At 42.2% G+C, this 138,105-nt stretch overlaps 6 protein-coding genes and 1 long non-coding RNA gene across 8 annotated transcripts in view; 3 read left to right on the top strand and 4 right to left on the bottom strand.

The window, feature by feature from the left end:
* Nucleotides 1-24,415, top strand: part of MTTP (microsomal triglyceride transfer protein) — a 28,364-nt gene extending 3,949 nt beyond the window's left edge. Inside the window, exons 2-18 of the mRNA XM_027677151.1 lie at nt 1,088-1,275; nt 1,855-1,998; nt 4,014-4,121; nt 4,885-5,001; nt 6,162-6,301; nt 7,149-7,299; nt 10,621-10,778; nt 11,634-11,802; nt 12,384-12,491; nt 13,499-13,711; nt 14,701-14,912; nt 15,532-15,629; nt 15,731-15,852; nt 16,603-16,830; nt 21,258-21,382; nt 21,735-21,905; nt 22,805-24,415. Coding sequence (XP_027532952.1) covers nt 1,088-1,275; nt 1,855-1,998; nt 4,014-4,121; nt 4,885-5,001; nt 6,162-6,301; nt 7,149-7,299; nt 10,621-10,778; nt 11,634-11,802; nt 12,384-12,491; nt 13,499-13,711; nt 14,701-14,912; nt 15,532-15,629; nt 15,731-15,852; nt 16,603-16,830; nt 21,258-21,382; nt 21,735-21,905; nt 22,805-22,973 — 2,621 coding nt within the window. The 3' untranslated portion in view covers nt 22,974-24,415. The remainder of the gene's footprint in view (nt 1-1,087; nt 1,276-1,854; nt 1,999-4,013; nt 4,122-4,884; nt 5,002-6,161; nt 6,302-7,148; nt 7,300-10,620; nt 10,779-11,633; nt 11,803-12,383; nt 12,492-13,498; nt 13,712-14,700; nt 14,913-15,531; nt 15,630-15,730; nt 15,853-16,602; nt 16,831-21,257; nt 21,383-21,734; nt 21,906-22,804) is intronic.
* Nucleotides 24,416-32,425: 8,010 nt separating this feature from the next.
* On the bottom strand, nt 32,426-41,499 carry CUNH4orf54 (chromosome unknown C4orf54 homolog). The gene is made up of 3 exons (XM_027677166.1): nt 41,072-41,499; nt 37,014-40,950; nt 32,426-32,618 (listed from the first exon to the last, which is right to left on the bottom strand). The coding sequence occupies exons 1-2, from the start codon at nt 41,497-41,499 to the stop codon at nt 37,023-37,025; spliced, it is 4,356 nt and encodes a 1,451-aa protein (XP_027532967.1). The 3' UTR covers nt 32,426-32,618; nt 37,014-37,022.
* A 12,952-nt stretch (nt 41,500-54,451) lies between these two features.
* LOC113964646 lies at nt 54,452-61,449 on the top strand. The gene is made up of 3 exons (XR_003533248.1): nt 54,452-54,462; nt 55,257-55,261; nt 61,156-61,449. It is a non-coding gene; the product is annotated as an uncharacterized LOC113964646 (long non-coding RNA).
* Nucleotides 61,450-76,164: 14,715 nt separating this feature from the next.
* On the top strand, nt 76,165-98,284 carry DAPP1 (dual adaptor of phosphotyrosine and 3-phosphoinositides 1). Its single transcript, XM_027677148.1, has 9 exons — nt 76,165-76,250; nt 84,302-84,424; nt 87,613-87,746; nt 91,206-91,336; nt 92,628-92,675; nt 92,914-92,976; nt 95,022-95,107; nt 95,645-95,732; nt 96,741-98,284. Exons 1-9 carry the CDS (start codon nt 76,189-76,191, stop codon nt 96,789-96,791), a joined length of 786 nt encoding a protein of 261 aa, XP_027532949.1. The 5' UTR covers nt 76,165-76,188; the 3' UTR covers nt 96,792-98,284.
* A 995-nt stretch (nt 98,285-99,279) lies between these two features.
* On the bottom strand, nt 99,280-104,305 carry LAMTOR3 (late endosomal/lysosomal adaptor, MAPK and MTOR activator 3). Of its 2 annotated transcripts, XM_027677150.1 has the most exons (7): nt 104,245-104,305; nt 103,875-103,931; nt 103,630-103,664; nt 102,934-102,992; nt 101,902-102,035; nt 100,837-100,900; nt 99,280-100,111 (listed from the first exon to the last, which is right to left on the bottom strand). In XM_027677150.1, the coding sequence occupies exons 2-7, from the start codon at nt 103,881-103,883 to the stop codon at nt 100,038-100,040; spliced, it is 375 nt and encodes a 124-aa protein (XP_027532951.1). In that variant the 5' UTR covers nt 103,884-103,931; nt 104,245-104,305; the 3' UTR covers nt 99,280-100,037. The 2 variants fall into 2 exon arrangements, with proteins under 2 accessions (XP_027532951.1, XP_027532950.1); XM_027677149.1 differs by lacking the exon at nt 104,245-104,305 and having other exon boundaries at nt 103,875-103,981.
* Nucleotides 104,306-108,111: 3,806 nt separating this feature from the next.
* DNAJB14 (DnaJ heat shock protein family (Hsp40) member B14) lies at nt 108,112-134,403 on the bottom strand. The gene is made up of 8 exons (XM_027677147.1): nt 134,094-134,403; nt 127,895-128,069; nt 118,237-118,382; nt 115,043-115,228; nt 114,602-114,696; nt 113,840-113,949; nt 112,442-112,614; nt 108,112-110,198 (listed from the first exon to the last, which is right to left on the bottom strand). Exons 1-8 carry the CDS (start codon nt 134,224-134,226, stop codon nt 110,074-110,076), a joined length of 1,143 nt encoding a protein of 380 aa, XP_027532948.1. The 5' UTR covers nt 134,227-134,403; the 3' UTR covers nt 108,112-110,073.
* A 1,014-nt stretch (nt 134,404-135,417) lies between these two features.
* LOC113964642 (histone H2A.Z) lies at nt 135,418-137,663 on the bottom strand. The gene is made up of 5 exons (XM_027677145.1): nt 137,478-137,663; nt 137,018-137,095; nt 136,532-136,645; nt 135,968-136,097; nt 135,418-135,819 (listed from the first exon to the last, which is right to left on the bottom strand). Exons 1-5 carry the CDS (start codon nt 137,478-137,480, stop codon nt 135,758-135,760), a joined length of 387 nt encoding a protein of 128 aa, XP_027532946.1. The 5' UTR covers nt 137,481-137,663; the 3' UTR covers nt 135,418-135,757.
* Between the last annotated feature and the right edge of the window lie 442 nt (nt 137,664-138,105).

Genomic DNA, 138,105 nt, shown 5'->3' with positions numbered 1-138,105 from the left:
TCCCTTCCCTTCCCTTCCCTTCCCTTCCCTTCCCTTCCCTTCCCTTCATCAGTGTTTCTTGTGTGGATGAGAACTTTGTAGTGATCCATACCACAGGAGGAAAGCCCATGAAAGCAGTGAAAAGGGATATTGTGTATAACCTGTGCAACAAAATGTTTGAAGGGTATTCAGAAAGAGATTTATTTTCCTTGATCACAGATTTTAGGGGCACAATTTGATTCCTGAGGCTGGGTAGAGAGTTGAGACGCTGCTGCCGCACGTTCCCTACCTGGCCATGCATGACAGAAAAGAAGGAGAAGATAGGAAAGGGTGTGGTATTAAGTAGTTTTATAAAAGAAAAATAAAAGTAATTTATATTGTACAGATTCAGTTTACACAAATGAGAGTGCAACTGAATCCCTAGGGAAAGTCCATCTGAGTTATTAATGCAGATGGAAATGGCACCATAAATTGGGCATGCATGTTGCATTTATGCTAGAAATTGGCTTTTATATCCCTTAAAATACATCGGTTAACAGCAGAGACACAGCTATGGGGACAATTATTTAGTTTAAAGAAGAAGAGCTTAATTATTTAATCTAAAAAACATGTTCTCAATGTTTTCATTACAATTATGTCACCCCTGGGCCAGACTCTCAATGGAAAGATTCACAATAAATGTGCAAGAGATGCAGAGAACAATTTCTGTTGGATGCAACAAATTCCATCAATGCATTTCACATTACTAAGCACACAAATTCCATTATCAATTACAGTATTTGAGTTGCAAATAATTTTGGAATAATTTGTGCCGCTAATATATCCAAAGAAAAGAATATGACAGTCTTTTATTTATATAAGCGTAGAGCTAGAACAAAGGATTTTGTGACCATTCTTGTCTTAAATATGTAAGATCAATGTCAACTTAATCACAAAGCCCCCCCAGCTACTCCAGTGGAACAGCCTCTGTAATTAAGGGTAGTGGGATCGGTCCCATATATCTCTTGTTGGTAATTAAATTTTTAATTTTTCTATAGATGTTTTTTAGAGAAAATGATAGATTATGTGAGTTAGTCAATTCAAAACACTGTTTTTGCTTTCCAAACAGGGCACACTACTGGACCAAGCCTAAATAATGACAAGCTATATAAGTTTGCTTACTCAGCTGAAGTGTATGTTGATCACGTGAAAGCATCACTGCAAAAAAGTGCAGGATATCGGATTTCTTCTGGTGTGGATGTCAACCTCTTATGGAGAAATCCTGACAATGATGATGACCAGTTGATCAAAATTATGGTAATTAATGCCATCAGACAACTTAAAACATGCACAATCTTACCTGCATTGATCTAGCTGCTAATGTAACATCAGAGAACTCACTTTCAGAACATAAGCTAAATCTTTTATTTTCTAGTCTGATCAACTAAACCCAGCTTCTTTGATAAACTGATTCCTATAGAGTGAGATATCACAAGTATGTACCTAACGTCATAAGCCAGAACTTCAGAGTATCTCCTATATTTTGAAATTGCTTCATACAGCTTCTATAGCTTCAAACAACTGGTGTGCAAGCACATACCCAAGGGGCGATAGGTTGTCTGAAGTTCTCAGTTCTAGCTACAAATCATGACATTTGCTAAATACAAATTGGGTTTGGTACTTAGCTTTATGGTGAGTTTTTCTGCCACTTATTTCCCCAGTGGAGAGAACTGGTTTCTTTTGTAAACATGGATCTAGTAGTCATGGAGGATTAATGATCAGAACCAGAAATGAAGAAATAAAAAATATTTATTATGTGATTTAGTCTATTCAGCCTACCCCAGGCCAATGCTAGACTGCTCTCTACCTGAATTTTCTCTGCTTTTACTTTGCTAGATAAAAGATGTTCAGGTTGAAAATGTGAATGAACGTCCAGCTGATAAAAACATCTTCAAAGGAAAAAGCACAGAGAAGATCCTCGGGAAAGAATATCTGGAAGCTTTACAGAGGCCCATAGTGCTTGAGCTAGTCCGTGGAAAAGTAAGACCCTTTATTTTAAAATTCAATCGCTCAGGAAACTCGAGACAAATCTTTTCTTAGGGACTTGGAGAATTTACCAATTCACTATCCTCTCAGTGTTTTTAATAAGGCATCATGTTCTATCTTTCTATATGGAATACAATAGTTTAGAAGAGACTGTAACTTACCTGTACAAGGGGCCCTTCTAGCCCAAGCCTATTGTGCACTGAGAACAGCAGACAGTGTAAAAGTATAGAGCAGATTGGCCACATATATATAGGTACACGTGGATTTATGCACTGCTGCTGTGTAAGATTTGTGCTATTGACTTCAGTGAAGCCAGGACTGTGTCCAAGGTCTGAAGGCAGTAAAGGAGATACAGTTTGTCATGACAAATGTTATACCAAGTCTGTGAGGAACAGTGTTAATCACTTTAAACCCTTATCAAATATTTTAGCATGATTGCTTTTTCCAGGTCTCTAGATTGCTTATTTACTTCTGTCTCACCTGCAGTTTCAATGGTCTTAAGTTAATGAGCTTGATGCTGAAAGACCTACAGACTTACATGTTTTTCCCCCACTGGGAAACTCTCTCCAAAAATCAGAAGAGAAGGGTCAAGGAGTGGGTGTGTCTCAGCATGTGCCTGGGTTTTATAACCTGCCTTGAGAGAGCACCAAAGCACTGTCCCATGGCAGGAGCACCAATGTCCATTTGTAGCTCTGAGAGTCACAGTTCTGCTGAGAAGGGGATCCAAGTACATCCGTCGCACCCTCTTTTTCCCTGCAGAGCTGCTCACGTGTACCCTTGCACTCAGCTTACTGTTCTGACCAGGGAGTGGCAAGGCTTGAGCCACGGCTGCTCCTGCCTCCTGTCGATGGTCCTCCCTCCAGTTGCTTGTTGCATTAAGCCAAGAGTCCCACTCTCCCCTCTGCAGCCCGAGCAATGCTCAGCAGCAGGGGCATGGGCAGAGGGGCTGTGAGAAAGGAGGAAGGTTGAAGGTCACACTCCCTTTTCTCTTCTGCAGAGCGGAGTGAGGGCTGTGACACTCTATCCCGGCAGGATCTTTACCTCCTGCTGTAAATAGGCACTGAGCACATACCCTGGCCGCCAGCTCAGCCTGCTGAATTGCAGCTGCTATCAGACCCGCTCAGTAACTTTCAGACTCAGCCTTGTCATCAGTTTTACACAACATAAAAGGAAATAGGATGGCACTGGCTTTGAACTGTACACATCCCTAAATGAGAACAGAGGTATCAGAAGAGTAGAGTCAGAATGTGTCTGCTCCTAATATATTATGCACTTTCACATGCTCAGGCTGAGATGTAGTATTAAAAACTTGGGCTTTTTCTCAGGTAGTAGGGTCTGGACACTCCTTTTATAATTTCTTTGTGGTGTCATACTTTCACCCCTGGCACAGTGATTTCATTTTCCAGGGTTGCCCCGAGATAACACACTGATTGTACTTAGAGTTCCTGAAGAAAAGTGCACTTTTAAAGCACCTTGAATGCAAAGTGGAGGTGCAAAGTCTTGTTACCAGAGGAGAGGCTCAAGCACAACAGTTGACCCATGATGAAGTGCAAAGGTTCTGATACATTGACACGTTGTTTAAGTCATTCTATCTGTGATTTATCTATGATTCATTCTGGGTTTTTGTAACCTGTGATTAAAGTGCAAGAGGTATTATGCCCCTATGGGGAGGGATTATCTGAAGATTGTGTAGAAAAATTAGTAGCTTGTGAAATTATGTGTAATTTCCCATTTCCCTTCTAAATTCTACTTACAGGAGAAAAGATGCTCACTGCACTGAAACTGTAGTTAGGTTCAGCTGAAGGCCAAAACATGCTTGTACTGTTCTTATCAGGCCCTGCAGCCCCTGTAGTTTGCTTAAATAAGGGAAATAGATCCCAATTCAGTTTCCTAATCAGAAAAAAGTAAAGATAGACCTAGAGCAGATCCTCACTATTCCTTTCTCATTTAACTAGATTTGTTATACACTTTTGAATGCTTTATTATATACTTTTTTTTTATTCCTACAGGTCAAAACCTTTTACTCGTATCAAAATGAACCTGCTTTTACTCAAAACATCAAGAGAGGTCTGGCTAGCCTTTTCCAGCTACAGCTACACTCTGGTTCTACCCGTGAGGTATGGTGCTGTATCAGGCAAGATGTTCATCATCAGAAAAACAGGCAGAGCCTTATCTGCTCTGGAAGGCAGACCTGTGGCTCCTACTGAAGAAGTTCACTTCAGAAGGAGTGAACTGTGACAGAAATCTGCCTTTTGATCACGTTTGAGGTTGGGGACATAAAGACAGTCTTCTTAGTAGCTGGTGACACAAGTCAAGTTGCTGCAAGTAACGTAAAGAAGTGCTGAAATCCATTTGATTTAAAATGCCTTTATCAATTTAGCTGAATTTGCTAATAAACCAACTTAAACCACATCACTATAAAAGAGATTATACTGATATTTAAAGTTGGTTGATTACTAAATTCAATTCAGTGGATGAGGCCACTTTAAATCAGAGTATCCACACAAAATTAGCAGTGGTTTAGCTGCATCCATTTCAGTTGTGTTCCATTGTTAAATTTCTACAACTGTCCACTCGAGCAAAACTGGAATTTAACTCAAATTTGTGAGTATAGTGTAAGGTGCCAGGTGCTTCCTACATTTTTTGTTTAAACAAACATTGTTACTTTTCTTCTCAGCCATCTATTGAATAGTACCCCTGCCAATCCAAAGGAGGTAGTTAGAAACACGGATATCCTTAAAACTGGTATATTAACCCAAACAGTGCAGCATCCTAGGTACAGAATTCCAGCAGTGGAGGAAATGCTTCATCTTTGGAAGGTGTTCTGGGGTTGCAAATTAAAATTCAACAAACTGTGCCAATCTAACTCTTTTTTCCAAGGTGGACGTTTCTGGGAAATGCAATACTACTTATCATGTGCGGCAAGATCAAGTGACTAAAATAAAAGACCTGGACTCCTGTGAAATAACAAAGCAAGGATTTACCAGCCACAACCCGGTATGATTTCTTTAACAAAATAAAATCTATTCTTCCTATTTAAAATATATTTTCAGCAGCTATTACCCAACTTCTCAAAAATCCTTCTTGCATCACAGAAAGCAAATTCTACATGTAAATTTTCTACATGTAGTTTTACTAGCCTGAGCTTCATATGTAGTTCCTCTGGGGAGAACAGGGAATGGCTTCTCCTCTTGTATAAACCACCTTGACTCAGCTGGCATTGAATACAGCATACTAATTTGCATAGTTTTTTAATCTCATTATAACATATTTTAGTTTCTATACAGATTTACAGCACTTTTGTTCTGGCTGTACTGAAGTTTTAAATGATGTGAGACTTCTTTTTTTCTTTGAAGGAAAATCCTAGATACAGACACAGTCATAGTGATAACAGTAACCTTTTCCACACCTGCTGTAAATTCCAGGCAAGATGGTGATTCCTGAATGGAGCCTGGTCAAGCTTCCCTAATGCATAGGTGTAATACAGGAGATGTGCCTCAGAGATAACTGAAGCCCTACTACGGCCCTAATGGTCCTCCACTACTAGTAAAGGTCTTTCTAAGTAGTTACTACTAAGGGCACACGCTGAAGACAATGGGATTCTCCACATCAGAAACTGACCTTTCACAGCTCAGAGAAGTACAACAGCAGCACACACTCTCTTAATAAATGGCCTTAACACTATGACTGAATTCCCGATTTTCACACTTACCGCAAAGACTTCATCTTGTTTACAAAACAGATCAAGCAAGGTATCTGACTTTGCTTCCTGAGCGTGAACATGACAATCTCATTTACAAGACATTTCTCTGAAAAAGCTTCTCATCTTATTTAAAGTGTATTTTAAACTAAATGTAGTACTGGGCATTTTCTCAATTGCCGCCTGCTCCATAACTTCCTCCCATGCTCCCTCTGTTTTTTCCTGCAGTATGTACTGAATTTGAAACACATGATGCAGAAGTGAGTGGCTTCTTATTGCAGAGGGTCTTCTTGAGAACCTGGTTTATAGGCTTAGCTTGAGATGTCAGCCCACATGCACCTTCCTCATATGACCCTATTTCATTAGAAGTCTTGCCGATTTGGGACTGTGAGCTTTTTTCCTATTTTGTTGTTTATTGAATAGCCCTCTTTCTGTTCTATTTTTTTGTTATTTTCAGATCTTAGATGTCAGTAAAAAAGTCACATCTGCCACAATCTATGTGCTGGAAGACAGTTTCATTAAATCCATTAAGGCAGAAGAAAATTATGTTTTCCTTCTGAATTTCCGACGAAAAACAGGTGCCAAAATAGTTTCAAAGTAAGTTGGGCAATTTGACTGTCATTGACAGGACTAGTGGTTCAAGTAAGGTTATATGTGTATGTCTTACAGAATCGAGATCTAAGGCTGTAAACTCTCCAGGTAAGGAGTTAGGTGTCTTTTGTATCCATATGGTGCCTAGTCCAACTTTGATTAAGGGTTCTATCATGCTACAAATAATAAATAATGGCATTCATAAAAAATCATCTGAAAACAATGGAATTATCCAAAACATTTTAAGATACCCATTAGTGTTATAGGTGTTCTGTTCTTGTGTCTTCTCATTTCTTAAGAAATACTTCTGATGAATCTCCATTTCTAGTATGTGAAAGTACAGAAAACAAAATCTACTGCATAGAAAGGAAATACCAGTGAAACTAGATCAGTGTTAGACTCCAGACTCCAAAGCACTGCAAGTTTGGAGATACTCATACAAGATAAAAGATTCAGGCATCTCAGTAGTATTAGATATTAAAAAAAAAAAAGAACATTCAAAATCTCACTTTCCAGATCCTGTTAAGAATAAATATATGAAACATTTCAGAATGCATATGGTTACTGAATGTTGTTTATCAGGAGCTATAAATCCATGCTTTAGAGAGTCCCTTATTTCAGTATTTTATTCCACATAACTCTAGTGGTAATTCTGCTGGTATAAGATATTTCTGTTACCTTAAAAAACCCATAGGCTAGCTATGTTCTGAACATTTTAAAAGAAGACTTCAATAAACCTGTGTTCTATATTTTTTGCCTGTGGAGGGTTTTTTTTGTTTTCTCTTGCTGTGATTTCTGCATTTCTGCACTAACTATTGAGCTCTAATGGTGTCTTCACTGTATGGATACACAGGCAGAGACTGGAACTGAAATCAGTACAGGCTGGCCCTGGACTGATCGCTGCAAAGCAAGTTGCCGGTGTGATCAAGACCTTGGACTCCAGCTATGTTGCCGTCCCACTAGAAGCAGAGCCAGTGAAATCCGAATGCAAGAAGTGTCCTTCAGTAAGTAAACACAGGTTCATTGGACGTCAGGTCGGTTGGCTGAGCAGAACAAGCGTGAGAAGAAGTTTCTTTCCAAGCAGCCCACTAGGAGAGGTCTAACGCAGCAATATAAAACACTCCCTGGAGTGCGGAGTACAGAAGTGATGCAATTGAGTGCTCCACTCCACAAGAGTGTTTTAAGATTTACCACTGAAAGTACCAACGTTTTTGCTCTCCTTCAAAGACTGAATGCAGTATTTCTCAAGACCACTAGAAAAAACAACACCCTTTTGGTTTTTACTCACCTTTGCCGACCATAAGTTGGCAGAGGCTTATTTCCTCTGGGTAATGGAGTGGGAAATGACTTTTAAGATGGTTGGCTGGTGTTTATAAATAATACTGTCATGGAGGAGCTAAACTGTTCCTAAAAATTAAAGTTCATTAGCCATTCCTTAGGCAGGCTAAACATTTGTTGATAATATATTAAGCTTCTTGTTATTGCCTGACCCTGAAGAACTCTTTTATTTAAAAGACTCTATAGATATTTTGTAAGTATAAAATGGGGCTCTAGTATTCTTGGGAAGTCCAATACTGTTCTCATTTTTCCCTGGGAAAAAAATTTCCTTGTTTTTTTTTATATTTAAGAGATTTGAAGACTACTGGGTACTGTAAGTGCATCATGAACTAATGTGAAATTAGTGCAGTGACTGTTAGCAACCACTATTCCAGCTATTACCATTGTGGAATGAACTTAGCAGTGAATGTGAACATTAATGTAAAGATCATAAATCTCTGTTTTTGATAAACAAAATACAGCTTATATGCAGCACACATAATTTTAATTCTTCAAAGATACTCCTTATGAGCACAAATATTGGAATTTGTGCTTATTATTTGGAAGCAGCATTACACTGTAATAATTTATCTTGTTTAGTGCTTGTTGAGCCACAAAGGAGATGAAAAAAAAATAGGATTGGGAAAGTGATATAGAAATGATGCTGCTTATGTGCTGGAGCAATTCTGAGCAGGGAACATCAAGGGATCTTAAACAGAGTAGGGACAGGTGTTTTTTCCCTGACTCTGCCCATTGGGGTTTGTGTGGACCAATTTGTCACTTGCAACTGAGTTTGTCATAACAGTTAAAATTTCCAGACCAAGATAACAAACATGGGGTATAATTCCAGTGCACTGCCTAGGGACTGAGCTAAGTCATTATAAACTTAGTGGCACGATGAGAATGAAGTCCTGCTTTCTCACTGTATTTTTCAGTAACTGCTATGAAAAGATGTGGTCTATAAACAGAACACTGTATCCAAAGCAGCAACATAACATATGGTACTTATATATCATAGTATACATTAATACCCTGCTGACATGCTGTGCCTTGGAGTTTTCATTTTCAAAGCCCTGTTTAAATCATAACAGGTCTCTCTATGAATTTGATATAATAACCACTACTATCCTCATTTCACAGATGTCAGCACTAGCTTCTCTGAGGTTATGGCAATTGTTTACATTTAAATTCAGGCCTAGATTTCTGTGTTTAGACACCAGAAAGCATGTTCTTTGCAGAAGAGCTCATGCATCTTACACTTTTTTATGCTCATGGTTCCTACAGGAATAGATTCTTGCCCCTTTTGAAACTGAGGTGGGTTTGTTCTGTCTTGTGCAGCCAGCCTTTGTGGATTGGTAAACAGCTGTCAAGCATTGACATTCAAAACCAGCTCCTCAGTTTAGAACCTTTTGGTTTGGCTGGAGTTTTCCTAGGGTGCCCACAAGACTTCTGGTCTGATCTTCCTGTTAGGGAAGCTTGACCAAGCTTGCTGAGTGCCATGTGGAAGTGCGTGCATCTTGTGCCTGACTCTTTGGGTTATTCAATCCAAACTGCCTGACATTCACATCAGGAGAATGAGAGCCCCTGCAAAACCCAGTTGTGAATGATGTTTTTAATGCCATGGTCACTGCAGGAGATGGAAGCTGCTCCTTGTAGCAGTTGAATGGTTAGAGCACCCTGCAAAGAGGAAGACTTGGTCTCCACTCTCTTTTGCTTGAGATTGCTCCAGCTTTCATCTCCCACCTTGCTCTTCTCCAAGGTGTGGGCTAAACTTGCTAAGAGCAGCTCACACAGCTGGCCTCTGCACAGGAGAAAATATGAGATTAATGAGGTTAGAGATCTTTGCTGGACTATGGTGCAATTTCAACAGGGGGAATAGAAAGTGCCCCATATGATTACCCAATTTCAGCTTATAATAGCAACACTGACCTTGGTGCTAAGCACTAATCACCACTTGAGGCTAAAAGACCCATCTGTGCCTCAGAACATGAGCTCCTCCCAGCTGCTCATTAATCCTCAGGAAATATCTGATGTCTCAATCATTGTTGCCTAATTATTGTTTGTTACAGTCAATAGAAGTTGCACTCTGTACTGATGAATGATACTTCTAATTGCCAGCAGGTTCAAGTGCTATTGCCCAATAGGAAATCCACAAAGGGAAGTATTTTAGTAAAGTTCAAATGGGTGCTAGCATTATTTCCCACTCGGGAAAACGGCGGTAAACACTGCTGCAAAGAACAGCTGAGTTTTCACCAAGGAATGTTCTCGATAATTTGAGATAACAGAGGCAAAGGCAAGTGTGAGAGGAAAGGTCAAAATACCAGCACCAGTTTCTTGTGGGAGTGTATTGGGAAGGACAGATATGGGTGCTTTGATACCATGTTGGCTCATTCGGGTAAAAAATGTGATGTGGGAATAAATACAGCAGCAATGTACGAAGAAGCCAATACCTGTTCTAATACCATATTACCTGTCATTTTGTACAATATCTATAAATCCATCTGTATGCAGGTTTATGAATGAAAAATGGGAATTACTTATTGAACATTTACTCCTGTCCTACACTAACCACTTAAAAAAAGTACCATCTCCTTAGAAAATACGATTAATTTGTGAATTGGGGATTTTGCACCTCCCACTTAAAAAATAATTACTTAGGAGAAAATGGGAACAGAAAGAAAACAGCAGGTTCACCAAAAAGTACAGTAAATTTGCAAGAGAAGAGAATTCACTTTATTCCAGTTACAGTATAAATAAACTTGTTTTGTTCCAAAATAGATTGCAGGGAAATACTGAAGTGTTAGAAGAGAGGCAACTATAGAAATGTTTCAAAGATATTTGTTCTGGGATATCATAAATTAAGTAATTCTTAGCTATAAGATCATCAGTCTATTGGATTTCAGCTAACTGGAGCAATAGCTGGCCCACATACCTGCATTTTGTAAGTCTGATTTTGAGAATTGAAACCACAATCTGAGAGATTTGACATGATGTGAATTGGTTTGCAGCTTTCTGAACACTGGAAGAGCATCAGAGAACATATGCATCCTGAAAAACTTTCCAAAGCTGAAGCTGCAAAAAGCTTTTTGTCCTTCATTAAGAGCATCAGAAAAGCTACGAAAGAGGAGATACTGCAAGTTATTAGAAGTGAAAATAAAGAACTTCTGTAAGTTATCATGAACGAGCTTTCAAAAAATTTAAGTTACTTGAAACTGCAGAAGGGCAAATTACATGCAAAGAGATTGAGTTACTGGTGATTTCCTAGCAATGCAAACCCAGTGGTCAGTAGTGACTACAGGAAAAGGATTTTTTTTAAAGCAGCTCTGTTTATTCTCGTAGTATAATATATTTCAGCACACCATTCAGCCAACAAGATCATATCTACAGTGCAAGGCTAACATGGTTTGTAGTTTAGCTAAAGGTTCTCATCCCATCTGCTTGTTCTGAAACATTCTATAACTTGTTCTTGACTTGCCCATTTGTTTCCTTCAATCAGAAATAGAGCAAAAAGGGAAAGGTTCATTCCTGGATATTGTCCTAGGATTAGAGTTTGATTGTATACAGTATGAGCACCAAGACTTGAGAATTGAAAAGGATTTCTGAGTCATATGGTCAGGCTCTTTCAAACAAATTAAAGGAGTTGTTAGCAGTAGAGATAAACCTGAGAGTAACTCTGGTAGCATAGAAGCCTTTTCTCTACGTGCAGTACTAAACCACTTTTCTACATTTACAACCTTGTCCTGTAAACTTTAATATATTCAGGATAGTTTCGTTTTTTAATACTTATTTTGGCCCCCTATTTGCATAAATTCAAATATTGCCCATGGATATGATTAATTTCTGGAGTTCATGAAGCAATTGAGGGACACATTTTTTTCCAGCAAGAGTAAAAGATTCTTTTACTTGCAATGAAGAGATCTTTCAGCACATTAGCTTCTTTCTTTCAGTATGCAGAAGAGTCTTTTCAGTATTGTCTAGCTCGTTACAATGATAAGTTCATTTAATTTCCACTTCTTTATAGTCCACAAGTCGTGGATGCCGTAACCTCTGCTCAGACACCAGAATCACTGGAGGCCATGCTGGAATTTCTTGACTTTAAGGATGCAAGCACTTCTGTCCTGCAGGAACGATTCCTGTATGCCTGTGGATTCGCTTCTCACCCCAGTGAAATGCTCCTGAAATCTTTAACTGTAAGTCAAGGGACAAAACAAATACAACAGAGTTAATATTCTTAAGCTTCATTCCAGCCAAAGGGGAAGGGAAGTAGAAACGACTATTGCTGTTTCCACTTTTCCTTTCCTTATGCCTTCCAGGGTTTCCTTTAAGCATGCCAGTAACATAAGAGCCTGCAAACAGCAAACATTTGTAGGTCCAGACTGAAACTTCGTAAAATGTTATCAATATCTACTACTTGGAAAAGAAGCATAATACTGAATGTTCGGAAAACAGTTTCAGTTGTTTGATTGTTGCCTTATCATGGTCCTGTGACCATTTAAATACTCTCTTCTTTTTTTTTTTTTTTTTAACATAGCTCCAAAATGAATATACTATTTGAGACACTGAATGTAACACAAGGGGAAAATGGCAATCAGTTATTATATGTACTGATAGAGCTGTGCTCTGCTAAGCCTGAGCCCAGACCATTGTGGTAACCACTGCCTTTGCACTGCACTAATGCTTGCAGGAAATGAGGGAGTGTATTCAACACACTGCAGACTGTGGTTCATCTTATTTAGACCAAGAGACTAACAGCATTGCTTTTGCATAACAGGATAAGTTCAAGGGTGATATCGCAAATGAAGAAATCAGAGAAACTCTGGTCATTGTCATGGGAGCGCTCATCAGAAAGCTGTGTGACAGAGGAGGCTGCAAGCTCCCGGTGAGTATCTGCTGTGCACTGCTGGCTAAATTCTGGTCTGCAACACACGTGAATGATCCCTGCTGACATTACTGGGAGAGCATGAGAGACATGGGAATGATATTCTCCCATTTTAAAATAAGCTCATAAACTCCTATGTTTGATAGAGGAATACTTTTTAAAATAATGACATTTACTTTGCCAGATTTAGGCTTTAATCTGGTCTCTTCCCATTTCTTTTGATTTCTCTAGTTTTCCTTTATCTGACAGAATTTTTTTCTCACTGCCTAGTCTGTCAGCAGAAGCAGTACTTGTGCTCCCTTGTCCAAAAGCTTTGCATGTCATCAGAGAAACGCTGGCAAACTCAAGGTCTATTTAATATTTGCAATCACCTTAGCTAATTTCACCTCTGTGAAGAAAATTCATTGGTTCAAATACTCAACTGTATACCAAACATGCATAGAACAACCCAGGAGGAAGACCCTTGAGCATGGACTGAATAGATGCTGATGTTAGAGGATGAGGATGATCAGATAAGACATTGCTGCCTGCTGGATCTGTGCTATTGAGGATCATAGCACATTGCCAAAAAGACACAGAGCACCTGAACAGGCCCTAGGAATACCTTTTAATTTCCCTTGTTAACTGCCAAGCACTCTTATAACATGTTTTGAGGCACTAAAGAACACTTCCCTTGTCTTTTTTTGTGGGAAGATATTGGCCCCACAAGGAAGACCTGTGAAGCCCCTGAATCAGGGCAGGAGCAGCTAGCAAGTGGTAAAACTACCAGGTTTACCTGGACTACAGGACCAGGTATCACTGTGTCTACAGTCACTTTGATTATGCTTGAAGGTTATGCTTGAAGGAAGCCATCAACGTAGAGTTTACAAATGACACCTCTGCTAACCCTGTGCAATGATACTTTCAAACAAAAACATGCTAGAACCCAGCCCTACCCCTCATACTTCTGCAGGGGGAAAGAAATAGGTTTATGATCACCATTTAAATGTGCTGTTGATTTTCTTTAGTTTGTTGTGGAAGCCAAAAGGTTGATTCTAAATAGATTGGAGAAGGCCAAGAAAGATGACAATGTGAGGATGTACCTGCTGGCACTGAAGAATGCCCTCCTTCCTGAAGCAATTCCGCTGCTCCTGAAGTATGCTGAGTCAGAAGAAGGGCACATTAGCAGTCTTGCTGCCACTGCCTTGCAGAGATATGATCCTTCTTTTCTCACCAAAGAGGTAAGAAAATATGCTGCCCAAGGAAAGAAGTGCAAGAAACTGTATCAAACAGTGAGATTGAGTGCAATCTCAGTAAGTTTGCTGATGGCACCAAGCTGTGTGGTGCAGTCAACATGCTGAAGGGCAGGGATGGTCTTGTGGACATGTGCTACTCAGCCTTTGGCTCCAGAGTCCCACACGGCCGTCAAAGGTGGCATGCAGTCTGCAGGGAAAACTGGGCTCCCTTCCCAAGATGGAGCACTTGGGCACCTGTGCAACCCCTGTTCTTTCTTGTGCTTTCACAAAGCCGGCAAGAATACACAAAGTAAGACAAGGATAAAATAGCTGCATCTTACCCTGTAGCCTCCAAGAGTAAGAGAAGACATACAAAATAGCGGAACATGAGGTCTTGCCTCTGCTGCTTTACCCTGCATCTCATTTCATACCTACTGCTGGCCACCAGGACCAAGGTTGTCAGGGTGCTGTTCTGCAATTAACATGCTGGAGGGCATTCTGTCAATGGGGCTACATGGCTTTCCATGGACTTACCTGTAAAAAAGATGTGTTACAATCTTCTCAGGGACATGAAGCCACCACAGGCATTATCTATAAAATTAAAACTACAAGATTCTTGATTTTTTAAAAGTATTTCCTTAACTGTCAAGGAAATCTCTCTCTTGATCTTACCACTGCCACATTAATTTTATCTTAGTCCTGCTGCTTATTTACAGCCCTGCTGTGAAAACCAGTGTGGAAGGCTGTATTTGGTCTGTGGCTTGAGAGAACATAACAGATGTCCCACTTGTCCTTGTGGTCACTAAGCTATACATGTCTCGTACATTCCAGAAGGACCATGAAAAACAGGGTGCTGAAAATATATCCTTATGTATTAGCCTTAGCTATGGAGCTAACTTAAGCTAACTTAAGCTGATATTATAAATGAGATTCCAACCTGTACTTTGCCCAGTCATCTGTATGAGCATTGAGTGAATAATGTGTTTCCTGACCAGGTGAAGGAAACAATGAACAGGATATACCACCAGAATCGCAAAGTCCATGAAAAGACAGTGCGAACCACTGCAGCTGCTATCATCTTAAACAGTAACCCATCCTACATGGAAGTGAAAAACATCCTGCTCTCCATTGGTGAACTGCCTATGGAAATGAACAAGTACATGCTCTCCATGATCCAAGACATAATTCACTTTGAAATGCCTTCAAGGTACATTAAGTTCAGTATAAATAAATACAGCCCTTCCTTACTTCTTTGCAGAGACCCAAAGAACACACAGATTCTAATGAATTACTAAAATTTGAGGAAAGTATAAAAGGATGCCTGATTTTCATATCAGTTTTAGGTATTGTTAATTCAGAATAAATTTTATTGGCATTCTTTTAATAGTCACATTTTCAAAGGTACAAATAAGAATTAGGCATCTAGCTTGCATTACTGTGAAAAATGTCATCTGTTGGTCTTAACTCTTTCAGTGGATCACTTGTTTTTATATTTTAAGAACCAGTGAACTTTAAAAAAAAAGTTAAACATCTCAGCATGAGAATGAAAATAATCAAAATATCTCTTCTTTTCAAAATCATTAATTTTCAAGCAAGAACTTTGCTTGCCTTTCTTCCTGTGACTGCAAGGAGTACCTGAAATTGGAAAAGAGACTCTGGGTTAGGGCAGATTTTTAGTTGGAAAAGGTAATGGTTTTGAAGACCCTCTTTCGTACTGGGAAATTCACCCTCTCTGAATTTGATGTTTCTACAGAAAAATAATATATTTTGTACTGTAAAATTTTTGTATCTCAGTGGTTTTGATTGTTTGTTTTGAAATACCACAGCAAAACAGTTCGAAAAGTTCTGAAGGACATGCGTACACATAATTATGACCGCTTCTCCAAGATGGGCTCTTCCTCTGCCTACTCTGGCTATATCACACGTATGTAACCATGAAACTGCCTTTTAACCCTGTTTGTATTCCCAAACATTTGATTAATCCACTAGTTTAGTCACAGGTACCTTCTTTCTTTTTTAATTAAGGTGGTCCTGATATATCATCCACATACAGCCTTGACATCCTCTATTCAGGATCTGGCATTTTAAGGAGAAGTAACATGAACATCCATATTTTTGATAGAAACGCTGAACTTCATGCCAGCCAGGTAACTGCCATACTGTATATAAAAACTAAGCCAGTATGTGGTCCTTTTCTTACAGCTTCTAAATCAATTCAGCTAATGCCTAAGACCATAAGGTTTGCTGCACTGGGCAGAGAGCAAGCCAACAATGGGAAAAAAACCACAGTGTTTGCCCTGAACAAAAAGACAGGTGTTTTGTTCTGGATCAAAATCTGTGTCTGTTTAAAGCCTATGCTGTTTATTTGATGTAATTAGTAAAAGGTTTGTGAGTTTGTAAAATTAAGTCCTATTTCTGATATGTCATAGAATGGAAAAACAAGGAGTAGATCAAATGTACAAATCAAACAGATTTTAATGATATGCCTGTGTTTTAGATTTCTCTTAAAGTCGGCAAGAACTTTCAATATTATAATGCTATTAAATCTATGCAGGACAAAAATTGTGCAGTGGGACATCTCTGGGTTTTCCTCCCGACTGTCCAAAGAAACTAGTCATATGATTGAAGGGAAATTTGTTTGAAAGAAAAGTAGTCTCGGGATTGTGATTTGCACAGGGGTAAATCCTGCCTGCACCTAAAAACATGCCATGAAATCATTTTATTTTCTGTTTTTCTTGCTGCTTGACCTCGTTCCATTAAGTCTTAACCTCATACTTTTTCATCTGCAGCTACACAAATTAGAGTTAGGCTCTTAGACATTAAGAAAATATGTAGGGTTGTTAATAGTTTGAGTCAGGTGGAATTTTTTTCATTGATTCTGTATCGTTGCATTGTAGGTGGTGCTCGAAGCTCAGGGTCTGGAGTCCATAATAGCTGCAACTCCTGATGAAGGCGAGGAAAACCTGGACTCTTTTGCTGGCATGTCAGCCATTCTGTTCGATGTCCAACTCAGGCCAGTTACGTTTTTCCAAGGGTATGGTGATTTAATGTCTAAAATGCTCTCAGCAACTGGAGATCCCATGAATGTGGTGAAAGGACTTATCCTGCTGACAGATTACTCACAGGTACTAAAAGTACACTATTTGCTTCTTTTTCTGTCTCTTAAGCGCAGATGCTCCCTCCTCCACACTGTTATTGTAGAACATCTTATTTTCTTCCTTTCAATGCTGATAAACCTGACCAATGTTATACAGGCTACTCTTACTGTGGGAGCTATAGGAAAGTCATAGGTATTAAAGAACAGAATTAAATTACATTAAAAGCAATTTAGAACAAAGGTGAGAACACATATTCTAGAAAACAAAGTAACACTGAATAAAAGCAAATCCAACTGAGTTTCCTGTTGAAAACTCATATGGCTATTAGCTATGACCTCCCCTCCCACAGTTTCTTGTAATACAGTATTGTCCCATGTGACCACCTAAGTTTTCCTCTTCATAAGTTGTCCAGGGACCTTATGTCCACTTAGTCAATAACTGTCAGGTCAATGAATCACTGGTACTCAAACTTTCCCAAATAACTAACACTCAAAGAATGCTAAGAGGTCAAAATTTCAAATATTTATTACTAAGCAAAACAAGGAAACAAAATGATGGTTACACAGTTTTTATGCAACTGTCACCCCAAAAGGTGGGCTAATTTTATGCTTAAATAGATTGACATACAAATATAACTGGCTACATAATATATTATTGGAGGACAAGAATCTAGACATCTCTATCAAAGTGCAGCACTTGGTTTGATATTTTTGCTCTTCCCAAGCAGGCATCTCTTTAGAACCTGTGTATTTAACAATTGTACTCAGCTTATGAAACATCCGCAGTCTCAAACTTTACTTTTTACTTTTCCCCTTTGATTTTTGTCAAAAGAAAATGCCAAAAGCAGATGATGAGACAATCCACTCTGATCAAAATTACACAGAAACACCCTCTGTATATGACAGATTTCCCCATCTGGAAACCAGCTCAGGCCCTTTATAATGATATTATAAGTCCAGAGGGCTTCCCAGGTAGGGCACAGATTGACTAACTAAGCTCATTCCAGCAATGCTTTACAGTTCACACACAGATTATGGGCAAAAACTTTACTGTGACCTATTTAGCAAACAGACTGCAGAGGTGAGAAAGATAATCATGTCCAGTCCTGAGCGCAGGAGCATTTAGAGAACTAAATATTTCCAACTGCTGTGCATGCACCAAGCTCCAAACATATTCTGGCTGAATCAGTTGGCCAGGCACCCCTAGAGCTCGGTCAGCCAGCGAATTCTCCACTCCTTGCCTTTGGAGAACCTCACAAAAGTCTGGGGCACAGATCAACAGCACATCAACATGGTTTCGGCACTTCCACGTGGCCAAGTTAAGCCTCATTTAGAAACACTTTCACCTGCAAATTCTCTAACAGTGTTTACATCTGTACCAGAAAACACTGTCAGAATGGAAGTGTGAATGGCCTAACACTGGAACTGGGGAACAGACAGTGCAAGAGAGCCGTAATTAATATAGCTTCTTGATAGTTAAGTACTACCTCTGCTTTCTCTGGCCAGCATGGACAGGCCTTGCCCAGAACATAAGCCCCTTTACAAATTCATACTGTAGACAACCAAGTCAAACGTGGGTTTATCTTCTTTCAATGAAGAAAACCAGGCATGGGTGTTCATTCTATGATACCAAAACTTAGTGTGCCACAGCTGGCCACAATGATTTCAGAACAGGTGGAAACCAAACCAAAATGTTAGACACAGACAGCACAGATGAAATCAAACATCAAAAGGACAGCTTGGAAGTCAAGACTGGAACTTAAAAATGGGGCAATTGAATTGTCATAAAAGAACTAATGTAATATTTGCGTTCCAGTTTGTGCATTGGTACAGCCTGATTTTGAGAGAAATTATTTTTAAATACTAGAAAAATTCTGCTCCCCTATTGCTGCTTATAAGGATCATTTTGCATAGAAAGATCACAACTGCGTTGTACTCAAAGTGCTGTAAAATCTACCAAATAAGACTACCCGCCCCCAAAAAATAGCTTCCTTTCATTGACCTTATAACAAGCAGTAATCACAATAGGCTCATTTAGGAAATTTCCAAGTTAATAATATTGCTTCTAAAGCTTACACTCCTGCCCATCAGCTGTGACATATTTACTCATATGACTGCACAAACTGAAATCAGAGTGTATTTTCCAGCCATTGCTGTGTTGTTTGAGGTCTAAGAATAACTGTCCAGAAGTTATACTCTCTCTATGAAATAAACAGCTCTCATAAAACTGTTTTTGAGACTCCTAAGTCACCTGCATTAAAGTTCAGTAGTGTTAATAGTTCTCCTAGGCAACAGACCCGCCAGAAGCACAGAGAAATTAAATACTATATTAATAGGTCAGAGAAACCATTTGAAAGCTAGACCCCAGTGGAAGATAGCCAGTTCCCAAAGAAGTGCCTGTTTCAGCTGTCTCTGTGTTGCATTACAGTGCAGTACATAAAGCATTTTTTTAATTGAAACATAGCATGTTTGATCATTTTAAACAGTAACAAGCGACCAATTCTGATCTTTTGGATCACATTTTCCACTGCAAATGAGACACAAAGCTTAAAATAGGAAGGGAAAGGAAAATACTTCTCCTGAGGAGGCTGGGTTTCTGTGATTTACACCTCCCATCAGTCTGGATTGGATTTGCACATGAGACGAAGGACAGGACTGAACTCTAAATAAGGAAATAGATGAGCTAGTAAAACACAAGACAAGTACTCCTTAGCTTCTCTGCTGGTTTCAGTGACAAATATGACTTAATTCTAGGTAGCATTTAAGCCTTAAACTGTGCAGCCTACTTCGATGTTGTTGGGTGCAATTTGACAATGCATCTAAAAATATCTGCTCCTCTGATTGTGTGTATATGTCTCTGCCAGCATGTATAGTGTTACCTCCTCACTCACTAGCAGCTATCCACCAATTCAGTCTCAATTAAAAGCAAAGTAAAATAAAGTAAAACAAGCTTTATTTCCACACCTAAACCGACCAAAAAGGAAAGTATTTTATGCCCCACTGCAGTCAGTAGAAAAATTCCCTCTGATTTCAGCAATCAAATGATTGTTATTTGGGTGAATGTAAGAAATCAGAGCATCATATGACCACACTTGCTGAGGGCATGCTGGATTTATAAGCCATAGCCAGCCCACTGCATTCTTTAAATCTCAAGCCCACTTTAGCAGCAACTGACGAACAAATTGGTTCTGCCAAGTTGGCTCTTTCAAGGAAATAATTTCAAAGATATTTAATTTACCCTAAAGGGTTAAGTAAACATGCACAGCCACTGTAATTATCCAAGTCTTTGATTACAGCAGGAAAACTCTAATGCTCTGAATAAAAACCTTCCCCAGTGTTGCTCCTTGCTATAGGGTTTAGGAAGCTAAACTGCCTGTCTCTCCTTGATTCCTCCTTAAATCTTGGAATAGCGTTATTTGGAGCCACTGGACTACTGAATAGCTAAGAAGAGAAGAGAGACTTCTAAGGTGCCTGGGCACCAGGGGAGGAAATTGAGTATTCACATGTCCTACAAATGCCTGCAGCATTACAGGTGCTGAGAATACCACAGGCACAGAAACCTGGGAGGAGGGAGAAAACCAGCTGTGAGACAGGAGGAGGTGCCCTGTAAATGAGGCACATGATCAAAATAAACTTTCCCAAGTTAATGTTTCTTTTAAAATGGTAAGTTAATCCACTAGTTCTTAGGGAAGCAGAACAACTGTATAAAGTGAGTTAGATTGCCAAGCTGGGTGAACCTTAAAATCTTGGCTGTATGTCAAAACTTAAAAGTAATGAACTGACATGACCCTGAGCTATATCTATATTATCACTTCCAAAGTGGACTTCCATGTGATGTGTTTCTAGTCCATCTGCAGAAGTTTTGTGAAGCCATGAGCGCACTTGATGGTTGATGGAAAATGCATTAAATGCAAATTCACAGTGGTGATTAAGGTGCATTAGCCTATGGGTTTGGCCACCCAGCCACTGAAGACATATTAACTGTCATGTGGTGGGTTTGGAGCCACTGCACATGGCACAATTGGTGACAGCACTTTGCATCCTACTGCCGGTACAGGGCTGCCTTCAGGTGAGCTCAAGAAATCACACTGCACCGCATCGTTGCTGGGGTTCCAGCGAGGAGTTTAATCTGATTAAGCTGGACTGCCATCAGAGCCTCTGTGAGGCTTGTGTGGTAGCTCTTGGAGACATGATATTCCTTGCAGTGATACTCCTTGCAGAAATTACGCCAACTGGCACACAGGGGAACGGGAAAGGATGCAAAGCACCTTGCCATAGCTTCATCCCATTTTCGAGGGAGTGAGGTACATCAGGATGTTTTGTCCACCCTTACAGAAAAGCTCTCTATTCCATTCTGTTCCTGAAAAATGGCAAGGGGTGTGATTGCAGTACAAAAGGGCATAAGGAAACCTCTGAGGTCTGCAGTCAGTAACCTGTGCTTTCTTATGGCTCCAGGAGATCCAGCTGCAGGCTGGGCCGACAGCCAGTGCGGAGTTCCTGGGTGGACTGGCTATTGACATCTCAGGAGGGATGGAGTTCAGCCTGTGGTACAGGGAATCCAAAACCAACGTCAAGAACCGGTGAGACACTCCCAGCATGTGCTATAGTTGTAGACAGCTCAGGCTCCTGAGCCTTGGTAGTCCCAGTGAAAAGGATTTAAATATAAAAGACCTTGCAGATGAGTTAGAATTAAATAATTAAATAAATAGAAGTAAATAGTTATGTGCATGGGAGAACATTTGATCTTCTTTTTTTCTTTCAACCTGGATAATACCAGTTCCCACTGATCTGATCTGAATTTGTATATCTTTACCTGAAGAACAGGCTCCTTTGAGGGCAGATTTTATATTAGTATTGTGGCACTGTTTGTAATTTAATTTCCTCTTTCTTTTTGTGTTTTGAAATAATTGTAATGCCTGAATTTATTTGTAGGGTAGCCGTGTTTCTAGCTGGTAACACTGAGGTGGATTCCTTTTTTGTAAAAACTGGCATGGAAACCACTTTGGAAATAGAAACGGCACTAGACTTCATCTCCACGGTGCAGTTTTCACAGTACCCATTTTTAGTCTGCATGCAGATGGACAGAGTCGAGTCTCCATTCAGGTAAGAACTAAGAGCACATAATTTCTGAGATGTCCTTCCAGTCAGCTGCTGAACCTGGACATTTTGGTTTTCACAGCAATAAGAGATTAACAACTGAGGCCAAATTTCAGCCTAACACGACCAGGTGCAGTGTAGGCTGTTACACACACCAGCTCTCTGCTAACCCATTCTTCCCTGTCCCTCACCCCTGAGATTCAAAGAGAACCTTTTTGAAGATCACAACTTGCTCTGAATGTGCACTTCAGTAAATTTTTTAATCTGGTTTTGCAAGTGAAGTAACTGAAATGGAAGGACACTGGTCCTCTCATGTACAATCAGTTCTGATGGTGACCTGAAACTTTGCCAGCAGTAGTTCTCTGTTCCACTGTTGCGATAGGAAGTGCATAGCTATAAACTAGCTGAAGTGGAAAGTTTTCTTCATCATCTGCTGTTTACTAGTGTCAACAAAAGTACTTGGTGGGTTAAGCTCTTGCATCCATTGTGTTCTATCATATTTTATTAAGGCACCAGTTTTCCTGAAAACTAAGCAACTGTGCAATAAGTTTCAAAAGATACTTTCCAGTAGCCAAAGAATAGTAATGGAATTGGGTTTAAGGGGTTTACTACTCCCTCCTGATTCCTATTTACTAAGACCTCAGAAGGGTAACATTTTTTGCAGAGCCTGTACCAGATATCAATTCAGGCTTTTCTTATCCAAAACATGTTAAAAACCCGAAAGAAATTAAGAAACTTGAGGATCTTCAGGAAATCTTGAGAAAACGGTATCTGTTATTCTGCAGATTCTGATTATATCTACACATTGTGGAAGTGTAATCTCATCTGTATGTAAAGTGTTTGGAACAGGGTGCAAATTTTGCATGAATTTGCTAATGCCAGACCGCTGTGTTGTGTCTTTACAGGAGTCATGTGACTAAGTATGAAAGTCTGCCATCTGGCAGGCGGTACACTGCAAGGAGAGGGAAAGCAGTAATGCTGGCAGGTAACGAACACCCGCTCCATCAAGAAAACTCCAACATGTGCAGGAAGGTTTTCGGCGCAAAGTCTGATTCCTCCGGTGGCTGGTTTTGAAAGAAGAACCTGAGCTTTTGCTTTCCCGAATCCATGGCCCCCTCAATGACTTAGGCTTGTACGTAACATACTAACGTGGAGCTTGATCTTGCACTACTGCAGTTAATGGGAAATTTGCCATTGATTTCAATGGGCCAGGATCAAGCTCTCAGTCCGTGCACAGTGTTTACATGTTAACCTATATTTAAAATTTTGTAAAAAAACCATAAGACAAATAAAGACCAATTTGGTAGCATTCCATGCACTTCCTTAAGGGTGGTGCTTGTTCTTTATTTTTACTTTTTCTGGTGCCAAAAGCAAAAATAACCCTTCATTTTTCTTTCTTGAGGAATACAGAAGTCCATGTTTTTGACATTCAGTAAGAACAATTATGATGTATAAAGAATGATTATTTATGAATATATTTTAAAGTATTTAGGTGTTTTAGGCCTATGACCAATGCCCATTCAAATATTCAAGTACAATTAACATCTAGATGGGACCATGAACTCCTGCTTACTCAGTATTGCCTGTTTACAAAAAAAGCAGGTTTTATTTTACATGATTTTAAAGGATTTTGCATTTTTTTAAGCAGTCAGAGTTTGATTATTATTATTTATCTTTTGGAGTTTTTTTATTAACTGCTGTAGTTAAATACAATTGATTAATGATGTGGGGTAATGTTTTCAGAAGTACTTACAGTTGCCTTAATTCTGTTCCCACTGAAATCAGTGGTATAATTTCTGTAATTATCACCAGGAGCAGAGTTAAGCCAACATTGGTTGCTCTTCAAGGTTGCCTCCAAAAAAGTTGTGTCCCTCTGTGTAATCAAGGCAGATGTATTTCCAAAAAATGAGCACCCACTAAGGCAATTCTGAACTATGATGAAGGAAATGTCTTGAAAGAAATACATTTTGAATGCACAGTCTAGCAAAGCCTGTGCCGAGCCAAAACATTTTCTTCTAGGTAAGTTGTATTTCAATGCAAAAAAGTAATCACTACTCATACAAGTCCTCTGATTAAAATTACTTAGACACTTCAAGTTGTGTCTTCATAGGAACTGTGAAAAAAAGGTTTATTTTTACATCATCAGATTAAGAAAGAATATACCTCATCCCAGCTCAGCTGATCTCTGACATGATCTATCTGATTTAATTTTTATAGGACAAGGTGGGTGAGTGCTGGTCACAAAAAAGTAAACTAGAAAGCCAGGAACAATTGTTTAAAAAAAACCAAACCAAAACCAAACGAAAAGCAGACAGGAAAAATTCACAGATTGTCACAAAAAAAAAAATTATTACAAGATTAAGAAAAAAATCCAAATTCTTTTGTGTTGTAAAAAAAGAAGAGTGCAGAAATCTGCAAAAATCAAACTGTCAATGGGATGAAACAGTCTGCATGTTGTCTTTCCTGAAAATGCTGATACATTTCTAGTCAAAGCATAAATAAAACAGGTAAAAATACAGTGTGACGAAACTGTTTTCAGTCTTGCTTCTTCTCTGTTACTTTCTGGGTTGGGAAAGCCTCTCATTGGGGAAGGAACGGTGTTGACAGGGGCAAGAGGAACCATTTTACTCACTTTCAGATATGAAGCAATAACATAAGTAGGACACCTACTTGTCCTGGGCTCCCCCTCTAATCAGGAGACAGAAGTATCTCCCGAGGGTGGTGTAGAGCCCGAGCAGGATGCACCACATGCTGGAGGTGCCTGCCCAAGTCCTCTGCCCAGAGGAGAGGTAAGACCTAGGCACCCCTCTACAGTGTCAATACTTACCTCAGTATCCACTCTCAAAGTCTGCACACTGTATGTTGCAGACAGTCTTTGATACCTCCACTACTGTTTTAGGAACAAAAGGGAGACAAGCTTTTATATTTGTAATTACTAGTTGCTATTTGTGTCATATAAAACAAAAATAAGACCAGAGCTAAGTATTCACACACCTTGAAAGAGGCAGTCTTCTCCTGCAGTGATCTGATGCTAAATATAGGAGGAAAAAGAGTGGCACAAAGAAATATTTCTGTTCATCACCATTTCACTTGTAGAGAATTGAGATATCAACAAGGTGACAACCTCAACTCTGCAGCCTAATTTGCTTCAACAGTCCGCCACGCTCGCCCATGACTTTACAACCCAAAATCAGAATAAAAAGGTTCTAGGTAATGCAATTTGTACCTGTAAGATCTGTGTCTGATATCAGCAATCCCCCTGCAAGGCTTACCCCCTCTCAATTTTATCAAATCCAAGAACCTTCTGAATGGGTGCCTGCAAAACAGGGCCCTTTGGCACATGAAAATAGTGTAACACCAGTGATCACTTTTAAAAAAGCGTAACACAAAATAGTTTCCAATTGAAAAAGATAATCTGGCTACTGCCAAATATCTGGCCAACACCACCAGGTGTGCTTCTCTTTCAAGTGAAATGTTTAACATAAATCCATCGTGTCTCACAGAGATACTGATTCGTGTCTTTTGCTCTATTTATTCAAGCGCTGGCGCAGCTTATTGAGGAAAATCATGTGCCCATCCTCACTACTGAAATCTGATTTTTCAGTGGGACAACCAACTTGTAAGGGCAATGGTGGGGTGTCCACAGCTTGGACAACATCCCTTGAAACTTAAATCAAACAGAGCCTCTGAGACCCACATTGCTCCTTCAGAAGTGATATGTGTCTTCATGGATACCTCCTGGCATGGCAGCAAGACATTTGCTTCTGAAATTATCTGACCCTAACAGCTGGACATAATGGGGATTCCAGGAGAGGTTTAGTCCAACAGCTGGGTAATGGAAGGCCATGGCTTCCTTACTTGGGCTCCATAGCTACAGAAACAACAAAACTAACAAACTTCTAAAAATAAGGTACATCAATACATTGCTCCAGACTTCATTTGAAATGAAAACACACTTAAGGTTACAACCAAAGCAAACTCTGTGTTTACCAAATCAGTGGGGGTTAATCACAAAGATGTAATATACATCTTTGATAATGGCATTATGCATACTTTTAAATAATCAGCAATGGTAGCAATTAAACAATAATTCATATGTGAAGTTTACACAAGCAAACAAATGCTCAGTCCTTTTTAACTGGAAGCCCCAGAAGGAATGATACTCCAGCTAAGTCCAAAAAGCAACGCACTTGAAAAAGAAACTTTGAAACTTTGCTCTTAAAATTTCGCGGAGTGCTGATTTTTAAAGATAATTTTTCATATGCTCTTAAAAAAAGTATTCAAATTCCAGGATTCAGGTTTTCACTCCATTCCTCAATGTATTTTGATGTGGAAAGCACAGGAGAATACAAAGGATAAAGGTTCTTTATGAGGTTATGAATGAAGCCATTTGTGCAGTACAGGTTAGGAGACAAGGGGATCAAGTAATTATTTTTGTAACATTTGACCAAAAATAAGTGCTGGTAAAATGCTTTGTTTCCTACCAATAATGGATAAGATTCAGAGCTGCATGGGTGTAAATCAGCATAATCTCACAATAGCCTGCAGTCACGCTGACAGCATCTTCCTTTGCCTTTGTTAGGGGAAATAGGATCATCAATAATAAATATTGATACTTGGTGAAAGGTACTAGGGTTAATACACAAGCAACAAATTGTAAAATACTCAGCCCAGATTTCCAATGAGTACATGTTAGTTATAAAGCCAATTCTGGCTTATTGAGAACATCTGGTAGAGAATTTGTCTGGCTGAACATCATAGAAGGAACTGCAGTCCTTAACTATGGATATGTTTTATGAGTTACAAGCCCACATAATGCATGATGCAATGCTACCTTAGAATACAGAAGAATTTGTTAAAAATAGCAAAGTAAACAGAAACCCTGGTTAAGCAAGCTTTTTAAGCACATTTTTAACTTGAACTGTATGCCTTGTCCAACAAAGGTCAATGGAAAGCCAGGCAGTGGCAGAGTTGGGCTGGCAGGAACTGTTCTGCAGCATCAGATTCAAATATGGTAAATAAGTGATAGGTACCTCAAAAATAAAGCAGCTGGACAGACTAAGAATACAGTTTGGGGTTTGGCAAGCAGATTACATATTCTCAATAGTGAGAAGCCAAGGAGATAGCAATTCTAAAATAGGTGCTTTTTCTCTGTCTCTCTTTTTTTTTTTTTCCCCTAAGTGCTATGTTTTATCCTGGGTAGTTTGCTTAGATCTGATATCAGGGAACTACCCGCTTCTCATTTTAATTTGTTCCCACTCCTTTGACGAAAGAGTTGCATTTTTACCTTTTTGGTCTTGTCATTCCTACCAGTGATGTTTTAAAGAATATTTAGAAACTGGTAAGATTTACTCCAAAAATCATTGAAAATCCCAGACATATTCCACCTGTGAGTTTATTTAAGGTATCATAGTAAATCCTCTTTAATTTCAGTGGATTCTTGTGGCATGAGGCACGTTGCAGCTGGACAAACATTGGTTGCAAGACTGGGCCCCTCCTAGGGAAAGGTTAAAGTTCATGTCTCCCTAGGGAAAGGTTAAAGTTCATGTCTCCCAGTTTATTTACTTTTGACCTCTCTTTTGTAGAGGTTTCAGCTTAAATTTTCAATCTATTGTGATAACCAGCAGTCCCATTAAGATCTACTTACAGAAGTCTACTGAAATCAGGCTTTAGGAGCTCTCTTTGGAGGAAAGTAAAGGAGAGTTCACAAATTTTCCTGTTGACAAACACAGGTCCCTTTGCAATTTCAGACTTCTCTGATTTCAACAAAGTGATCCAAGGCCTTTCTCTCCACTCTATACACCCACTATTAATTTGTTTCTGTTTTGGTCATCCTTTGATCTCCTGCAGTCACCCAGCTTGCTCCTGTTGAGCTAAGCCTGTGTACTGCGCTCTTCCCAGTTCATCCTCCCATTTCCCCTTTCTTCCTTTCAACATCTATTTTCATTCCAATTTAAAGTGTTTTGGGTCTACCATGTGTGTCTCTGTATGGGAATCACTATTTAGACATTGGCAGTGAAGTCACTGATGACGTCTATCCTAAATGCAATGCCTAGGTACAAATTTAAAAGAATCTGGAAAGAAAGAGAGAGAGAAAGTCACAAACAGTAAACCACTCTTTTACCAGCAAACCTGTGCTTCCAGCAAGGTAGGAAAACCGTGTAGCCATGCCTTGGAGTGATAAAGCAAATTCACAGCAGATGTCTTCATACTGTATTACTTGCAGATAAATAATGAGATGGGAACCTGTTTTCCTTTAAGCATCTAGAGCACACGATTAAAGCTAAGATCATTATAATGTGCCCCTTACACACTGAAAACTGAGAAGTGAAAGTGTTCTTTCATACAGCAAAAGTAATCTTTTAGTTTTCAAGTCTATTTGAGGATTTTTCAGAGTTTAACTCATACTTTTTTAAACACTTGTTCTTAACAACAGAAGGCTACTCAACCTCCGTTAGGGTAGAAGAAACACACGAAAGCAGCACAAGATTTTTTCCTAGCAATAATTCAAGCAATACCGCTGTCCACTAATAAAGTCATCTTATCTTTGCTTTTATAGCAATATTAGACAATGAAAATAACATAGGGAATGAGCAGAAAAAAAGTTTTTCACCCCACCAATTGGTCTCTCTGAACATATTACAACAGACAAAGAAGCAGTTCTTTGGATAACCAAACTCATATACCAGCCGAAGTTAGTCCACTGGAAGTGAGGAGTTCTTTTTTCTTTTAAGTTATACCTGGGGAAAAAAATAATCAGAAAATCAAATGAAGCAATGCCCTTAACTTCCCTTTGTTCTAAGAGGGAAGAATAAACAGTGAGATCAGGTCAGAAAGAGACTCACAACACTGGGAAAAACTTGGGGAGACTCTGAGTGGGAGGGTTTTGATCTTTTCTTCTGTTACCGTTTACATGTTGAAACAAGTAATGCCTCTATTGTCACTTCTTCTGCACAGTGGTCAAGGTAACTTTGCAAGCATACAACCAAGCAAGGAACTGCAGGCTTACTTGCAGTGTGTCTTTTACTGAAAAATACATTTTATTTATCATAACATTCAAAAAAAGAAAAAAAAAACAAAACAAAACCCAAAAAACCCAACATAATACAAATGCTAACTCATTCAGTTACAAACTTTGGTACTTGGTGGTTTCAGGCAGTTTGTTCTCCCATGGCTATGATGTACTGAAGTGTTCCCAATGTGCAACACGCTCCTAGTACAATTCTGAGAGTGACTCTGCTGTCCTTCAATCCCAGGCTCAAGGCATCCTGCAGCAGGATCACTTCTTGTTTTGTCTAAGCACTTGCCACAGTGTCATCTACCTTGAGAGCAGCTCAAAGAGTCCTTTTTTCTCCAGTTATGTATCTTCTTTTTCTTATTTTTTCCTCCACAGGCAACAACCATCAACACATTGCGTTCATGGCATTTTCCCCTTTGCCTTATAGCCCACCGCTCTCTCATCAGACATACCAGCCACATCCTCTTAACAATCATTATCCTTACTTCACATTTGCACTTTTAAATATCTTTACACTGATAACTAACCCATCCCCTTAAAAATGGGAGGAAAAAGAAAGGGAGGGAAAATAAAGAAGAAATAAAAAAAGAAATAGGAAGGAAAAAAGCACAAGCATTTTTAAAGTATGTGTTCTCAGGTAGCCACAAGTTAATGGTAATTTATAAGCAAAAGGAATGACACTTTAGCCATCAACACTAGAGAATAAAGGTAGCTCTGAATGCAGACAAGGGGGAAAAACACCCCACACAATCCATAAATACATGTTAAATCATTCACCAATTGATTCACCAAGGGTTAAATTTGACTAAGTGAAAACAACCCTGCAGCAAAAGACCAGAACAACATTCTGGTGCATCACTCCAGTCCCGCTCAAACTTTTAACTGGATGCTAACCTAAAACACGCAGATAGTTGGTTGTTGCAACCTTTGAACCCTGACAGCAGGGCTGGGAGGGAACTCGAGTGGTGCACAGGATTTTGCCCTGCTTTGCACATGGGGTGAATTTCAGCTGTAACATACTATGACTGCACTGTGAAACATATAATACTAGCAGCTTGTGAACCCTGACATGGAGGGCTTGACTCTAATCCAAGATATGTGGTTACACATCACCCCATCAAATGGAGAAATTCACCACTGGGTATACATGGAGGAGCACCATATTACCAGATTTTTTTCTGGTGACCTTTTGTGATGTTATCTGCTGGGTCCAGCTAGACTCAAGCTCAGAGCTCTGGTTTTATATGTAGAAAGTGAGGAACCCAGTACTTGGGTCTGCAAGGCACTCAGCGCTCTGGGCCAAGTTCAGCAAAGCATTGCATTGGTGGGAGAAGGGAAAAAAAAGGATTGCGCTTCCAGTGAAGTCCCCAGCAATCTGCTCAGATATTTCGAGTTAGAGATGCACGTGAAGGCTTTGCTGGACTGGGTCTGCAAAGCGAAGCACCTTCCAAAACTGACCCCTTGATGCAAACACAAAGTCGCTTTAGTAACAGACAAAATTGAGTAAACACGGTTTGACATTATGACTGACACATTCAATCAAATCTCCCCTGAGAAAAAAAATAGCTGTTGTTATTCCTTCATTTCATTGCTTTCATCTCCATGGGCAGTAAAAGAAAAATGCTGTACAATTTTCCTCCAACAAATACATGTTGAAATCCTGGGCACTTGTTTTCTACGCATTTTTTTTTTCCCCTTTCAAGTACACCGGGTGAAACTGTAAACCTGAGTTTGTGTGTGCAAACCTATATCTTGTAAACTGCAATGTGAAACTTCACTCCGAGCACCGACATAGGAAAAGATAGGACAGAAACACTTTTAAACACGGATGCTAGTATTATAGTGTGCGTACTGTACACGTGTGTGTCACAGTGGACGACCTACGCTGGTACCTGCACTGTCCTGCAGTCCCAAGTACTGTTTCATTTAACAGTGATAATCTAGTCACAACAGACTTATCAGTCATGAAAACGGGGAGGAGGCATTCATTTCCTTTAAGAGGCACTCAGCCTGCATCCCAATAGGAAGTTAAAGCTTGTAACTGTAGACTGTACAACTGAAGAGCACAGGGATTAAGCCTACATGTTATATGCTCTAGCTGGGCACGCCAAGCTCTTTAAAAAGGGTTAGAATAGTATTTTTTAATTGTATCTCCACAATTATGAAGATAAATGAGAAGACATATGAGAAATCACTCACTATCTGTATACTTGCAGTGTATTTCATCCTGAGGGCAATTTCAATTTGTGCCCGTAAATAAATAAATCGCATTGAAATACAATCTCACACGTGGTTAAAGACAGTTCTAGCTGAGTTTTCTGTATCTTGAGAGTTACTCAGGAAAATGAAAATTTGGGGTTTATTTTAAAAATGGAAAACACCGAAACGTCCCTAGCATCAAGAAACCTCAAAAACAGGCAGAGGAAAATTCTGCCTGTGGGCAAATGCTTAAGTATAGACTTTTGGGGTTCGCATTTAGACTTTAAAATTACAATCTGTTACCTCAGGGAAGCTTTATGCTAAATAATTTAGGCTTGCTCATACATTTATTTGCTTCCCAAAGTGCTTCACTGAACTGACATTTTGGGCAGGGAGCAGACTATTGTAGTTTAATTTTACTGTCATGATAGCAATTGTCTTTTGCTGAGACAAACCAGTTGCCAGTAACAAAACAATCTCTTTAAGTAGAGTTCAACATAAATATTACTGCATTTTGAATAATCTTATTTTATATTTTCTAGTTCAAAAGATAAATATTTTCTTAGCAAGTACAGATAGTGTAATTGTAGCCCTCAGACAAACCTGTCAAACAACAGCTAAAGAAACAACTATGTTGTATTGGGGCTGTGACATTAAAAAATTCCTTTCCCAGGGGAATGACTAGGATTATGTTTTTAGCAATGTTACAAATTAAGGAAGAATGAGCTGCAGTCTTAAAGAAAAATAAATGCTGTCCTCTCCTTTAGAACCAGGATTTTAAAATATTACATTCAATTTCTGGTTTCCCAGCATTTAAACACTGTCATAATTAAGGCAACTTGTGATGTTCAACACAGTACAGAGGAGCAAACAAAATCCAAAACCAATCAAATGTGTTTTCTGACATTTACACAATTTGTTTTGAACCATGCCAAAAAATAAGCACTAAAGATAATTTTACCACTACAGCTCTCTCTGTTTGCAATTCCAAGTGAGAAGTACAGAGTACAAAACCCCATTTGATCACAAATTGTCACCAAAACCTATAGGGAAGACCCTCATTACTGCAATGGGAGAGAGCTGAGAGCTTTATTTTTTTTTCTTTTAAAGAGCTGCAGGGCTGCACTGGATCATCACAACACAATTGAGGGACCTGAATGAATCTGTGCGTCGATCCACACTGAAACACTGCTGCTTTGCACCCTGCATTTTATAAACCACTAGCTACCAGCACAGAGGCAATGCTTAAAGCCTGCAGATTGGTTTCAACACAAAAACAACTTTGCACAAAATAATGCAGTAATTTAGCATTGCTCACATAATTAAATGCAGGTATACTCCAAAACTGAGGGGCACTTAGGAGGAAATGAGAAACTTACACACTTGGTTCATATGATAAAGCAAAAAAATTGAGAAAACTGTAGAAGCAGTTTTTAGGATGAATGTTTAAGAGTTACCAACTGTATTTCAAATTAAAGAAGCGTAATTCTTCTTCCTTATCCCTGTGAAAAAACCCAAAGAAAAACAGAAAAGCATCATTAATATAAAGTAGATTGTTAGAGAGATGCCACAGCCATCTGAACAATCTTTACTCTTCTAAAGAAGTGAATAATACCTTCTTTGTTTTTAACACTATTCTTGCTACTCATTCCTCATTCTTGGTTACTGCCATGAATCAGACAATAGCACCCAACTTTTCAAACTGAGCCAGTGGTCAGGCACCCTTATTTTTCGATCAGAACCCATTCTTGCTGCCCAAGGTGTGCAACATGCGGTGCCTCACAACGCCCCGGTTCCCCATGGACTGGTACTGAGGAACCCCACGTGCATAGGTAGAAAGAGGGTAACGTGATCTATCCAGGATTTAAATGATCCATCTACTCAGTTAAAGACATGGGCACTTTACTTACCAACACAGCATTCAGCATGGCATACATAAGCAAAAGGGCAACAACCCACAACCATGTGCTCCAAGATTTGTGGAGTTAAGACTTAAATGCTGGCTCAGGAAATCATACTGGTCGAGAAGAGTCATTAAGCTCACCATTTACTTTTACCGGTATCAAGGTTAAGCACTATTTAAACCTTTCCTAAGTAGCTATGGTTTTGAACACAAGCTCATGCTTATTTCCATTCATAGACTGATTTACTAGATCACATGTTGAAGCCTTTTTGGTTCTTGGAATATTCCTGTACTTCCCACTAAAATTAGATAAATTCTTTACTAAATGCTCAGCAAAGCCTCAGCATAAGTAAATCCTATGTACTGTATATTTCACTGTAAGTTGACATCTTGACTTAATAATGTAAAACATACATTCTGCTGAATGGGGAACAACTAAAACAAAGTTTAAAATATCAATTTATGAGCCTTTAAAAATCATTCATATACGCTATCCAAACAAAATTAATTTTTAAAGGCAGGCATAGATTTTCTGATGGTAGTTAGGAAGAAAACACAACTAATAAGTATAATTGCATACATATTCGTGTAACTATAAGGTGGTTATGCACGTTTGAACAGAACAATGAAAAATATCCTTCTAATATTGGCACCACAATTTAGTACAGTTGCTTTCTACTTTTTTACCTGTTATTTTCTCATTTATTTACCTAACACAAGGCAGAAACTCTACAGAGTATAAAGTGAGGATAGATACTAAAGTTCAAACTACATTTTCAGTCATTCAGGCTGGGAATGAGTAAGGCAGTCTGCACACTACGGGACGGTGCTGTCTAAGTCTGGATGCAAGCAGATTGGCAAGTTTACTTGAACTGAAAATTAGCAAAATTTTTCCCCCAGAGGAAGAAAGAAGTGCAGCAAGCACTGTTGCTAAAGCTCCCCAGCTACTGTGAGTGAAGAAGAGCTGGAAGAAAAATGACTTTACAATATCTCTAAGAAACGCTCACATATTCTCTAATATTTGCCATATAAAAACTATTTAGGAATAGTTCAGAAATGGCACCTTGGATTTTGCCAGAATACAAATTGATGGGATCCATTTTATCCCATTGATTATGCAGAAAAGAGCACCAGATAAAGAAAGAAGTCCTGGAAGTGAAGCAGGTGTGCAGAGGACTCGGTGCCAACATGGCCACAGGCATTACACTACCACCAAAGCTACAAGTCACACTGGTCTTCAAAAGGTGACAGAGATCAAGATGGAGCAGTCCTTGACACAGTGGTACAGTTTGTGAATGAAGATGTGAAAAAAATAGGGCAAAGAAGGGAAGAAGATATTATGTGCAGTGCAGAAAGGAACACAAGAGTGGAAAGAAAGCATTCATTCAGCTTATTTTGGCTAGTAAAGAAAAGGGACCTGGAAGGACAGTACTTTACTCAACCCCCACACTCACTGATGAGATCTGGCTGGTCTAAAATCTGTTTTAGGATCTGCACAGCGTTGGTGCAATCAAAGAAACCTGTTCTGATATGAAAGCAACTAGAATGAAAAAATTATCAACAGTTCACCCTCTGATTCATACGAAATTATACTGCTCTTCTTGTTAGGTGAAAAACATTACCCCAAGCAAACAAATGGTTTTAATTAGGAAGGGAACAACAAAAGAGATAGAGGAAAATAATGGAAAACAAAAGAAAGAGCAGATAATAAAGGAGAGAAGAGGAAAAATTATCCACAGGGACATGAAAGTTATGTAGGTGAATGAAAATAATGGGAAGAAGGCTATAGATGCAATTCCCCTCTGGCATATACCCTATTTTCCACTGAGAGTTATACGAATAACCAAAGTCTAATGCCAAGCTAGATGTGTCTTGCAGCACCCAGGTAAAATTATTTGTTTTACTGGCTTTAAGAACAGGTCAAGGAAAAAAACTGTACACCTTATCCATCATACACCAGCAGGACACCTACTTCAGGAAGTCTGAGACAGTCTGGAGGGGGCATCCCTGTCTGTATTAGACAACATGCACCTTGGCATGTTAAAAGATTATAAGAATGGTAAAATCAACTTAAAGTCTTCATACTGTTGAATGACTTTCTGTAATGAGTATGAAAAGTGTTGCATCACCAGTCTTTTGGGGCAGCTTTCACACCTGTGTTGCAATGGTAGAGCTCTGAGGTAACACAATTAAGCAGGGTATCGATGCAGTTATTAACTTCACCACTGAGAAACAGCAATTTGCCAAGAGCATCCCCCACCTCACCAGGTACAGTAGGCAAGCTGGCTACATGACATGGCAGGATAACCCCTGGGAATCGAGGGGCAGGTCACACCAGGAAATATGTTGGGTTTCACTTTTAAAGAGTGATACAAAAGCTAGAGGTTTTTGTTTAAATAGGTGCTGTTAGAAATATACCACACCTTTTCAAAAACATCAAGCCTCTAAACTGAAATCTAACAAATTCCTTCTGCTAGCAGTCTCAATTCAGCCAGTAGATCAAATGGAAAAAAAATCAATTACTTTTTGACATTTTTTTCTAGATACTCTATGGAGACTTTACTGACAAGATGAAGTCGAGTAAGACAGTAGAGCTTAAGTTAAATTGGCACTTTGCCTATCCTGAGTGACTCATAAGGGCCAATGAAAACAACTTAACTTATAGCCAGGATAAAAGAATGGAACTTTCAAGATAAAATATTTTGAAGCAGAGAAAAAATAAGTGTATAAATCACGTCAGTAAGGTTTCATTCAACTAATAATCTACTATGCAGTAGTAGATGATGCAAACTAAAAGAACTGTTAAAACAAAAAAGATAACCCAACTGCTGGAAGAAACCCTCAAGCATCCAACTGGACAAAGCTCAACATAAACTGGTGACAAATCCAAACTTCTGACTCTCTGTTGCTGCCCTTTTTCTTTGTCTTTTCATATACACCAAAAACCAGCTCTGTGAGTCTTCTGGTAAGCCGCAGAAGATTTTGGTAGCCCTGCCCAATACTACACTTGATAAAGATGAGCCATGCATTCTAATGCAAGAGACAAAAGGTCCTGAAGGCACTTATGTAATATTTCAGGTCTTTTAAAATGAAATGTCATTGTTCCTTGGGTATTTTGTACAAGACATCCTGCACCATCCAGTGCCCTGGTTTCAACGTATGCTGTATGCCCAGTCCCATGCTCTCCTTGCTCCAGGATAGGTATTCAATGCCCTTGCACGTGCTTCCCTGAATTTGGAGGCTGGCCCTGGGTTACAGCCTAGGTAACTGGACACTGTTAGCACTGTGGCAGGCCAAGCTCCGAGTAGCTATGCAAAACTGTGCTTAGCAATGGTGCCTGTGGGCTCTTCTGGAGCTCTCCTGCACCACAGGCCCCTGCCAGCAGCTCCATGGCACTGGGAGAGCACACCAGGGTCCACCCCATGCATCCTGCTCCCTCATCCCACTAATGACAAGGACATGAAATAAGGGTTTGCTTCCATGAGACCCCTCTCCCACTCTTCTTGAGGCTAGGGAGAAACAGCGGCTCAAGGGCAAAGCGAGAGGTGCTCACCTCCCCTTGGGAGGAAGAGGCAAGAGGTGAGAAAAGGGGAGGATGTGTTGCCAAGGCGAAGGGACTGTTTCATGGCTTGGAAGATGGTTCCAGAGGAGATGGCCAAACACACTTCCATCCCCAGGAGCAAAGAGAGGTGCCTCAGCCCCAGGGCTGCAAAAATAAAGGCTGTGTGACAAGCAGCTCCAGTGTGCTTCTCCTGAAACTGCCTCTGGGCCGAAGAAAGACAATATTTACTGCTGCAAGGGATACTGAACTGCACCAATGGGTGTGTGTAACCTTTGTGTTTCTATCTTATGCCTATATTTTAAGCCCTGGTGAGAGTCCATCTATGGACCCTCTCCTCCTTGAGAAGCTGTGGCACAGCTGTCATTTGGAATTAACCAGGTCTACCCTTAACCATCACTGGTGACTGTCGTGCCTGACAGCCAGCAGCCTCACCTGCGCCCTTCACCGGTGTTCTACCACAAAGCGCATGGTGGTGCCGTCGAAGGAGGGCGGCGCGACGATCCTCGGGCCGGTGGCTGGCGCTGTGATGCTGATGACCGGCTTCGCCTCGGCTGCCCCGTGCCGTGGAGGCGGCGGGCCTTTGCTGGTAGCCACGTAGTAGGGACTCTCGGCAAAAGCTGCCTCTGCTGCTGCTGGGCTGCCAGGCTCTGCCGGAGCACTGGCATCGCTGCCCGAGTGGGACAGCGGGCGCTGCAGAGCGCCGGCGGGCAGCACGGTGGCGGTGGGCAAGAGCCCGGGGTAAAGCATGTACGTGGCGCCGTAGGCACCGGCATTGAGGGCCAGGGGCGAGAGGGGCAGCGGGACGGGGGCGACGGTCGGCTGCTGGGGCACCGGCACCTCCACGTACTGCCCGGTCTCGGGGTCGAAGAGGCGCCGCTTGAGGGGCTGTTGCACCGGCGTGTCCACCAGGTAGTACTGCCCGGTGCTCACGTCCAGCAGCACCTTGCGCTGCGTCTGCGGGAAGGGCTCGGCCGCTGCGGTCGCGGCGGGCACAGAGGGCGAGAAGCAGAGCAGCGGCGGGGCGGCGCCGGGCAGCGCGGCGAAGGGCAGCGGCGGGCGGTACAGGGCGGCGGGCGGGCCCTCGGCGGGCGGCGGGGCGGCGGTGGGGGGCTCCTCGGCGGCCGGGGGTCCAGGCGGGGGTCTGGGGCTGCCGGGGGGCTTGGCGGTGCCGAAGGGCTGCAGGCTGCACAGCGTCGTCGTCGCCGCCGCCGCTGACACCGGGCTGGGGCGGACGCCACCGCCCGCCCCTGACACCGGCACCGGGGAGGGCGGGGAGCCGGGCTCAACGGGCGCCTTCAGCGGCAGGGCCAGGTAGTTCCCGCAGTCCGGGCCGCGCTCCGCATCGCCGGCGCCCCCGCTCCCGGGCAGGCGGGGCGAGCGCGGCGGTGCCTGGCTTGCCGCGGAGGGGGGCTTGCCCGGCCCGGGGGCTCCCGCTCCTCCGGCTCCGCGGAGGGTGAGGAGAGCGCGGGGAGGGGCGGGGGGCTCGGCGCGGGGGGGCGGCGGGCCGCGCTGCCGCTGCCGGGCTAGGCTCTCGAAGGCGGCCGCCTTGGCCGAGACCTTATCGGCCGTGTTGTTGGAGGGCCGGCGGGGCAGCCGCTCGCTGCCTGGCCCCTTGCTCGACGGCTCCTCCGCCTTATCCGCCGGCGGCGGCGGTGGGGGAGCGGCAGCGGCGGCGGTGGGCCGAGACCCGGCGCCCCGCTCCTGGCTGGCGATAAGGGAGAGGACGTGGCTGTCGGTGATGGGCAGAGGGTCGCTTTTGCGCTTCCACTCGCGCTTGTTGAAGCTGTACAGCTCCTCCATGCTCCTCACCGCCGCCGTCAGCTTCTCCAGCGCGTTTTGCACGGGCGCCGCCTTGCTCTCCTCCCGCGGGTCCTCCTCCGACCCCCGGCCCCTCTCGGCGGGCGGCGGCGGGGGCTGGTGCCGCCAGGGCGCGGAGGATTTAGAGACGATCTTCAGCACGGCTGGCTGGCGAGCATCGCTCTTGTTGGGAGCGATGGTGGCCACCGGCAGCCTGCCCGAGGTGCGGTGCACCAGGACGGTGCCTTCCGGGGGGCAGGCCGGCGCCTTGCTCGCCGCCTTGGCCCCCGCCTCAGTGGGCTTGGTGCCAGCGTGGCCGACCGCCTGGCAGGTGATGACCACGGGGGAGAGGGATCGGGGGACACCGGCGATGACCAGTTGCTGCCGGGACTTCTGCTCAGGGCCGCCTTGCTCGGAGGCGCCGCTGCCCTTGTCGCTGCTGTTATCCCCCGAGTCAGCGCTGTAGGAGCTTTTGATGAGCTTCCGCACGTCCCGCACCTGGTGGAGGATCCCCTGGGCTCTGTACTTGCTGTCCCTCACGTCGCGCACCAGGAACTGCGGCACCTTGTCGTGGCCGTCGCCGGCCTTGAGCGGCTTGATGTGCTGCCCCCTGCCCTCCTCCAGCGGCCGGCCTGCAATCTGCGGCGTCAGCAGCTGGGCGATGCTGAAGGCGGCGTCCCGGGGCTGCTGCACGCTGCCCAGGCTGATCTTGATCTCGGGTGGTTTGGGCTTGGCGGCGGGGGACGAGGTGGTGGTGGCGGTGGGCGAAGTGGTGGCGGCGGCGGGCGAAGAGGTGGTGGCGGCGGCGGAGCACTTGGTTGCCCGCTTGCCGGGCTCCTTCTCTCGGGGGGTGTGCTGAATTGCGGGGACGAACAGACGGGACATCTTGGTGGACTTGCCGGCGGAGATCTCGCCCAAGTCGGCTCGCCAGTCCTGCTTGTGCGGGAGTTTCAGCTTGCCGACGGGCGCCCTCTCCTCCTTCCTTTCCGCCTCCCGCTCCTTCCAGGACCTGAATGCGCTGTTCTGGCTGCGGAGGAAGGTGGCCTTGATGGCCTCCGAGGCGCTGCGCTTCACCTCGCACAGCTCATCTGACAGCGCCCGATCCAGGCTGCGGTTCCCCTCGCGGGGCGTTGATGCCTTGGAGACCGGCGATCGGCCACCGCCGCCCTCGCCCGCATCCTCCGCCGCCGCCGCCGCGGTGCAGTCCGAGCCTCCCTCAGAGTGCCGGGAGCTCTGCCGCTGCACGCCAAGCTCCCGCTGCCGCTCCTGGCCGGCGCCACCGGCGGGCTCCGGCTCCCGGCCGGCGCCTGGCCCGGTGTAGGAGGTGTCGGTGATCTCGCCCCGCTCCATCTTGAACTCGTGCTCCAGCTGCATCTTCTTGGAGATAACGTTTTTGAGGAGGCTGGAGGCGAACTTGGACTTCTTGCTGGATCCCTTCCCGCCGCTCTCCGCCGCTGGCGGCTCTCTGGCCTCGGCGGCATCGCCGAGGTCCAGCAGGGTCACCACCCGGGAGCCCGCCCGCAGCCGCCGCGGCGACTCGACGTGGGCGATCTCCCCGTCGAGCTTGCTGACCACGAACTCGAGGGCTTTGGTCTGCGAGCGGCCGGAGCGCAGCAAACTGGGCTCGGCTCTCGGTCCCAGACTGCCACACTTGAGGTCCAGGTAGGTGGACCAGCGGTTGATGCCCAGGGCATTGTCGGACAGGGAGGCAGAGGAGGCGCGGGAGCCGGGGCGCAGGGTGTCGAAATAGGGGTACGCCAGGCTGCGGAAAGCCCTGGCCGTAAGGTTTCGCACCTCTTTGTCGGCATCGTCCAGCTCGCTGACGGCGCTGGAGGCGCCGCTCGAGTGCTCCCCTGCCCTGGCGGCCCCGCACCGAGTCTGCAGCCGCGCGGGGACCGCGATGAACTTTTTCGTGTGGTCGCGGACCGCGTCCTGTTTTAAACTCGCATTGTGGTCGGGAGCCGCGGCGACACGGAGGCTCATGTCGCCTTCATGCTTGGCAGCGTAAACAGTGTTTTGCTTTCCACGCACGTTGCTAGACTCATTTATAGCCCGGGAAGCGGCTTTGATTGATAGGAGAAGCTGGGCGGCCGGGCTCCCGCCGGGGCGGCCGGACTGCTTGGACCGGCTTTCCCCCGAGCTGGCGCGCTTGTCCCCACCGGGGGTGTCGTGTTCGGAGGTAAGGCTGACGATCTCGGTGCTGCTGGTGTTGTCGATGCTGTCCGTCTGGTTGTTGGGGTCGCTGGTGGTCGTGCTGAGGTAGCAGCTATTCTCCTCCTCCTCCGTCAGCGTGTCCCCCGGAGTCTCGTCGCTCCCGAAGGAGGCGTAGTCCACGAAGGAGTAAATCACGTTGTTATCCTCGAAGTCCCAGCGGGCGGCCAGCCCCGCGTCGAAGTCCATGTCGTGGTCCACCTCGCTCAGTTGGATCTCCTGCGTGCTGATATAGTGCGCCTCGTCGCGGCCGCCGCCGGGGGGGGTGCCCGGGGGAGGTCCGGGGGGGGGTCGCCTTGCGCCCCGCGACCTCGTCCTCCTCCTCGCTTTCGTATCCGAAGGAGGACGAGGAGGTTTTGCCCTCCGTTGACACCGGATCGCCCATTGCGGGAAAGCCGTCCGCCTTAGTCACCGGCGAAGGGCAGGAGGAGGAGGAGGACTCCGGACAGCCCCCCGGTTCCGGCGGCTCGCCGCTCCCTGACGCTCCCCCGAAGACGGGGCCGGGGCCGGTGTCAGCTCCGCATCCCGTCGCCGCCGCCTCCGCCGGGGAAGGCGGTCGATCCCGCCCGCTGTCTGAGGATGCTGGCCCCGTCGCCTCCCCCGGGGATCCACCTTTCGCCGAGCCGCCATCCTCAGTGCCGCCGTCTCCGCTGTCCGGTGTGGGACCGGCCGCTCGCTCCGCGCCGCCGGCCGGGGCCAGCTCGGGGCTCTGGTGGCTCTCCTCCGGCCCCTGCGGCGAGCCGCGGATCTCCACATACGCAGTCTCCTCCTCCTCCTCGATGGCCGACTCCGGGCTGGGCTTCGGGCTCGGGCTCGGCTTTGGGCTTGGGCTCGGGCTCGGAGCCCGTCCCGCCGCCGCGACCTCAGGGCCCGCTCGGGGGCTGGCGGGCTGCTGGCCGGGCGCGTCCATGCCGGGGCCGTCGGGGCGCGGCAGTGGCCCGAGGGGGCGGGCAGGCACGTGCCGGCGGGGACGGGGGGGCAGCGGGCCGCCCACCCCCTGCCCTCCCCTCCCCTTTCTTCCCCTCCTCCGCCCGGCGCGTCGGCTCCCGAGCCGGGCAGACATCGCCGCCGGGGGGCGGAGGGGTCGGGCCGGGCCGGGCCGGCCGGGCTCGGCTCCCCCCGCAGCTCCGAGGGACAGGGGTGGGCCTCTTGGTCACCCAGGAGGGTGGCCCTGCGGATCCCGGGATCCAGGTCGCTCCCGGTTTTTCGAGATGGGCTTCACTTGCCCGGCTCCAGGCACTGACTATACATAGAGCCAGTGTCATTAGGACGGATGAACAAAATCTTATTTTAAACGTCTGTGTTTGCCGGAATAAAGGCGCCCGGACACCCTGTGGAAGGAAAGAGCTGCCCGTGCCTCCAAAGATGCTGCCACTGCCCAGCTCCTCCGGGAGCCGGCGGTACCGGCTGGAAGAGACAGCTCCCAGGACACCGACTTGCAGCAGGCTCGTCTACAGCAAGTGCACCCTCGTCCCACACGCAGCAGTGACTAAACAGCTTTTATCTTCCTTTAACTACCCCCCTGCACCCCGTATCCCCACTCGCAGGAGGTGTGTTTCATAGGGACACCCCACGGATGCCGGTCTGGCCCTGCACCTTCACAGTAGTCCAGAGAGCCATCGGTCAGGGGACCCAAGCTGCCTTTTTCCAAGAAATTCAGGTTTGGACATAACCAGCACTAAAGACCTATTAATAGTCATTTCTATGGCATGTCTGACCTTTGGTGGCTGAGAGCTTTACTGAGCAGTCCCCAAGATGACACACCAAAAATCACTCCAGCACCATGGAAGGAAAAGGCAAGGTGTTAAACACCGAGGAGAAATGAAGGAAAGCAAGCAACAGGAGCAGCCCTTAGGTATACAATGAAGATAATGTCCTAAATTTACAGCTTAAAAAACAAATAAGCACCTGAATGCTTGGGTGAGCAAGTTGTCATTTTGCTAGTAACATTGACCTGAGTTAGGGGAGGGTTGTGAAAATCCCTAAAGCAAGTACCAGGATCCATGACCCTATTGCTGCATGCACTGGTGTGGTGTGCAGCTCTGCCAGGGATGCCACAGGGATACAGGGACCAAGAGGCAAAGCAGATGCCATCCCAGACCTTTTCCTGGAACTGTCTGTGTTGAAACAAGGGTTTCCCAGTGCTTCCAGCTCCTCATTCTACCCCATAACCAGGGTGCTCTGCTGCCATTCCTCCTCATGGGGCTGCATTGTTCCTGCTGTCTCCAGGAAAAGTGAGCTCCCTCCTTTACTGAACCCAGCAAAGTCTTGTGAGACTTCCTGCAGCAATGGCAGGTTCATATCCTGTTTCAGATAAGGGTCTCTACTGCATGGAGGAAAACAAGTGAGGTGGCACCAGTTTTTAGTACCCTACATAGAGACATGGTAGTTTGTTAGGCTGCAGATTGTCAGCATGAAAAATATTACTGAAGCGCCAGGTGATATTTTAACAGACACGTTCCCCAAATTCAGAAAGTTTGGAGCAAGTCAGGTCACGTGCAGTGAGGCTCTTCACATGCGGCAGGAATAACTGATTCCCATCCTTGCTGAGACTGTCCTGCCTCCAGTGTTCTGTTAATGAGAAGCTGGACACCAGCTGTCAGGAGTACTAGGCTTACCCAGCCTTAGTTTTAGCCCAGGATTTTGTAGCTTCAACTGCCCTTGTACACACAACTGCAGTTCTCCACAGAGCTGTGGTAAATGGCATCATCATCCCTAAACACAACTTCACTGGGTTTTGTGTCCCATCCACACACATTTTAGACTTGCTGCTCTGTCCCAAGCACCCATAATAAAATCATGGCATAACTAGAGAAAGACAGTATTTTAGCACATTATTAGAGAGACATCTTGGTTTTAATTGATGATGGGACAAAAGTAGATCCTTGAATACAGTCCTTTCCACATGCTTGGGGTGCAGAGGAACATTGTGTTTTAAACCCCAATCATTCATTGTACTTGGGTGAGCCCTGACAGCTGTAGCAGCCCAGCCTTCTGCTCTGCCTCTGCCTTCTACCAGATGCCTCCTCTCAAACAAGGTCTCCACCCCGTGTTCTCAGTGGCCCCACTCTCTGATCCCCCAAACCAAAGTCTCAGGTGTCAGTCTCTCACACCTTACTCTCCTCTCCTGCGTTAAGAATACACAGTGAATCAGATCTGTGCTCCCACAACCTGCGCAATTAAAAGTGATGGTGTTTTTTTGAGTTGTAACAGTTGTTCATATACTCCTGCCAAGATCTCCAGACAAAATCCCCACCAAAACGAGCATCGAAACTTGACTCTTTATTTATCTATTTTTACAGTCTACTTTCCAACTATGATTCAGAGATGGGGTTTTTTTGCTATTTCCTTTGGTAATATCTTGAACTTAACCTACCCAATCTTACAAAACCAGGCAATGACTCTCCCAACTGAGGCTGAGACCATAATGGGGCACTTATATGTGTATGCTTATAACATATTTGTGTCTCCAGCACAGGGAATTTATGCCCCTGATGACAAAAATACATACATAAAATCCACACCTGTTCTTCTCCACTTTCAGTTATGGCTAGCCCTGGAGGCTACAGCGTACAGAGCCACACAAATCCTAATGCCCTTTGTAAAAAGTGAATCTGTAACATCCAGCTTAAGTGCTCTGATCACTGTATGGTGTTAGGGGAGGGAGGGAAAATGAGAAGGATTTCCTCCTCACTTTTTTGTATCAGAAATTACTGCACTGACATGGCGCCAGCTCCTGAGAGATGCTTTGCTTCGAGTCTGGCCCCGAGCAAAGTGTAACATTCCATGGGGGTTTAGGCTTAATTCCTTCTCCTCAGCCTTTCCTCTTAGCTACCTTAGTGTCGGCTTTTGTAAAGCCTGTTTTGGAGGTGTCTAATGGCCTCCACATGTCGTTTCCGAAGCTCGGGTGCACAGCTTGAACCCAGGGCCTGACTTTGCACGACTGATCCCCTGTAGCAGTGCCTTACAAAGGGTTTGCCAAGGTGTGAATGGTTTTGTTTTCAGTTTTTTTCTATACCTATTACTGTTGCTGGAAAAATCCTACAGCAAGGAAAGTAAAGCAATAGACGTGTTTGGTCCCAGTTGAAAGTATACAGGAAAACTCTGGCTCCATCACACCTTCTCGCAAATAGCAATTTCTTGCTCTGCACTGGCAAGATTTCTCCACTGATTAGTAATCAGATCAATGTGATTTGATTAATAATATTCTATGTCAGTAACTAACATGTCATCCTTATGATCCTAACAGCACTCAGTTGAGGCATTCATTAGCACCAATTACTCTCTTGTGGTTTCCACCTGTAAATCTCATTCACTAGAGCTACCAATGTCTAAGATTTCTGTGTCTAAATCTGTCATGATGTTACTGGAGCTGTCCTCACAATCACAGAAAATCTGTATGTTTAATCCTTTCATAATGTAGTAGGTACTCTACTTTTAAGCTCTTTCTGATAAAAATAACAGAACACCCTGTTTAGCCACATTCTTCACTTTGGTGATATAGGTTAGGTCAGGTAAAGGCAATGGGGCAATGGGAAAAATGTAGATAGGCTGAATTACCTGTGCACCTTAAAATACATCACTCATGAAAGTAGCACAGAAGTGGGATTTAAAAGGGATTTGAGATGAGGCACTTAAAAGCAGAATCAAGACATTAAGGATGAGGTTAGAGAGACTGTAAATATACCCTGCATGGGAGACCATGCAGAAGAAGGCATAGGGTTTTTTTCCTCTGTGACAGACAGAAAGGTGAACAACTGACGGGGAAGGATTTAGTTGAGCTTTCTCTGACTAGGGAAAGGTAAAATATTATCCTCTTAATTTAACCTTAGGAAATGTTGATACAATGTTACATATTTTAGTTCTTACAGTGTTGAGCCACAGATTTTAAAAACTGAAGTAGGAATAAAAATCACAAAGGAGTTATTAAGATCAGGCTCATACAGAAGGAAAATCAAGATATTATTTTCATGGAGAAGACAAACACATCCAGCAACTAGGATGGTCTGCAGGAGAGGTTAAGTTTCTCACATGGAAAGAAATGATGGCTTTCACAGAAAATAAGGAAACCACACAAGGATTCTGATGTATTCTGTGCACACAGCAAAATGTGTTCGCTATAGGTTCAGAGGGAGGTGAAGAATGATAGCCGTAGGAAGAAGCTTTAATTTTGGCTGATTATTCTCTTCAGTAGTATTTGAATACTGCTGGATTCAATTTTTCTCTCAGTAGTTTTCTGATAATGTTGCACATTGTCAAAATGAGCTCTGTGGTAGATATCAGCTTTGAAATCAAAGAAAAAAAATACTTGACTGGAGCTTAGATGTGTGTGTGTGTGTTAAGGAGAAGGGAAAATTGAGAGCAGCACCTTGATCTTCTCTCAGAAGTACCTGCGAAGGAGGGAGAAAAAAACACTTTGGGAAAGAAGAAATGTACTTGTGGTTTAGCCATAAACAGTGAAGCCCAGCACATATTATAAATCTCCAAGTGCTACCAGGTATACTGAAGGAAAATACAATACTGACACATAAGTGTATAATTATGGAAGCTTTCTAGTAAATCTCAGTGGAAATAAAATGAGATTTTTTTAACTTGCACTAAAATGTTGTCTCTTCTGGGATTTAGGAAGGGACTGCCTTGAAAAAGTACTGCGTCCTAAGAGAAAACCAACACCTGGACGGCTCAATTATCTCACAGAGACTATGCCAGTCAAAGGGATCTTTCCTTTTCCATCCTGAGCCTTCTGGAGAGACTGGGGAGCTCTTCTAAACACTCAACCAGCAAATGTAAACCATATGTAGGCTCCTTCCTGGCAGACCTCTCCTTTTCAGTGAAAGTCAGACCTTTCAAAAGAAATAGACTCCAGAGCTGGGCGGATTTCTAGACCCCAACCTGAATGTTTGAGCTTGCAGGATTTGAAGACCTTGGTATGGCCCTGCAAATGGGGGGCCACTTTTCCTTCCAGCATGAGATGGGATCAGGTTCTGGCTGTGGCCTTACACTCCACAGTGCATTCCCATGTAACTGAGCCCCTGTGAGAATCAGTGGCTGCAGTGCTTGCTGAACGACAACCCCACCGCCCTCCCTGCAGCTCTCACTGGCCCTTGCTATAAGCAGCTCCTGATGGACGCCTTACAAGGTCTGCAAAAGAAGCATATGTTTTTCAAACAGATCCTCCCTCTTGCTACCTACCCATCCTTCTTTTCCAGACCCCAAAATCTCATGGCAAAATAAACAAGCAGGAACACAATCGCAGAACGAGCTTAGATTTCTTCCGTACTTTTCTGTCGTGCTGCAAATACAGTCTAAATATGAGTTCATGTATTTATATGGGGAGTCGGCTACTCAGACAAAATAAATTAAATACTTGCTGGATTTTGCACGTGTCAGGTTAAACAGTGTCTACAATGTCATTGATACAAGAGAATATTCTGGTGGCTATTACATGTAGACAGCAATAGCACATGCAAACTGCAGGAACATATTGAATAAGACTAATTATAAACACTTTATTGCCTTCACAAACATCCTGGCATGTGCCTGTCCAGCCTGTCCTGAGAAATTTCTGCTTGCAGAGACTTCATGGCTTCCCCATGCCATCTCCCCTAGTGTCTGATTATCCATATACAATTAGAAAGACAGTTCTTATGTCTGTCTGGCTTCTTGCTGTAAAGCCATTATTTCTGCCACTCTACGTTGCAGCTTTTTTCATAAGTTGGGGTGACCAGTGTGTTTCCTTCAATCTTCATCTTTCACTAGGCTTAACAGCCCTAATTCAGCTACCCTTTACTCATGGGTCACACCAGCTAGATCTCCTGTCACTGCTCTTTGGATGTTCTTTAGCCCATCTGTGCGTGCAGTGTGAAGTGCCCACAGGATGCCAGGTGGAGCCTTCCCCCTGGTGAGAAGAGGGAAGGGATAACTTTGTGTCCTGCTCCTCATACACCCCAGAGTAACATCCATTGTTTTCACATTGGCACTACTGTGTCCTTCAGCTCAGGCCCTACTGTGAGCACGTTTTCCATTCTTCCTCCACTTACGAATGAAAATACTGAGCATGCAATTGTGTTGAGCCCCATGAGTTCACTACTAACACAAATAATGCAATATTTGTAACTGACCTTCAAAAGCATGATCCAAACAGTCATTTCTCACCTCTTAATTTCACCTGCACAGTGCTTCCCTAGTTGGCTAATAGAAGAGTATCATGTCATATGAAAGATAAATCCATTTCTGCTGTCTCTGCAAAGCCCATTGCTGTGTTTTAGGACATTAGAGGGACTCATAAAAAGCAAATCCTATCAAATTCACACTAGCTGTTATTTATCTTTTCTCTATCTTTTAAGGGCCTACAGATTGCAAGTTAATGCCAATATTTCTCCAGGAACTGAAGTTAAACTGACTGTTTTAAACTTTGCTGCTCCTTTCCCCAGGTGTCTCAAAGTCCCTCTTCCGCAGGACCACCTCTTCCAGGTGGCTGGGTCTGCTCAAGCCTCCCACCACGGACTTGCCTTCAGAAATGAACTTTCTGCAGTGAATGTGTTATTTGTACAGTATTATTGGGTAACCTGAGAACTGCAGATGTATCTGATTATTGGAACTGTGGAGACCATTGCCACAAAATCCAAAACCGTGACCTTTCCTTGAGTTGTTATCAGCCAAGCTGGTGGGGGGAAAGAGAGCTGATTTATGACCATTCATTAAAATGACACAAAACTTGTAGAGGTAGACTTCAGCTGAAAAGTTCAGGCTTAAAACTTGTCTTCTTCATAGTTCAGGGTGTTTGGATATGGGAAAACAAGGAATGATCTCTTGAAGCAATGTGAATGTATCTGGATTATATTTTATTATATTTTTATTATGTTTTGTATTATATTTAAAAATATATATCTTTATAGTCAGGATTTTTTATTAATTTTTGTCACAGCTTTTTCACTTATTATTTTATTAATACATTTTGTTAAATCTAGTTTTATTATTTTAATCTTTTTTTTAATCAATTTTTAACTGGCCAGGGGCCATCCCATGAAAACATGAAGCGGTACCATTTTTTTCCCCCCACTTACTTTAGACTTCAAAATGCAAGCAGTCAGTCTGGGTTTTATATAGAATAGCACCATCCCTTTATGCAATCAACTGCTTTGCAGAAGAGTTTTGAATTCTGGCAACAAGTTGTTCACATAGAAGAGCTCCTAGAGATGAATGTGCACTCCAGCAGTACATCGCAAATCTGGTATGAGAGTGTAACATGAAATTGCCATGCTTTGGAGAGTAGCCAGCTTTGGATTTGGATTAATTTGCTCACAGCGTTCAATAAATAATGTTGGGAGGGCCACGTGAAAAGCGATCCCTGTTGGCTATGCACACCTCCCTGCCACAGGGCCTATCTTTGGTCACCCAGCCGAGATCCATGCAGCCAATGTCTTGGAGGTATTTCTCACTGGGCTTACAGTAAAAGCCAGATAAAGTGCCTCCCACCACCTGGCAATGGAAAAGGAGGATCAAGCAGCCCTTGGAGTGAAGCCTCTCTCGGGATGGAGTTTCTATATATAGGGGAGCTCAATAAACACCATTATGAACCACATGCGATCCGCCTGTCCGGAATTAAGGTCACATACAGACTTTTGTGTACGTTTCTCCACTGGCTCACTTAGCTTACAAATGAAAGAATTACAAGTGAGAAGCTGGCTACATAATGAGGAGTTATAAATCCAGCCAGTTTCCATCTGAAAAAACCTTCAGTCAGTACATGAGGCAGCTGCAAGGGAAAGTAAGAATAAGATTTTTAAATCCATGTGTAAAATCCATTGTAAAGGTCAGGTTTATAAGAAGACCATCCCAAAACGCTAATGACATGACAGTTTTATGAGGCTGGAAAATGATAGCTTGGCAGAAGTTGAGTAATACTAGAGCAAAGGATTTATTTAAATTGGACTACCTTTTTTTTTATTTTATTTTTTATTTTGTCCTTGATCCTTCCAGACCTCACTGAGATGAAAAATGTGTAAGTAGTTCTCCACATTCAGCTGACAAGTGAGGTAAAGAAAAGATTATTTATGTAAGTGAGGCATTATTTTGTAATTTTATCTTCCAAAGGTTTTACATATTTTTCTGCAGAATATATACTATTGGAAGTTATACAATTTTTATGCCTACATTTTGCAAAAAATACATAAAAATCAACTCACAAACAAAAATAGTAAGAGTTTTTACACAAATTTTAACACAGTTTTAAATTAGAGAAGCTGCATTTCTCTGTAGTAGTACAGAAGGACAACCTGTCCAGAAGAGCTTATAGTCAAACGTATAGATTTAACAGAGGTGCATGTGTATCCTAAGAAGAGGCCCTTGTGTATCTAACCAGAGTAAAAGTACTTTTTCATTTGCAATCAAAAAATCTCTCCCATCTTAATACTGTTTCTTCAAAAAGCCGTGTCAACACCAAGTCTGGTTTGTTTGTTTGTTTGTTTTTGACTGTGTCCTAATCCTTATGCAATGAGTTAATTCATCCTCTAGAGCATAAAGCCCTGGACACATCCTTCATCAACTGAGCAGTTCTTGTTATGCTGAAGCTTAATGCAATTTTCATTAAACTGCAATTTCAAGTTTGGCCTCAAAACATACAATATCTGTCTATTAAATCATAGCTATAGATATGCTATGACAGATTATCTATCAATAGTTATACAAAACATACAATATCTCTTTGTAGCTATGCTAGATTTTTGCTTATATACTTCTGTGTTTCCCACAATTCCTTTAATCAACAGTGATTTAGGAAAAATAGGAGTATTTTAAACATAAAAATTGTCCGTTCTCTTTTCTCCAAGCAGGCCAAGGTTCTCTGACTCCCTTTACCAGCATTTTGAAAATGCGGCTGATGTCTCAGCACCAGGGGGTGAGGGGTTTAGTAGGGTGCTCTGCACCCAGCATGCAGGCCTGATCCTGTGAGGTGTTGAGTGCTTCCCAGGAAGCGATGAGCTCTCTGAAATCCCTGCGATTCAGATCCCCAGGCCAGGCAGACACTGACCACATCTCCTCTGACACCCTCCTGAGAACACTTTGCTCTGCAGCACACACCAACCTTGTCCTCAAGTGATGCCTTGTGGAAGTTCTCAATTAATAAATTGCTCATCCTGGTAATGAGGCGGGTTGAATTTTGGGCAAATGCTGACTACTGTGGAGATCACTCTGCCAAAATACTGAATTATTTGTCCACTTGGTGTCTGGAGTACATTTGGATGTAGCTCCTCAGCAACGAGGGCTGGTGTGCAAACCCTCTGGGGTGGTTGGCTGTCTGTACATCCCAGCTGGATGCTGCAGGTTGCTTCCCTTCCCTCAGCCTCAGAGCCCAGGGCCAAACAAAACCCATGAGGCAACACTCTTCCTGCAAACATGTCTCTTCTGCTCAGAGGCTCTTGTGGTTGCCAGGTGGCTTCCTATGCCTCCACCCACACCAGCACACCATGGCTGGGGAATCATGCAACTGAGCGTGGATCATATTCAGCTTTGGATAACTCTCAGAGTTGAGAGAAATAAGAGGAAAAGACTTCCCCTCCTGTCTTTGGGTGGTTTCCAAACCTCCGGGTGAACTGAAATTGGGAAAAGAAAACAAAAAACCCCTCTCTGTTTCAGAAAATTTAAACACTAACAACTCTTTCTCCTCCTCTTATGAATTATTTGCTCAACTGAACACAAATTAACAAATAGGTCTGAAGTGTTCAGTAAATAATTGATCAGCTGGGAATTTTATTTGGCCACACTCTAGTAATTGTTTTCTATTACTATTAGTACAAGCCCAGATGACACAAAAGGTTGCTACTCAGTGACACAAGTAACAACTATATTAGCTTCTGGTTGCAGGGCAGTACGTAGCCGAGAGATACTTGAGATAGCTTTAAACTGGCTAGCTGGGGTGCTAGCCATTTGTTCACCTGCAAAAGCAGAGAAGTTGAGTTGGGATATCCCACCTTTCGGTATCTTCATGTATTTTTTGTCTCATCTTCACATCAGAGTCCCTTCTGCAACAGTGAAAACCTCAAGGGCCAATGTGAGAATGTGCTCCTTGACAGAGAGTTTGTTTCTTTGTTTTAGCATGTGTGATGTGAAAGAGATTTAAAAAAAAAAAAGCCTAGATTTTTTTTTTTCCACAAAAGCTGTTTCACACCTGCTATTCTATGCTTTAGGAGAATGAAAAATTGAAACTGTATCTGAGTTTTATCCCTTTACTTTACATATTTCCATTCCTGTTTCCTGACCCTGTCAGGACTAGGCCCAGAAGAAAGAAAATTCTCCTAGAGTATGACTTTTCCCCAAACGTTAAAGAACAGAAAACAAACCCAAAACCAACAGCAACCTCTCCACCACATAAATCCCAAATAATCTGATCCAAAGGAAACAGGAAACATGCTTCTAGAAATCTCCCAGCCTAAAGCTGAAAAGACTCCAGGGAGACTCTTTGACTTTAATACCTCTCTGGCCAAACATTGAGGTTCACCAATCTGTATTTCATCCCATTTTACACCAGAAACTTGGTTGGGCAGCTCAGACTGGCAGCACAGGCTCCTTATTTAGCCAGCAAAGGGAGAATTCAACCCACCTGAAGTCACAGCTGGTCTGTCTTTAGCAGACAGTAATTACCTTCTTACTTCAGACGAGTCGCTTTGGTGCATAAAGGCATGTATGTTATGCATGTGTATATGCATATATGTAAAGGTAAACTTCCCCATCTGGCCATAACATAACTGCTTTGCTTCCCTTTTATGTGGAAAAGCAACTGTTGTTTCCAGAGTGACTGCTGCCCTGAGTAATTTTTTGGGTCTCAGAGAGATATATGATGTACTAGAAACCCACTGCTGTGCTTCAATAAAAACGTCTGCCAGATGGGTAGCTCCATCTGAACTAGGATCAGCGGTCTTTTTGAGCCTATATAGCTAAAGGGAAAGCAAATAAAAACTAGTTTGCACTTTGGGCTGTTTTATTGAATGGTATGAAACCATTCCAGCGTGTTTGTATGGAAAAAAAAAAGTAGTTATATATAAGCGTGATACCGTAGTGCCTGAATAGCACTGCAATGATATATTTAGCTTGAATGAACTCCTAAGCCCTGGTTCAAATGCTGTTCAAACTAGTGTATGTTCATCTCCATGATGGAAAAAGATGAGGATGGAGGTCTTATTCTGTTGCACCAGCAGTCCAAGACAGTTAACTTTCCATGCAGCAAGTCACATGAATTGAATATATAAAGCAAGCAGAGAGCACAGAGTAATGATTTTCCATCCCTGGCTCATAAAAGCAATCGCATGCTGATCTTTTTGGACAAATGACTGCTCTCAGCTGAAACCTCCCTACCTCCTACTGTGAATGTGTTGAAGAGGATAGGCACTTAAAGTGATCAGACAAAGTCCAGCATCACTTGATGATAAAGCCCCAGTTAACACATATCCTCTTGGGGCTGTACAGTTGTTTTAGTGACCAGAGACAGCAAAAAGAAGTTACAGGAATATGATGGCAACCTGAGAAGATTTGTGCAGTGATGGAGAGAGTACAGCCCATAGATTGAGCCAACCAGACCAAAGCTGATCTCTACTGTACATGGCCAGGCTCTTAAGTTACACAGTTTAGTCCGTTGCTTACCAGGAGGGATAGAACTAATCACGTATGTTTAGGGGAAAGGCACAGTTTATCAGATCCTAACCCAGAGGTTCATGTTCTCTCTCTTTACCTAGAAATGATGGTCATTCGAGGTTACAGGAGAAGTAGCTGAGAGATCAGCATGCAACAGCTTTCATGACAGCTGCCTTCATCTGTTAGGCAGCCTTTTCTACTCCAGAGCAGATGGCTTTGCACTTGGCACAAAAGCCAAATGGATAAAACAGAGATACACGTACAAAACCTTTTTTGCCCCCACATGCATTAATGCTTGCTGAAGACAAGTTACACTGGGCTTTCAAAGAGAGGTCTCTGGGTAACTGTGTAGAGGAAGTTCATTACATTCTTGTTTTTAACAAATTAGTTTGGTTCCCAAGCTTTACTACTCAGGAAATGGTTGGGGAACTCAAAATTGAACATTGTCACAGTATGCTGCTGGAAGAGATGAAGACATGCTTGAACTTTACTACATTCTGCACAGATTTTATTTTCAGACATCATGTTTATAAATTTAAGTACTAGAAGTAGTGAACAAATACTTAGTAAGAACACATCAGAAATACACCTGTGTTAACAAAGCATCTCCAAAAGCAAAACACTAAAAATTCAAGAAATAGCTTTTTCTTCTGTGCTTATCAGAGGATGATACAGCATATGACTGAAGCTGAATATTGTGGCTTTGTTTTGGGGGACACTCCCCCTTCTCCTTTAGCAATAAGAAAAGTCAGCAGAGCTATTAGTATTCCTGATAATGCCCTGATTCAAGATTCACAGAATATTCTGGGTTGGAAGGGTCCCACAAGGATCATCAAGTCCAAAGTTTTCTGCAATTGTATAACCTCGCTGTTCTTCTTGTGCAGAGTGTTTCCCCGCTTATGAATATCAATAACTCCTGAGAAAATAAAGCCAGAATTTCCTGAGTGATCAGCTGATCTACTAGAATACAGGTTATCTGATCTTCTTAAAGGCAAAGTGGTTATGTTTTACGGCTATAATGGCTGGCCAGTGAGACAGAAGGAAAGAACAGACTTGTTAAAAAATTAACACTTAAAATAATAGACAATTGGCTGCATATACAGAAGTAAAGCACAGCGAGAGAAGGCAATGCCCTTTTAACAGTAAGTTTGTCTGATTTCCTTATTTGCAAACTAGAGAAATAAAACTAAGTCCTGGGCTCATATCTGAGAACTTCACATTGATCAGGTGCCCCTAAAGAGCAGATGTCCTGTTGGTTTTAAAGCATATTTCCAGATTTACACCACCATGAAAGCAGAATCGAATACTCTCTCCACTTGCTGATTAATCTGCAGCGCTGCTTCAGCATTTTCACCAGGCACAAGGTGGAGATTTCCACCCAGCTGGACATTACCTGACCTCCCTAGAGCAGAGGAAGATTTCAAGTTTCTAAACAAAATAGCATGGCAGTGTACCATGTTGGATTTGTATTGATCAGGCAGCATTTTAACAGATCTTCTCAGCCTAATTTTAAATGCAGTGTACCACAGAAATAATCCCCACCATCTCTTGTGTGCTGAACAGGACCAAAATATGTCTCAGTAGAAGATGGGAAGGATAAATGAGACACAAGAAATTTTTTCACTGAAGAACCTGGTATTGTCCATGGAAAATTCTTTTCTTGGCCACATTAATGTGGTTTTGTCACATAAGTGCTAAGACGGGGATGCAATAGCTGCACTGGTTATTTATAGAGGCACTGTATAAAGATTAACAGATGTTTTCAGCACAGACACGTACTCTAATGGTTACTTGCAATACATTTCCATTAGAGAAGTCGAAGCATTAGAAAAAACTGTAATTCAGAAACTCAAAAATAAACCCCCTAAATTGCTGAGTTTTTTTGGAGGATCCACCTGTTGTCCATTAAGCTAATTGCTGTTCTACTCCAACTGTTGCAGGCCGCTTCCCTCTTTGATCAATATCGATTTAAAACATGGAAGTGTGGAAAAAGCAAGCCAAAGGTTGTGATGCTGTCAATAAGTCACAGCAACACTTCAGACAAGGTACGTGTTAAACTCTTGGCACTCGATTAGAAGTTAATCATATTGTCAATCCCAAACATTTAAAATTCAAAATTAATCAGATTTTTTAAAACACTGTAGATAGACAGGTTTGGAGCCTCCATTGGTCACTCTCAAATTCTACTATTAAATCACAGGTAATTTTTTAATAAATGCTGACACTAAAAACCAACCTACATCCCAAAACACAATGCTGATTCTACCGTCATGGCCAAGTTGCAGTGCAGCTGTGGGTTTTGGCTAAAAAAAAATACAGTGAGTACAAAATATCCATTTCAAAACAAGACACCTTTTGATACCAGTCTGACTGCAAAATTCTCCCAAGGTAAGTTTCAACTAAGTCAGTACAAATGAATAATTATTTGTTTTATCTTTGAAGTTGGATTTATTTTGCCCAGTCTTGTTTAGTGCTTACAGGTGCTGAAGACATTTGCCTAATTTTCAGGGTGAGCTGTCTAAGCAGTAAGTTATTTCAGAGTGCTTTAATCTGCAGGGTAAGTATATGCACCGTGTTTGCACAAAAACATAAGTAGTGCAGGCTGAGCAGTCATCAGGCATCTCTACGTGGTCAAGGCTTTTTTGTAGGGACGGGGAGCTAGGAGTGAAAATCAACATCATTATCACTGTTAATGAAGGATGAAGAGCTCAAGCTAACCATGTGGTAGAGCCATCAGGAAGGATGTCAAAAATTGGCTAATAAAATTTAGTAAGTGTAAAGTTCATTTGACCTTTCTGTATGGAAAGCGAGCTCTCTATACAGAGCTCATGCTCAGAGCTGCCAGATGGGAGGAAATATCTGGTATGATACCTTCCCTGTGCTCAGTTTAGCACGTGGAGCAGAACAGAGCCCGTGCTCTTAATGAGAGCCTGTGCATTCATTAATCTGTCATTACATCTGATGAGCAGCATGGATAACCATCAGAGAATATTCTGACCTTCATTAGACATTCATAGAGCCCTGAGCCAGAAGCGGCTAACTTTACCAGCATCCTGACAAAATTCACCTCCTGCACTTGAAGGCAGCCTAGAACAAGACACACAATTTCAGAATTTCAAGATTTAATTTGAGACACCTCCTAGGACCCAGGTCAGGAGTGGAATCTGAGAAGAGTTTTACTGTCAAACTGAACAAAAATAACTATAATCCTGGCTCCAAATAGTTTTCTGATGCCTGAAATGCAGACTTGGCAGTTTGCAAAACATCAGATAGGACATTCTGTTCCTTTTTGTCCACATCTTTTTGTTCCATACCTATAATGGGTTATTAACCTAAATGGCAGTACATCAAACTCATGTTTCTCTGAACATCAGATGAGCAATTGCCATGTTAGCAGACCTCTGAAATTAAGCATCTTAGCTGTTTGAAGCAGAACGGGTGCCCTGCTGTCATTGTCCTTGCCCATACTGTGGTCCCTGCCAAAGTCTCCATTCAGGACAGGGTCCCAGATGGTCTAGGTGCTGTAAAATCAGAGTCTAAACCTCACAGAAGAGCTCCAACAAAAGCTTTGAGGGGCTGAAGTGGAGACAGCCAGAAGAGAAAGTGAAGTGATCAGAGTAAACCTAGCACGTCCTGCAGACTACAGGCATCAAACAGGCAGCTCTGACCACATTAAATTTTAAACTTGGCTTTGATCTATCTGACCCAGTTCCTCCCTTTGTAATTTTCAATTAAGCCTATAAGAAAAAAGAAACACAATTTTCTTTAAACCAGTCAAAGAAAATAAGCCTTTTCTCCTGCTTTGAGCAGCAGACCACAATAGTGTATGTTCTGTTCAGGAAAAATAGAATTTTCTCAGATTCTGAAGCTTCCTGCACATTTCCATCATGTTTCCATGATCAAGAAAAACCCATATTCATCTATAAACAGTATCAGGACCTGGTTCAGTATGAACACTATCAGACACACAAGGAGGGGCGTTTCCTGTGCACCCTGGGCAGTGGGGCATTAGCACAATTACCCCCAGTACTGGATTGCAGTGAACCCTGTAAGTGTGGCTGGTCTTGTTCTCTCACCTGAATGTGGCCAGGCTCTGCTTGGGTCCTTCATGTGGTCTATTTGTGCAGTGGCACAAAGAAGAGGCACAGGAAACGTTTCTACCTAGAAGGTCTCATTGAGGCTTCAGTAACTTTCATCAGCTGGTCACTGTCCTTTTGCTGTGCTGGTCCTAAACTACAGCCCTTGGTGCTTTAAAACTTTCCAGACGCTACAAAGAGACAGAAGGCACAGTTTCCCACTGAGGGATTAGAAGCGGTCTCTGCCCAAAAGCCTTGACTACTTTTGCCTACAATGAGGTAAAGCTGAGCTGCCTTTGCTTTCGAGGGGTAAGAATGGCAACTTGCTTTATTTGAACCTTTTCAAACTGATCTGATAGCCCCATAGGAAGTCAGAGAGAAAATCAGGTTGTTGCAGATTTCTCCAAAACCACCTTGTCTCCCGCCTGTAATTTATGGCTTACATTCAGTTTAACATTTACTCTGGCCTCTAATCGGGAGGCCTGGAGACACACCATTTATAACGCTGCTGATGCTTTTGAGAAAGCACGCAGGATCACCCTTGAGGAGAAAAGACAACGCAGAAAGAATCGAGCCTTGCAGAATATACCCTCTAAGGAGTCTTTCTGCTGTGTCTTTTGCAACCAGACTTGCCTTTCTTGTATAGGCCTTTTTAGCCACCAACGCACTTGCAAGAAAAGTGGGTAGAGCCCTTCCCAAATCTTCGTTCGCGAAGCCTAGCCATGATGACATTCAGTTTAGGTGTTTGCCTCTTACAGGCAAATTACCACAATACTGTATGATGTAACCACGTGTTAAATAAGCTATACGCTTGGCATTATCCAAAATGGGGCCATTATCTGCAGGGACCTTGCAGAGTCCCATGTTAAATAGCAACAAGGGAGATGCACTTAGGGGCATCTAAGGGGCAGATTGGCACCTGTGGGACAGAAGAGACACCTGTTGTGCCCATATTTTAGCAGCACTAATCCGTGTCAGGAAGAGCAGGTTTGAAGCCCTCAGGGTTTAAGTCAATCATATTGAAATGCTGCGCACCAGAGGATCGGGGGCGGTAGATGGTCTAAACAAGGTCTAGATGGGTCATGTTCATTCAAGGCAGAAGACATTCAGGAATTTTAAGGAAAGCTAAACCCTTGCCAGCCATGCCTTGCTGCCGTAGGTGGCAAAGGGAAAGAGAGATGAGGTGCAGCTGTCTTGTCTTAGTGCAGGAGCACAGGGTGCACGTACAGCTCTCAGGGAGCTATTGGAGAGGCTCCAGCTTTGGGAGCAGCGTGCATGATGAAAGGTATGCAAGGACACCCAGCACTTGCCCACGCTGTGCAAGACAGTGCAGGATAGTGCCCCCCCCATCCTTACAGATACCCCATGATCTGGATGTGCAGCAGCACAGACCCCAGAAGCAAGACTGTATTGCACTGTAACTACATGCATCTCAGCCAAGGCACCCTCCTGCACAGTGCTTTGGGGTGGTGTCTGCGTTTCTTCTGATTTATCTCTTCACTCATAGGAAACTCTGAATTTATTGCCAATGCAAACAGCCACAGACAGGCACACAAACACATGGAGTTTATGCAGCTTTTCTCCCTACATCCTGAGAAACTATGTCACATCATGACTTGCCTTCCACTTCCTTTCCTAAGGAACTCATAGTACCAATATATTTCTTAACATACTTGTCGGTGTTCAACAGGCCAGCCTGGTTGAGTAAATGCTACTATAATAACACTTAGTGTCCACTGTACAGCTTTGCTCATATTCAAGGGCATTTAAAAGTCTCAAGTTTCTGCAGTTCTGAGGTAGAAACATTTATGATTCTTATAGCTCTGTGTTGTAAATAAAATTTGAATATGAGGAAATACATGCAGAAAGAATTAGATTATGACTGCAAAGTCACTGGCAGTTTAAGGAAGAATGTGACATGTACAAGTTCTCTGAAAGTAACAGACCAGCTTTCACCACATTTTTTATGAGAAAATTTTATATGTCTTTGTACAGAAATATCCTTTTCACTGCTCTTATAGCTCAGGGATGTGATCACATTTCATTAATTTCCTTTACAGACCACAGGGTGGCAAAGATTGCTTGGTGCTTGGCTTCTGCACAGCAAGTCAACAAGCTGGAAACTGAGGTCCTCAGCACCTGGATTGGAGCACTCACTGCCCTTGAGTGAACAGAAACTGTGACAGCAGCAACATGAAGTCCATTGTTTGGATATGCAGGTTATAGTCCCTTCCCATAGGAGGAACATAGAAGACGAGGAACAAAACAAAGGTTCAGATACTACAGCAGAAGATGGGCTTCCAGGTGGAGCCCATAAAAGGCCAGGTCTTTATGCGTTCCAGGTCTTCAGAGCCTAAAATGGACAGATGGCACTTCAAGGCACCACTGATGATTCACGCTGCAAATAAACTTCAGAAGGCAGCAGGTGCCAGCACTCATCAGAGGATGAAGTGCGATTGTTTTCCAGTGAACTGAGTAATTTGAAAAGTATTTGTGCCATCTTGCCAAAAACACAAACTGTGTCACATTTATTTTTAGATGCAGATATCCATCCAGGAAGAAATCACAACCAGTTATGTCACACATAAATCAGAGCTACCTGCTGATACCATCACAGAACTTACTACGGTGCTTTTATAAATGGTTAGCTACCCACATCCAAAGCTACGTTTTTCCTTGTTGTATGGCAAGGTATCCAAACTTTAACTTACATCTCAAACTGTCTGCTTTATCACAGAGCAAAATACTCACTGGGGTGGAGGTGTTGGGCAGGGAAGACAGACAATGGGGAGCAGGGTTGTAGCTCTCTCCGTCTTGACGCCTTTCTATCCCACACTTTTGGCTCCCCAAGAAATACTTTGTACTCCCTCTAGAGTTTGGTTTTTTTAAACATTTCTCCTGTTGGATGAATAGCACTGTGCAGAAGGAAAGGGAATTGATGTGTTTGCCTCAGGGCTATTGAAGCATGTAATGTAGGGGTCGTATTAGAGATTCAGGGGGATGGATGGTCAGTCTGGCTATGGTGGTTCTGGATAGTCATGTAGCAAACAAACAGGCAGCTCTCATTAACCTCTGTAGTGGATTAGCCACTGCAGGGGCACAAAGGTCTGCACTGGGCTCATCTGAATTACCTCTTGGTTGCTGCTCAGGCTATTTTCTCTGAGGCTTTTTTTTTTTTTTTACAATCTGCTTTCAGCACCACTCTACGCTGAGCCCTCTTCTGCTCCAGCTGCCAGGCTCTGGCTCCTCACTGTACTAATGTCTGCATTAAACCCTGAGATGTTATTCACCTCTGGATCCCACACAGCCTTGTTGCTCTACACACAAAGGCAACATGCTCCTTCAGGGATCAGCATTCCAGTGAGATTAATAGTACTCATGATAGACAACAGAGTAAAACATCATAAAAAGCCCCCAAACAATTCCTATATCAGCAACAAAGCTTTTACTACACAGCAGACAGAGGAGTCTTAAAAAAGGATGTGTGAGTATACTTGTATACAAGTGAGAAGGGTTATGTCAAAAGAAAGAACTTTCTGGAAGGCTTCCTTAATATTTTCTTCTTCTTCTTGTGTCATATGCTATGGATAATACTGGTTGCCCATTGTCTCACACTTCCTCTCTTAAAAGACAGTTTCACCCTTTCCCAAAAAAAAACGTATCAGCCACTGTGCAAATTTCTGCAATTACGCTTTCTCTTTTGTAAAAAAAAAAAGCATTTTTCTGCACTCTCTTCACTATTTGGAAAATAAGGTCTGCAAATTCAGTGTTAATAAGAACTATTTGACTCACTAAGGCAGTATGCTTTCTGACTACATAAATAATTTTGAATATATAACATATTTTGAGTATTTAACCAAAAGCCCACACATATCAGTGGGTAACATTAGGGATTCATAGTTCTGGTTTAACTCAAATGTTAATGCTGGGGATTAAGAGTTAAGAGCTCTGATGTCATTTTGTCTTCTGGAACCTCTGTTAAAAGTGACTGTTCCCCCCAGATAGGCCTTTCTGCAGCATGGCATGGAGAATGATGGGCACTGTTTTCACATCATGTTAAACTAATGCCATCCCTGTCCTGCTTCCCAAGAGTGCAAGAAATAAAGTTTTGTGTAGGCCCTGTATTTTCCAATGTACAGCCCATCTCTGACATGTAAACTCCAAAAATAGCAAATTCTCATGTTTCAAATATCCACCAAGCTTATTAACTGACCAGCACCCAGGCAGCACTTTAGAGGTAGGCTGGTATGCCTGTACCTTCCTCAGAGAGCTTTCCACAACTCATGCCTATGGGTGTAGGCACCTTCTCCTGGGTACACGCACAGGAATGCACCCACTTCTTTGTTATATTACATCACTTTGTAAGCTACAGATTGCACTGGAAGCCCATGTTTCTCTACCACAGATTATGTGCTGCTCCAGAGACACTTAGTGTTAAGATTAAAGAGCTATATCATTTTAGTTAAGCCTGAGATTAAGATTTCAGCTCTCATTCTAACGGAAATATATATTCCCTACCGCCATTCTGGAAATGATAATGCTGCTGCTTACTTAAAACCAGGAGCAAATCCTTTACATATTCTTAACATATAGGTTGCACTAGGATCCCCCAGATTGATATGTGTTTACAAATTCCCTTTTTTTTTTTCCCTCCTCAATGACATTATCTTTGAGGAGAACAAGCTGTTTATACCATGACCCACTGATACTGAAAGCTGCTTAAATAAATTCTGGAAAAATGCTTTCTAGGACTACAACTAGGCTCCGGGCTTACTCTTTTGCTATCTGCCTCTCAACTCTCCACTCTAGGTTATTTCTTTCTTTCATCATTTTTTCTTCAGTACTTCTAGTTCCTGTCTACCCTGTAATTACACTTTAGATATCTTGTCAGGCTCCTGACCATTTACTTGCAATTTGATGGTGCATGTTCTATGCTGCAAGAAGACATCTGAGCCTTCCTTTGCCCTCATGGTCCCCACCAGTTCACAAACTGCTTCCAGCACCCAAGCCCCCCAGGTGAACTGCTGTGCTGCTTCAGGACCTGGGGTGGCTCTCATCCATCTTTGCTTTGCTGGCATTATGGAAACTCTTGACCAGAACATCATTGCCACCCCTCACCTCAGAAAGCTTCAGTTTTTTAAAGTCTTTTTCTTCATGGAGTATCTCAAAGGATTTTTTTTCCCCAGTAGTATCTCAAAGCATAAATCAAATGCTCATAATTTTCCTACTCAGCAGTTCCAGAATTAAATATATTTTATCTACTCTAAAGTAACAAAGGACAAAATACTATTCTGATGCTTAGTTTAAAAAAAAGTATGCCATTGCCTGCATTTCTCCTTTTGGTAGCAATTTTTTCTCCTTCACTACTGCTTCAGTGCAAGTGGTAAAAGCATTTAAAATACAGTGAAATTGTTGGCTGAGAAGTTAAAAAGGTAAGAAAAAGGAGTGTGTTTGGAGACTATTTTCTGCCCTCATAATTTCTACCCTCCTTTACTTTCTCTCATCGTATTATTCTTTTCTTACTTTCACAGAAATGCTCAAAGCCTTTGGTTTGGTTGTTTTATGCTGTGTGTTCACACAACCTTACTCTTGGTTTCAAAAGGCCTGGACTCTGCTAACAGTTCAAAATGCAGTCCTCCTTTAAAGAAGTGACACCACCTGCAAGCCAGCAAGGCTGAGGGTGTTTGCAGGGTCTTGACAAAATGTGAGCCCACAGGACAAGCCCAAGAACCAGCGAGAAGACACTGAGATGAAAATATTTCAATGCTAGAGGAATGTCTCAATTTTTCAGCTAGGGGAAAAGACCAATTATTTTAAAACTAAAATTAGAAGCTATAAGAGGTAAAAATGTTACCACGTTCTTTTTTTTTTTTAATTAAAATATGTATTCTACTGTAAAACTGTGACTGAGCTGAAAGGTCATTTTGATTCCAGTGCCTCCTGTTCTTTCATTTCAAACACAAGACCCTTCAGCCAACTCAGCTCCACAGGACTGTGAGAGAAAAGATTCCTGAGCTCTCTTTGTAGATGCCAAACCATGCAAACTTTATTGGAGAGCAAGAAAAAGAGAGTGGCTCCTGTGAGCCCTGCTGCCAGGTGGGAAGCAATCCTGTGCTGTCACCTGCTCACTGTGCTTTCCTGGATATCTTCTTGAAATGCCTGTCAGGTAGTTTCTTCTAAGAAAATCTTTGCACAAAAGCAAGAGGTTAATGCTTTCCCTCTGGCTTGGCAAGGCTGGTGCTTGTGCTGTTTTTGATGAATGACTTATGGTGGCTTGACTTGAAAGGTATGCTTTATCTTGTCTTCAGGGAGAAGGAAGGGGCGCAGTCTGGTGCAAGCAGAACTGCTCACCCTTCATTAAAAAGGCAAACCAGAAGTCCTTGGCTAATACCCAAGTCATGGATGTGACCCTCTAAACCTCTCATTCTTTCCACTCACCTGGTGGCCCAAAGCAAGGCAGCTTGGAGGTCTAGATGAAAAGCTAAGAATAGCATCAGCTACGTTACATATATTCGGGCTGCAGTATGCATCCTTTATTTTCTGTTCCTGCTCACAAGATGTTGGGATGAGGCGAGGATGCTGTGATATGACAACTGCACAAAGAGCACAACTGCTAGCTGAAATCCTGTCTGTATTTGTCTCCTCATTAAAGCATAAAACAAACAAAGAAAAAAAAATCCAGACTAGGTGATGAGAAAAACTGGGCACATCTGTAGCTGTCAGACAAAGCCCTGCCAAGAAAGACAATTCCATTTTTCCACTCCTCTGGCTTCAGACATCATGTGCTAACCCCAGCTGCAGGAATTTAAATCTGGTCTTTAAATTTAGGTGACAGGACACCTGGACAGCTGCAAGGCTATCCCAAGTGAAAGGGAAGGGATTCAGAGAAATCGCTTAGTAGATGAACCTTTAGGTAGTGCCTTGAAGAGTTTCAAGACTTTCATACCCTTCACAGAAGTTACAAACTGTCATTGCTCTCTACTCTTTGTCTGCTCCCTTTAGACTTAGTTTATTTCATATGACTATATTAAAATTATATTCAAGATCACTAGCAAAATAGCAAGGGCCTTCATTTGTGCATACAGCACTTGCCTTTCTGATTAATGCTCCCCAAAAAGGAGCTCAGAGAGCTCCTGACCATCACCACCACCACCACCATCACACATCCAGAAGCCTATAACCACTCTCCTGGACTGACTGTCACTGGTTTCCCTGCTCAAACCCAGGTGTCCAATTGCAAAAACAGAGGCAGATGAAGCATGAATGCCTCAAGTCTATGCTCTGCACAACCTGCAGGGAGGGCAGTTCTGGACCGAAACTGAACAGCTGCGTAAGCAGGCCCAGGAAGACCTGTGCTCTCCTTCAATGTAAAGATGCTATAGGAGCAGCAAGCCTTACAGTTCACACGTATCGTGGCACAGCTCAAAACAATGCTGTCATTAACAAAAAGAGGTTTGTCCCATGGTTTGTCCCAACTTCCCCCAATGTACATGCAGGCATTAAGTCCCAAGGTGAGAGTTCAGCAGTGGAAGAAGTCATGGTGTCAGAAAGCAGCTCAAAATTCTCCCACCACAGAAACCCATTGCTAAATCATATTTGTGCCATACTGGGAGCTCTCAGTGACAGGAATGATATATAGCTGTCTAGCAGTATTTATACCACAGCGGGCACTGCAGTATCTGGGGAGCGTGGTATAAATACAGACCGAGCAATAGCCAGGAAAGCCCAAAGAGTGGGCGAAGAGGGTGAGTGGCCAAAGCAGCTGAGAGACGTGCTGATTCAGTGCATCTCCTTCAGCTGTCCTCAGCAGCAGGTTGTCATGGATTAGAAGTTGGGAAGATTAAAATAATTGATTTTTCTTTTTTGCCCTCCCCTTTGAGAGCTTGTTTCTCACCCTTTCCTTGAGCCCATAAGATCCTTCATTTGACTTTCTAACCCCAGCACTCTGTGTTACTACATGAAGTACAGTAAACATATAACAATTTCTTCTAAAGAGATGATCTGGCTCATGCCTGCCAGCCTGTAACACTCAGCAGATGAGCTTAGAGTTGTCATGCCTGCCTTACAAATGGGGAAATCCGTGCAAGGGGAAACTACCTTACCCCAGATACCCTTGGCTGTTCCCAAAGTAGAGAGGTTCATGTTCTCACTCAAAAATTCAGTCACAGGGCTTTTAAGACACCAGGTTGAAACAGGTTTAAATGCAAGGGAAAAGGAAATGGTTGTTCAAGAAAAATTCCTGGATGTGCATCCCTCAGTCACATGTTTAATTTCTTCCCAACATGCATTAAAGGCAAGTATTTTCAACCATTTGAACAGCTGACTTTCAGCAGTAAAATCAGTGAGAATCTGAAATATGAGCTTTGCATGTTGACTTCTTTCTTCTTGATAAATAAATCACAATTCTCTATTCCCAAATGAAACCTTTGAAATGAAACACATGCAAGGAAGAATCCACCACAAAAAAAGGGGACTTGCAACAAGGTTTTGCAAGCACGTCGCTGACTTAGGGGAGCTTCTTCCCATCTCTTCTAACAATGCTTGAGTACCCCTTCTTGCTAGAGAAGGAAGGGCACTTTGTTCTACTTTTTCTATTCAGGATATCATATTTTTTTCTGAAGCAATAAGACTGCTGCAGCAGCATGCCTACTTGCTCCATTTCCCGCAAACGTGTTTTCTTTTTGAACTCTGCTGCTTCGCAGGGAGCTGGACTTCTCAGCAGCACCCCAGCACACAGATTAAATACTTAACAACTACCTTTCGTCACACCTTCAGAGCCTCTTGCACAGCCGGAAAGGATGGAGTGAACTGTTCTTGCGGGTAAGATCGGGTTTGGGAGCCCCTTTTTCCCTGCAGCAGTGGAAATAGAGGAGTGCATGGGATTGCATTTACAGGGCAAATCTTACCTAAGGTTTATGGAATTATTACCATTTGACTAATTTGAGCTATTTCTGCTCAAAAGAAATATTCTACTAATTATAGGGTAATGGTGCTGGAAAGCACTATAATTACTACTCATCTCTTTGCATTCAGAAGGGCATATGGATATTACCTCTGGTGAACAGCATTTTTCCATCTGTCCTGGCTTGATTCACTTAACAGCCTGGCTAAGGACCTTCTCTCCCTGGTAATCTGGCAGTTCAAACTCTTTATTAGAAGATCACCAAGACAGTCAAAACCAAGCCCAGCTTTATGTGAGGTCCTTGCTTCTCAGTGTACAATCAGTGGGAGAGCTCTTTGGAGGAGCTCTCTGATAGATAGCTTCTTAGTCCACTTCTCTAAGATGCCACAACACCAGCTTGCTTTGCCTTGGTTTGATTGCAAGGCACGCTCAATAATATCCTGCAAGTACAGGATAGATTTCCAAAATATCTCAGTCCCAGCCATCTTCTGCCTATTTTTGCAGCAGGCATCAGAGGCAATTTTCACAGCGACTTTGCTGTGGATGCCACTTTTTTTGCAATGAAAAAATCTTTAATAAGAAAAATCTATTTATCAGCCTGGCAATACAAAGGCTCCCTGAAGCCATCGGGTTTGATAATGAAAGGTCTGATGCAGCCTTTATTTTCTTTGCAGTGTATGCTCCTGTAGATAACGATCTGCTCTGAATCAGTCTGAAGGACCTGACAGACCCATAGTACTCATAACAGGAATGTTCCAGCTCCTCTTTCCTCCACTGCTGCTGTTACTCACCAGGGGTGTACGTGTTTATGCTTGGACATCTCTGAGACAGCTCTGCTTTGATGTATTGTATTTCTATACATTTTTAATGTTAAAAAAAAGTGGAGCTTAAAAGCAGGACAAAAAAATAAGGGTTTTTTTGGTGTCTGGCTGTTTAACTTGCAAGGAGGATAGTTTACATTCCCTGTCTTTAGATCCTAAAGGAATCTTTCAGTACTTAACTACATGCTGGTAGCACAGAGCAGCCAGTCAAACCTTCCCGCAATGTGAAGCAGCCCAAAAATGTGAGTAGAACATATTGCTTATAAACCCCAAACCAGTTTTTACCTTGAATCCTCAACAAGCAGCAGCTTGTTTTTCAAAGTGCTAACAGAAGCTGCTGCCGCCTGGGTTATTTCATGTAACCATGATAGCAGAGGAAGAATCAAAGTGACATTTTCCTTCTTGGCACCAACTAAACTGCCCCCACCTTCACCCCCACATCTGACTCCACAGGTTTTTTTTTCTGGAGATGCTGAGTGAGATCCCTATTCTTGCACTGGTGAGACATCTCCAAGGTATGCTGGATGTGCATCTCTCCTTTGATGAACATGATTATGAACATGCAACTGTTATTAAAGCGGATTTTTATCACTTGCAAAATGTGCCACAGACTAACTGCTGTTCAGCTTCTTGGACCTTTGCTGCATCCAGCTGAATTGCTATAAATTCCTTGTCTGCAGCTTTTCCAGGAACACTCTGACATGACCTGCAACAAATACAAAAGTCAAAATAATGTTCACTAACTCAAGCAGATAAGCATTTTGCCCTATTCTGAGATCTCTACATCGATTCTGCATTTTTTATTCAGTGTCGTTTTGTTCAATGGACTTTTCTTTTACAGAGTTTCAATTTATTTCTGTCACCTCAGGACAGAAATTAGCAGCATTTCCTAAACAACTGAACTTCATTTTAGCAGTTTAAAAATAGTTTTGACCTCATCAGTACTTTTCTTTGCAATACCATTTCCTTCCCTGAAGTCAAAGACTTTCAAACTTTCATTAGTGATACAGAAAGGGATTTGGTTGTAAAAGCACCTGGATTCTGCTCCCAGCTGTGATATGGGTTGCTTGGCCTTACCAAACCATGCAGATCATCTTCTGACTATCCACAGTTTTGAACTGTGCCACAAGTATAAAAACTCACAGATCTCTGTCTGGCCCTGTGAAACCATTAGCCGGTATATTTCTGGATCCAATAAGTAAAACAGCAACATGTATGTTGTGCATACGTTTACTCTGCCGTAAAGCCTCTTCGCTTTAGTGTATGTTTATTGATTATATTACAGAGTGACTTTTATCTTGTTCTCAAGACTGTTAGGATGATTCCCATGGGCAGAATCCTATAACACAGAAATATGGCTTTCTATATGAATGTCTTATGCTTTTTATAGTTACTTAAATGTGTGCAATATATAATTTTTACACCAGTCAGTAAAATGCTTTCTGTGGGTATAGCACGTTTACTTTGGCTGGCACCAGCTGAAGTGACAATCTATGGGTTTTTTAAGGCTGCAAAGATCTGGGTTATTATAGACAAGAACTGTAGTTTAAATAACTAAAATTTCCTGGATATAAGTGGAGGGTTTTTTGCCTTTTTGCATAATTTCACTTCTCAATAGATTTCAGACCAAAGGGGTTTTTTTCATTCCATGTCTGGCAAACAGACTCCCAGACCATCAAATCCTTTCAAAGCAAGGAAGAAGTTAATTAAATTTTAACATTCATAAAAATAATTATGTAGAAGCTAGCATCTTATGAATTTCTTGTCTCAAACTTAGGATTTCCTGGGAGCTCACACATAGCTCACTCCCCCTCCAACCCATGTCATGATCTAAATGTAAAAATTGGAGAAATGCTAGGAAATGAAGGTGGCCAACAAGAGGTCCCAAATTCTGGTTTCAGGTATTACAACTTACAGTCTGTCAGAACTGAGAAAGAAAGCAGACTCCTTGACTGAATAAACATGCAAATTGAATTTCTGAGTTCAAAGAGGAGATTCTTAATTTCCTGAAACCAAATCAGGTCATAATAACAATAAACCACCATGGAGTCTCCTCCATTTTCTTTACAGCATTAAGGCTGTGTCTCAAATCTCAATTTCCTTAATTCTTCCTCTTTAACCAGAAAAAATCCTCACTGGTTCATTCTTGGGTCATACACAAATTGTCTCTTTGTTCAATTACAGCTTGTGTTTCAAGCACCTGTATGACAGGATACAACTGTCTTTTGATTAGTTTTGCCTATCTGCAATGAAATTAGATCAGTGGCAGTACTTGGAGCACATCCACAGTGTTGACAAGGTCTGAGCTATATCAGCTTTGCAGCCGTCAAACACGAGTGAGCCCTGCTCTGCTTTAAGGTAATACAACCAAAGAGCACTACCTGAAAGCTGTATTTCATTCAAACCAGAGCTGGCCCACTGTGCCAAAGTCACAGTGACAAGGACACATCAAAACCAAACTCTCCAGCCCCTCACTGCATTACTTGTTTATGTCAGTCAGTTTGGAGATTTTTAACATTTGAGTTATGTTTATCTGCACTGGTTTTCAAGGTCTAATTATAACATGTGAAGTGGGGTGAGATTGCTGCTATGAAAGTCGCAGTATAAATAAGAGGACCTGACGGGCTGATATGTTGGCACAGACCAGACATATATGTCACGTGGAAGCCCAGTGCAGCTGTTGTAGTCCGTGGTACAATAAATAGCTATAGGGAAGTGGTGCAGTCAGGCAGGATTTTTTAATACCACCTACTGTGCTACTTGGACAAATGCACTTGCCCAGGAAAAAAAAAGTCAGTTTAATTGCAGAAAAATTACTGTCCTGGTGCGTGTCAAAGGCTCTGTAGGAAAGCATGGCATGGTTGCCTGCCTGCACTCCCCTCTCCTCTTTTCACACAATCCTTTCAAAACCTTTTCACACAATCCTAATCAAAACCAGCAGGGCACATGCTCTCGCCCTTTGAGCCAGGAGAGTGTGCCATGCACAATAACTTGCACAACCTCTCCCCGCCATTGAAGGAGAGATCCTCTGCAATCACCCTGTAATGGACATGCAAGGATCATGCCTGGCAGCACCAGCAGATGGATGTCTCAGGTAAGACCAGGCTTCTGGAGAGGATCTCTATTTATAACCTGGGCCCCGACAGGAGACTGGTCTTGGGTGTTAATGTGACAGAGTGTTGGTTTTTAAAGTCACTGAAATGCCTGAACATGGAATGGAAGATGAAACTGCTGCTGGCTTGCAAATGGTCATTCATGCCATGTGCTGGTAAGAGAAGAAGCCATCTACACCGGGCATTGGCAGCACACTGAACACAATTAAACCAATTAGGGTTCACAAAATAGCAATTGTAAAGCACCTGCACCCTTTCTAAGGTTAGGTTCTTATTTATTTTATAAAAAAAATTGACCTGCCACAGAACATGTACTTTAAATTAGGAACTGGCAGTGAATTGCACTTTTGAAAAGGCACTGGAAAATGCCCACCATAATTCCAACAAGATGCCCTCTGATGTGAGCATAACATATTATGCTCACATTATGATAGCATATTAACCCATGCTTCCCCAGCAAGGAAAAGGCACTGTAAATGCAATCATTGTCGTCAAAAAGTAATTTGCATCCTCTTTTTGACCCAGATTCTCAGTATCCTACTTATGCATCAGCAGTGACATAAAATGCAAAATGATGCAACATTCAAATGTTTTCAGAGCTACTGATGTAACGTAGTTTTATTTGGGTAAAATAATTTTTCTCCTTAGCTCCCTTCTACTTAGCTGTCGGTGTTACTCTTAAAGTTTGTCCCTGTATCCACAAACAGTTGCATAAAGTGACAGGGCTATCAAGTTTGATAGTGCATGGATACATTTCATATGTTATTTGAATGCAAACTTTGAAGCTGCAAAAAGCCAAAATGAAATAAATAAAAAACTTATGAGATGCAATAAGAAACAGTTTTATGAAACAGCAAGTAAAACTATTCCCAGCTTTTCCCCCCTAACCTCCTTTCTAGTTTAAACTGATTCATTCTGTATTTTAAGACACTTTTACCTAAGCCTAAAAGCATGTGTTGTATCCCCATCAGTTTTGTCACATATGGTTGGACACAGGTATTTGTGGTCAGTAATGCCTCTGGATGCACCGGCAGTCTCTAGCTAAAGCTCGTCAGATAGGTACTGTAATCCCACATGTGAAGAGGTGGGAGCCATAACAGAAGTGGAGGAGCAGAAATCCCTGCAGGAACTCTGGGTGTGAAGACATTCAGGTCTCCAACCCTGAAGCTGCTCCCCACCCCACATCACTACGGCACAGACCCAGATTTGAGGGAGCCTGGAGAGGCCCTTCCTCTCTACAGCTTTAATTACTGGGTAGTCACAGTGCACAGACATGCCAACCAGGTCTGATTCCTCTTGGACACAGGCTTAACCAGCCAGCAGGTCACTCGGCTCAAGGCTCCACCTGGCCCACAAGAGGAGCTGCCTGTCTCCAACCATGTCTCTCACCCTGACCTTTGGCAACAAGACCTGCTCTCCTCCACCTCCCCATGTGTGCTGCCAGTAACAGCCTCTGAAACTCACATTTCCTAATTTAAAGATAATTTCTAGATGTTTGGGTTTATTTCTTGAGATTATCTTGGGGTTTGGCTGGACAGAAAAAGCATTTGCAACAAACATAATCTACTCAGAGAGAACAACATCGCTCTGAAGGGGGGAGTTTTAAAGAGACTTTGTGTCTGAGGAGACCTGATAAACACGTTGAAGGCTTCAAGCACACATGTACGGTAAACTGTGGATTCACAGAGTTCCTAGAAAGTTTTCCTTGTAGAAGTGAAACTGGGAACAGATAATCTTCACATCATTATCCACATTATTGAAACTGTGAAAACCAAACCACGTGGAATAACACAGCTGTTATAGTTAGAGGCATTTAATCTCCCACTATCTTCTCAAAATATACGTGCTCCAGCTCCTGGTTATGCACACAGCAAGCAAGGACTAGGAAAAAACGAGCATCAAGGAAAACTTCCTGTACTTATTCCTTTGTCCCCGTGTAAGTTCATAAATCACGAAAAAATCCTCCTTTGCTTAGCTCTAGAGTGGGAGCTGAATTTCCTAGAGCAAAGAAGAGGGGAAAGTGCATTTGGTTAGAAATGCTAACTATGTTTGGTCCCAAAAGTCACATTGTTAAGAGTATGGAGAGTGTTAGCATTATTACTAAGGACAGAGTAAAGAGATTTAAAAAGCTGAATTATTAAATAAATATCTCTGGGATCCTATATGTAATCATATTCATATGTGACATGGCTGTGCCCATCCTACTTGGCAGGAAACTCTACAAAGGCTTGGGAGGGCATGGCTGTTGCATTTCTTGCTGTGCCTAGGTGGAGGCATGTTCCTAATCCACTTCTGGGGAATGAATCTTCACAGCAACACAATATGATCTTAGGTATAGAAGCACTGGCCAGCCCAAACTGTATGAGAAAATGGGGCATGAACAGCCCTTCTACACCCTTCCTTTTGCACAATTGGTCTTCAGGCCATTTTTCCCTAGGGACCCAGGTGATTTTAAATCCCTTTTCTCACCTCTGTTCTGTGTTTCCTACCTGAATAGATTGCAGACAACATGAGGCTAGCTGGCATGTTTCGAAAATTCGTTGACCATGGAAATTAGAAACACATTAAATAAATGTGCCTCAAGTGCCTCAAAATCCACAAAGTAAACTTATCACTATGCTGATATCCAGTATGTGAAATGTTCTCCAACAAAAAAAATGTTTTCAATAAACACTCCAAGACAATCTGTGACACATTCAGAAGGGAAGAATGAGGTTAATTTCAGAAGATGATATTAGTGTACATCCTGTGTGTGAACACAGTGGAAAGATTTCTGTAGTTGCTTTAGCAGGTTTCACAGTATTCACAGTATGGGATCGTACCTGAGCATAATAGGGATTAGATGTCTTGGACTCTGCAACATTTTCAGATGCAATTACCTTAAAAGGAATAAATTAATTGGCAGCTCAGTGTTGTATAGGAAACCTGTGCTCTGCAGGTGCCCACTCCACTCCCTCCCAACCTGGCCCTCATCTCAATAGTGTTAAGGATGGCTTGTGATATTTCCATTCCTTTTCGTTTCATTTGGATGAAGCCATTCCCTTTAGGTTTTGTTTGGATGGTTCACAGCTATCTATAATCTATGCAGGTTATCAGAAGGTGGAATGGTAAAAGGAAAGAAATTAAATTTTCAGCTCTTTCCTTCCAAATTCTGTCAATTAACTGGAGTTGTTTAATTATGCTTTGCAACAGTCATATCTATTTATTAGTCACATGGCTGTGTAAGCTTAATTCTCCTTTATCAATTTAATATATCTTAAAACTCAGGTACAAAATTATAGCTACCTGAAAAATTTAGAACTTTCAAGCACTTTTAAGCAATTACTGCATAAAAGTTGAAAACCTGGAAGAACCATCATGATCCTGGGACCTGACCACTTGGAGGACACGTGATAAAACCTCACCTAGCAATCCCACAATTTCTGCCCAAACAGAACACATAATCTCCAAAAGCACTATCATAAAAGCAAGCACCTGCTTCCCTAAGAGACCTGGTGGCTGCAATGTAAAGCATTTATTGGATTTTAAAATCTGCGGGTAAATATGTCTATCTGGAATAACCCAGTGTGACACATAAGACAAGAAATAATGGCATATGTATCAATCATTATTGGCCTTCCTCTTTCCATTTTGATGGCCATAGTTTTCCTTCTGTTTCTTCACGATCTGAAATAAAAACGATAGGGTTTGGTGTCTATGTGTTTGTTTGCTTGTTTTGTTTCCCATGAGATTCAATTATTCAAGCGAGACTTCAAGAGACCTTTTTTTTTATTAAATCACACTGTCATGATAACTGATAGCTGTGAGAGGATGAGCAGAAAGCCCAAGTGCCCACTGATTTTCAAAAAGGCACCTTATCCTGCCATTTCTGTTGGGGGTGCTTTGTGCTCAGCAGCGCTCCGGGCTGAGCAGCAAAGCTCTAGAGCACTGCTGCTGCCTACAGGTCTGTTCGGCGCAGCGCTCAAATCGCATACGGAACGAAGTCCTCCGGCGGGGATGCTCCTGCTTGGGAAAGGGACCGAAACCCTGACACTAAAGTGTGTTGGCTTTGCTGAAATGCAAGCTGGCAATCTGTAGCCTCTCTTGCCCTGTGGCTAACCTGTGTTTAAGACCCCAAATCAGGTGGACTTCTTAAAGGGAAAGCTGCTCTGTGCTGCACGAGAGCACAATTTCTGCCTTTTTTTTTTTTTTTTTTCCCCGCAGTGAAGAGGAAACGTTGCACTCTCAGGTGCAGAGTAAGAGGAAGCATCTGCTCCCAGATGGGAACCCCCTCCCTCCACAGTGCACTGGTGCACGAAACATGATGGTGTACAGAAGGGTTGGAAACCACCTTTGAGCCTGCACTGGTGAACTTTTAGACCATTTGTGGTGTAATTAGAATTTACTAAAATTTAGTCAGGACTCTTCATTGCTTGGAATTTAATTAATTTTAATTTCTCTGCTTTTTCCTCTGTAACTCAGAAATTTTGATAACTGCTTTTCTGCCTCTCTCAGTAACACAGCCAAGATCACCTTCAAGATAATCAAGTTCATCATTGCTGAAATCAAACACAGCAGCTTCCAGAACAGGAGAGCAACAATAAATAAATTTATCCAGCAAATAGCAGCAAACAGTGGAGAACTCAAAAGCATCTATTTAACCAAACGTTGTGGATTTCAGTGTCAGGTTACCAAAGACTTTTTCAGATCACAAGCTTTCAATAAACAATAGAGGAAGGAGCAAATTCAGAAAGAGGAAAAAATATTTTTCCCCGTAAAAAAAATTTTTTCCTAATAAGAAAAAGTCAGCTTATTTGCAAACTCTTTATCTACAAATGAATGTTTGGTTCTCAAGATGAACAATCAAGTACAGGAGCACAGCACCTTGCAGCCACAATCAGAAGCTCAAACAACAGGATAGTCTGATCTGACACATGGAATCTCTCTGAAGCTTTTCCCGTTTAAGAGGCAGCACACCTGTTCCACATGACTCTTGGCTCCACACTGAGTGTGTGAGAACCACTGACTGGTTCACACTGAGTGTATGAGAAAATAAGTAGCTGTTCCATCCTCTTTAAATACCAGTTTTTCTGGAAAAAACCTATTTCCAGTACTGGATACCTAGTGAAAACTTCAGTGTGACTGGAAAATAGTATTCCGTTGTTTCTTTTTTTTTCCATTGGAGACTGTCCTTCTGTCAAAGAAATTCGTAAAAGAATTTGCCACTCCTATAATAATTACTGCCCATAATACAAATAACCTCTAGTATTGTGAATACAAATAACCTCTAGTATTGTGGGAAATCGTTTTAAACATTGGAGAGAGCGGATGGCAGACAACACTCAGAAATATCTCATCCTCTTGATGCAACTTCATTCCCTCTTCAGAAGTATCTTTTCAGCAGTTGATGTTCCTATCACTGTTTCCGAAAGGCAGCATGACCTCTTCAAAGACTGCAGGGAGAGGGATGACGATCAGAGAAATCAGTGGTCAAGGTGCCTGTGGCAGGGCAGGCCCCGGGCAGGAAGAATCCCCCTTCCCAGGCAAGCCAGCGGCAGTACCACACCGCGGAGAGCTGCTTTCGGAGGGGCAAGCTACAAATTCACCGGGACTCCGAGGGCTGGGTTGAACACCTGACACTTGCAGAATAAATACAGAGTGCACCTCCACAGGTTTCCTCGCTGAGTACTTTGTCGGACGCAACAAGAGGTGAGAGGCAATCACTGATTGCAGGAAAAAATAAATGGACGTACAACGAAACACTTTGGAATATGCGCTTCAGGGATGTACAGATTAAAGCAATTGCGAATACTAATTATTGTAGGGATAAAACAAAGCATTAGCAAGATGGGAGGGCCATGGCGCACACCGGGCACCGCGGATGAGGCCGGAGGCGCCCGCAAAGCCTCGGGCGGGGGTCGTTTCCTTGGGGACGGGGCTTAACGCGGCGGCGGGGCGGGATGGGACGGGATCCGCCCGGGGAGGTGCCACCTCGCACTTCCTCAGCGTCCCGCGGGGGCGGTCGCGGGCAGGAGTCGTTCCCCGGCGGGGCGGAGGCGGCGGAGAAGCGGCCGTGGGACGATGACCCAGCGCCGGGAGCCGCGCCCCGCCGCGCCGCTGGACCAGGAGCTGGCGGCGCTCGGGTAAGCGGCGCTCCTGGGGGTCCCCGCACGAAGGACGCCCTAAATGACCGTCCTGGGGTGGTGTCGGGTGACCCGACGGGAGCCGAGGGAGTGGGAGCTGCTGGTTCTTTGCTGCTGGATTTTGGTGGTGCCGCGCCACCCGATGGGAGCTGACAGGGTGGGAGCTGCTGGTTCTTGCTGCTGGGTTTTGGTAATGAAGTGAGTGATAAGACAACATGGGGTCTGTCTCAAAGAGCCCGCCAAAGGGCTCCGGGCGTGGTGTGCGGTCCCTCGGAGAAGCCCAGTGCCTCGTCCCTGCGGCAGGTGTGAAAGGTTGGAAGGCCACAGGTGAGTGGGAGGAATAAATAATAGTCAGGAAAAACTGGAGCACAGGAGGCGTTTCGAATGTAGTGGAGAGTTTGCGGCAGTTTCCCTCGGAGAATCTCTGTGATGTTGAAACCTTCTCTGATGGGAAGAGCCCAGATTGTGCCGTGTCACTTTCCCTCATTTCAAGGGAGTGCCAAACCCAGAGCTTGGAATCAGAGCTGCTGTCCTCCCCGTGCCCTCCCTTTGGCTGCCTCCCTGTAGTTTGGTTTGGGCCCTGGAGCAGAGGGCTGCTATCCCAGCCACCATGCCGGCTGCTCCTCGCTGGGACCTGGGAGGCAGCAGGCTTCCCAAAGGTGCTGTAATTCGCAGCCGTTACGAGAACATCACACTCATTGAAAAGCAAAAATCCCAGGAGCAAAAAGGAAGGCTGAAGGATGCAACAGACCTTCCCTGTCTGATGTGACACCCATTTTGCCTGGCAGTTAGTTTTGTTTTTTACAGGAGAAAGGCAGCGTTGTCGTGGAGGAACAGCACAGGTGGGTGCAGGGAGGGTAGGTTCAGTGGCAGCAAAGCAAAGGGGAGGCAAAGCAGAAGAAAGGCTAGTGATGATTCTGACAAAGCAAAAAGGCTCTAGTGCCGCCTCTGCTTTCAAAAAGAATAAATGAAAAAAGTAAAGGTGTTTTGCTTCCTGAGTACTTATGGATTAGGACCAACTCATTGCATATTTTTGTGATTAATTCACTTAGAGAAGAAATTGGAGTGCAACAAAATTACTTGGAATTACTATCTAAACACTGCTGATATTTTCTCGTATTTAGAAGAACCTTTAAAAGAAATGCCTGTTAATGTAAGCATCTAACAGGTCTGATATTAAGTCACTTTCAAGTGGTACCCGGCGTGGCTGTTATATACTTTTTCTTTGCATCTGTAAGGTTATGTTCATCCTAAAATAATATCTTCAGGGAAGAAAGAAAAAAAAATAGTTGCAGCTGTTGTGGGTAGCATTATTCCCAATTACCAAACTTTTTTTCATTTACACTCTATGGTCTGAACTGATATGTGCCAGTAATGCCTGCCTAGTAACAACCTCACTCGCTGGCGAGGAGTTCATCCTCATAGATGATCTTGTAGTACTGCAGCTTGATGTGGTACCTGATGTGGTGTCCATGAGAAGGAGAGGATACAAATGAGAGTGATACAAATATGCATTTTTAAAGCTGTAGTTTCTTTATTTTATTTCCACTTCAATGGAAAACCTAAACTTTTCACCCTATCACAGAATACTAAACACCTCCTTCAGGGGAGCCTGTTGAGTTAAATGCACTAAAGGTGCAGTGCCAGGCAAAGAATCCCTTCAAGTTATTAAACAAGACCTTTTCTTTTCAGCTAGTATTAAGGTCACTTTTTTTTTGTCTTTTTATAAAGAGGAAAAAGAAGTCCTCACACAGCAAGCATTCTTGTAGCATAGTCTAAAAGGTCTCTTAGTGCAAATACTTTTACAGCTGTGAGAAGTGGGTGTGTCACTTTCCAGACCATAAAATTAAGTTTTCAGTCATCACAAGGGTTTTCCAGCCTAAACTTAGTTCCTGATACTATCACAGTGCTGAGTTTCCCTGGCACCCAACATAGTATCTAGCACAACTCAGACCCAGTTCTGGTGAGGAACGTGTGTCATTGCCATAGTAAAGACCAGCAGAGACAGCAGTCATTCAAATGAGGAGCAGCTTTGAAATTCAGATACCTTTGGGGGGGTATTTGAAGGAGGTTATTTTAGAGCTTCTGCTTTATGGTGCAAAAATCAAAGAAGTTGGATAAGGTTTGAAGAAGTGTGAAATGAGAAGGACTTTTCCTTTCCTTTTACAAGAAAGGAAGCTGAGTACCAGGATATGCTCATAGTTTACCGGGTTAGCTGCTCATCAAAATGGAAAGTTGTCAGCAATGTAGTGAAAACTCAGCTTACAGTCAGGTTCATTGTGAGGGTGTGCATATAGTGGACCTAATGCCTAATGAAAAGGGAGATCAAAATCAAAACACATTATTAAAAACTTGTTGTCTCATTCATTAATTTTGTCCCTAAATATACTAAAATGTTTAAAAGGAAACACTGAAGTTTGTCAAAAGAGACGTAAACATCTTGGCTTAAAGGAAAGGGAAACTGACACTGGGATTCTTCTTTGAAGGTCTCTTTGGTTGTTCCTGGAGTCAACCCTTTTTTCACTTGCAGTTATTGCTGTTACAAGGACAGCCAGTATACTGCAGTGTGAAGCTCCTGTAACTGATCACGTCCTACGTGAGTCTGGGGAATTCCACATTGCAGTTCACATTATTTGCGCAAGAGATGAGAATGTGGAATATCTTGTCATCCAAGTAATTCCAGGCTGATCTGGTAGTGCAGTTTCTGTCCCAGTACAGCATAGTTTGGGCGACACTGTTTGCCTGTTAAGGTGAAAGGAACAGGGCAAGAGGAAACAAGTTTTTGTAGCCTTTTTCCTTTTGTAGTCTGAGCTTTCTTTGTCACCGCTTGCAGTATAGCTTTTATGCTCCTCCAGGTTTGATAATCCCATGACAGATGGTATTTGTAAGTCTGAACAATATACTTCATGCTTAGTTTTCGTAACAGAAGAGAAATTGGGCCACAGGCCTAGATCAGGTGATAATAAAATTGGGGAATTGAGGAGCGTGTATGACTGGAACAGGGTATATGGTCATAAGAATTTTTTCTTCATCTATATTTCTAATTTTAACAAAGAAAAAATTAAAACGGCTAGAAAGTGGGCTGAAAGACCAGGTGAAAATCAGAATGAAGGCAGTTGAAAGAAGGGGGAGAGAAAATGGAAGTGAAAAACAGAAGCTGAACTAGTGAAAGTCTACAGTTAGAAGGCAGGAGTTTTAAGGCTGGATACACTGATGTTATTTCCTTTTATTTCTATTTTAAAATTATTTTTCCCATGTAATGGTATCCTTGTATTCGAACAAAGTGCTTTACATAGGCGTGTGATTAAGTGTTTTGGTGTGACACATTGAAAGGATGTCTAATAAATACCAGTTTTGGTTGCCTGCCACCTATAACTTCTGTCTTAGCATTCTTTCCCCTTTGTAGGTTCTCTAGAGCTCTGTCAACTCATGTGCCATTAAAAACCTTGCCAAAACTTTACTTTTAGTGACATGAGGTACCCTTTTGCAACTTTCAGATGGCAGGCAATGCTTCTAGGGTTTGATATTAAGAAAATAAGTTTAAAAAAAACCCAAACAACTTGACAGATAAGATCTGGAAGTTGCTGAAATCCAGTGCCAAAAATAGAGAACTAGTGAGTCAGTTTTGTAGAGTCATTTTTGGACTACAGGCATGTGAAGAGCATTGAATCCAATCAGAGGAGATAAGTCAGTGCACTCCATCAAGCAGTACTATGTATCATTCCTTTAACCTAAGAATGGGAATACATTTTGAACCTAGAGTATAGTTTCAAAGTGTAAGCAAATTCAACTCCTTGCTGAAGAAGATATTTTTTAATACAAAAAAAAAGGTGCAAAACTTGTCATCATCTACCACCACAAAAAAAAACCCACCCTGAACAAACAACAAGAAACCCCAACCAACTCAGGGTAAATAACTGCTATGAATAATACTGGAGTGAAGTCCTACTGCAAGCACATCTAATGAGGATTCTTGTTACCCTTCAGAAGTGTCTGAGAGATGAATTAGATTTGCAGTGTTTCTGCTTGGGTCCTGCAAGGTGCTTTCCGCAGGGATGGTCACCCACTGAGGAGCATCACCTGCAGTAGGGGAGGGAGCTTCTGGGAAGGGAGCAGAGAATTCACCCAGCTGAATACCCAGAATGTCCTTCTTGCTTCAGAGAAGGAACTTTGAATTGCCTGACTTTTTACAACAGCAAGCCTAACATGCACACACTTTCTAACTGTATCCAGGCTATAACCATCTGAGAACATCATCTGATAAGGACACAAAAACTAAGTGTGACCTCTGCCTACTGCATTTATCTGATAGCTGGGCATACCTCAGAGTTATCACTCCAGGCACTAAAACCAAATGGCATTCAGAACTTCCAGCTGTTCTTTCTTCTGGTGCGACTGTCTTTCATTTTTATGAGGGAGAAAAGCAAGTGTTTGTACTGGGTATTACTCAGTTTGCGCATGGAAATGGCTGAGAAGAGAGTTACCCAAGTCACTCAACATTCATTCTTTCATGAATGAGTGTTTGTGCTCCTTGTGTATTATGTTACTGTTAAAAAGTTAATCCACCTAATGCCAGCTACAAGTTTATTCACTAGCCCCTATTTACACAGGCAGTAATGTTTTGCAAGATATCCATATGGTTTCTTCAAAAACAGCATTACCAGAAATGCGCTCGGAACTAAAGAATAGTCTAATTTTTGAAAATGTTTTTTTCCCCAAAGATTAACAAAGGTAATCTCACTAGGTGTGCATGCCCATCCTAAGATGTGCTTTCATTGGCCCAGCAGACTCTTCTGTTTCGAAGAGCATGAAGAATAGTATGGCCATTCAACAACACACACTGATAACACAAACATGCTTACGTGTATGGGATTAAGAGATTTAATGTCATTTGGGACAAATTTAAAGTAACCAGAATGGATAAATGACAGCAGTTATAAACTCTGAGACTGAGACTGCTAGTCAAATCATGGAGAAGTAACCCTGAAAAGGTGAGGATGTGGATTTTTTTTATAGGAGAAATGAAATCATTAGAAAAGAAAAACCTCTACATATCAGACAGGAGGGTGTGCAAGGCCAAGGGTAGCCAGCAGAAGTGGCTTTAAAGCAGGAAAGGACTTTCATCTGTCTTTCTTCTTGTGTTTCTTCTTGTAAATCTGAATCAGGAACCCCACACGGTCGTTACACTACTGATGATTTTCAGTCTGAGTGTCCAAGTACAGAGCATATTTCTGAAATTTTTTTGTAGTGAATACAGGAATCTATAAAAAAGACTTTTGGAAGGAGCTTCAGAAACAGCCTAGTATGCAGGATGTGCACCATGGTTCAAAATCAAAGACTGAGGCCAAGCTTTTTGAAGGACTTTCTAGGAGCTTCAAACAGATGGGTGTTTGTAAAGTGTTTTGATTTCCTTAATGTCTCATTTTAAGAAGGCAAGAAGGTAGATTCGGTATTGTGTTTTCTATCCAACAGTTTCCTGTCTCAGGTATCACTCAGAAAACAACCAAAATTTAAGCTAAAGGTGACTGCCTCTTACAGTGTTTTGCCAAATGATCCATGTCTCCCATCTTGATTTGCCTGCAAATTCCAAAGAACTGTTTAAATGATTTTTTTCTGAAACAGATAAAAAGAAGGATTCCCCCTCTGACAAATACTTAAATTTACCTCAAGTATACCTAGTATTGTCTCTCAACAGACCTGTTTGAGTTTATTTTTAATCCCGTTTATTTCTATTTGTATCATCAGGCAGGCTTGATTGGGAGAGCAAGCTGTTTGCACAGGTGTGTATTTGTTTACCTTCCTGGTGGTCTGTGGTGCAAATTCTAAATTTTCCACAGCATTTTAAAATATTACCTATGCTTGTGCAATTGCAACAAGTTTTGTGTGACTGTTTTTACAGTGGAATATCCAAGTAACCCAATTGAACCATCTGTGACAGTCAGGAAGAAAAAAAAACCCCAAAATATGTATAACAGTCCCTTTGACACTAAGATCTGCAGTACTGCCTCACATCCACTTCTACTTTTTAAGATGAGCAAGAGGAGCACAGTTACATTTGAGGGATTTTTGTCTGAGACAGCATATTTAGGCAAGATGACTGGTGCAACCTTGTCAGCAAAACTGCACTTTCAAACAAAATTATATTCCTATTTAAGTGGGTGGGGTTTTGTTGTTGGCTTTTGGTTAGTTTATTTATTTTTTTTTTGCATAGTGCTAAAATTTTGTTAGTCACTGGCCTTTTATGTTTAAAGAGAGCGTGGATTTAAATATAGCACTTTTTAAACCCTAATTAAAATCTTAGAAAAAGGCATGTCTGGAAATAAGGTAACAGTACGCTTATGAGCAATGTCAAACTAAATTCACCTCCTTCATGCAAATGATCGGTTACAGATTTTGTCAACGTATGCTTCTTTTGCACGGAAGTGAGAGAATTGGTGTTACGAAATCCCACTCAAAACACAGTGTTACCTTCCCAGCTGTAGGTCCAGCCAAATGTGCATGCTGATATGATCCTCTTCACATCAGGATAGATCTGACCTTTGGCTGATACTTACTTGGGCAGTTAATCCCAAAGTGGATTTTGGCTGACAGGTGTTTCAGAAGATGACACTTTGATCTTTAAGTATTCATTATATTATTCCACTGTGTAGATGGCCCACGAACCACAGTCTAGAGCCAAAGCAGCAATACCCTGTCAGTATTGAGTTTCACATGGATCTTGTCTTCTGCTGGGTTAATAGTCTGGAGTCTCTTATAAAGCAATTTATCAGCCAACTGGCTTTTCAGCTAGGCAGCTGTCCAAATTCAGAGTTAAAGCTTTGTGTGAAATGACAAGTTTAGTGGCAACTTGCGAAGAACAGCTAAGGTGAAAGAGTATACAATTGCACCTGGGTTCAGTTTAAAGATTGCCAGGATACAAATTCTGGAAAGTGCTATGATGACACTTCTGCTTTCAGTGAAACTGTATTTCTCTGGCTGAAACAGTGATAGACTTTGAGCCCAGTGCTACAGGCACACACAGTTTAAAGGAAGGGAAAGGAGACCTGTCACCACTTCACTCACAGACACAGGAAGCTCGTTCCCTGCAGAACTATGCCTTGGATGTAGTATCCCTCCCTCCTTCTGCACCAGAGGCTCTAGTGGGTGTATATAGCTATTGTTAATGTCTGCACACACATGTCTTAAAGGATTGGAACTCCAACCTTTTATAGTGCAGCGTTTTTTTGTGTTCAGTCTCAGGTTCATTTCTAAGGAGATCCTTGACTGTTGAAAGAAATTGGGTGTTTCTACTGTGGAACATTAAAATGAAATGGAATGGAAATGAATTGAAAGAAAGCCATAAACTATATTTCCTGGACTTCTTTGTAGGACTTTTTTTTTCCCCTCTGAATTCCTTGCAAAATTTTTCACATAGAAAAATGAAGTTAATTTTCACTGAAGTTAAATTGAAGCAGATGTTTAGATGCTTTCCTCCATTTCTCAAGTGGCAACAACGATGAGATTTCTTAATTTTCACTGAAATTTCATCACTTAATTTTGATCCCTGTAATTCTGAGCTTAGGCAAGCATGTTTAATTGCAAATCTTAGTAGTGTAGATTTGTTGTGGGAAATACAGAGTTTGTGAGGAGTTTAAGTGCTGCCTGTTTGCCCCAGAAGAGGAAGTGTACCAAAGCGTATACATATGTCAGGAAGTACAGATTCTGAAAATAGACAGAGGATTCTGTATACCCCCCGAAATTGCTTTCACCTTATCAGCACAGACCTGGGTAACTTGTTGCTCAGACAAGTAGAGTTTGCAGGGTTCTTTAGATTCAAACTGTCAGCTGTTTGTACACAACTTTGCATTAACAAAAAATAGTTTTCTGAGCATGTCAAAAGGTGGCTGCTGAAAGGGGCATGGATCTTTGTAACCTGTGAGTAGGATGGTAGCTCAAAATTGTAGCAGTGTTGTTGCAGTCCTTCCTCCTTCTGTAACCCTGCTCCAAAAAGCTGCAGCAACTGTCAGTTAAGAGCTGAGAGAATGATGCTTTAACTCTTTGTGTCTTCCCAGGTGGTACCATGATAATCTCACCCGGCACGCAGCAGAAGCGCTGCTGCTTTCCAACGGGCAGGATGGCAGCTATCTTTTGAGGAAGAGTAATGAAAGGGAAGATTTGTACTCCCTCTCTGTAAGGTAGGGTATGGGCAGAGTGAATTAATCTAATGCTGCACTTACTCCCATCTTTGTTTCCATGTCTTATGCATTGAGATGACCTACAGATTTTTTCCTAGGGTTCAGACTATTTTGAAGTATATTCCTAATGGTGTAATCCCATTGAACGACATTTGGTTAGGGAAAAAAAAATGGATTGGATTAGACAGTTGCTCTCATTTTTCCAAATTATAAATTAATTTTATTGGTAGAAAACATCATTCTATGGATTGGCTGTAGATTTTCAGTCTGCATGATAAAAATCTGTATGGCAGTTACAAGATCTTAAGAAACAGCTGATGGGAGTAGAGAAGTTTTATGATGAGGATAGTGGCAAACATACCATTTAATAGGTAGCTAGCTTCACTAGTTTCTGAATTGCTGAATAGGAACCACCATCTCTGAAGAATGTTCCAGTGTTTGACTTGATGGTTTTACTCCTCTGCTGTGGGCTAGGGTTCAGTCTTAGCCAGTTATGCATGACTGATTTAGACAGTATTTTGCAGGTGACAGATGTCAGGCCCTTGAAGTCAACTACAGCAATTTACGTGAGTTTAGGACATAACCAATACAGAGCACAGGTAACCTGGCCTGGGTACTTCACTACGAATTACATTTAAAGACTCTCCCAAGAAGGAGAGAAGCCACAGTATTTTAGCAAGACAACACAAAGGACATAGGCATTAGACACACAAGATGGTCCCTGCATGTCAGCTGAGAGGAGGTAACCAACCCTAAATACATTCTTAGCCTTTGGCAACTGTATAAGCAGCCTTAGAGTGAAATTTTAAGCTACTGCTTTCAAGCTCATTTCTGCCTCAGACTGAGCCTCTGAACAGTTGATGGCCACAGCTCAGCTGAATCTCAGTAACTTTTTGAGCTAAAGTCACTTTGAACATTGTAATGATGCTGATTATTTACAACTCAAACAGGAACACAGCATATGCCCTTGAGATTGTGGCTTTCTGCGTATGCAGTACCACAAGCTGTTACAATTTGGAAGTGCAATTTGCACATACCCTGTTCCCCAGAAAAGGCAACTATGAGCTGTTTCGCCCTTTTCTGGCAGAAGGTCAGGAGCAAGTGTGCCTATACATACACTGTTAAAATTATTACCACTATAGGCAGCTGTTTATACAAGGAGCTTTGGGGGCGCCTGACAGATCTGAAGGTGATGTTACAAAATGAGTATTCAGAGTAGCAATGACTGAATTGAGTGCAAGCGTTAGGAAAAAAATAGTGGTATTTGTAAGTAATAGCTTTCCTTAAAAAAAGTAATTTTAAATCAACTGTTGTTTCTCTTGTTAATATTTTTTGACTTTAAAATGTAACTAAGCATTATTTGAGATAATCTACCTCAGACAATTGAAAATATACATTTAAGCTAGTTTTAAAGGGCACTCAGGAATCAATTTATTGTAATAAAAGGAAATTTAAATAGTTGCTCTTTTAATAGGAAACAGAAGTGTTAGTTAATGAAAATAAATTTGCTGCTTTAACAAATTCTAGCCTTAGAAGACCTAGAAAAGTCTACTTCAGGCCTATTCCAATCTTTTGTTCAGCTCTTCATGTAGTTTCAAGAATTACTTGTTGCATTACTATGTGAACTGAATAGCCTAATCTGGAGTTTGATCTTTTATTGTGTTACATCAGTTTTTGGTGGTACTGCTCCCTTAATACTGATTTTGATTTTAAAATGTTTATTTTCTGTGTTTGTTTAATTTTACGTTTTTCTTTCAATTTTTTCACTAATATTAAAACTTAATTTTAGAATAAGTAATTCAGTTTTGTTCTGATACATTTTTGTGGAAAGGATAAATTTAGCAATTCTGACTGTCACTTTCTTTCTCTCCTAAAATGTCTTCTGTAGCTTTTACTTTACTTTTTGCCTCTGCCTCACGAGGAACTTTAGTCATTATTATAGTTTTGGATTTTCTTAAAGGAAAAACTGCTTAGACATCCCTTTAGGGTTTTATTGACAGCTGTAGGAAGGGAGAGCACATATTGCCCGAAGTCTGCTCCCCCAGTGAAATTAGCCAATTTGAAAAGGAAGTAGGAAGCAGAGTAGAAGTTGCTCTCATTGCAACATTATATTTCTTATGAAATTAGAGGAAAAGACGGAAAATTCTGTCATTGCAGCAGAGTTACAGCAGCTCTGTGCTGGTAAGCTACATTTGTACTTGGCTTGTTGCAGGCATTGTGCCCCAGCTGACTGTAGCGCAAAAATGTTGGAGGCCAATAGAGACACGTTCTACAATATCATGAATACTGTTCAGAGATGAATATTTAAATACCTAGTGATTGAAATCATAATCTTCAGTGGAAGTGTCAGTAAACAATGGAAAAGACGCTATAAATCTCTTTCTTTGCTCTATTTTCAATATATTTCCTATATAAGTTTTTGCTCAAACAAAGTTTACCCTGAACTATTTTGAGTGCTAGTAACATTAACAAAAGTAACTTTTTCACTGCAGAAATACTTTCATTAAGTGCTTCACTTTCTTTTGAGTCAAAATAATTGCCCATCCAGGAAGTGAGGCCTTGCACACTTCTCTAATACCATCAGGTTTCACAAACAAATGCTGTTACTTCCCCTATGGCCAAAGGACCCTAGTTCATGTTTGATAGTGCCCATCACAGAGGAACCATTCATCCAAATAGAGACAAAGCAGACAAATTATAAAGCCTTAGGTATTTAAAAGTAGGTTATTAAACCCCTCTGTGGGTGCAAAAAGTAGTCAGCTTATTTTTGAAAGAGAAACAGAAGATATTTTAAATGAGATTATGATGCTTCCCGAAAAGTAAGACACGTCCCAAGTAATATCAAGACTAAAGCCAGTAAGTGAAAGGATATAATTGTTTTTAGGCAGAAGGCTTGAAATCTCTTTTATGAGTATTTTTACTGATGCAAGAGTTAAATTAAGGGTTAAGTCACTTGGCCTTTCTAGGCTTTCATCATCTCATATCTGTAAAGCAGCAATTCAAATCCGATTCTTGGATGTGTTGAGTATTAGTGGGGAAAGTAATGGCAGTAGTATTACTGCTAGGACAATGAATGTCAGCCTGTGCTCTAGGCCAGATTTCCTGTAGTGAAAGCTGCTATTTAAGGATTGTGTATCCCAAAAGCCTCTGGCATTTATGCCTTGACAAATTTTCTTTTTTTATTTTAGGGGAAAAGATTCTGTGAAACACTTCCATGTTGAATATACAGGAACTTCATTCAAATTTGGGTTTAATGAATTTTCTAGCTTGAAGGAATTGGTCATGCATTTTGCCAATCAGCCTTTAATTGGAAGTGAAACAGGTAAGGAGAGCCATATGTTTGTATGAATACATTTGTAGTCATGCTTCAAACAGATTTAAGTAAAAGGAGCTTCCAATGTGTTAGCAAGTAGACCTACTGCTGAAGTGTTCCTCTTCATAAATTAACATTTGTATTACCCTCAGGTATCTAAAATGTTCCACTTCAAAAAAATCTTTCAAGTACTCTGGAGGTAAACCATATGTAAGTTTGCTGGGTTTTTGCTAACCAGGGACATGAGCTCCTTTTGATTTCTCAGAGGATGAAGTGTTTCAAAATGTGCCTGTAGTGGAAGGAATGGAACATTCTCAAAAAGGGCATTTAGTGAGCAAATAAATATTCATCTGTGAAGCTGAAATCCCCCTATAAGAATAAATGGAAAAGGGACTTGAAATTGTTTACCTTCACTATTCTTCATCTAAGGAAAAAGTCTGCAGTGTTATGTTCCTCTTTCCTGTAGGGAACGTGGCCTGAACCAGCTCTCCTGTCTACAGTGCATCAGCCTGCTGATGCCATCTGCCATCACAGTGATTTGTCTTGCTTTTAAGAAAGAAAAAGCACAGGCTTCTTTAACAGACAATGTGCTGCCTGAATTAAAGCTCAAAAGATTAAACTCGTTTCCTACAAGTGAGTTGAACACGACTAGACTAGAACCCCTGGAGAAACAGATTCGTAATATCATAATAATGACAGTTTTAGGTTTTTCTTTAAACGTAAGAGATGAAGATGTGTCAGTACAAGATAGTGCCAAAAACTCCAGTATCCTCTGTAGAAAGTGTATGCAAATAACTCAGAGTAGTACTAGTTATATATGCAAGAGACCAGTTAAATGGTAGTTGGCACATGCCATAACTGCAATATGTCACCAGTGCTCTTTTAATGCAGACATTAAATTCAAGGGTTGCTTTGCAAATTTCTTCCCCCCAAGAAAAATAAGTTGTACACTCAATATAGCACTAGTATCTTCCAAAGCATTCTCTTTTTAAATTGCTTTGAAGAGTGGTTTGAACACAGAGTTCCTACTTATATCCTCTGTGCCAGTAAGCTATTTTTCCTGTGCAATCAGATATGCATCAACAGGCCTAACTCCGTAAAAATTTCGGATGACATACAAAACTTGTATTGACCCATTCCTCATTCCTTCACTGCACATGTTACACACATTAGTAAGCAAGGCATTGGTGATACGTGATCTCTGTGGATGGGATCAAAACTGCTGAATGATGGGCTCACTTGTCACTTCAAGGCTTCCTAATCAGATTCTGCTGGCTCTGTGAAACCTCCACGTTGGATGTGCTACAGAATAAAAAAAAAATAGATAAACTTGAACATCACATTAAGAAACATTCCACCTTACCTTACCTTGGATAACAGTAGAGAAGAAGAGAGTTTTAGCACTCAGGCAATGTTCCTTCAGATACAGGTGTCAAAGTTGTCCTGGATGGTAACCAGTTTCTGTCAAAAATGGGGTAAGGGCTCATCGGTGTCAACTCTAAGCCACACCTCAGTGTGGCAGAATGTCTATCCCAGGCCCGCTGCAGGTTGGCAGAAGGGCCAGGAAGAGAGTGATTTCGTAGGGAACACTTTCAGTGAAAAGCAGCAAGTGACCTTTAGGTCAGACATTAGTAGAAAGTAGTTGGACCAGTTTTTCTTATTCCTTGTTATACTTGCAAGCAATTTTCTATAGAAACACTTTGAGATCAGGAATGAAAGAGTAAAGGAAGACAGCATTTTTCTTCTCCTTGCTTTTGAACAGGATTTTATACGACAGAGACGCATGAAATAGGATGTGTGATGGTTTCCACTATCTTCCACCTAAGTTTGTCTCACAGGAGCTAGTTTTGTGTCTGAAGAGGCTCACCAGACTCTCTTTGATCAGTACTTTAACACAGAGGCCTACACCCATGCAAACTGGTCCATGGAGTGCAGTGGTTCTTTTGTACTGGGACAGCTGCAGGTTTGTGCTTCAAGCCCAACCATCCTTGTCCGTATTACAGCTTAATTTGCCATCATCTACTTCTCTGAAGTGCAATGTGTACACTTCCTTCTAAACTACAGATAACTATAAGGAATGTGGGGCTACTGTGTTTTTTGAGATGGTTTATTGAACAGGCAAGATGGATCTTCTTTCAAAGTAACAAGGTCAACATGTTATTCTTACCTGTTCGCTTTGTTTATCAGTTTTTAACTAAATGATTTTGAAAACATGTAAAAATGTAGCCGGTAATTAGCCAGACCAGAAACCCAGTCATTTAAAGCTAACATTTCTAACAAGGGGACTAATTTCATTCTTCTGTAGAAATGGATACCATACATAAACACAAAAGGAGAATCTTGCTCCAGTGCAGCTTTTACTAGTTCTTGTGTATAGTCACTTGATGATTCTCTACAAGTATCTTTTGTGGAGAAAAAAAAAGCCACAGAGAACTTACTCAAAAATAAATACTGTATAAAATGTTAAATTAGACCTTCCAGTTCTGCAGTGGGGCTCTTTATCCATGGTGTACAGATGATGGTACTCTGATTCTATGCAACAGCTTAAGAGTAGTTTCCGTAGAATGGTGATGGGTGTGTTCTCAATTTCATTTTAAATGATAAAGCATTATTTTTCTGCAAGACCAGAGAGACAAACTAATTTTGACTTTTCATTTACGGCAAGTTGCATATATCACATTTGCATACACCCCCTGTGCCTCTGAACAGATTTCAGTTGGTTACTTCAAATATAAGTTTTCCACTTCACTTTTTAGCCTTTCCCATTACAAAATTACTAAATTACTCATTCACTTGTAGGTTTCAAGTCCAAGTTCTTACCAATTCTAGCATCTCTTCTCTTTAAGACCTGCAATATCAGCATAAAATGCAAATGGAGCAGCACTTGGTATGCTGTGACATTATTTTTAAAGAATGAAGTGAGATCACATAGCAGTTACTATTTTAAGCAAGTTCTTCACTATTTTGAATAGTGTATTAAATTCACTATTGAGAATGCAGCTTTTTTTTTTTCAGGGAAAGTGCAATAAATGTGACCCTATTTAGAGAACAAAGAATGGCCATAATCAAAACATTTAACTGGAAAGAGTTACAGTAAAAACAGTTAAAGGCGATGGTAACATGGGCTTCTTGGTAGGAAGTCTGTATTCGAAGCTCTGACAGATTAAGTGGTTGAACCAGCAAGCAGTGGGTTGTTTGGCAAAACCAATGACTGTTATGGCCTCCTATCCTTCCTACCCAGCCAGCCAGCCTCCTTTGCAGGAAGGGAATTTAATGGGTCAAGTGATCCCTGCAAGCATTAATAAGTTCAAAAGTTTTGAAAAGGGACCATATATTTACAGTTTTCACAGTTGCATTTATAATTTTAGGAAAAGGTAAAGTTAATCATTCCACAAACAGGTAGCTACTGGCAATTATTTTTTTGAATGGTCCTGCCAGATGAATTACTCCTGCTCTTTTTCTCTCCAGGAACCTTAATTGTATTAAAGCATCCCTACCCACGGCAAGTGGAAGAACCTTCCATTTATGAATCCGTCCGAGTTCACACTGCAATGCAGACGGGAAGGACAGAAAGTGATCTTGTTCCAAATGCTCCCTCAGTAAGTTGTGTTCTGGTAGGAGGGTTGCTTCTGGCCTGAGTGTAGCATGATTGCTGGAGGGAGCTATGGAGTAAGACAAGTAATTCATCCCTTTATGGGTTTGTAAATGCAGGAAGTCTTTGCCAACCAAGGTAAAACAAACACAGACTTGCTAAGTAAGGTCCCATAACAAACACTTTTATAATGTTGCCACTGAAACCTTCAGTGTCACTGGGAAAACATTATCTGCAGCTGACCTAACTGAGTCTGACCATCCAAACAAAGAATATGTGAAAAATTGTCATTGTCCTGTTATCTTCCTTTTAGAATGCCATCTTAGCAATAACATTATCATGAATTAAAAAAACAACAAAAAAATCATCATATCCATTTGGGCCACCCGTTCTGACATCTGAGACTCACTTGGACAGTAATTAGAGGTTCTAAATCCTCTGTAACTCATATCTAAGTGAGACGGGTGGTTTCTCGAGAACAGTTTGCTCAGAAGAGAGAGGAAGGTATTTTAGTTATATACTATATTTTTTTGAGAAAAAGTTGATAAAAGAACAACTTCTGATGTGTCTCACAACCAACCCTTCATGGCCAAGTTACACTTTAATCTCCAAAGAAGCTTGACTTCCACATACCACAAATAAAAAGACAATATTTTTTCAAGAACAAGTAGTAACTTGGCAAGAATTTGATTTTCAGAGGTCTGCAGTCTCGCAGGTCCCTACACAGAATTTCAGGATCTGAGAAGCCATAAGGTCCAAGTGCCACTCATGATACCAGAGAAATAGCTCAAAAATCAATTTTTCAAAAAACACATTGAACATAACAGGTTTTTCTTCTCAAGCTTGTGGTTGTTTGAGAGAAGAGAATGCCACAGTAAAACAGTACTTTCCCCAGTTTGCATTTGAGGAGCATTTCTGTGGATAATTTCACTGTCAGTTGAACCCCACGTGCTTTGGGTTACAACATGTACTGAGTCAGAAACATCTAACTTTACTACATAAACTATAACTGCAACTATTTTGCTGTGCTTGGTTCAGAAGATGCAGGCCAGTGGGTCACTGAGGGAGGCACGGTCTAGGTGGTTACCTTCAGAGCCAGCACAGGTCCATGTTTACCCTAGTGGTGGATTGAGCTGTCTGAGGGGAGCATTGGAGTGAGGAAAAGGCAAGTGGCTACAGGGAGTTTCCCTAAGAACAGGTTGCTCTTCCTTCTTCTGGATGTAGGCAAACAGGGGAATGTGGGAAATAGAAGCAGAGCTCAATCTCTAACCCTGATCCCTTTCCTTATTACTTCACAGCTTGGTACAAAAGAAGGGTATTTGGTAAAACAAGGCAAAATAGTTAAGGTAAGGAAAACTCTTACTGCTGTTTTCTACTCTGATCACCCACAGAACCTACAGACAACGTGGAGCTGAAATAGCTCTACTTGCATTCCCCTGCAGAGAGGAACAATTTGTGTTTTGACCAACAACAGAGCATGACTGTAAAACAGAGCAAGTCAACAGCTTTAAAACGTTTTTCTTTCCTAAGAAGCATTAGACTAAATTCACCCAAGACAGTTACCATCCATTCTTGATCTTTCAGAACTGGAAGACAAGGTGGTTTACACTTCATAGGAATGAACTTAAGTATTTCAAAGACCAGACAGTAAGTAGCAAACACCAGTTTTACTCTTTAAACCTCTACAGACGCAGCTGCAGCCTCCTTGTATCTCTGGCTTCTCGCATCTGTATCACAGCTTCCCAAGCTAAAGCTTCTCATACTGTCAGAGGGGTCAAACTTTTCAAGTAAAGTCAGAGTTTTGCTGATGACTTCAACAAGAGAAAATAAGTTTTACAGCTGGAAAACATTTATTGTGTTCTGTCAGTCTTAGCTACTAGATAGGGTTGTTGTTTACAGTGGTTTTTTTCATAGAATCACAGAATGGTTTGGCTCAGAAGGGACCTCAAAGATCATCTCCTTCCAACCCCTCACTGTAGGCAGGGACACCTTCCACTAGACCAGGTTGCTCAGAGCCCCATCCAGCCTGGCCTTGAACATATTGTTGGGTTGCTTTCTTAAGAGGATTTTAAGCTACCAGCACTACACAGCTTTTATTGGTAGCTTAGACACACAACCTAACAGATAGCGTGCTATCCAAATAGTTCTAAAAATACTAGTAGTATGTTTCGCATTTTTTTATTTCGTCCTATTATTTCAAGTGCTCTTACATAGAAAAAGTATACATAGAAAACCATTCATTAAAAAATTCCATCTGACAAAGATTAACCTGCAGCATCTGGGAAAAGTATTGTGTCCTTACAGTTGGTGCTCCCTTTCTATCTTAATCTGAGTAAAGATAAGAAACACCTCTAGAGTTTCTTTGCCCTTACAATGCCTCCAGTCCAGGTTCCTTCATTAACGCAGCCAAACTGTTTACCTCTGCACCTCTGCCAAGACTTGTTTCAAGTCTCTAACAGATTTTTATGCAACAGCAGACACAACTGCCTTCTCTCACCAAGCATTACAATTTATAAACAGTTATGGTTTTGCTTTGCTTTCCATCAGTTTTCATTTCAGTTCAAGCCAACTTGAATGAAGTTTGCAGGATAACGTTTCAAGAGGCAGCACTCTATTAGTGACTTAGCAGGCAAGAAGGTATCTTTGTCAGGAATATGGCCTCCTTCCCAGCAGCAGGCCTGGTGTCTCCTGGCACTCCTGTTGTTGCTGTGGGGTTGCAGATACCTACAGGCGAGCAGCTTGCAGCTAGTCCTAGGATGACATTTGGTAGCACACCACAGTACAAGTGGCTTCCCTCTAGTGAAGCTTATAACTACTAGCCACTGTGCCAACAAAAAATGTAAGGAAAGAAGAGAAAGGAACAGACACCTCTATACACCTGATGAAGGACTATGGGAACAGCTAAGGGTGTTTGGGCAGAAAGCAAGGTGGTTTTCTGGTTAAGCTGCCTCTTCGAGGTCTTAACACTGTGAGGCTGAAACAAAGCAAGGAAGAACTCTCACACCTAGGGAGAATGAAACTCTTAAGGGAGATGGATTGCAGTTATACACAGACATTCTATGTCCCTGCATCTGTACACTCCTGGTCTTGTCCAAAGAAACTAATATGTGTGTGTATATATGTGTGTGTATATATATGTGTGTGTGTGTGTGTGTGTGTGTGTGTATACACACACGCATACACACACACTGCTCAGGCAGCCAGACCCATCACTTCTGTTGCAAACACTGCTTTAGCTCTGCTTCTGCATTTTTCCTTACCCAGCTACATCCTTTTAAGGCACTTAGGAATTAATTAAATCTCCAACAGCTGGCTAGGTCTGGTAAGACCTATACCCATCCCTTTGTCTCTATAAACCTTAGTTGGAAGTGATACCAGATTTGCTGCTGTGTCAGTTACATTATAAGGCATCAGCCAAATCTTCAGCAGTCTGCATCTAGCTCAAACATTCCTGAACTAGAGATCTCCTCTAGTTGTTTGTCCAGATCTGAACTGTCCTGGGTTTTTTATATTTAGATCAATTCATATGATAATACTGATGTTACATTTGCTAGTTTGGATTTATGGTGTTACAACTATTGTATCTATGCCTGGAAAAATCTAGTAAAGGTCTAGATGCACTGAAGATGAACTGAGATAGCCTTATCTTCTATTTTCATATGTTCCCATTTTAAAAACATTTTATTTTCAAGGCCACAGAACCAATTCGGGCACTTGACTTAACTGAATGCTCAGCTGTGCAATTTGACTATTCCCAGGAAAGAGTCAATTGTTTCTGGTAAGCTGCAGTACTTTGTTCATCTTGCTGGGAAGGTCAAAATAGAAAGGGAAGTTAGAAATGTAAAAACTGGGTGCTTCTGAAAGGTCCCTTGTTGGTTGTGGCCCTGCTGATCCTCTAAGTCATGAGTCTCCTTCTGTCAGCCAACCTCTTGTCAGTCCTGCATGGTTTGCCAAATTACTGCTGGCAAAAGGTGGGCCTACGTGTAGTGGGCATTTCTTTTTCTAATTCTGTAAGCCTGTATAACCATCTCCTAGACCCATGGATCTTGGGTTCAGACATTACTACAGGTCACATGGTAACCACTTCTGTGCCCAGACGAGGGTCTTTTATCCCCATGGACCTAGGATAGCATCTCCCTGAGCTGTAAATGACTGTCAGCCATTCCTGGTTAACCTCCCTCCTGATGACTAAGTGGTAGCACAGCCTTCCTGCCCGGCTCTGTCTGACCAACTGTTGGCACAGGCCAGCTGGGCTCAGTTTTAGGAAAAACTCCCAGTTGTTTTAGCAATCTAAGAATGTTCTGTTTTCTTACAGTTTAGTGTTCCCACTAAGGACATACTACCTGTGCGCAAAAACTGGAATAGAAGCTGATGAGTGGATTAAAATACTGCGATGGAAACTGGTAAGGGATGTGCAGTTACGTGGCAGGACGGCTTAGGCAGCAGCACCCTTGGTACTGCCAATCATAAACCCCCCAGTACTGTAGCACCCAAATATTACAGTTCTCAGCACCTGCAACAGGGTTTTCCCCACCACAGAGGGGAATATTTGTTCTGGCTTCCAGGCCAACTAGACTGGAATACGTAGTTTTCACATAATCACAAAATCAATTAGGTTGGAAAAGACCTCTGAGATCATTGAGTCCAACCATTGACAGATGGCCACCTTGTCAATTAGACCATGGCATTGAGTGCCACTTCCAGTCTCTTCTTAAATACCTCCAAGGATGGTGCCTCTGTCACCTCCTTGGGCAACGCATTCCAATATCTTATCAACCTTTCTGTGAAGAAATTCCTCCTCATGTCCGACCTAAACCTCCTCTAGTGCAGCTTGAGGCCATTTCTTCTTGTCCATCACTAGTTGCCTGGGAGAAGAGGCTGACCCCTCCTTTCAGGTATATGTAGAGAGCAGTAAGGTCTCCCCTGAGCCTCTTCTTCTCCAGGCTGAACACGCCCAGCTCCCTCAGCAGCAACTCATAAGACTGTTGCCCTTCTCTGCTGGAGTCACTCCAGTACCTCAATGATCTCCCTAAATAGAGGGGCCCAGAACCGGACACAGTGCTTGAGGTGTGGCCTTACCAGTGCTGAGTACAGGGGGAAGCGCCAAGGACAGGGGCACAATGTATATGCTTGCAAACCCACTGTCACGTTTTTAGGATGCAACTTTTAATATGCATGCTAATTAGGAAGAAAAAATTACTTCCATCTTTAAGGATGTCATTATGTGGTTGGTAAACATTATGGATCATCAGCACAGACCACACATGTTGAGTCATGAAGGAAGCAATGAGAAGAAAATGTAAAGGCTTGAAAGCACTACTTCCTAAGAAATGTCAGTAATCGGGTTGGTCATACTCACCCACATCCGCACGCGTGCCGACAAACAGTAATGGGTTGTCTTTCTGTTCCAGTCACAAATACGGAAGCAGCTGGAGGAGCGCAACGCCACCCTCAGTTCCTAGCTGTGCCACCAGCACTGCTCCGTTGACAGGAATTGCCTCTCTGCCAAGGGAAGGCAGTGCTTACTAGGAGACAGTTTCACATCTCACGGTGGGTGCGTGCCTGCCTGTGCGCCCGCACACAGACCTTCACCCAGCTCTGCACACAAAGGATCCCCACAGCCGAGTGCTCCCCAGCTGCGGAATCACGCATGGAGACTGCTGCAAAACAAGTGTTGGTTTGATATGGTGTATGCCTGTAATGCACTTAATTCAAACACCTGTTAACTCATCACAGAAGTAGTCACTGTTGAAAACTTTTGTGGTTATTCAGAGCACTCTTGATAATTTATTGCAAGCTCCATCACAACTAACCATCAGTATCACATTCTGTAACCTTGAGCCTGTTATTTAAAACGAGTCATTCCTGGAAATATTCAGTATCTCTTTTTTATTACCTATTTAGGCTTTAAACCAAAAGAAAAACGACAGAGGTAATTACATTTTTGTAAATAGTATCTATGTTGTAATCCAGAGAATATTTCAAGGCCCTTTTCAAAGTGACAGATGACTTAGTTCTGGTCAGATATGTTTTTATATGGTTTAGATTTATACCACAATGATGGCTACAAGTGAATGCTTGTTTCAAATAGGTAATGGTGAGCAGCATCATGTAGGCACGCTTGTTTACAAACCAGGGTTACAAGAAACAGGAAGCTGTTTCCGGGCAGTCACAGGACAGAGGTGCCACAGGACCCCAAGGCTGGGTGACAGGGCTCTGCAGAAAGCTTTGCCTGTAGAAGCCACCAGCGTTGTTAGCAGCATTAAGAGTCAGGCTCATTACAGTCCCCCTTGAAAATGCACCAGGCTTTGTATTTTTTTCATCACGACAAAATGCAGATTTTGGGTTTTTTTCCTCAAAACAAGATTTTGACCAGAACTGTGTTTAGAATTAAGCACTGCTTGCTTTATATTGAATAAGGAGCACCATGTATGCTAAAAATACAAATTTAACAGAATACATCTTCTACATAACCTGATATAAATTTACATCTGTATTGTGCAAGACTCATATACATTTAACAGTGTTGTGGCTCACTACAGGGACAAAAAGTGGAAGCCCAGGACTTTGGTGCTGTACTCAAAATAGATATTACGTTTTGGAAGAAAAGCTTGACACACTGGCGAGGCCCAAGACCACTTGGCCTGACCTCATTGGCTGACCCAGCTGCAAGATTCCCTGAGCAATCCCGAGTCTCCTGGAGGGGTAGGGAAAGAGCAGGGAAGCCCTGTCTCCCTGCATAACAGACAAATTTATGCTGAAACAGCACACACAAAGCTCCCACTATGCAAACACTGCAGTCTGTGTTGAGCATTGCTCACGCAGCAGGTCAGTGTTATGTAACTGCCTTTACTGTGAGAAGACTGCAGAAGAGGAAGATTAAAACACACTGGAAGAAAGAAAATCTAGATTTGGACATAGGAATAGCATTTTATTGCAACTTAGAAATTCAAAATACTTGTAAATATTTTTATACAGACTGTTTTCTGAATAAAATGTCATTATAAAACTAGCACAGGTATTTGTCTTCCTGTACTGTATCGTTAAAGCTTTGTCCTCTTTTTTCCCTTAAAGAAGTGGTTTAACAAACCGGCATCTTCCATTTAGCTTGAAAACCTTTGCTGAGTTTGTGTGAGAGGCAGCGTAAGGGGAAGAGAGAGATGATTTTCTCCAGCAGCATCACTGTTCTGGGAAAATAGCTTGGAAATGGAGTTTGATGTGTAACCACAAAAGCAGCCTTCCCTTTTTCACACGGACAGCTGCTTTACAAAACATTAGAAACACGTTCAGCACATGGGTGTCACAAACTGAAGCCAGTAAAAGAAACAGCACTCAGCTGGCCTTGGAAGCCACCACAGGCAGACGAGCAGCAGGAGTAGGCCTTCAATGGAACACAAATGAACTTTGACAGAAATACAGAGACACCCTGGGGCTCAATTTCCAGCTGCTTCTGTAAAGATCAGCAACAAAAGTCCCATTCCAGCTCAGTTTAAATGGCAAAGGGTTGACTGACAATCTGTAGTCTCTGGGAGAGCTTCTGAGCCAAGAATTCCCAGTGCTCATTTCCAGCTCCACCATTTCCCCCTATCATGCCTGATGCTGCAGGTCAACGAGGTGTAAACAAGGGGCTGTAGCACCCCGTTTCCCAGCCTGAGGCAGAGACTTGTCCAGAGCTCTCCCTCAGACCTGCAGTGCTTGGCAGTTATCACAAGGGGAATGTGGGAGGGAACAAGGGGGTGGCAAAGAGCACAGGATTGATCCCCACCAACGGGATCTCTGCACTGGCACAGGACTCTCTATATTTACTGCCCAAGTGAGAGACACACAGGTTAGCTTTCAACCTGTAAACTTCTGGATTTTGTGCATTTACAATCAAGAGACCCGTTCTCAGCACAGGAAAGCTGATGTGCTGTGGGGTATTATGGTGCAACAGAAGAGTGGACCAGGCTCTGTCATTTAAAAATACTGTATTTTATTTATATTTATTTACTTATGAAAACCTAAGGGTAAATGAGCTGAGAGTGTCACCAGTGATGAAGCCACACAAAGACTGAGACATGAGATCTTCACAACCATATTACACAAAAAAACCTAGGAAGAAGTGAGACATGGTTTGGGTGCTCTCAGCTGGGCATCAGGAAACCCCCCAGAGCGACAGCTTCCATAGAAACAGCTTTCTTAGTGGAAGCAGGATGCAGCTAGCATCCAGATTAGTAGCACACCCTTGCCAAAGCATCACCCGTGTAAGAAAGCCGGGATATTTATTGATTGTACCGACATGTCACTGCTAATAAACCTGCTCTCCCAATATGCTTTCAACCACATCCTTGATCTGCTCTCCAACGTGTAGCGGTGGCCGGCCTGAGGATACACCCTGCTGTGTGCCTGGTTCCCTGTAAAGCAAAGGATCTGTGGGTTGCTCGTCTGAGCCAACAGCTTTGCGCCGATCTGGCTCAGCTAAACTCCATGGGAGCTATTTTGGTGGTCTCTCCAGTACTGCACAATACAAGAAGCACGGCCTAAAGTAACATCCACCTACAACACACTAGTAGATCATTTCAGATTCAGTACTATGTACAATTTACTCTTACTTAGTATACTAAGGAGCTGTGATATTTCTTCTGAGACGTGTTATTTGACTGAAAATTATTGAATCCTTCTGTCCACTGGGCTGCAGAGGAATGCTGCACTCTGGCTATACCATCAGGTTAAGAAACTTCAACAACCTGCCTCAGTTCTTCAAAGAGGGGCGTGAGCTCCTTCTCTAAACTTACAATCAGCCCTGGAAAGAGAGAAGAGACAGAACAGTCCATCAGACAACATCAATGAGAAGCCTCTCTCTAAAGCCTGCAGCTCCCTCCCCCTCCCAAGTCAAAGGCAGTGTTTTTCAAAACATGAAATGTTTTACTTGAGCTGCTCACTCTCCATGGGAACAGTGTGCAGCACCCCCAGGCAGGGGGCCTGCAGCCCCCACCACTAGCAGAGGCACACCCCACACAGTGCAGCTCTCCCCCACTATCGCCTTGCTGCTTCCCACAGCTACCAGGGCCCAAACAGCTGTGCCAAAATCCAGTGCCTTCTGCTCATATTCATCAGCCAATGCCATCATGAGCAAGGCCAGGTGCCTGGCTGAAGGAATTCCCAACCCCACAGAACTGAGAAGACACAGCTGTACATTACTGCAAAATGTTAACCTGGACGACAGAAAGAGACCGAACAACTGGTTTGTACAGCAGTTATTGCCAGGATAGCAAACACTCTCAGGTAGCAAGAGTAAGGTTAGTCACAGGAGAAACATGCTTCTAGAAGAATAACTTCAGCAAGTCACCTAAAATCTCTGAATTTTTACTCACACCTTTCCCTTCTCACCTTCCCAATATGCTGACAAAATTCACAGGAGGAACAAAGTTAATACAGTTTGAAGTGAATTTAGGTAATTTATTTTCAATTACTTAAATTCCTGGGCCTTAAAAGACTGCAATATTTAAAATGCATGTGAAGACATACCGGTATTGGCATTGCTGCTAGCAATGAAACTCACTACCAAAGGCAAGCGATTGAACTGCACCACCTGCAAGGAGAGAGAACAGTGCTCAGACAAAAGCTAACACATGTTGGACGTTGGAGCTCTGACACAAATTCTTTTGGAAAAAAGCAGCCTTCTCAGTTTAAAGGACAAGCAGGAGCGAGAGCCACAGGGATGACTTTTCAGTTAATCTGTTTCTCAAGATTAATGGTTAAAAACACCAACAGAACTTACACCACAGTACAGGGAGCTGCATGGGAAAAGCCTGGTACTTCCCTCCCCCTTCATGTTCTACAGTGTGTTGTCCACCAGAAGCCAAATTCAGCTGCACATGCTGCAGAGTACACCATGGAGGCCACGCTCTCCAGAGGAAACAAGAGGGCAGGCAGGTTTATCATTTTAAAATACTGTTTCCTATACAGAAGTATCTCTTCTTCCATTAATAGGGAACTGGAACCTTGGGCATAACAATAAGCTACAGCATCAAGGGAATCAAAGCAGCGTACTCCATGCGTGTAAAATAACTCATTGACCCATTTATTATCCAAACAAAGCTTGATACACTGTAGGCTAAACTGTCTGTCAGTTTACTGCAGTCATAACAAAAAGCTCTCAGGACCACTGGAATTTGAGAAGGAGCAGAAACAAAGCAGGTGAGGGACTACACAAATATCAGTTTGTGAACAAAGAGTGTAGTATTTCAAAACTTTCTCACCTCAAAGTCACACTGGTAGCAAGATTAGCCATGAAGGAGGCTGCATGTGCTTAATTAACTTTAGGTGTCACTAATTACAAACAAATATTTTTTATAAAGAGAACATAAACTCTTCATAACAGATTCTGAAGGCCATATGAGTAGTATCTGCTGCAAATTCATGATTGCTACCTGTACAGAAAACTTTCCCATTTTCAGTGAGTAAATCTCAGAACCACAATTACTTCAACAGCAGCCAAATGGATACAAAAGTTTAAACCACTCTCTCTCTCTTGCTCAATATAGAAACAGCTCAGGTCACTAAGGACAAAAGCATACTCAAGTTACTCACCTGGTATGTATTGTAGTAGCAGATGATACTTTTGTTTTTAGAAAGTCCTAATTTACTGCCCTGATCTGTGGCAAGGGCAAAGGTGGACAGAAAGCCAGGTCGCAGTGCATGTTCTGGAGCATTATCATTGGCAACTGGAACAAAACGAGAAAATTCTTATCTTTACATGGCATCTCTGACTGCATCCCAAGCCCTTATCCAGGGCAGTGCTCTGCCAAAAGCAGATCTGCTGCTGGGGAACACACAGCACATCTTAGGTGCTTCCACAATTAGCACAAGACAATCTTCATGAGCAATACATCCTTTAATGCTCTGTATGTGATGAAAGCTCATTACACCAAGCATCGTTCCTGGTGTACCTAAGAAACAGTCTTTTCTTTTAGGATGCAGAGCCTGTGCTGATGCTCTTTGGGTTCCGTGTCCCTCATTGTCTGCACCCATTCCAGCCTTTTAATTGATTACTGCAACACAGTCACTTGAGTGTGAACAGGTGAAGATGTGCGAGTTCTGCTGGGTGTTTAAATACTTTTGCGGATTAAAAAAAAAAAAATCTGCAGTACTTGAACCTTTGTATCTTTAAACGAGCGTACTCACAACATAAAAGCATTCTGAACAAGAAATGCAGAAGATAAAAACTACAGTACCAAAAAGCAAACTAAATATATGTAACAGCTGGATGCAACTGCTTCCGAGCACAGACCAGCCCAGTCAGCAAATACTGCTAAGCTCTCTCTAGTACTCAGTATCAATCAGCCTGCGAGTGACTTGAAGATATAAGGACCTTATAGCATTCCAAACCCCTTTCACCAAGGAAAACTTCCATGGACTGCAACTACTGAGGACACAAACAAAAGGATGCATTTAAAGAGGTACATAATCAATTACTGAACTTGAAATAAAAGTTGAATTTAATTCTTCCATTTGGTATATTCAGGTATTTGGCATAACCAGAGGAGATTCTGCTGTACTTCTCCACCCCCTGCTGTTCAATCAGGATTTCACCTGTAGGGTACAGCAAGAAGCTGAAGTTACCTTTGATAACAGGCACACCATCTCTGTCTGAGACCACAATAGCATGAAGACCTTCAACACTGCAAAAAAAAAGAAAAGAAGAATGACGAAGAGACACCATTTTAAAACCACAGTAATTAGTAGCAAAGATTTTTTTCTGAACAGATGTGCAAGGAAGGGGGAAAACATGTTAAAAATTGATGCCTTCAGTAATTTAATACTTGTTCTGTGTAGTTCAGACAGTACAGTTCTGGTGCTCCCAATAATATGCAGGACATATAACTGCTGGAGCAAGCCCAGAGGAAGGCCACAAAGTTGATAAGGGGACAGGAGGAAGTTGGGGCTGTTCAGCCTAGAAAAGACAAGGTTGCGTGTTGAGCTCACAGCAGCCCTCCAGTGTCTGAAGGAGGCCTACAGGGAAGCCAGAGAGGGACTTTTCGTCAAGAACTGTAGTGACAAGACAAGGAGTAATGGGTACAATCTGAAAGGGGGGAAATTTAGGTTAGATATTAGTAAGAAATTCTTTACTGGGAAGGTGGTGAGGCACTGGAACAGGTTGCCCAAGGAGGTTGTGGATGCCCCAGCCCTGGCAGTGTTCAAAGCTAGGTTGGACGAGGCTTAGAGCAGCCTGGTCTGGTGGGAGGTGTCCCTGCCCATAGCAAGGGGGGTTGGGATTAGATGGCCTTGGCTCCTCGCCCCGCAGAGACCCAGAGTTACCTCGGCAGCTTCTTGTACAGGAACCGCTTCAGGTCCTGCGGGCAGAGACGGGCACCGCGTTACTCACCCGCTCAGAGGGGGTGGGGGAGCGCCCGAGCTGCCTCCCCGCCCGGCCCCAACACCCCCTCTGCCCGGCGCTGCCTCCCCGCCCGGCCCCGGACGGACCGGGCCCGATCCCCCCGACTCCCGGCCCCCGCCAAAAAGCCGCCGCCCGCGTCCCGCCCGCCCCGAGGAGCCACACTCACGTCGGCCATGGCTGGGGCCCGCCCGGCGCTGCTGCCGCCGCCGCCACCTCTGCGGGCCTGAGAGACGAGACGAGAGGGCGCCCGGTCAGCAGAGGCGCGGCCGCCGCCCCGAAGGAGGGGAGCGGCGAGAGAGAGGGAGGGCGCGCTCCCTCCCCGAGGCCCGGCCGGCCGCTACCCCCCGCCCCGCTGCCGTGGTAGAGGCCGCTCCCACCCGCCCCGGGAGGGGAGCGCGGTTGGGCCGAGACCACCGCGCACCCGGGAGGGGTGTGTATGCGTGGGGGGGCAAGGGGGAGAGGTGCGGCGCTGCACTGCCTGCCTTGCCTTGCCTTGCCTTGTCTTGTCTTGCCTTGCCCTACCCACCCTGCCATACCTGTCGGCGCCCCCAGCGCGCCCCGCACGGCCCCGCCGCCGCTTCCCCTCGGAGCCGCTGTCACATGATGGGCGGTGCCGCCCTCCCAACCCCGGAACCGCTTCCCCGCCGCCTCCGCCCCGCCCCGGCAGCAAAACAAACCAAACCAAAACCAAAGCCCAGGACTGCAGTTACAGGAAAACAACAAAAAAGAAAAGTCCATTTCTGCCGAGTAGAGTCACTCCCAGTTTTACTCTTCATTTCCCCTACTTTTGGATCTAGTCTATCAAGCCTAGTCTTCTATCTAATCTTCAAAACCCGAAGGCTGATAATTTAACAGCTAATGTGAAGAATTAAAATAGATGAATCCAGTAGATGCCCACAGTGTAACAATAGTATTTGCACATCTGTTTTTAAAGTCTTGTATCAGAATCCAGGACCCTTCGTGGCAGGTCCAAAATAAAACCCCAACCCTGCTCAGCCTGTAACAGTGCTTTTTCTCTAAAAAAGAGCTGCTACAGGCCAAGCACAGAGTCACAGAACCAATTAGGTTGGAAAGACCTCTGAGATCATCGAGTCCAACCTATGACCCAACACCACCCTGTCAACTAGACCCTGGCACTGAGTGCCAGATCCAGTCTTTCCTTAAAACACCTCCAGGGATGGTGACTCCACCACCACCTTGGGCAGCTCATTCCAATGTTTAATCATCCTTTCTATGAAGAAATTCCTCATAATGCCCAAACTAAATCTTCCCTGATGCAGCTTGAGCCTGTGTCCTCTTGTCCTGTCACTAGTTGCCTGGGAGAAGAGGCTGACCCCACCTGGCTACAACCTCCTTTCAGGTAGTTGTAGAGAGTGATGAGGTCACCCCTGAGCTTCCTTTTCTCCAGGCTAAACAACCGCAGCTCCCTCAGCCGTTTCTCATAGGACTTGTGCTCCAGACCCTTCACCAGTTTCATTGCCCTTCTCTGGACTCGCTCCAGCACCTCAATGTCCTTTCTGAATTGAGGGGCTCAGAACTGGATACAGTACTTGATATGTGGCCTCACCAGTGCTGAGTACAGAGGGACAATCACTTCCCTGGTCCTGCTGGCCACAGTATTTCCTATACGAGCCAGGAGCCAGGATGCCATTGGCCTTCTTGGCCACTTGGGCACACTGCTGACTCATGCTCAGCAGCTGTTGCCCAGCACTCCCAAGTCCTTTTCTGCTGGGCAGCTTTCCAGGCACTCTGCCCCCAGCCTGCAGCGCTGCATGGGGTTGTTGTTACCCAAGAGCAGCACCCAGCACTTGGCCTTGTAGAACCTCATCCGTTTGGCCCTGGCCCAGCAGTCCAGCCTGTCCAGATCCCTCTGCAGAGCCCTCCTATCCTCCAGCAGACTGCCACACCCAACCAGTTTGGTGTCATCTGTGAATCTACTGAGGGTACATTCAATCCCTCATCCAGATCATCAGTAAAGACACTGGACAGGACTGGGCCCAGTACTGAGCCATGGGGGACACCACTAGTGATTAGAGCACTTACCTGAAAATTTTGTTTAGATGCCAGTACTGAAGCATGAACTAAAATGAAAAAAAAAGGTGCTCACATGGGAATTGCTGATGTTTCCTAAGGTATAGGTCCAGTGAAGTTTTTAAATCTCTTTTTGAGAAGCCCAAAACAGAGAAAAGCCACTTTTTTGTAAGTAAGAGAAGAAAAGCTCATTCAAAAAGACAAATTTATTTGAATACTGAGAATCCATACCTCCTTCTTAATCCAAGCCATGCAGACACAGCAATTTGATAAGGACTTGGTCATATTAGAGAGATACTTAAAAGAAAACCCCATAAAATTATCTTGTGTGAGCTTCTGGTAGTATTTTGAAAACGCTACCTGGGACAACCTTGGTCCCCTCATTTATTAAAATATTCCCTACTATACACTAAAAATGTTTAAAAATGCAACTGGCTTTCTATGATTTGTAGGCATCATGCTCAGTGATGAATTTTACTTGGTTCTCTGTCACATTATGAATAAAAGCTATGCAAAAGCATCTGTGAGGTGGCTCCTGTATTGCTATTAATGGGAATTTAGTCTCCCATCCCAATGACAGCTTTTCTATACATGGAACAAACAAGTACTGAAAGAAAATGTATATTCGGCATGAAGGATAACATTGTAACTAAACACTGCATTTTAATATTATTTCTAAAAATGGGGAGAAATCCAATACTCAAACCTAATTCCTGCTAGACTGAGAAGTCTCACAATTATCCTGGAGAAGTATGCATTACTATCTATTATTGATATTTTATTTCAAGTATTAAACCGATCTCATCTCAACCCACAGGTTTTACCTTCTTTCCGATTCTCCTCCCTGTCCCACTCTGGGGGGTGTGAGCTGGTAGCTACATTGGCCTATTTCTTTCCTATATGTATTGCATTATATTACATGTTAAGTTATAGTTTCACGAATTCATATATTACCTGTTTCTTTAAAAACAAAATGTCTGCTTTTACTATTACACTTTCCTTCTGCTTTCTTTGACAGAGCTACAAGAGAGAACAACAATTTCTTAAGGAATGACTGAAACTTATGGAACATACAACCTTAAAAAAATTTCCTGCCCTCCCATTTTAATCTTTTTACAGCATTCATTACAAAATTATATTGAAAATTTTTATCATTTAAAGTTGTCTCTGCTACGTATTTAAATGCATCTGTTGCATTTTAGTGCTGTAATGTTCTACCTTTTCTTGGAAACTTATTAAAGAATCAAGACTCTTTTTAAAAAAGTAAAAAATTCCAATTTAGACTTCTTATACCTAAACAGGGAACTTGTAGGGAAATGTTGATCCGATGTGAACACTGAACTCGCTTGTGACTCACGATGCTCCATAAATAGAACACGTACTGATGTTATATTTCAGCAGATGCAAATCATCTCCCTTTCTCATTGCACTGTGTCAAAGATTCATGCCAAGATTTTTCGCTTTTTGCAGGACTTTCCTGCTTGCCCTTTTAAAGGAAAAAGTCAAGAACCCATGCTCGTGTTATCTTTAATAAAGAGTAAGGAGTCGGTAGCTAAAAAAGTTGAGGGATTTTTAGTCAGGCTGTTCAAATACAGTTTTGTTTTTTCTGAAGAAAGGTCATCAGAAAAGATTCGAGTACTCCACCCTCTTCAATTTCAACCATGAGAAAATTAATTCTGAACTTTTCAGCAGATTCCTTTAACAAAATCAGGGAAGATAATGACTTTTCCGAAGGAAAAAACCTTCGGACTTGAGGAAAAAAGTAACAATCAAGAGAAAAACACCACTTGGAATATTAAAAGAATGTTTGCAGGTCATATTTAGAGCAGCTTAATCTTTATATTATCATAGCATCCTTTTGCACATTAGTGCATATTTCAAAGTGTGCAACTATTCGATCTGTTCAATACTGAGTAGCATTTTCCCACCAGTATAAACATATCGTTTCCTTCTTTGAAAATGCCAACTGCAATAGATAGTTAAATGAAATGTAGCACTTTTAAACTACTGGGATGTCTGTGTTGCCATAGGACACAGCCACTGCATTATTCCAGTTTGCTGAGGTACCGATAGCAATCTAACCAACCTCACACAGCTCAGTGTCTGTCCATTTACCTACTTCTCACCTGCAGCAGAAGAGGCTGCAGGGCAGACATAGCCCATAGTATTATTAGAGGCAGCTTTGCTAAGACCATCTCTTCACTCTGACTTCACTGTTCTGATATTTGACAAGTGTGTTATATATCCATTTTCCTATTAATTAAAATATCACCTGCAAGCTCAGACTCATTTGTGAACAGGAAGGCCCAAGTACTTGTTAAAGCCTTCTGAACAATTTTCTTCTATTAAGAAGACACAGGAGTACCAGTATGTACTTTGATAGTTTGTTTTCATTAGTATAATTACAATACATTCTGGACAGTTACAAAATCCAGGGAATCATGTTTTCTCCATAAATTTCTATTGCATATTTCAAACATTTGGATGCCTTTGCATTACTTCTGCATCCTTTTACTATAGTCTTAGAGAGGACATCCAGTACAGCAACCCTTTTTTGTTGTTGTTTCTGCAACTTTTAGTTCTGCTTTGTGCCTCAGGCTATGGTGTCCACCTTAAATGCTGGTTTAGCTGCTTAGTTAAAAGCCTGCAGCTAGTCTCATGTTATACCAATTCAAAAGAAGACATTTCCGCTGGGACAGTTTAGAAAAGGGATATATGCAAAATGATTTCTGGGTCACTTAGAGCAATCACATTTAGCATATCTGCAAAGTCATATCCTGCTCTAGATCAGGAGGAGTTGCAATGAAGTAAGTCAAAGTATTTAAACTTCCAGTTTTGGAGGAAAATTTGGCTCCACATAAACTTACAGCATTGTTCAAAGATAGCAGTTTTCTCAAACAAAAAACACTGCCCATATTATGAGCTATCTGGCATTCTCAAATACAAGAAACATTCCCCTGCATAACACTGTTAAAATGTAAAAAACATCAGCTACTGAACCTAAAAACATTTTCAACACACTTTGATAAACTTTAAGTACATTGTACTCAGCTGCTTTAGAACACCTCTTTGCATCAGCAGGTGTGGCAACATATAGTTTCCACTTACATGCCACTGAGTTACATGATCTTGTGTGTAGGAGCCAAACAGTAGGTTTGCTCATTTCTAGGAAGTCAGTCCAGCAACATTCTGGTCCCAAAAAATGCATTCCCTGGTAGGCCTCTTCTGCCTTGGGACCAGTGACAGAGCTCTGGCCATAGGGGCACACTGCAAAGTAGCAAAGCATTTAAATAGTTGGCAAAAGGGTTGAAAGGCACATACCTTGTCCTTAGCAAAATTTCCCTGTTCCACTTGCAGTGCCCATTGAGGAATTAGTGTTGGGACCTAGCTTGAAATAAAAATGCAGTAAAAAAATGGAAGCCTTCCAGGAAAAAAAATAGGTATTTTTTTAATATAGTTTTAAGATTTTACTTTTGCATGTTTTTCTCTGCCTTTCCAGTGAAAATTAAGGAAGCTATGGATGCATATTAACCATACGTATGGATTTACTACTACTGGAATACCAAATGGTAGAGCAGCTGTAAACTGTTGCAAGTACTAAAAGCAATGTTTACAATGGTCTGTACAGCATTTGCAAATATTTACTTTGAAAAGAGATTAGTGTCATTCTGAAGTTTTCTCAGCATTGCTTAGAAATGCTAAAAAACTACAACAGCTAGACTGCTACTCTACACCAGATCAATATACCCCAACAGATATTTAGGAATATATGCCATTATATTTAAAAATACCAAGTTCCTCTAAGCTGGCAAACCTAGAAGATTTTATATAGAGTTAGAGATAAAATATTAAAAATTATTGTTTCAACTCCACACACTTGACATCTGAATAGGAGTAATGTAATCATACTATTTATTCCATCAGTGAGACAAAATGTAGTATGGAACTAAATTTCTGAGATTTTAAATAGAAAGTCATTTAACTCGTATATACACAAAGTGTTCTTTCCACAGATATTTACATGGCAAATATGTTAGAGGAGAACCACTATGACTAAGTCTCTACAAGTACAGCATCCTTTCTGAGCTATTCTCTCTGCTGAAAGAATTCACAGAAGCTTTGAAGTAAAATCTAGACAATTAAAGTTACCTATATTTCACAGTAGGTAAAGAAGCCATTAAATAATATTTCAGCATAAGGTTTCTGGAAACAGCTACACAGTAGAGGTTTACATCCACCCTTCTTTTCCAGCAGCATTCATGGTGAAACTAAATCTCTTCTTAATTTACAAGAGAGATAACAGCATACATAAAGATGTAGTGTACAACTGTAGCTCATCCTCCTCGATAGAGGCTGGTCAGCCGTTCTAGTTCTTTGCAGTTCTCCATGGACATGGACTCTGCCTTCTTTCGGAGACGGTCGTCTCGATATACTTTTGCTGCATAAAGTAAGTCTGTTTCTTTAAGGAAAAAAAGAGAACAGATTTTTTTGGTTAAAAACTGGACACTTGGCATATGACATATTCCTGCTTAGAGTTGTACAAAACACCTCAGGTTTAATCCTTGCCCTTTTTTCTTTCTGTCTATTCTAACTTCTCTCAGACATCACCTAAACAGCACTGCTACACTTCGCTGGATCTTGATAAGCATTGCATCTTTTTGAGCAGATAAAGCCATAACGGCCTTTGAGCTCCCTCACAGTTCATACAGCAGCATCTGATTAAATGAAAAACCCAAACCAAAAAACCCCAACAGGAACAAAGCAACAAAAAGTCCCCTACAACTACTGTCAGACTTCATTAAACAATAAAAATATAGGCCACACTCAGTGATCTTATATATTATTGACAGCGGTAACATCTTGTCTATGCCCCAAAAAATCCATTCTGAACGTTAAGCCCTTTACTTCAACTGATACTGCTTCAGTGATTCAGAGGTATTAATAATTAAGAACTCTCTGTATTATACTGGTGTTCAGCAGCTTGACATTGCCAAGCATTTTAATTCTGTAAAATCTTTTTCATCACTTCAAATAAAAATGGATTAGCAAGGCATTCTTAAATGTCAATCAGCGCTGGACAGATTTTTAATGTCAAGGAGATCCAACACACAACAGGTATTTTAAATCCATAAGCCCAAAAATCAGCTGTTTTCTATCAATAGAGAAAATCCATTAGAGGCCTCTTACTCAAAATCAATTTGACCGAGTTGTTTTCACAACTTGATAAATTACAAGTAGTAAACAACATGACAGTCACCACCTTCAGACTATTTTTGTTCTTTTTACTGGGGTCAGATTGTCTCTGTAGCAATCACATTTTCCCCAGTAAACATGTACATACAGAAGCGTGAGCCTCCTTGCATTGTCCAGGACTCAGATCATGCTTTAAAAAGTAAGCATGTCAAGAATAACTGCTGAAATATGAGAAATGTAATCTTTCTCCTTCTTTCCTCCTCACGCAGAACTGCCTATCAATACAGGCTTTTCAAAGATATTTATATAGTAAATATATTACAGAAGACACAAATGTAACATGCCACTAAATTTAAGTGTAATGACTAGGTCAATAAAAGCAAACTGTCCTTCCAGATCTATATACTCTGATGAAAAAATGTATAAATAATACATCTTCTTTTTATTGCACTGGATTATATCTTGTCTTTAATTTTTGTTAAAAAGCACCTCTCATTTTTGTAAACTGTTTTTTACAGCTGGGAAAAACTGAGTGGCCATCTCAGCTGAAAGGCCTGGCAGCACTGGACTGCAGAGAGTAAAGCTGTGCAGGAACATGTGATTTCATGTGATTTTACACAGCAAAGAGCATTCTATTTGCCTCTGGTCAGTTTACTGACAGTTCATGAATTAATTATTTTTCCAGTAAGCCATTACTGAAGTTTACCACCTGAAAAGTTAAAACCATCTGGTTTCAACACTGATGTCTTTTTAGCAGCACTGTTCTCATAGAGCATGAAAGGCTCACAAAATGGTCACAAATAATAGAATAACAGGTTAAAATTGATGCTGATTTGGAGATGGCTGATGCTATTCAGTATTCTTATGCTTTAAAACTGAATTCTAGGCTTCTGAAAGAAAATAGCTCATTGTATAATATGAGATTGAAGAAACAGATGGTAAACTGAAAACACCCTTGTTTATAGGGTCTGATATAGCCATGGTACCAAGTCCAGGGAGAAAAATAATTCAGCACTGGCAAAAGATGAAGCACTGATTTTAGAGCTTATGATATTTTACAGGACATGCTGCCTGTCCTTGGTTGCCTGGAAGAGCAGTGTTTGTACGTAATGTGGTCCAAGGCAGATTATTGTTTTCCCCTCTCTGGAAACACCTATGTGATGAAATAATGTGGAAGACATTAGAATTCTTAGAAACTGCTGTAAGTTAAGGACAAAAGCTTTGTCATTATCAATTCAGCGTAGTCTTTAATTTTCTGAGAAATGGTCACAGATAATAAAGCAGCAGGTTGAAATTGCTGATGATTTGCAGATGGTTGTTAGGTCACAGCGTAAAACTCAGAAATTAAGTGACACTGGAGACACCTTTGAAGTGAGAAACAGTAGAGAACCTTACACCTGCTTTTGCGTTGAGACATTTTAGTAGTACAAGCATTTCATTCTTGCCTACGGTAATATATTTTTATAGCAATCCATGCTTTCATGGAATTACACATATTACCAAACTTACTTTGTTGTCTCTCCTTCCAACAGTTATTGCGAATGTTGGACACATAATCCTCTTCCACACTCTTTTCCACTTTCTGTAATGACACTCCTTTGTATTCATTTCTGAAGTCCTTGTTGACATAGTAAATGACACCCAAGTTTTCTGTCTGCATTTTTATGACCTGCCCTGTACTTCTGCAAGAAAGGAGGCAGGGGGGAGAGAGAGACTAAATATTAATTTGATTTTTTTTTTACACCACAAAGAGACTTTTAAGAGATATTGCTATTATATAATAATGCCAACATATTACTGAATTTGCCATTTCAAGACAAGTAATGAAAGGAATGGCCGCATAATCTGCTATGGAATAGAATTACTGCATTCACCTGAACTTCTGCTGCTTTAGCACTTGAACTGAAAAAAACCCCCACTTTACTAAGACACTTGTTTCATACCTCTTTAGGCAAACGTAAGCTTTGGTAATAGAAAATGACATTTAAACTCAACAGAAAGGAAATCAGGTCACTATTCTGTAGCAACCCAGTATATACAGGCAACTCCATTCTAAAGTGTTCGCTGCCAGCCCTGATAAATCCATTCTCCTGCTGGCATTCTAGAGATTAAAAACCAAAGATTGGATGCAAACATTCTGGCAGAGAAGTGTTTCTAAGCGTCACAACAGCTTAGCTGCAGAAGGGAAAAACACCACAGTCCAGAAATAAACAACTATGAAAATCAGGAGAAAAGAAACCTTTCTGTTGTGGGGCTGAGAGCTCTGCAAGGAACTAAGGACCTTTAAAACCATTGTGGTGAGTGGGTTAAGTCTACTGACTAGCTGCAAGCCTGATTCAAGTTATTTATTTCTTGCAAGGAAAAAAGGCTTATATATCCTACTGTACAAAACAGGTAAGTCTCACTAGTGGAATTCTTCACAGGAAAATGAAGATAAACTACTTTGCCATCACCTAAAGTGAAGTAAAAGAATAGACAGTTTTCCCAGCCCTCATCTAGTTTAACACTTATGTAAGGCTGAGAAAGTTGCTTTCAAGTACTTCGCTTGCTGCAAACATAGATCACCCCCAAAAGAACAATGAGCCTTAGCAGGTTTCAGTATTTGATTAAATGTGTTGGAGATGCAACCACCTTTGCAACATGCCATGTTGCATGGACCCATGCCTTGTATTGGACCTCCCAAACTCCACGTGTTGATGACCTCTGTTCTCCATTGTGTTCTCAGCATGTTCTTAGTACCTAAATTTTAAGTTTTCTTCTGCTCTGTCTACACATTCTCTCCTTTTCCTCACAGTGGGAAATCAAGGACAAACTAATGGTAGGCTCATTAAAATGCTTCTAAGTGGGAGAGGGTGATTACATCACCTTCCCCTCTGTTTTAAGGTAATGTAATTAAGCACTACTTACGATCTTGGGTATAAGGCGTAAGGAGGGTTAGATACCATCAACTGGCTCAACAAGGAGACAAAGATCAACACAATAATAGGCATCAGCTGGATGACCATAGAGAAGCCTCCCTAAGGAACAAAACATGTGCAGGTATTTCATAAATAAGCATCAAGTAAGCAGAATAAATTTGACAAGATTTAATGCCAAGTGTGACTTTCTGCTTTAAGCCTCAAAGGCTGCTAGAAAAACTGTAATTGCAATCACTGTGGTATTATCTGAACTTTCTAATCTGTACACAATATTCACAGAGTGCGAGAGTTCATGGGTTAGCATGTACCCACAAGCAACTACCAAATAAAAGCTGGATTCAGTTACATTGTATGCCATGATTTGGTCTCATCTATAATTACATCTGATATGTAATTATACAGGACATAGATAATTCATGTAGGTGAATATTGAGTTCAATTCTTACCTCAGCCCAAACACATTTTTAAATGCAGACAAGGGTTAGTGGTCAGAATTAGTGGCATATTTAGGCTAATAACACCAGTCACCAGAAAGACAGTGACATTCAACAACAGATTTACAAAAGCTTCTCAAATTTGCTGGTCTATTTGCCAATCAGTAAGATTACCACCCGGTGAAGTTTTAAAATACCTAACTGGCAAGTACAAACCCTCCTCTACAGTACAGAGCTCCTGTACAATCACATCACTGACAGTGACTACCAGCAAATTTCACAATCCACAGTTTAAAGCCAATAGTGATTAAACATACATCACCCCTCTCTTCCTCTCTCTCATGTCCACTCTGACGGTGCTGATTAGGATGACTGTAGCCAGCACGACCATTAGAAAATGAATGTACGCTACCTGAGGAAAGAAATATCCGCATTTAAATAATGGAAAAAAAGTACTATTTAGAGGTCAGGACCAAAGTATTTAACATTACTTCACTATGGCACATAAAATAACATTAAGATTCTTACAAAGTTGAAGTTGTTTAAAATAAATATTTTAAGCTCTAAGATAGTAACCCTAAAGAAGTGAACTGACATTTTTGGGATTTAGCAACACTTGGGGAAAAATAAACTGTGATGCAGATTGAAAAGGTAGGGTTGGAGGTAGGATGGAATAATGCTACTGTTTTATAATGTTACAAACTCTAATGCCACTCTGCGCAGTACATACCAAAAATTATACTGATGTATACAAATACCTGTTGGAAAGGCCCCTCCAAAAAACATGTTGAACAGATCCTCCGGAGTAATATCAGCCTCACAACCTCTATGGAAGTTGAATCTACCGTTGCTAGGGTGATTGCATGTTTGCTCTTCACTCCCTGTAAAGTCATACTGCTTTCGTTTTTCTGGATTACTCAGCACAGCATATGCATTTCCGATTTCTGAAGCAAGGAATAAAAGACAACTCCCGTAAATAAATGACAAAAGTTATTCCAGCATGCAATTTCAAAGTCAAAAAACAGGCAGCAAACGATGTCCTTTATTGTATGTTACAAAACAACTACAGTAGAAGAAGGTCCAGAAACATCTCTACTGTTCTCAGAATAGTTTCCACAAGGTTTCCCATCAACGCTATTCAAAGGCCTTTTATCCTGTTGAAGGAGGCAGAAGGCAGGAGAGCTTTGTTTCTTTTTCTAGGGGAACACCTACACCTGTGGAAATGTTCTCTCACTGCAATTACAAAAAAAGCATCAGGCATTTCAATGAAAGCTCTGAAGCTGGGTACTTGCAAAGTGCAGTTTTCCCTAGCAGCCTAGCTTTAAAAAAAAAAATCATAGACTCTGTAGGTTTTCTTTAGTTTCATTTCATAAATGGTCAGTTCTTTGAATGCATCAAATTCATTGTCTACAAGAGCGTATTTTTCTCAATGCTTCTGAAGTTATTTTATGGATTAGATTAATAACAGAGGTTTGTATGACATAATATGAAGAACAGAACATGTGAGCACAACAGGAACATGTGTGTTCCTAAGGCTGTCAGTATGACCTCAATGTTTGGAGTGCCTGGCCTGGATGCTTGTCCTCATTTATGCAAAGTTATCACAAACGCACAACTTCAATTCTGACAGTAGAAAGGAAAAAAAACTGAGTTAGGTGAGCACGGAAAAAAATCAGCGAGAAACCCCACATATTCTGCTGACTTTACAACCTTTTTTCTTGCTGTGCACAGACATACAGCTCTTGCAGACTGAAGAAAAAATTTCTGTTGCCACTGGATGAACCATCTTCACTCAGTCACATCTTCATTAAACCCTTTCTGCCTTCCTTTCTTCTTTCTCCTCCAGGCCTCTCCAACAAAAGGTTTCTTTTGCAGCCAACCAACCCAAGACACAGGGATTATGTTTTTTCAGTGTTGAAAAGCCATCAGTCATCAAAAGTTCATAAAAGGTGCAACATTATAACCTCAACACAGGCAAGTAAGACTACAGCTTATAATTAATATTTTAAACATTATCCAATCTAAGAAAAAGTTAATGAGTTTTAGCTACGTGTCTTTTAAGATGCCCTTAGAAAAAAATCATTAGTAATTCCTTTAAGTGGAGAAAACTCAAAGAAATGAAGCCTGGTAATTTGCACTGAGATCACAATATACACTGACACCAGGTATTGCTCTGTTGCTCAGTACAAGGATAAAATTGGTAGTAAAAATTTATATTTTCTCAAGAATTAAGAATCTGGGAAGACCAATCAGGTGACTGCACATAAAGTGAAGACACCATACTGTCACCACACTGTATGCCTATTTGTTAATTGCTTTTCATTATCTGACCCTAATTCACAACAGATTTGATTCTAATATGATTTTCTTTAATAAAAGGACATAAAAACAACTACTCAGAAGTTTTAAAAAAAGGTTTCTGATGAAGTGTGTAAAAGAGATGCCAAGAGAATAAAAGTCATTATATTTGCACAAACTTTTTAATCTAAAATTCAACCTCAGTGAGACTGCTCAATACAACAGAGGAGCAGTACTAGGTAGCTCAAGATATAAGTACCTTGCCTATCATGAAACTCAATTCTGTTTTCTAATGTGACCTTTCCTTAAAATAAAGCATTATTATGAAATAAAAACTATTATTATTAATTCCTTTTCTCAGATGGATGTCAGAAATTCATGAGACACCCTTAAAGGAAAACTAAACCATAAATTTACTCAGCCATACAAAAAAATCACAATAATTTCAATGCAAGAAAATGCTAGTTTTCATTAAATAACATTTAGTTAACAAGATTCCCCTATGAAATTTTCTGTTCATTTATTTATCTAGTTAAGAACCAGAAAGTGAAATTAAGCTGAAGAAATCAGACTTGTACAAAGTGCTAGTGTTAAATAAAATATTAAATATTAAGAAACTGATTTTTAACATTTTAAAGATTATTTAAAATGCTATTAATAAGGAAGAACTTTCATTCCTAAGGCCTGAGACAATTTTATAAGAATAATACCTTTTTTTAAGATAAAGACATCACATACCTGTATTAAATCAATCATTAGCAATCAAGTTTCCTGTTAAGCTGTATCTACTTTTTCATTTGGAATTGTTAATATATTATTATAATTACCTCTTCAAGTCTGTATCAGAAGTCTTGCTCAGGACTTTTTTTTTTCTTTTTTTCCCTCCCCAATTTAAGTGTTTTATCCGAATGATTTTTTCAAATGTCTGCATGTAAACCTCACACAAGAAAAAAATAAAAAAGATGTACCACAATCAGACTGTTTATTTATGCATGATCATTTCCTATAGATTCACATTTTTCTTCATCTGAGATGAAGGTGTAGTTTTCTTTAAAAAGTTTTTCCTCAACAATTTCCCTTATGCAGGGCTAAGCTTGGCAGCCTTAGATAAGATCAAGTTAGACTAAATTTTACCTAAAAAATGGTCCAAGGCAACTATTATTAAGGCCATGTTTGAACTCATGAGTTTTTGTGTGGAAAACGTAGTAAAACTACACAAATACAAGAAATTTTAAGGAAAAGGTAACAGTGTGGCACATGACTCACTAAAACCTGCATTTTCCTATCAAGAATAGCTTTGTTTTTTTTCAAGCTCCAGTATAGTAAAAATTCAAGGTAGCAGAATTCAATTGACTACATTAAGTCAACAACAGTAAAAAAGTGCAACTGGGTTTCACAGATCAAGTGTTTTCTCCCTGTACCTGAACATTACAGTCAGTCCTCTGAAACAGAACCCTACTGCAAAGGTCCACACTTATCTATACTTCTAATATAATAAAGGTCAAATATTTTCTTGAATAAAAATGCCAGTTTAACATTAACTACTAAACACATGGACAATTTTGTAAGAAGACAAGTGACCAGTGCAGATAAATTTCTTTTAATTGGACAAAGTTTAATAATTAAAAAAAATTAATTAAAAATGGTATTTTACTTTTAAAAGCCTCTGTTGCTCCAGGTGCATGGTTTTTGTCTGGGTGGAATTTCAAAGCAAGTTTTCTATAAGCCTTCTTTAGGTCTTCTTCACCTGCATCCTTTGACACCCCAAGGACTTCATAGTAATTTTTACATTTCTTTATACTGCAAAAGAAAATGAAGTAAAACATTGCAAACAAAAAATGTAAAAGTAGTATGTTAGAACACAGAAGCAAATGAGGTAATACATTGCACTGGTGCATTACATTACAGCTCTCGCTTTCAATATAAAATATTTTGAAATATCTACTCTGGAAACAAAGAATGCCATTTTTCATAATAGACTCACTACTAAGCAAAATAAACTACTGCACTCAAAATTACTTACTATATACATTTCTTTTACCTATTCTGCCGTAGAATTACCACAGTTGTAAGAAAGGATTTCAGTTTGCAATTCCTGTAGCACTCCTCATCCCCAATTATATTAATATTGGCGTTAACAATGCATAAAAAGATTCTAAATTTTCCTTGCAGAGCAAGCAGGTAGGAAGGCCTGTTTCGACTGTAAACAGCAAAGGGACTTCAGTACACACATAAAACAAACCAAACAATACCTCCCTTTCTCCAAACAAAAGTCAAGTCATAACACCATTCAAGCATTCACTTTTCAGGGAAATAAGACATGTGAAAATACTTCTGCTGCTGGGAATGCACCTAGATTTTTAACAATCCTTCTGTAAGTGTTTATGTAAATTCAAAGAAACAATTATACATTCGGCTCATCCCATACATTCAAGTGTAGCCTTTTTTTTAAACTCAGAAAACTTGGAAATATTCTTGTAGGCTGTCTCACCCAGACAGGAAAAGCAAAATCTGGAACTGATGTAATCATTTGGTATACTTTACAATACCCAGAAGAAAGAAAAAACATTTACAAGGGAAGGGAGAACATTGATTCTATGTGGGCAGGAAGAACTGACCAAACCAGTAAATATACCTTAAAAATCAAACCAAGTTACTTGGGTAAGAATTCAGAAACCTAGAAAAATAAAGCTGAATCATAAACTTGCACTGCAGGAATGAGGCGTGCTGACATTGGGTGCATACCAAAAAAATAGGGGGCTGGTCTGAGCAAGAAATAGAAATTACATCCATAAATATTTTAAAAGCTTCATGTGTCTTCACATGGCTGTAACTGTACTTGTATTCTTTTAAACACACAAATTTCTACAAAAATATGGGTTTAATGTTGCCAAGACTACACACAGGGCAGCCAAGTGGAAAAATAGGTGGCAAGCAAGCCTTTGGCATTCTCATGAAAGCAGTATGGACAGCCTGTAATTAAGGGAATGAGAGCATCAGAAGTACAACCACGCCGTCATGTGTGGTCCTTCCTAGTTCACAAATTGATCAAATCAAGTTTCATATGAGGGATCCTGTTTCCTGTGTTCAAATAATACAAGCTTTTATGGAAGTCTCGGTGTAATGCTCACAAGAACACTGAATTGAACGTATGCAGGCATCTGCCAACACAAACATCCTGTGAAATAAATATAGCTCATTATATTGAAGTAACATTTAATAAGCTCCAGTTAGGAAGCTGATAAAACTAACTAAAAAGAACACAGTGAATCCATCGAGAAAGAATGGAAAGAAAATACATTAAATTATACTCTGAGTACTGGTAACTTTTGTTTCGTAATTTGTACAAGAAGAAAAAAATGTGGTAGTGTACAAATCCCTTAATCCTTAGCCTCCATACCTGGATGACTTATGACCACTGTCAAGAACAGGTAGCTTTATTTAAACATGTAACAGTATCAGATTAAGCTTTTATTTAATGAAATTGCTATCTCGGCATCAAATCTAAGTTCTCTTCAGTAACTCAGTTTCTGAATTACTTGTTTGTGGACCAGACTCTTCAGAACTTCGGTTGATATAAAATTACAAAATGTCACCAGGGCATCCTCAACAACTTTGTCCCGCAACAGCATATAGGAATTTCTCATGAAAGGAACAGACATGAAAAAATAAACCCACGAAAGTTTACTTATTTGCAGACTTGATATGCATTATTTCACAACTCTAGGAAGCCAAGAGGAGAAATACAGAAAAAAAAAAACCCAGAACAACAGATGCTAACCTGTTCTAACCCCCCAAAACTCACTTGAGAGTTCCCTCCCATTTACAACCAATGAAAGTTCCACAGTGGGCAATCCTCAAGGGAGAAGCAGGAATGGTATCAATCAGAGGATTGTCTGACCCACCAGCTTCAGACATCATGATCTGCTTAAAGCCAGTGCATCAAACCAGAGCTGCTCCCTGATGAGAAAGTGCAGGGAGAAACCTGCTTTGTGGGTCATATCCAAAGGATTAATGCAATCTCCTCCATACAACAGCTATCCTGAACCTGGTCCACAAATGAGGTATTTTTATTATCAAGAAACAAGTGTCCAGCCAAGGTATATCACATTTCTATTTTCTCTTTGCAAGTCTTTCCTAGTGATCGCTTTGTTAAACGAAAAATTCTGCACACACAGATGTGGAACATGCATATCCATATGGTAATTTTTCAGAATTTAGCATGACTTTGCATTAGGCAGGTCAAGCTTTAAAGATAAAAAACATTAAATGACTGTACAAATGCACAAGGGCCAAAAACCCGTATCTAAGCCTGGAAATCTCAGCAATGACCTTATGCTATGAAACCCTTGCTGTATTAGCCAACAGTTTTATACCACTGCTTGGCCCCTTCAAGGCAAAAGCATCTGGACTACAAGTAGCTAGCACCTAGTTAATGCAGTTTTGTACTGGAAGGCAGTCAGTGACTTCGGCCAGGAGGTCCCTGACAGAACATCATTCAGGGCAATCATTACAGGATAAGACCTCAGTTTTCCCCCCCTCAGCAAAGTCCATGAGAGCTTTAGACCAAAACTTGTACTGCTGCTGCTTGTATAGGGGATGATGGGACAAGCAAAGATGATTAAAAGGTGTTTCCCAATTAAACAAAGTTATCAGTGTTTGTGATGCTCTCCTGAGAGGCAAAACTTCAGTGCATCCCAAACTCAACCTGGTAAGGCAGTTTATCAGAGAACAAACTGTAGGGGATCACCAGGACAACTCACCAGATCCTCAGGTCACACATGTGCTGTGCAGTCACGAGGCTTCCTAAACACTGGAGCCCCACTAGGGCCTGGCATGCCCCATCCCTCGCCATCCTTAAAGAGATGGCGTTCACAGGCTTTGCACAGATTCACCAAGTCTTCTTCCCCCATACTCCACTATCCCAATAAAAAATTTCTTTCCATCTGCTGGAAGCTGTTGAACGGCATGGTCAATTTGATCCTTGTCCTTCAGCAGATGCAGATCTTTTTGGACATATTCCTCACCCCGTCTCTAGTAGGCTGACGACTGACAATGCTCAGTCAGCCAGAATCCCTCGCCTGCACCACTGAACTGTCCTGTGGAGATTTGTCACAGGAGGGCAGATGGATGGTAGGATCCATCCCTTTCCCACTTCTCTATTATTGCAGGACACACAACATGAGCCAGCAGAGGCAGGCTAAAATAAAGAGTAAAACCAGAGATTTTGGAAAAGTCAAATCACGATGTTACTTCTGGCTTTTAACTGCACCTGAAACCCCTATCCTGCAACACTCTCAGCATGAACAACTAACTTCCTGAATGCTGCATTTCAAATTGTTGTTTGTTTGTCTTGCTGCCCCTTAAGGCACTGTAGTTCCTACTGCTAATTTTCTTGCATATGTAAATTCGACACGGATGTTTCTTTTTAAAATTCCTGTAGACACATCACTTGTTCATTGCCTGCTCATTTTGCATTGATTGGTTTTTGTTGTGGTTGTTGTTATTTATTTATGGCTTATTGGAAGTCTGGTGTTTTTACTCATACTTTGTTTGGGGTTTTGTTTCTTGTGAAATGCTTATCTTGTGCTTTTCATTCCTGGTTGGATCACTTCTGTATCTAAATGACTATAAAATTATTTCTGTTGTTTTGCTAATTTCTGTCCTTGTTGAATTGTTAGTCCCCTGCCAACACCTTGGCACTGTCCTTCTGGTTAACAGATTTGCTGACTGTTTTAAGAGGGCACATTGCTGGATGTTCCTGAAATAATATCTGACTTTTAGAGAATAGATTTCTCAAACAGCATGAGAGCAAGCAATGGCCTACATACCTCCCCAGTCTGGTGACAGAGGTAACTTGCCATGACTTGCAAAGCTCCACTATCCTAGCACCTGCAGCAGAACTGGTCAGCCACATTGAAACTGGAGTAACTACCAATTCTGCTTGACACTGGTCTCCTCGCCATGCTCTGACAGCTGGCAGTAGAGGAAGCCCCTCAGGTCCTGAAAAGTCTGTTCTCACCTGCAGAAATTCTGGGGCTACTACCACTGGTTCTCCTGTGACTACAGAATGACATGATCCTACAGCTGTGCTTCTTGGTTCACTTTTCAAATCTACAATTCAGATTAGGTCAGCATTGACAGCTTTTATCAGATTAACAAAACCTACTGGAGACATTTGCATTTCTGTATCAAATACCCACAGTAATCCACAATCACGAAGTTTTGAGTATCACTAGGTATTCCAAAGGGCATTCCAAAGCCTCTGTCTACATACACAGGGACAACAGCCCTAAAGACAAATACTTTGACCACAATCTCCAACAGTTGTGAGGGCAGTCACAATTATTTCTCCCAATGATAAACTGAACTGAGCAGTGCAGTGAGCAGTAATGTGAATGGTATGACAAAGAACTGAGCAAGAGGAAGCTACACTGACTTCCAATCCTAGAGTTGAGCAGAAAAACACAGTAAAATGCAGACCAATTTCTATACAGGTCGAATTTCCAGTGATACCAGAGGGCCTGATGCAAATGGTATCTTGCAGCTGAATTGGGAATGTGCCAGTCACAGTTTGGGTGACATAAGCGTGGTCTGCAAAAAATGCTCTAGATTGGGAAGAGAAGGTCGCAGCATTGTTGAGGAACTCGAGCTGGTACCAGCATATCCCTAGTTTCTGGAACAAATGCACCAGAAATTTCAGATCTCTGTTGTACTGATAGATTCAATACCATATCTGGGTGCTTGTCTTAGTACCTTGCTCTGGCATGTACCTGATCAGTTTGTTTCTACTGTGTGAATTATATGAAATACTCAAGGCTGTGTTTACATCAGCATACTTTCCTCCAGATTTGATTTAAGCTTTTAGTTATAAAAAGCGTAGATTAAAGGCAGAAGCTTTCTGACAAAGTTCATCATATCTTCTGTGCCACTTTCCCATGACAGACTCTATGAATATGATTTTCACCTTAATTTCACAACCATTCAACCAGTTATTTCAACAGTTCGTAGTAGTTCTACAGCCTAATTAAAGGCATGCCCTGATTTCTTTGCTCTGATGGGTTTTGTTTGTTGTTTTTTTTTTCATTTCAGCAGATGTTGATTGCTCTTATTAATCCACTTTCAGTGAATTATCTTCTTGACCTCATGTTAGAAAAGAACCGATATATCTCTTTTTGCTGAATTTGCAGAAGCCTCAGTAGAATGCCTGGAAAGCCAGTCACACAACTTACACTCCTTCTAGTCTGATTCATGAAATGTGTAGAGGCAATTTTTTTGGTTTACTACGTGAATTCAAAATTAAACTGCTGACTATTCTTAACCACTACTGGATGACGCTTAATCTTGCCTTGCAAGTTTTCTATAGAACTCATGCCTCTTTTGATTTGTTTTGGTTCTATCTCAAAGATACAAATACAAAATTTCATTCTTGTGTTTTCTTCCAAGAAGCAGGCACTGGCAAGGGCAGAAAAAGCAGTATTCCACCACAGTTTTCATAAGACAGAAACCCAACTCTAGCATACTACTTATCATGGCAGTTATCTTTCAGATGTGAAAAAAATAATATGGAATATATGCTATGGCTTATTCACTAAAAAGAGACCAAAGAGATCAAACACCATATGAATTTTAAGATCATTTAAAGAGAGCCTGTGTATATCATAGAACATGTCAGAAACTCTTTTTTAAAATCATGTAGCAGACAACAGATAATACACACTTTGCAGCATAAAAAGAAATGGAAAAGATTAATACACAGCAGGCAAATGATCCTTTTTTTTTAATTTCATGCTAGTCCACAAAATGGGTCTGCACACTTGGTACAAGTGGGCAGATATTATGAACAGAATTTTTTTTAGAGTAATTAAGAACTTCAATAAATAATCCCGATCAGTACTTCTTCAGTTAAGTGAACTAGAAGAAAAAGAAAAGTTTAAATTTTCTTTTTTTTACAAAAATGTTTCATTTCTTTATCTCAGCAAAAATGCTACATGAAAGAGTGAAGGAATTGCTGTAAAGCAAAGATCACAAAATCCAAATGCAAATTCTCCCTTTTTTTTGTTGTGCACACGATTCTCACACATTTGTCTTAAGGTGACATTGCTCGGGTAGCTTTCAATTGCCAAGAGACTTCTAGGGCACTTGCTCTAACAAGATGTTAAGTCTGCTGTGAGTCCTAAGATATTTCTGTCAGTCTCTTGTCAATATCTCCGACATGCAGATCACCTAAAGGTGTTAAGGCAACTTCATCCAGTTCTCAGTGACAAAATAAGCATCATTAAGAAAAAGATGCATGCACTACAGATGGTATTTTCAAAGCATTTCAATTTAAAAGCAACACAGTGCTTTGGTACATCTCAAGCTTCAAACCACCACACAAACAGTGAGCACAGTTCCCACAAGGAACAAAGCATTTCCCAGCACTTATGCAATCAGTGGAAATATATTACATCTTATGCTTCTCCCTGTTGAGCAACTTGCAAGCTCATGTAACACTCTACAGAACTGATATGGTAGCTTGCTAGTGAGCAGTGTCCCCTGTGTATGTGGAAAAAAATAAAACCAGCACAGAGGTGCTTGTCTGTACTTATACCTACTCACATTAGTAGAGTAACCCTGATGAAAATTAATGCAGTTAAATGAGCTATATTGCTCCCAGCATGTCTTCACTGTGCTTCTTAAATCTATTGTCACAAGCAAATTCAAGATAGCTGGACAACACCAGGAACTCTAACCAGAGATCCAAGCCAGAGAGCTCAGCCAGTCCCCCTGTCCAACTGCTCACTGAAGTTTACAACAAAAGTGTTGGAAATGGCGTGTGTAGTTAAAGCAGGAACGCTTTCTCTCCACCTACATTCAATTACTTATAAGAACCAAAAACTCCTAGAGGGAAGATATACTTGAGGATAATCACCATCTTTCAAATCATACAAATGCAAACCAACTTTGTCAAGAGTCAAATTCATGGTGAGAGTCAGAATTTATTAAAGTTTGAAGATTTTGCTACCCTGCTATCTAAAAATTTCTTTCCTTACAGGAAGAAAAGACAGAAATCAGACAAGAAAGACTATTTAAAGCCACCTCTTTTCACACAGTATTTCTTTAACCAATTCAAAAGTCTGAAAACCATTCCACTGTGGTATGGCAGAAACATATGGTGGTGACAAGCTCTACTCTCTGAAGAATACCCTCCCCTGAGGGGCAAATTTCATTTAACTGGAAAAGTCTGGGGCCTGACTGAAGCAATAACATATTCATCCTGTCATGTTTCCAGCTAGGAAGCTCATTCTCACTGTGGTTTAAACATGAACTTTCTCTCAGCTATCACCACTGAATGTGTTATATTTTTCCATTAAGTTTTAGCCCATTTAGCCATACTTAACTCTTCTCATTACCAAGGCACATATGCTTTTTAATTCTTAACCACAAATATTTTAAGTGGTTTGTTGATGTCCCCAGCTGAAAACATTACAAACTTTTCAAAACTTGCAATGTGAACTGGAGACTTGCTCTGTTGATCGTTGCACATCTAAACCAAAATTCAGTCTCTCTCCAGAGGTTTATAAACTGCTATATAACTGCATGATTTTAAGTGTTATGTAAAATACAAACAAACATGGGTTGTTTTGTAAGCTATTACAATTTCTTATTTTGGAAAGATATTGGTAGGTTTTAAAAACCCATATTTAATATTCAATATTCAATATTCTTGAGGCAATGTTGCATCAAGATTATCCTCAATGTGCAGCTTCTGTGAATATCCCTAACTCTGGTTCTGATCTTAACAAACTGGATTAAGTTTATCTGGCATCTAGGGAATCCCTTCAAGGAAGCAATACTCAATTACAGAAAAGCATACCAGAAAGAAAAACTGGCTCTACTTCATCATTTCAGTCAAGACAAAGTAGGCAACATACCTTCTGGTAAAACAAACAAAAAGGCAGATCTTGCAGAGAGCCTGATGTCAAAGCAGACTGCAGCTCAGAATGGCACGTCACAGGTGAGTGAATACTGGCAGTAACAGAGCCTTCCTTGTAGCAGCTTTCTAGAAGTATGTTACACGTCTTAATTTGATCTAAGCCTCATTTTACAGAGGACTTCTTTCTGGGTATTTTGTCTCCCACACGTGTGTACACACACTCATTCTACACTCATTTTAACAGGTGGTACAAGGTGGCTAAAGACGTACATCCTTATTCGTGTTTCACTTCAGATGCATTATGAAGGACAATAACGTTAATTAAGCAGAGAATGATGGCAAATGAAAAGCTATAGTAAATAACAACACCAAGAGGATAACCATGTCAGAGGTGCTGCTGTCAACCTGTCTGAATGCAAAGCTTCTGTATCAACAAATAAAAGCTACTTTCTCCTCACTGTTAGCACAGCTGAAGAGATTATTGAACTTCAGGAAAAAATCCCAAGATAATATCAACAGCAGCATGTATTTCACACATGCACACAAAAAAAATCCCTTACAAGTTTCTGTTTTGCACGACAGTTCATCCAATCTACACAAACTAGGAGATGGGAACCTCTTGATTTCCCTTCAAGCTCCCTCAAAAATATTTGGGCTAGGCTTATCTGAAAATACAGGTGGGTTTTGAGGTGTGCAATTTTAGAATGGCTATATCCATACTCCTTTACCAGAAATCAGGGCACATATCAAACAATATTTTTCTTGCTCCTACAGCCAGCAAGTGTATAGTGATGACTTAACAGTTCCTTGCCTCAAAAGGACATTTTCATTGACTTCTGTTTCTTATTGCACATCCTCCTTTTGTGATGCCACCCCATCTTAACACTATCAAACTGCACTCAAGTACAGAGTTTATGATGCAACTCAGACTCTGTGCTTCAGTGCTTCTCAGACACCTTTACTTTCAGAACAAAATCATTTTTACGCTCATCTAAGACCACCCTGTACAAGAAGATTAGCTTGAAAATAAACTTCAGGAGTGAGCATGTATCTTCAGTATAAAAATATTTATTAGAAACACTGTTCTGCAAGTTGTACTACAGAATTTTCATCGCTTCTTCCATTTACCACGAGATCTACCTCATAACTATTTTAAGTATAATCATTACATAAAGTAGCACTGACGGTTTAAAGAAAGGAGTATCATCTTTCTTACAGACAGTGACAGCATCTCATATAGTGTTTAAAAACAGCAAAACTCTCCTATTCCTTTCAGCTACCCTTCAGTAGAAGTAACTCTTTTAACTAATCTTATTTTTTCTGTGGCTTCTTTAGACGCTAAGTACATAATACACAGAATGAAAAGCAGTGACATATTTAAGCAAGGCCATACCTTAAAACTCCTTCCATTTGGTCTTTGGTGTAGCCTTTTCCACTTTCACCTGTAGCAGATGCATTGCTCTCCTTCGTGCTATTGGGCTTACTTTGATCACTGCTACTGGCTGGTTTTCGGCAGTAAGCGCCTCCCCCAGCAGTACTTCCATTCTTCATAATAGCTTCCAACAAAACTATAAAAACAACAGTATATCATGGTATCATTACAGGTATTAGTGATGAAGTCAGAGCTCTCAAGTATCTTACATGAGAGCATCACATTATAAAAGACCAGCTGCTACATCCTCCTTTCTTGTTGATCATCACTTTGCACCACAAATGTTTCTGAAGCCAGTCTAGCAATACCTTTTCATGGCAAAACTATGGAAAAGTGTTTCACAATTAGTGACCAGACTCCCCTCCATCTCTGCCAAGGTACTGTAATACTGGAGAGAATTTGTCCAGGTCCTTCATTTCTAGATGTTTTTTAGAGGCACTGAACCTGTGCCTTGGGGTGAAAACATCAGAATACCTGACTAAGCCACCGTAAATCGAAGAGGAACTAACCTAATACTAAAGAAACCGCAAATTATTCCACACAGAGACCAAGTTCATCTCCAGCACATTTCAGTTGCTATAGTACGTACCTACTTGTTACGTGAGCCATTATTGGCCACAAACTGATGCTCCACTCCTTCCAGGCAATACTAGCTGAAATTCAAACCACTGTTAAAATGCCACAAATAACTCAGGACCAGCCAACCACACCCAACTCAAGCCATGAATCTTGAAAACGAGCAAGCTTTTGCTAGATCTCGAAATCCTCTTTCCTTCCACGTTCCAAGAGATGTCAAATTCAGCAGTTTTAATAAAAATACACTGTCTGCTTTTTCTTCCAGGATATAAGCCTGTATTTTGGGGGTAACCTGTCTTACCTATGAATCAGAAACAATACCATTCTAACACAAGGGACTGCACACAAACCATAATATAGATTGAAGATTATTAAATAGTCCAACTTTCCTGAAAGAGATCCCTTCAGAGCAAGATGGCAAACTACATAGGCCACATTTGTTTCATAAAAAATGAGAGTTACTATCTGCGTAGAAAAATACTCTAATAAAAACTGCAAAGGAAAAATGTCCATTTCACTGTGAAAGCATATTACAGCTTTACTGTTAAAAACACTTTCTTCTAGAAACTACTGAGAAGGTTCCTGAAGAATTTTCTCCTAAATTTAAAAAAAAAATTCTCTTCTGCCTAGCATGTCTCTCTTAGAGCAGCAGAAAACTGGGATCCTACATACCATAGCTTGTTATCTCACTGAAGCACAGGAAAGAAGAGAAAGTGGTGCTTTGTTTAAAAGGAGAATCATCACTTTCCTAAGATGTGCTTCTTAAATACTCCCCCATATTTACTTTTAAATTCACTTATTACCCAGTCGTCACAGCAGACTGAAGCCCTGAATAGCTACACTCAGCCTGAACAAATAAGTCAGCTGACTTCGGTGCTGGTCCTGGACTCGTGCCTGCCTCAGCAAGACTCATCGATTGATCAGATTGGGCTTTTTACTGCAGAAATGAAGAAACAACTACAATTTAGATGTATAGTTGTAACTGAGGCAATGTTTTCGCTACAAATGAAATCAGGTTCTTGAAAACAGGAGAGCTATAGTTGCATTGTGGATTATAACTGGAGTAGATATTCTGTATTTGCAATACTTGGTTCCAATATCATCCATTGTGGCGTTTGAAGTTCTGAGGTAAATGAAGCAATAACAACTCTAACGAGGTGACCAGGTCTGCAGGTTAAGGACTAATGAAGAACAGAGTTTTGAACAGACAAGGCCCTCAGAATGAAGCATTTTCAGTCCTAATGCACTCCAAACAAGTGCTAACAGGAAAAAAAAAAAAGTTTTCTATCCAGTGAGTATGACATTTAGTAATGGTATCATGCGGAATCCTACTGAATGTGTAACCCTGACTTCCCCTCTCAAACTAATGCTCAAAGTTTTGCAATTCCTGCTTTTATATTGGCACTGCTCTAGAAATTTCCCATCCCTGCACCAATGCTTGTGCAGAATCAGCGCGAACAATAATGGCAGAAATGCAGGCATAGGTGATGGTTTGCATTTTTAACATCCAGTGTCTCTTCACGGCGAGTGTAGCTCTAAGTCTCTTAATGAATTGGTTTGGCTGCAGTATACTTTCAACATTGCTATTTCACCTTCTAAGACCTCACAATGGAGCTGCATTGCTGAGAAGACAATGCAGGGTGGTTAAAAAAATAAAATTCAAATACATAAGTGTGAACTTCTTAAAATAGCAGGACAGCATAAACAAACACGCTATTGTTTTATGTTGAAAAAGAAAACCGTACAAAGGGCACGGGGCCATTGTTTTCTTCACAGAAAAGATACGGTTCAGATATTCAGAAACAACTTTGACTTTTCCATGAACTGCCAGTGATAAAACCAGCTGTTAGAACTGTAGAACTAACAACGTATTAAAGAAAGCTTTCACTATGCATCTAGGTATTTTAAAATAGGACATACAAAGAACCAAAGACTTATTTTGTTAGCAGGTAAGACAACGAATCTTATCTCTAAATGTGTCTGAAGTCTCTCTTCTGTGTACTATTACCTGCTGTTGAATGAAAGATCCTTGAACTGCATTTGGTTCCATTATGCATTGAACATGACCTCCCCTCTCTTTCACTAATGGAAAAACTGTTTAATTCAGAATTTGTCCTATTGCAACAGCCTAAAAACTAAGGTGACATGCTCCTGAAAAATTTGTTTTTAAGGGCAGCATCAGAAATAGGGCAAGAAAATATTAAGAAGCACAGAAAAATAAAGTTTCCCTTAATGTCGTTTTGTCTTCAACTCCAAACAGAATGGCACCTATGTTTGGAAAGGATATCTTATCCTCTGTTATCTGTAAATCCACTCTTATAAATCTTTTCCAGACAAGCAATTAGTTTCCGCTCAGTTGCAAGATTAATCATTACCAAAAATCAAAATCAAACAATTTTTTGAACAGCTGAACTCTAAAACAGTTTTCTAACAAAGAGTGACGTCAACATGAAAACTGCTACTATGAAGTCATTAGCTACGTATCAGTAAATAAGCACTGACCTTACATTTCACACTAGTAAAGCCTTAAAATAGCATTGCTGCAGTCAGCGTATTTCAGGCGGAGGCTTTGTTTAGCAAAACCAAACTTCACTGATGACTGAACTAGTGCTGAATGCCCTTTAAATGCAAATGTTGCCAAAAGCAAATCACACATAGTATTGTTTTAGAGACAATAGTTAAAACCTATTCTCTGTCCTTTTATAATCCACTACGACATTGGGAGGAGGAAGCTCCCACTAGTAAAAGATTCAGCACTACTATTCTCATTGGTTTTATGACCGACAGAACATCATTTGTGAAATGGTGGGCAATTGTTCTCAGAATGATACTGAAGATACAATATATCTGTGACTTCAGTGAGAAATTGGTACAAACTACCTTCTAATTCATACCCCAAAGAGAAAGTAAGTGAGCACAGAGACAACTGGGGCTGCACCATATTGTCCTATGACTGTATAAACCCAACACACTTTGACTGTAAAATAAGAGTTTGTGTTCAAACTAAATGGGCTCACAAAAACCGTAACTGTTCTTTCTCTCTTGTATGGGCTATGGCATATTTTTAATTACCTGAATTATGAATTACAGGTTTTTTTTCTTCAAGTGCCCCCCCCACTTAATTTATCTGGATGTCAATGAGAGTAATTTCATTTGTTCTTAGTCACTGTAAAATGCCAGTTCTAATGTATTGCACACCTTCCAGTTCCTGTCCTGAAAAAAAGGACATTCTGTGTCCTTGCAGCTTACTACACTTTTAGCAGGGTTATTTAAGTGCCTCAAAAACTTTAAAACCAAAATAAATTCAATTACTTGGTACTGTTTGGGAGGAAATGAGATGAGTGTAAAAGAATTAACAACTCCATGGCTAGAAAACTGAAGTACAGAGATATTACAAGTTTACAGAGTTCCTGAGTTTCTAAGTATCTAGTTCAAATCAGGCCTAGGGTACCACTGAATATTTTCAATGGTATTAGGGCATCTACAATTCTCAGTATCTTCAGACGGAGCTTTAACTGCCCACCAGTTCCACAAATCAGGCCCTTGTTTCAAGCCAAATACCTGAAAAACAAAGCACAAAAAGCTAGCCAGTCACTAAAGGAAATGGAGTGACTTATTTAACATCACAGACAAATTCTGTGAAGCATTTAGTTTCAGGACACAATTTCCCAGATTATAGTCCACTATCATAACCACAAAACTATCTTCTTTCCACCAGGTCTGTACCTCATTTGTGGCTCACTTTGCTAATTTCCACAGTGAATAAAACAAGTGTCCTACAGACAATAGCCTAATTAGCCATCTATTTCTTGCACTGAATACTTTTTAATGGTGGTGGCCTAGTGGTTAGCATGCAGGACTCTCACCTCTGCGACCCAGGTTCGAATCCCAGCCAGTCCCCCGGGCAGATGGAGCCCGTTAGCCCTGTAAGGCCATCCATCTATGAGAAGGTCACTCTAAAACAAAACCTACGTCCTGAGGACCTCACTGCCATTGTCCAAGCTTGCTTGGCCCCGGCAGATGAACCTTAGGATTAAAGGGTGGGCTCAGTTCAGCGCAGGCTGTGTCTCACCTAAAAAATCCATTGCGCAGGCTGGAAAGGTAAAAAGACCTTTCCCCAAATCTTCGTTCACGAAGACTGGCCATTATTATTATTATATAGTGGCAGTCCTACTTAAAAAAACCCCAAACGCTCAAAACAAACCAGATAGAGATTTTTTTCCCTGAAAGCTACTGTAACTAGTATCTGGGAGATATAAGAGGGTAATGAGCTATGTGAAGCAGACAAGCTTTCTCCTTGGTGAAAGCTGAATTGAAACCCTCTGCCTTCCTGCCTCCTGATCCACACAGCTTCCAAAAAGCTGAAAGTATGTTCACGCATGTCATCTTTTCAAGCCACAGACATTTAGAGGAGTATGGCAACATCTATGCTGTCTTGTAGAAGAAAAAACAAACACTTGAAAAATTAAACGTTGTTTAAAAAAAAAAAGCACCGGTGAGACCTTCACTTATTGTTTGCATATAAAAAGTAGTCAGGAGAAAAAAGAGGCCCAAAAATGTTCACTGAATCTGCTCACCTGACTTAAAAGGCTTCACTACAGAATAAAATGCAGCAAAGAACACTTCCAGTCAGGATTTTGCCCCAAAGTTGTGTTCCAGAAATGGCAAATGCTGAGGCCTTTAAGTCGGTACAGAGAACTGAAGTTGTTCCTACTAATTCCACAGCATAGACCACATAAGTGAGAACCTGAGGAACGCAACAAGTCACTGCTACGTCCAACGGTGTTTCCAGCCGACTTCTGGCACAGTGTAACAGAAAGACTCCAAGACGGGTGACAGTTCCAACACACTCCGAAACCTCATTATCTTTCCTTTTAAAAAAATATTGCTAAACACCTTTTTCTAGAAAGATGCTAATTCTTTTTTCAGTTTTTAATACAGAATTAATTGTCAGATGAGCCAATGAAGTCCTAGGGGGAGCCACCTATCCCATTTTCTCTAGGAAAGGTAAACTCATGTGCAATTCCTACGTAGCTATATACAACCAAAAGGGAACCGAGAAAACCCAAACCACAATTAGAGAATGAAGACATGGTCCACTCCGGAGCTGCAGCTCTTACTGCAAGCAGTTATCGAGGGGTAATTCACATTGACAGAAGAAAGGCCAACCCAGCCTGTCTCGGCCTGGGGCCTGAAATGTCCTGCTGTTAATCGAGGCTAAGCCTAGTCTGTATGGCTACGTTTATACTGACGGCTGAAGGGAGGAGGGAGAATGCAGGCGAGGCGCTGGGCCGGCCTTGGGGGATACCCTCTGGCGCGGGGGGAACCAAGCCCACTCCTCCGCACCGCCTGACGCCGGAGGCAGGCACTGGCGGTGGGAATCCACCTGCCCTGAGCGCTGCTCCCGGGCACATCCTTTGGCCTCCTTTCCCCGCCAGAGCCCAGACGGCCTGGCCTTGGGGGGCAGGTCGCGCTCGCCTCGGCCTGCGGGGCCCCCCCTCGCCGCCCGCCCTCCTGCGGGCCCCGCGGTCGCTCCGGGCTCGTCCCGACAGCGCCGGGTTGCGGGGAGGGTGCCGGGCTTCACCTCGGGCCGTCTCGGTCGGGTAGAGTTTCTGCGCCTTGCCGAGGAAGCGGAGGGCGCGGTCGCGGTTCCCGGCCTCCAGCGCCTCCCGCGCGATCCCGATGCACTTCTCGGCCTCGTCCCGGTTCCCCTCCATGGGCTTCTCCTTCCGCCGCCTCCGCCCGCCGCAGCGCAGAGAGAAGGGGCCCGAAGCCAGAGCGGAGGCGGGCGGGGCGGAGGGCCCGCGAGCGGAGCGGGGCGTCGGGCGGGGCTCCCTCACTCCGCGGGGCTCCCTCGCTCCGCAGGGCTCATCCCGCCGCTGCCGCAGCCCCGGCGCCGCTCGCACCGGCACCACCGCGGGCCGCTTCCGGGCCCCGCCGCGCATGCGCCGCCCCGCCCGCCCGGGGCTCCGCCGCTCACCCGGCCGGGAGGGGCGGGGACGGGACGGGAGCGGAGCATCGGGATCGTCCCGGCCGGGAGGGGCGGGAAGGAGACGGGACGGGAGCGTTGGGATCGTCCCGGACGGGAGGGGCGGGAAGGGGACGGGAGCGCCCCCGGCGGGAGGGACGCTCCCCGCCCGCCCGGCCTCGGGAAGGAGCCGTCACGATGGAAAAGTACCATGCGCGCTCCCGCACCGAAGGGAGAGGATCCCGAGCGCCGTCGGTGCTTACAGGGCCTCAGGGTACTTGTTAGCACCTCGTAAATGCTCCCTGTAACTAGTGACATCAATTACATCCCGGCAAGGACGGCGTTGCCGCGAAGAAAGCGCTCGGGCGCTGCTCCAGGGAAGCACCGCAGCGCCAGGAGGAGCGCAGTTAATATAGGTCTAGCCAGCATCTCCGATCTAGGTCACCGCCTCCCAGCTATAGTGCTGCGGCAGAGATTACTGCCTGGAAGAGCTTATAGAAACAGAAGAGCCTGGTCACAGCAAAAGCATCTCCATTTGAAGTGTTTCACTGCTGGATGCAGTTCTGGAAGGCCACTGCCCCCAGCCACACACAGTAACCATCCCCTTTTGCTTCACCACAAGGTTTCCCTGACCGCAGCAATAAGCAGGGCTTTGCTGTAAAAAATGAACTTGCAGAGAGCTGGAAAAGAACAGCTGAAGATGTGACCAGAACCCCCCGTAATCCACTACTGAGGATGCTGCTGCATGGCAGAAGTTAAGGGCTGCTGCAGTACAGCCCCTGCTCACACACGGCTCTCCCCAAAGCTTCTTTTACAAGCTGAAACAGTAGAGGGGCCAGATGCTAACAAAGAAAATCAAGTGAAGCACAGATTTTCAACATCCCTTCACCTTATCTTACCACCTCCTCCTCCCTGACCCTTTCCCCCATGAAGAGACGAATCAGTCTTGACATAACATTTATTGAGTATTTCCACTCTAGTGGATGAAACATCTGTACAAAACCAAACATTTCCTTTACTTACTCAAACCAATCTAGAAACAGTCAACTCACTTAAAACCCACTACAAACACAATAGCTTCTTTGAAGCCATGGTAACACTTAAATACAGTTAAGACTTCAATGCAGAAATTTGGTTTGTTAGAAAGCTCAAGGGAGCTTTAGCTTCTCAAAGTTAAAAAAAGGCAAAATTGTGTTTCACAGATACAGTCCACTGGAATCACCAACACTGGACAAATTAAGTACTTCGAGTCCTGAGATAACAAGGAATCCTGGTATCCTTTAGACAGTCTTCTGTTGTCCTTTCTTGCCAATGAGAGACTTGTGGATATGCGGTATTACACCTAAGAAAGAGCAACAATTAAGACCACATGATTTCTCAACAGTTTTCCTAAGCTTTGTACTTCAAATGAAAGTGACAGCACTAAGCAACCTGTAGTCTGAGACAGTTCCTCCACCCAACCAAACACAAACAGCAAGCAACTGACATACCACCACCAGCAATTGTTGCCTTGATCAGAGAATCCAACTCTTCATCTCCTCTAATGGCAAGCTGCAAGTGACGGGGAGTGATACGTTTCACCTTCAAGTCTTTGGATGCGTTTCCTGCCAGCTCAAGGACCTGGGACAAGACCATTTTTGAACAGTTACACAATCAAGTGAGACCAACTGCACAGTCTCAGCTGTTTCAAATACTGTGTCACCATTAGTGACACTGAGACAGCAAACAATGCCTCTTCCAAAAGGGTTCCTCCTTTGGAGCTCTACATTTAGTTTTCCCAATAAGAAGAGTGTTTACAGGAGATATGACATGCTGTAATGGCCCGTTTTATAAGTTACTTCACACTTGCATTTTTCCTGCAAGTCACAGCACCAAATTTGTGTGAAATGCAGAGCACACATATTTCATGGTCTTCTGATAATGTATGCACTTGAAACTGGCTCAAAGCAAGTGAAGAGCTCGTAACCCAGTCCAAACTGGCAAAATACAGCAGGCTCTGGTCATTACGGCATTTGGGAGTTGACCAACTTGCTTGCACCCCCTGCAGGTTTTACCTCAGCTGTCAAGTACTCCAGGATTGCAGCACTATACACAGCAGCTGTGGCTCCCACACGTCCATGGCTGGTCGTCCTAGACTTCAGGTGCCTGTGGATGCGGCCAACAGGGAACTGGAAAAAAACCAGAAGCGTGAACAGGCTGTGACGGCAAAGCCACTGCACAAAACCACATCCTGGGCTGCGAAGTCCCAGTGGCAGATGCACAGGCTGTGTTTCACTTGAGAAACCAGTTAAGGACACCGCATTTCACACTCACATCAGCAACTTCACAATTTGCAGCACAAACAGCAGCAGCCATATGGTTATTATTTTGCCTCCTGCACGGATATGCAAAAAGGTCTAAATCCATGTCTGGCTTAAGATCCTTACACCACTTGGGACAACAGGCAGACGGCAGAGTGCACAGGTTCCATGAAGTACAACCAACCAACAGATGGAAGATCTGCCTGACTTCACCTCACCCACGCCCCAGCCCCTGCTCACCTGCAATCCAGCCCGCTGGGAACGGGACACTGCTTTGGTCTTGGTCTTCCCGGAGTCCTTCCCAGCTTTCCCGCCAGCCTGGCAATGCCAAGGGAAAATCAGGAGTTCATGTCCCCCCCAACCCCGCCCTCCGCGCATGCGCCCCGCTCCTCCCCCCCCCCCCCCCCCCCCCCGCAGAGGGGCACGCGCGGCGCCGGGGCGCGTGCGCGCCGGCCACTGCACAGGCCGCTCCCCGCGCGCATGCGCGGTCGGCTCTCCCCGTCCTGTCCCCTTCGGCGCCAGTGCGCGTGCGATCGCCCCCCCACCCCCTGCTCCCGCCGCGCGCCGCCCGCGCCCTCACCCGCCGCTCCGGCCCGCGCGCGCTCCTCCGCCACCCGCAGCGGCGGCAGCGCCTCAGCCCCGACAACCCCCGGCGGCAGCGCCACCGCCACCCACCCGAACGGCCCCCGCGGCTCCTCACCATGGCGAACCGGAGTGCAGCGCCGCGAAGGTGGGTGGCAGGCTGAGGCAGAGAACGTCCCGCACGCACCGAGCTCGGGCGACAACACCAACCTACCCCGACCCGCCGCGATTCAAACTGCAGCCGCTCCCGCCTTCCCCCGGCCCTTTATAACCGCCGAGCGCGCCCGCATCCGGGAACCCCGGCCCAGCCGCCAGCCAATGGCCGCGCGCGGGACGGCCGCTCTGCCCCAGCGACAACCAATGGCGGGGCGGGGCGGGGCCGGCCCGCGGCGCGGGGCAAGGCAGAGGCCCCGCCCCCGTTTAAAGAGACAGGCGCGGGTCGGGGGAGGGGTGGAGGGGGGTGTCTGATCCCGCCGGCCCCCGTCTGTGCTGGGGATGGGGCTCGGGGAGATCCCCGGTAGGAGAGGCGCTGCTCAGACTCATCCCTCTCCGTTACCCGAGGTTCTTTATCATCAGGTCCCGCGCCTGCAGCGAGTCGCGCTCCGGAGCTGCCGCAGTGCCGTCGAAGCCTCCCTCCCACAGGGGGAGTTAATTGGCTTAGTGTGCAAAGCGCCTCAGGAGCAGCCTGAGGGAGATTATGTCCCTTGTTTGGGATGAGGGGTTGTTAGCGGGGAACACGAGGCTGC

Source organism: Neopelma chrysocephalum, unplaced genomic scaffold, assembly GCF_003984885.1.
Source record: "Neopelma chrysocephalum unplaced genomic scaffold, ASM398488v2 Primary Assembly neopelma1_42b, whole genome shotgun sequence".
Lineage (NCBI taxonomy): Eukaryota > Metazoa > Chordata > Aves > Passeriformes > Pipridae > Neopelma > Neopelma chrysocephalum.
This window is presented reverse-complemented; position numbering and strand designations above follow the sequence as displayed.

Excerpts from the sequence above, each read along its gene's own strand:
- LAMTOR3 (XM_027677150.1), bottom strand. Across the intron at positions 102,036-102,933 it reads TGGTGTGCCTGTTATCAAAG|TTGCCAATGATAATGCTCCA; the intron begins GTAACTTCAGCT and ends GTTTTGTTCCAG. Across the intron at positions 100,112-100,836 it reads TAGCAGCAATGCCAATACCG|GGCTGATTGTAAGTTTAGAG; the intron begins GTATGTCTTCAC and ends CTCTCTTTCCAG.
- CUNH4orf54 (XM_027677166.1), bottom strand. The coding sequence starts at position 41,499 with ATGGACGCGCCCGGCCAGCAGCCCGCCAGCCCCCGAGCGGGCCCTGAG. Across the intron at positions 40,951-41,071 it reads GGCCCCGTCTTCGGGGGAGC|GGCAAAACCTCCTCGTCCTC; the intron begins GTCAGGGAGCGG and ends GTGTCAACGGAG.
- LOC113964642 (XM_027677145.1), bottom strand. Across the intron at positions 136,646-137,017 it reads CCCAGCGGGCTGGATTGCAG|TTCCCTGTTGGCCGCATCCA; the intron begins GTGAGCAGGGGC and ends GTTTTTTTCCAG. Across the intron at positions 136,098-136,531 it reads TGGAGTACTTGACAGCTGAG|GTCCTTGAGCTGGCAGGAAA; the intron begins GTAAAACCTGCA and ends GTCTTGTCCCAG.
- DNAJB14 (XM_027677147.1), bottom strand. The coding sequence starts at position 134,226 with ATGGAGGGGAACCGGGACGAGGCCGAGAAGTGCATCGGGATCGCGCGG. Across the intron at positions 128,070-134,093 it reads CCCGACCGAGACGGCCCGAG|TTTTGTTGGAAGCTATTATG; the intron begins GTGAAGCCCGGC and ends TTGTTTTTATAG. Across the intron at positions 112,615-113,839 it reads TACGCCTTATACCCAAGATC|AAGTACAGGGCAGGTCATAA; the intron begins GTAAGTAGTGCT and ends CCTTTCTTGCAG.
- DAPP1 (XM_027677148.1), top strand. The coding sequence starts at position 76,189 with ATGACCCAGCGCCGGGAGCCGCGCCCCGCCGCGCCGCTGGACCAGGAG. Across the intron at positions 87,747-91,205 it reads TTTAATTGGAAGTGAAACAG|GAACCTTAATTGTATTAAAG; the intron begins GTAAGGAGAGCC and ends TTTTCTCTCCAG. Across the intron at positions 91,337-92,627 it reads TTGTTCCAAATGCTCCCTCA|CTTGGTACAAAAGAAGGGTA; the intron begins GTAAGTTGTGTT and ends ATTACTTCACAG.